Here is a 138,959-nt window from a genome sequence, read left to right on the forward strand (position 1 = left end):
ACAATGAGAAGAAAAAGGCGCCAGCGGACCCAGGAGTCACACAGACGAGCACACCTGAAGCTGTACACGGACGCGAGCGAGGCCGCCAGACCTGCGGCGGGGGAGGAGGGGGAGAGACGGACCCTGGACTCGGCCTCGGGAGTGGGGGAACGTGGGTGACGTTGGCACCAGCACCCGGCCCAGAGGGGGACGCTGGGCCACTCAGAGAAGACCAGAGAGGTGTGGCGAACTTCAGCCACCTACCGAGTGCCCGCCGGCAGCAGACGGGTGTGCGCCTCCTACACCTCGTACACCTCGTACACTCGGGGGAGAGGAAGCGGGACCTGGACAGCATCCTCCACGGGATCAGGATGCTGGAAGGGAAGCCGTCCAGGTTATGCCCACAAGCCTCCAGCCACGCCCCAGAGGCCTCCCTCCTGGAGGGCGACAATGAAGATCCTATCCCGCCCGGCACAACCACCATTGCCACCTTGGAACGGGGCACAGGCCCCCGTGTCACCAGCCCGGACGGCACCTCCCCTTCCTCAGCCCTGGCTTCAAGGCTCTGTCCCACGTCCAGCCACACTCGCCTGTCATCAACAGCCACAGCCAGACGGACAACGAGGAGCTGTCGGGTGAGGAGCCCGGCTCCAGGTGCTCAGAGGGGTCGCAGGGTTCTCCAGGTGCCTGGAGGGGCAGCAGGTGACCCTGCCTCCAGACTAACAGCTTCGCCACCTTGTTCTGCCCGCCAGGGCACCCTGGAAGACACTCCCCACCCAGGTGTGGGATTCCTGGGTCTGCTCTCCCCACTCCTCCCTCACTGACAGCACCCCTCTCCGGCAGCCCCTCGGCCAGGCCAGCGGAGGAGCAGCCACCTGGAGCCGCTGAGCTGGTACAAGGAAGCTTTCCCAGAGCCAGGCCTGAGGTCTGCTCCGAACAACACTGAAAGGTTCCCCAGGACACACACCAGATATCCCTGACTCAGCACCCAGGACCAGAACCCCTCTGAGGCAGCAAGCACTCTCGGGCCTGAGGGTGCCCGCCCCACTCCGGCACAACAACGCAGGCCGCCCGTCCCTTTCTCCTACAAGTGCTAAATGCTCTCTCCCACAAGTACCTCGAAGTTTCTGAAACGGGTAGAGAGCCCACAACTGTCCTCCCAGCCCCAAGCAGGACGAGGTCCACGTCTGTCTGACCAGAGGTGTGGACCCTGGGCCCTGCAGGCCCCTCCAGGGAGGGTCTCCATGAAGCCAGCCAAGCCGGCACGGACAGCAGACTTTAACGGAGCACTTCGGTACCCGGAGTTTACAGATGACATTGGGAAGGCACCAATAAAAAGACTCCTTACTGAGAAGGGAAAGAAGAGCATGTAAAGGCACGAGCATAAATACCAGGTTTGCAAGCCACTCAGGGAGAGCACAAGCACGTTGGGAGAAGGCGGGAGACACAGAAGACACATTCTGAGACGAAAGCTGCAGGAGACGTGATGTGTGAGCAGGTGGTTGTCGTGGTGAGGCTGCCAATCACCAGTTGCCCACAGCCTCGGCCTTTGAGTCATCCCAACAGTTTCTGCGGAGGAACATTCAAGCTTAATGCAAAATCTGATGCAGATCCGTTGCTCTCCTCACTCAGTCATGTTGACTGTGACAACCACACAGTACACACGCTCACTCAACGGTGTCTACAGCCCCCACTGACTGGCACAGTGAAGTCTTCAGTGTTCGCGCATGTGCACTGCAGTCCACGCTCCTTGGCTGCCAGGTCACACAGATGTTGTGCAAACTGTTCTTGTATTAACAATGGCTGCACTTTTCCCGGACAGACTACATACATGCTCCTTGACTTATGTTGGGTTTACATCCTGATAAACCCACCGTAAGTTGAAAATATCTCAAGTGGAAAATGCACTTTAACGTGACACGGCAGAGTGCGGGGTGTGGAACTTCGGGCGGAGCTGCGGCTCACTGGCACCGCCCAGCATCCCAGAGAGGGTCCACCTGCGCGTGCCTAGCCTGGGAAAAGTTCAAAATTGAAAACTGTAAGTGTGGCTTCTACCAAATGCCTATCGCTTTCGTACCACTTGTCAGGGTGGACGACGGCGGAGGGACGCCTGCGCGTGCGCGTGTAGGAAAGTCCGGTGTAAGTGTAACCGGAATCCGGGGCACAGAGGGTTGGGGCGGGAGGCAGAAGAGGCACCTCAGTAAATGTCTGCAGTTTTGTCAGCTGTGCTGAAAACTGCAGATCCGAAAGGCTAATGAAGTCCCAGCACAAAGCTCAAAAGAAAGCCCCCAGGGCTCCTACAAGCACCCTACCTCAGGGAGCATGGTGGGCGCTGGCGATCATGGGACCCCTACGCTCAAGCCCCCGCCCCATACAGCCTCGGACCAGCGCACGCATGCGCGCTGAGGCCTGGGGCCTAGCGGACCTGGCGAGCATGCGCAGCACCAACATGGCGGGGGCGGGGGGGGGCGGCGCAAGGAAGGGGGCGGCGCAAGGAAGGGGGCGGCAGCAGCTTGGGGCACCGCCGGAACTCGTCACACGCGCAGTGCATGACTGGGCCGTTGAGCATGCGCGCTGGGGTATGACCGCGGCCCGCAGTGGTTGCCTGGCAACCGCGAGCGGTTACGGAGGTCCAGGGCGCAGGCTGTGGGGGGTGTGCGGAGGCCAAGAGAGGGCAGAGAAGCGGGGAAGGGACCGTCCCCTGCAGGGGTAGGAGGGCCTGGCCCCGGGACTCCCGCCTGCGCATCCCCCCGGGCTGCCACGGCCGTCGGTCCCAGGGCACCCGAGGTCCGCACCCGGTCGATCCTAAAAACGTCCCGGTCAGCAACCGGTGACTTCCGAAGCCCAGCGCCACCGGGCACTGGCCAGCGCCGAATCCGAAGGCGTGGCCAGGTCGGGCAGAGCGTCCCAAGCATTTAATTTCGCACCGTCCGCGCGCCTCCAGCCGTCCCAGGTGCACCGTCGGCCGAGGTGGGCCAAGAGGAACCCCGAGTTGGGGGAGCGAAGAGCCGGTGTGCGCTCGCGGTCTCAGCCGCAGGTCTGTGTCTCGGGCAGGTGTTCAGTGAGCGTGTTCACTCCGTAGCCTGAGGTCCAGGCGGCCCATTGGGAGCTCTGGCGCCGCCACTGGTATTTTTTGTCACCAAGCGCCCCTCTTTTAACTAGTCGTTAATACTGGAGTTTACAGAGAAAAATATTCCCGTTAAATTCAGCGCTTAACACTGGACACCGGTTTGGTGTGTAGCCCTGCCCTTGCCACAGACTCGGCACACGCTTTTGCCAGTCGCCTCACCTCGGGATCCGCCCCTCGTGCCGAAAGGGGGGTGAGGCTGACCGTCTGAGAAGTGCCCACCTCTGCAGTGTGAGGACGCGCAGAGTAGCACGCTCCAGCGACATCTGTCTGCACGGACCTGCTCCCACGCCTGCCACCTCGCTGTCGTGACGAAGTGACTGTCGCGACAGAACTTCCCTTGCTGTGTGCCTTGGTCCAGAGCCGCACTGGACACGTCTGCACCAACAGCCCCCGCGCAGGGAGACTGCAGACCCACGGGGCCCTCTCCCCGCCCTGCTCCTGGGCGAGCTCACCCTACCAGGCTCCCCTGGTACAGGGGTGGTCTTCGACCCTTCTTGTGGACTAATCCATTTCTAGTCCCACGTTTAGGCCCACACCACTATTTCCTAGACTACTTCAGCACTGTTTCTCCCCAGAATATTCTGGACTCTCACCCAAAAGCTGAAAGGGCCAGTTTCAGAGTCTTCTAGCAGGGAAGTGGAGCAACAGTAGGCTTGTACGGAGCATCTTCGGTGGGAAAGGCCCACGGAAGACACGTTACAAAGATCGTCCCATTAATCCTAACGATAACCCTGCCAGGTGTGTCTGTATTACGGCACCTGTTTTAAGGCCAGAAAACTGAGACTACGAGAGGAGAAGTAAATTGCCTGGCTAACAGGCGGGGCAGGAGTGGACCCCCAAGTGCGCCCGTGTACTGTGCGCGTGCACGCGCCGCCGCATCCCCCCTCTGCTCTCCCCCCGCCCAAAGGGACCGATGCGGCTGGGCCCCTGGGGAGCCTGCACCCGAGTCCCCACAGTGCAGGTGCCAACGTCCCTCTGTCCCTCCCATCCCAGGTGAGCGTCAGCTCTGGCGGGCAGGCTCCACTCAGCTCCCCGGCCTTCGGGCTGAGGCTCCTTGCACGTGTGCGGAGCACCCTTCTGCTGAGCACTGGGGGTTCCCGCTCTCACCTGCGCTCCAGCCCTGACTTCCTGCCGACTGTGTTCCCACAGGAGAAGAATGAGAGGAATGCAACGTGATGACATGGTCTGATACAGCCAAGCAAGCAGCAGTGCTCCCTGATTTGGCATGTTTAAAAACAAGGTACACAACTCTCGTTAGAAACTCACACGTGGTTTCAGTCGTGAATGTGTTTTCATCCGGCTGTATGCGAGCGTGCGGGACAGCTGCAAGCCGTGCTTGCACGAGTGGCTGTCCGCTGAGCCTTCGCGGCGAGCCCCTCTCGGCTGCACGGCCCTCCGCTCCCTGTAACTTGCACCAGCGCAGCCTTCTCTTTAGGAGAAGAGAAGCAACGCTCACCTGCAGCCTGGTTTAATCAGAGTGAGACGGAATGTGTCCAGGCAGGCACGTCCTCCGGGGGTCACAGCAAATCTATCCATGCTGTAATTAGAGGCCCTGGGGATCAGATGAAGCGGTGTGGCTGTGCCGTCACCATAGGTGCGGAGACTGGGCTTTGCTCCAGCTCGGCTGGCGATGGGTCGGGCACTCTCCTCTGCTAGATTGGGTCCAGCATGCTTTCGAGATGGAGAGTGAAGGCTTCGGTTGTCTTCTGAGCGACACGTCACATAATGTTCTGTGTGTGCCACTCTCTCCCGCTTTTCAGGGGCACTCGTGTAAGCGAGGCAACTTAGCAATCACTGCGGTTGCTTTACAAGATCACATCTTACATGACCTTCAGCTACAGAACCCTTCGGCGGTCGACCCTTCCCAGACAAAGGCACAGCAGAGAGCGAACGCACTCAGATCTCTAAAAAGGAATGCGAAAGCTGTAACAGACACAGGACTTCAAAGGAGGACACAGGGCCCCAGAGAGGCTGATCCAGAAAGAGAGTATGTTCTCGATCCCAAACCCCCACCATTAACTTTAGGTAAGCTGACCTCATCATTCACGTTTCGGCTTCTTCACACTAAAGAATTTAGTTGAGACTGACAGTATAATTTTCCTTGGACAGAAATAATTTGCAGTCTTACGGAAAGATACATAGGTGCTAAAGCTTAAAAATGAGGATGGGGCCCTGGCTGGTGTGGCTCAGTGGATTAAGTGCCGGCCTGCAACCAAAGGGTCGCCAGTTCGATTCCCAGTCAGGACACATGCCTGCGTTGCAGGCCAGGTTCCCCGCTGTGGGGCGCACGAGACGCAACCACATATTGGTGTTTCTCTTCCTCTCTTTCTCCCTCCCTTCCCCTCTCTCTAAAAATAAATAAGTAAAATCTTTAAGAAAAATGAGGGCGGGAACAAATTAGGCAGGTGAACGAAGACAACAGTAAGTAAGTATCTGTGCACGTGCATGGACGTGAGTGAGTGATCGCGCGAGGAACAGAGAGAGAAAGCGCTCACGCCGCAGAGTGACAGCTGACGAGACAGAGACGCCAGGAACGGAAAGGACAGGCAGTTCGGGAGGCAGCGCAGTGAGAACACCCCCCCACCGTGGGACACTCACGCTGTGACCCGGTCCCACGGCACCTCCTGGTCCGCATCCTCGGCGAGGGCACGCCATGGCCTCACAGAGGGGTGACCTGGGGTGGCCGGCACTTCGCCCAGTGACCGAGGCGACCGCCCCCAGAGGGACACACCCCAACGTCAGGTGTCTCCCCGTCCTGCGTTCTGAGAAGGGCACACTCTCACCTCGGTGCGCGTCTGAATTTAATCCCGAGGGAGCATCAGACAGCCCCAAACTGACGACGTTCTGCACGTCCCTGGCCAGTCCTAACCAGCGGCACCGGTCCAGGAAAGCAGATGAAGACTGAGGAACCGGCCCAGACGGGAGGAGACGGAGAGGACGGGACGGCCGAGCACAGTGTGGGGTCTGGGTCAGGGAAAGGGAGCTGGGCGAGACCAGAGCGAAGCCCAAACGGGCAGATGGGCACTGCTAGGGTGACGCTCGTGTCCTGGTCGGCCATGTGCGCTTAGGAAGCTGGATAAAGACACGCGAGAATGCTTTACAGTTTCTGCAGCCTTCTGGGAGTCTGGAATTATTTTACACAGGAAGTTAGAAACAGACAGGACTTTCGAAAGACGCTGGGCGTGGGAACAGGTGCCTCTGGTCACCGTGTCCCAGCACCAGTGCCACGGACACGGGGCCTGGCGCAGAGGGGCCGCTGCCACTGCCCCCGACAGACACCCTCCCGTTTCACCCTGAGCTGCCAGCAGCTGGCTGCGCTCCAGAAAGGGACAGAGCTCAGGGTGGTTACGGTTGTCCAGGAGCAGCAGCAGTCCCCCACATTTCTACTTGTGTCGCTTTAACTGCAGCGCAGAGGCTGGGCCTGTTCGAACCTCCCCCGCTGCCACTCTCAGCAGACGAGTGGGACAGAGTGAGGCAGAGGTCCCTGTCGCAGGGGGACTCCGTGCAGCCCTGCCCGGTGTGCAAGGAGGAGTTCCAGCTGCGCCCCCAGGTGTGTAGCCCCGGCGTGTAGTGGGAGGGTGGGGTGCGCACGCCCGGCAGTCCCGCTCCTGGGGACACCAAGCCGGGGCTGTTCTCGTGTGGGCGCTGTGAGCGAGGCACTGGGCACCGAGACAGGCTCCAGGCTTCTCCTTTCCACTTCCTGCCCCCGGGGCCCTGGGACACCGTGCCTCTCTCCCTTCGTGCAAGCCCCCGTGCGAGGGGGAGCCGAGCCCCGTTGTGGTCAGGCAGGTCCGCGCACTCAGCAGGGGAGCACTGGCAGCCACCGGACGGGCGGCGGAGCACTCCCAGGCCTCCGGCCGCGGAGGCTGAACAGAGGGAGGCCCCGAGGGCAGGGTGTGGGGAGGTGTTCACAGCCCGACGGAGGGAAGGGGAAGCAAAAAGGAGTTTTCAAGCTGGTGTGCGAACTGGAACATAAAAGGAAAACCCAGGCTTGCCCATCTCCGTAACCTGTGGACGATTCTTGAAAGCCCCCCAGCCTCTGTTCATGAATGTGTCAGGGTCAGACCGAGGGCTCCACAGACTGCAGCACCTGTGTGTGTCTCGGGGCTTCCCGTGCACAAACTCGGTCTGCCTTGTCGGCCGCAGTCTGCAGTCAGGGCACCTCCTCCCTGCAGCTGTGACCCTTCTGCGCGGACGGCCACACAGCAGCGATGCCCCGCAGGGCAGCCTGTGCCTCCCCCGGAGCGGGCACCCGGACGTGTGCGGGAAGCGCAGCAGACAGAGCAAAAGGCAGGCTTCGCCAGCTGCCCTGCCGTGTAAACTCTCCGACGGCGTGGTTTTCATTGGTGTCACCGTTATTGAGTTAGTGCACGGTGGGACTTTCGGTCTTCACTAATTTGACTTGTTTTACACACACTGGATTCCAGTTCTTTGTGGGGATCTAACCGCACGGCTGTGAAACTCAGGGAACTCGGAAAGATTTTAGCTCGTAAACCACAGGACTACCACCCAGGGAAACTGAACGTTTCAGTGTGACACGAGTTAATGAAGCCACAAGGAGTCCTTCAGGCCCTGGAGGCCTCTTTTCCTGTTTGTGTCCATTTCTCTGGTCCTTCTGTGGTTTCCAGTCACAGCGGACACGCGTCAGGTCAGCTTCGGGTGCACACCCAGGGACCAGACATCGTGTGCCTGACGGGGTGACCATCCCGATGCGCCTCGCACCATCCCATCCGGCACGGGACGCAGCTGCGGGAATGGTATGGAGCACACGGGACACGCCCCGTGCCGTGCTTCCCCTCCACGGGCCTGTTCTGCGCCGCCAGCCCCTGCTGCTCAGCCCCTTCACCCTCCTCCCCCCTCCTCCCGCCCCCTCCCACTCGGCAGCCGCCAGCTGTTCTGTGTGTCTACGAGTCTGTTTCTGTTCTGCTTGTTCATTTGGTTTGTTTTTCAGATTCGATTGTTGATAGATATGTACTTATTGCCATTTGTGTTCACGTTTTTATCTTTTCTTCTTAAAGAAGACCCTTTAACCAGCAGTCCCCAACGTTTCGGGCACCAGGGATCCGTTTCATGGAAGATGACTTTTCCACGGACTGGGGAGAGGTGGGGGATGGCTTCGGGGTGGTTCGAGCACATTGCACTCAAGCTCACCGCCTGCCGGGCGGCCCGGCTCCTGACTGGCCCTGGCCTGCAGCCCAGAGGCTGGTGACCCCTGCCTTTAACATTTCATGTAGCACATGGCTTGGTGACAAGGAACTCCTTTAGCTCTTCCTTGTCTGGGAAGCTCTTTATCTGTCCTTTGATTCTAACTGACAGCTTTGCTGGCTAGAGTAGTCTTAGTTATAGATCCCAACTTTTCATCACTTTGAATGTTTCTTGCCACTCCCTCTGGCCTGCAGAGTTTCTGTTGAGAATCAGGCTGACGGTCTTATGGGAACTTCCTCGTAACTGACTGCTTCTCCTAATTACACTGTAAACAACCCGACCTATCGAAAAGGGAGGGGCCCGCCCTCGTCGCACACAGCATGTCTTCCATTCTGTCCTTATTCTCTCTGAATTCTGTGTCTCGTTTGGTTGTGGATACAGAGACACTGCGCTCACTTTGCGGCCCTTGCTGCTGCTCCCGTGTCCAAGTCTCCCTTAGTTCCTAGCGGCAGCCGGCGTTCTTCTGCTGCTCGCTGACCGACCGCCGAGGGCTCTGACTGGCGGCACACATCGGTGGGGCCGGGAAGCTCGCACGGGTGCAGCTGGACTCGGGCCCTCACTCGGAGGACGCTTTCCGTGCATCTCCCCCCACCTGGTCATCTCCTTCTGTTATCCCAGAGGATGTTTGCCAGCAGTGCATGCCTATGAACGTTTACAAGCATATTGTAAACATACAGAGTATAACACTCTCCAGCGCAGACCATCAAGTATCTGTTGATGAGACACTCTGAAAGATTATTCTACTGAGTACACATAGGACTGCTGTTCAGTTAAATGGTGACCATTTAAAAGGACTGATGTTACTCAGTTTTTCCAGCCCAGGCTTACTGGTGGCCGTGAGCTTCCAGGAAAGGCTCTAGGTTTCCGAGCTGCACTTACTCCAGTATTTCTTTCGCTCTTCCCGCCCGGGAAGAAAAGTGTAGACTGAACGAAGGCAGGAGGAGGGTCACTTTAAAAACTGGGAAGTTCTCCCGAGGCCCGGTGGCTAGTGTCTGAGACTGTGCCCAGAGTGCTGGAGGGATGTCTCTGCGGGGCCTGTGGCTGCAGCTCAGTCCCTGCAGGGTGTGCAGGGCGCGGCCGTCCTGGTCTTCTCCCCTCTACCTTCCCTTCCAAAAGACCCCGCCACCTCTTTCTTTCTTGGGTCTAAGCTTCTGTCTTGTCACAGCCCAGGATATCGTCACTATTTAGTGGAATCTGGTCACAGAAAAGGAAGGTTTTTCTTGTGACTGCACTTTCCCTACATTTAAAACACTAAAAGTGATTCATATGTACCCAGGACTTGCTGCTATTTGAGTACCAGAATTATATCTCAATGAAGCTGTGATTTTTACAACTTTGTAGTTGAACAAAGCCCTGAAGAAGGTGTGTGCTTGCCCTTCCCTGTCCCCTCCCCACCCGAGACCTGCCCGAGAGATGCATCCACTCACGACAGTTTCATCTTTCAACATGCGTCATCCAGTGGCTCAGTGGCTTCAACTTCACTGCTGGTGAACTTGGCTTTTCCCACTGAGGTTATATACCTGTGCCGTGCTAAACTCAAACACTAAATATTATGAGTATCAAGGTTTTTAATTTGCTTTTTTATATTTTCAAAGAAACGACACAGCTTACCTTGTAAGCATGTGGTGTTTCTTTAACTACTGCGTCTGCGCTGCTGCTCGCTTACACCGACTGACACTCAACGCTTTTCTCCCGCGGACAGGTGCTGCTCTCCTGCTCCCACGTGTTCCACAGGGTGAGTCGCCTGTCTCCGCCCCCCCCCCCCCCCGCGTCGCCCACGGCTGCCAGGCACGGGCGCACCCTCCTCCCTGAGGCTCCCCCCGGGGGCATCTGTGGTGCCCACAGTCGCCACCTGCAGCCAGAAACACGACTCTGGGCTGCAGTGCCATTCATCCTGGTTGGGAAAACCGTGAATCCTACGTGACGAGGGAACACAAACCTCTGTCTAGCGGACTGTCAGTGATGTCCGTCAGCGGGAGTGACAGCCCGCACCCTGTGAGTGGCCGCAGGGCCACCCTGGACACAGTGCCCTCTGCCTTTACGCGGGCTGGTGCCAGAGGTCTGGGCGTATCTGCATGCGTGCTCCTGTAAAAGGCCATGTGGGGGAGCAAGCTGCGTGAGGAAGGTGTTAACATCTGACGAAACTTGTTCGCGATCTCAAGCACACCAAGTCTCGTGGTCACCAGAGGAAGGAACACTGTAGTTACATGAGAAGTAGAAGTGTGGTTATGAGTGATCACTCGCAAAGACGTAAGTGAAATGTCTCTCTTCAGGCGTGCCTCCAGGCCTTTGAAAAGTTCACAGGTAAGAAAACCTGTCCCCTCTGCAGAAAGAACCAGTACCAGACCCGAGTGATCCACGACGGGGCCCAGCTGTTCAGAAGAAAGTGCGTGACAAGGTGAGGAGGGCCCTGCCCCGGGGGCCCCACTGCAGTGGCGGCGGGGCGCCAGGGCCCTGGGCCCTGGGCCCTGACAGCCCCCCTCCAATGCGTGCTCCAGGATCCAAGCCTGCTGGCGGGGACACGTGGTCAGGAAGTGGTACCGGGACCTGAGGAGGACGCTGCCACCCACCGACGCCAGGCTGAGGAGGAAGTTCTTTGAAGAAAAGGTAGGTACAGACCCTTCACCCTCCAGAAACTTCAGTTTCTACCCTTTCTTTTAGCCATTTTTTATGTATTTTTTTGGTTTGTTTAACAGTTTCCATCACGTGTCCCTCGCAAAAAGGGCAGGCGGGGGGGGGGGGGGGGGGGGGAGCGAAGCCTGCGTTCAAATCCCAGCTCAACCCTCACCAGCCTTGTGCGTCAGGCCGACAACAGCTGCCCGCCGCCCCGGCCGCCTCTGCGATGGGGCGGGGCGACCCTCTGCCCTGCGGGGCGCGCTCAGAATCAGAGCGGCGTTCACGGAGGGCGCCGGGAAGCAGGCACTCACTGTAACCATTCGCGTGTTGCTCCAGTCCCTGTCCATCGCGGCGTCACAGGGCGGCGGGCGTTCGGATGGGGTGTTAGCTCAGACCCTCAGGCGGAACCCCGTGGTCACGCCCCAGGATACACGGAGTTCAGATCCCTGCTCCATTGGGGTCCTGAGTGATGACAGTCACTTACTCCTCACCGTACAGAGGCCCCTCCATCCCTAGCTTCTCCCGCCCCGTGCTTTGGGGGCAGAGGGCGGGCTCACTCACAGGCTCCCGGTGTCCTCAGATGCCCAGTCGGACTTCCTCTGCCGAGGTGCTGATCCCTGCGCCTTCACACAGCCCTGACATTCTCGTGTCAGCGCTGCTCGGGGACCCTGGAGGAAGGGGACCCGGGCCTCTGTCGCAGCTGACATCCAGTGCCCTTCCCTCAGGCAGCCCTCCCAGCAACGCAGGCACCACGGTGACGGAAAAAAGAAACAGAACCGTGGCTCCGTGTGAGGTCTCAGAGTAACCGAGAAAGCCCACTTGCTCTGTCCTCAGCGGTAGGACAGCATGAAACACTCTGTGGGAGCAAACCCCCTGAAACTGTTCACCCTGACGACAAAGCCATCGGGGCCGGGGGTGGAGAGATGAGATGCCGCGGTGCCACCGTCCTTGCGCTGGGCGGTGCCCCCTCCAAGGTGGGCGGGGCAGGCCCCGCAGGAGGGCTCTGGCCCTGGGAGGGGTGGGGCGAGCAGCAGAGGGAGGCTGTGGACAGGACTGCAGGTCCACATTTGTCCACGTTTGTGTGTGGAACGATCACATGTCCCAGTCAGTCGTGCCCTCATTTAGGGAAGGGAGACAGAGTCCCCATGCAAGACCCCATCCCGTTCTCTCCTGCAGAGCCCCAGACATCCTGGTTCTGCAGGAGAGGCAGCAAACCAGCTCAGACTGGCGAGTGACCGGCTGAAAACCGTGCGTGCTGCCTCCTTCCCCCTGGGCCCTGAGCCTCTCCCCTATGTCTGCTTGGAGAGCGTCCGGCTCACCTCCTCTGGGGCTCGGCTCCTCAGAGCTCATCTGCTCTTAGGAGTCCTTGCCCCTAGGCCACGACACCGTCTCAGCCCGACCTGCGGTCCCCCGTGCTCGCCGCCTCAGGGAACCTGGTCTCCTGGCCGACCGGTTGTGTCCTCAGCACCGTCCTCCCTCCGCCCCCAGAGGCCGGTCGCCTCTCCTGCTGTCCCTCACTCCTGGGTCACGACTGCCGTGCACCCTCCCCTGGCACCCGTCCAGGTTTCGCTCCGCCGTGCACTCTCTCGGTTACTCCCAGCAACTCCAGAATACGACAATGTTGGCTCTCCAATCATAAATGATTCACGATTTTCTGCGACAACATTGTAACTACAGGTTCGATGGTCATTTTAGCTCGTATTTGTTCATCTGCACCCACTGTTTTAATAAGCTTTAAAACTGCGGGCTACACTGTGCTTCCTCCCACACAAAGCAGAGAGGTGAGACTCAACGGACTGTGTGCCTGCGCACACACGTGCATGCTGTGATTCAGACCTCTCTCCCCTAAAGTGCTAATTTGGTGAGATCGGTTTGTTGCACCAGCTTTGTAGTTGCTCCTGCTTTCTGCGCACGGCTTTGCTTCCCGGGCTCCAGCGGCCTCCAGAGCCCCGCGATCTGGGGCTCCTGGCCGCCACCTGCTCCTCACCCTTCTCTGCGCTTCCCTCCCCCCCACCCTCGGCTGGCTGCGACTGTGAGGCCCCGAGGCCACAGAGGAGAGGCAGCTGGGGCATGTCCCCCAACAAAGCAGTCTGGAGCTACAACACAGTCACAGACCAGCAAGGTGGGGCAGCAATCCTTACCTCCCACGGTCACTCAACGTGGACAGGCTAATTTCTCCCAGCAAAAGTCTAAAACGACTCAAAGGACAAGCGAGCAGGTTAAAGGCTGAAGGCCCAGCCGCACGTGGCCCACGAGAGACGCTGAGGGTGCACGCTTGGAGCGCGGGGGCAGGCGGCGCCCCGGGAGCGGAGCGCAGGAGCGTGCCCGAGCTGGAGCGTGCCCTCGCACTTCTCGGTTCACGTTCAGCAGGCAAAACGGACTTCGACCCAGAAGCTCCAGCAAGTGACAAGGCCCATTACACATGGTGAAGGGTCAATTCCAGAGGGTGTAACAAAAATGACCTGAAGATGGATTAAAGCCTTCATTAAGTTAGTCTTAAGACCTGGAACCACAGAATTCCCAGAAGAAAAGACAGAAAAGTCTCGACGCTGGTCTTGGCAATAACTTTTTAGATGTAACGTGAACAGTAATAGCAAAAACAGCAAAATAAATAACAAGTAAACAAATGGGAGCAAAGAGCTTCTGCACAGCGAGGAAACGAGCAACCGAGTGTGCAGGCCGCCTGCGGGGCAGGAACACACTGGCAAGCCCTGCGCCTGACGGGGCTCGGCCCTCACACTGCGCAGAGAGCCCCCGAGACCCACCCGCAACAGAACACACAGTCTGACTGCACGGGGGACACAGGACCCAAACAGACGTCTCTCCAAAGGAGACATCCAGATGGCTAGCCAGTACATGAAAAGGTGCTCCCATCACTCGTCGTCAGGGAAACACACACGCACACCCACACCACACTGAGTGCACTCCTCAGCTGTCGGGGTGTCTGCCATCAAAAACCGGAGACGACCAGCACTGGCGAAGATGCGGAGAAAGGGGACCCGTGTGTCGTGTGCGGGGGCATCAACTGGCTCAGCCACTGTGGAAAAGAACAGGGATGTTCCTCAAAAATTAAAAATAGAACTGCCGTATCATCCAGCAACCCCACTTCTGAGATTTATTCCAGGAAATGAGGTCAGGGTCTCAGAGACGCCTGCACCCCATGACACCGCCGTGTGTTCATAGCCGGCAAGACACGGCAACAGTGTGCGGGCCCATCCACGGTGAGTGATGAAGACGATGCGGATGGCAGGCAGGCTGCCAGAGTCCAGGCTGCTTTTCAGCTGGGAGAGAGGGAGAAAGCCCGCCACCAGCAAGGCCATGGGTGGACCCTGAGGGCATCGTGCTAGGTGAAGTAAGCCACAGGCACAGCCTATAGGGCACCACTCACAGGCATGGCCTACAGTCAAACCCACAGGACAGCGACAGGAGACCAGCAGCTGCCAGGCAGCTGGGAGACGCCGGTCAGGGGCCACCCCTCCAGTCACAGATGAACGGGCTCCACAGCGCTACCACGTGGCTGGGACCACAGTCAGTGCAACCTCGTCCCGTGCTGGGAGGCCGCTGAGACGGCGACCCTGCAACACTCTCCCCACAGAAAAGTGGCAGTAGCTGTGGGGGGTGATGGGGCACCAGCTGACCCCAAGGTGGCGGTCACTTCAGTGTGATAGCATCCTGCACCATCGAGTCCTAGCCTCAAGCTCGCCCACATCCTGCTGGGCTGGCCAAAAAGTCCTGTCAGTTCTGTCCACAGAACAAAAGACACGTTTTCATTTTCACCAGTAACTTACTGATTTGGGTATTTTGAGTACATCAGCTATCTCCTGCGTGGTATAATGTTGGTTACTCTCAATTACTCTCTCGATTTGATCGCTGTCAGCTTCACCTGGTCTTCCCAACCATGGACCCTCATCCAGCGGGAAACCTCCAGCACAGAACTTCGCAAACCGCTTCTGTCCGACACACTCGCTCAGTCACGGCGCCTTCTCCACACACCGCACAGATCTTCTTGGACGTTTCCACTGCGTTTTCACCTTTCTTGAGATAGTAAAGCATAATATGCTGAAAACGTTCCTTATTTTCCTCCATCTTCACTAGTAAAATGGATGCACAGAAATTCAATTGTGTTTTTTTAACTATATGCTGATCTGACAGTTGTCACAATACGACCTAACAAAACTGTTTCGAACAAAGTAAAGACAACTAAGTGCTACTAGAGCCGTCTTACAGGAAAAAACGAACGAACTTTTTGGCCAGCCTAGTATTGGTTTCCAGTCTGGGTTTCTCATTTAGCCTCCTGGTTTTCCAGAACTAACATGTACACTCAAATCCAGCTTCAGAAGAACCAGTGCCCATTTAAAAATAAATGAATTCCACAGCCAGAACAAGCAGTGGCCCCCTCAAGGCCCCTCGGCTGGGGAACCAGCTTTGTGACAGTCAGCGGACACTCCTGCAGAGGTGTGGCTCTCAGCCCGGCCTCTGACACCGGTCTGTCCATGTGCCAGCACCCCACCACCCACCACCACCAAGTGTGAGGAACCACCAGAGATCTAAGCCCCAGCTTCAGAAGCTGCAGAGCTCACGGAGCAGGATGTGCAGCAGCTGGCCGGGTCAGACACGGCGAGCCCCTGGACGCCTGGGGACAGCTGCAGGCTCTGACCTGGGCTGACGTGTGCACCAGCAGCCGCACTCCTCAGCTGTGTCTCCATGCTCACTACTGGTGAGTGTTAAACCCGAGCAAATTCACTGTATTTCAGTCTTAAAAACTGCAAGTGCCCGCCCCTAGGAGCAGTCAGTCATGTGACACACCCCGCAGTCAATGGCAGTGACGGCCCCCAGCAGCCCAGGACTCCTCAGCGGGACCCCCAGCAGCAGGGCCTCCCTCCTCCCCAGAAGCCTGTGCACCTGCGTACCCCGTGGTCCCCAGACCACTGGGCCTGTCGGAATCGCCTCAGAAAAGAAACACCGTGCCCACACCACAGAAGCAGGCCTACTTGGCCACACACTAAAGGAGATAACTGTGAAGACATACAGCGGCACGAAAAGTCCACTCCACTGATCACTTTTCTCCTTCCCTGGCAAGTGGGTGAAAACTTCTCTGCCGTACTTGGGAACCACTGGGCTGGACCAATGATAAGTCACCTTCAGGGAAAAAGTCTAATCAATGGTGGGGGAAAGCAAAGAGGGATAATAGGGAGCTATTTTTAGGCACAATAAATTAGGAAGTTCTTGTTTCCTTTAAAGTTTCAAGAGCTCGAGAAGATGGATACGTCTTTAATACCCTAGATTAGATTAGCTCGGGCCATTCTATTTTTACATATCAATCTATCTTCCCTGTGAAAGAGCCGTGGCCTTGCATTTTCACTCTTCTTACAGGGGGAACTAATGAAGTCTCTTCTTCGGTTTTCATGTTTCTACTGGGTGTTAGCTAATTTAAACAACACAGAGGTCACCTTTCTACAACTGCTAGTGCTTCCCTACCCAGAATTCCTTTTCACAGACTTGCCTCGCTTTAAGATGTCACTGGCACACTCCTAACGAGACTAAACCAGAGCAGGGTGATGCCGTTCCTTTCAAACAGACGGCAGTCCTGGGCTAGGAACCCGCAGGTGGCTCCAATGCTGAGTTCTGCGCCTGTGAGTGAGTGTCGAGAGCTGACCTGGAGTCAGCAGCGCTCGCCAGAGGGGCATCGGAGCTGCGAGGACAGCGCGGCAGTCCAGGGGCGCGGTGAGCTCAGATCAAAGCTCCCGAGAGGTCCCGGGGCTGCGCGCTCACGCCTGTCAGCAGCGTGCACAGAGCGCCGAGTGCTGCCCAGAATGCAGCGGTTGCACGTTCGTTGAAAGCCTTTGATCCTTATCTGGAAGTTCTGCTAGCGTATGTCATATAATTGAGGCATGGTTTTTTATGGCTGCAATTAAAACTTTTCAAATGCATTATATTATCTCCACCCAAGCTAAAAGTCCTGACCGTTGTTTAGAAAGTTAGTGATTTGTCAGCCTGGTCGGCTTCAGGGGCCGCCGCTCCCACACCCTCCCGTGAGATTTCTCTTCCTTTTTTCGTTTACATCTCGCCAAACAGCGTAATGGTCTGAAAGTTTGTTTAGTCCTTTGAGCTCCTTTATCACACGGAGATGGCAAACATTCTGTTGCTAACTTGAAGTGGCTCCAAGCAGCAAGACTGCAAGGATATTAAACCAGTAAAAGCTTATCAACTGATTCATTGATATGCTGTAAATTCCAGGCTTTTCATTTTGCTTTTGAGGGCGGCCCTAAGTCAACACATTAGTAAGCAATTTGCTGACATCAAGATGGATCACTCCTGGGCAGACAGAGTTCACCTGGGCACTTTTTAATGTTCGGCCTGTGCGTCGCTTGTAATGACCAGGAGTTGCTTTACATATCAATAACCCAGACTCTTAACTACTTACAAATATCTGAAATATGAGACTTGAAAGGAAAATATATGATAACGGTCGTTCTCATTGAAATTGGAAATTTTACATATTTTGTCTACTTCTAGAAAAAAATACTGACCACTATTTTTTATTAAAAAGTAGCACTCAAGTGTCTTTTTGGGGGCGCTGAGAGGGGCTAGGCCTTGCCCTTCGTTTACTAAGGGCATCTGACCCATGGACCAGTGAGGAGGGTAGCAAAGGCAGGTGGGCGGTGAGCATGTAGGAACTTGGTATTTAAGAAATATTTCATAAAAGCTACACTTAGCACATGGCTTTGAAGTGGCTACAGTAGGTAGTCAATAAATATACTTAACTTTGTAAAATATTTCCCTTGCTAACCCCAAACACTTGAAGCTACAAGGATGAAGGCACTCACACCGGCTCACGTTCAGAAACTTGCCTGAAGCACACACTGAAGGCTGCTCCGTACACTTATTAACACGCTGATGTCAAGGTCATGTCATAAGCTAAACACCCATGTTGTATGGTATCTCGAAACGGGCAGTCACCGCAAAACCGATACACACGTCGTTGCTTCTCCACCCCAAAAGGAGCATCGCCCTGCACCTCCCCCCGGTGTGCACACCAGGTGCACTTCTAATGCACTGCCGACCTCTGCCGAAGATTTGCATCGAATGGTAAGGGCCTCACCAAATGAGTGAGGCTCGTCCTCGAGTCCAAGAACTCCTTCCGACAGACAAGCACACACCAGCAGGAGAAAACAGCACCCAGCCGTGAGAAGTGTCAGAGGAAGGGCCGGAGGTGCCCTTCGAGTCGAGAGCGGGAGCTCACTTCCCACCCAAGTGTGAGAGGCCAGATGCACACGGACTCACAAAGGGAGGCAGCAAGGGTGACCGGTGGCGTGGGCCCATAGGTCTTCAGCCTCCACAGGGTATGTGGACACCATGCTGGACAAAGCGGGAGATGGGAGGGCCGTGCCAACGAGACTGTGGGCACCAGGCAAGCATCCTGCCGTATGGCCACCTCCTGGACCAGCACGCTGCCCCCACTGCAGTCTCGAGGCCGAGGAGTGAGCGGGTGTCCTGGCTGGGTGGCCCCAAGCGGGCGCAGAGCCTGCCAGAAGAGCTGCAATTCCCAGAGCACTCACGCCACTCCTTCTCCCACTGTTCCGGGCCTTCGGTCGCTCACAGAGTGAGGGCTGATCGGCAAAGTTCAAGTTGTACGGCTGAGACAGGATAAACTGCTACTTAATAGTCTTCAGCCACCACCACACATGAAGAAAATCGTTATTTTTCTCATTGACAAAATGTCATGTAACTTAGGATTAAGTGACAACTTCGATTTTTTTATTTTTATTTTTTATTGATTTAATCTTTATTATATTTTTCCCCTTACCATTCAGTCTCCTTATATCCCCCTCCACCCAGCAATCACCACACTGTTGTCCATGTCCGTGAGTCCTTTTTCCTTTTTGTGCCATCCCCCCACCCCCTCGCCTCCCCACCACCACTACTCTCTCCGCCCTCTGTCTATGAGTCTGTCTCTGTCTTGCCTGTTCATTTTGACGATTAGGTTCCTGTTAAAGGTGAGGTCATATGGTATCTGTCCCTCTCCGCCGGACTTCTTCACTCAGCACAATGCTCTCCAGCTCCACCCACGCTGTTGCAAAGGGTAGGAGCTCCTTCTTTCTCTCGGCTGCGTAGTGTTCCACTGTGTGAATGGACCACAGTTCTTTGATCCACTCGTTTACTGATGGGCACTTAGGCTGTTTCCAGCACTTGGCTATTGTGAACTGTGCTGCTGTGAACATGGGGTGCACAGGTTCTTTTGGATTGGTGTTTCAGGGCTCTTGGGGTAGAATCCCATCACAAGGCAGCTCCATCTTTAGTTTTCTGAGGAAACTCCGTACTGTTCTCCACAGAGGCTGCCCCAGCCTGCATCCCCACCAGCAGTGCACTGGGGTCCCCTCGTCTCCCCACCCTCACCAGCGCTTGTTTGTTGGTTTGTTTTTGGTGTGTGAGGTGGCATCTCATTGTGTTTCTACTCTGCATCTCTCTGAGGCTGGTGAGGCTGGGCGTCCTTCCTGTGCCGCTGGGCCCTCCGTGTGTGCTCCTGCAGTCGGTCTGGGCAGGTCCTGCGCAGGTCCTGCGTCCAAGCTGTAACTGGCTTGTGCGCTTTTTGGCGTTGAGTTTTGTGAGGACTGCATAAATTTTGGACGTTGACCCCTTATCAGATGTGTCAGCCAGAAAACGGTTCTAAACAACCTGTTGGTCAAAAAAAATTGGACGCGAAACCGAAACACACGGAGAACTGAACTGAGAGCGCAGCCGCGCCCAGACGGGAGGAGCGCAGCAGGCGCGCACCGCGCCCGCCAGCAGGAAGGCCCGCGTCCCCAGGGCCACCTGCGGCCGCGAGCTGCGCGCGCCCTCGCCCCGGAGGGAGCCCGGATGCGGCGGAAGTCCGGCGGCCTCGCCAGGATTCCCCGACCTCAGGCCTGCGCCAGCCGGCGCCCCCGCGCGGACGGCCCGCGGCCGGGGCAGCGCCGTCGACAGCACCCGCGCGGGGCTCCCGCGCGCGAACACGTGCTCACCGTGCCCTCGCGGCGGCGCGGGCGCCCGGGGACTGGGGACGCCGGGGGGCGCGTCAGCGCCGCGCTCGCCGCGTCCGGGCCCAACCGCGCGGGCGGCAGGGAAGGCGCTCACCGCGCAGGCGCAAGAGCAGCGCGCGCCTCCACCAACACCGCGCGTCCCGAGCCTTCGGCGTCCCGCGGCCCTTCCAGGACGTGGGGGCGGCGCGTCCCCTCCCCCCGCCCCGTCTCTTCCTCGAGATCACGGAGCCCTGACAGGCCAGCAGCGCGGGCTGTGGGCCGCAAGGCCCCGACACAGGGCCCCGGGGCCGCGACACGACCGGCGCTCGCCCCCAGCCTGACCGACGCGGCGCGCAGCCCGGCCCGCGCCCCGCCCGGAGTCTCACCGACCTCGGCCACGCCCCAGGGCCGCCGCGTCCTCGCGGGCTCAGCGCTGAGGGGCTCCCGCGCCGCCGTCCGCCCGGGGCTCCACACGACGCGTCCTGGCCCCACGACGTCTCAGTCCCCACAGGCACGGGGACAGCCGCGGGCGCCAGAGCAACGGGGCCGGAAGTCCTGCCGCCGCCACGGGCCGGCCGTCCCGCCGTGACGTCCTCCAGACCTGACGTGACGTCCCTCCGGACACGACGTACCTCCTGACGTCTCTCCGTACGTGCCGTGCACGCGCGGCCGGCGTCCTGTGCGGCGGCAGCCGTAGGGCTGGGCGCGCTCGCGCTGCCGAGCCGTGCTGCTGGGCACAGGCCTGCGTGTCGGCGGGCGTGTGACCACCCCACGGCCCCGTCACGTCCAGAGCGTGTCCTTGAGGACGCGAAAGGCCGCCGGTGCTGACGGCCGCAGCGCTCCCCGTGCCCCCTGCACCGTTACCACCGGAGCGTGTGCTCTTCGTGCGTGTGACCGAGTCGGCCGCGCGGCAGAGTCCGGGTGGCGTGGCGGCCTCAGCAGCGGGTGCTTCCGCTGCCATTCGCGGCAGATGGGCCTTCCACGGTCTGACGAAGGACTGGCCGCCGGGCTGCGCCTCGGACGACAGGGCCCCTGCCCGCGAGGGGCCATCGGCCTGCGCTGTGGCAGGCGGGCCGCTGGAGGAGCCCTGGAGGGAGCCGGCCCGGGTGGGACGGGCTGAAAGCGCGCCGTGCACGCGGCCCGTCGGGGCTCGACGAGGAACAAGACCGGGAAGGGTCCCCTTCGTAGCTCGCTCGACTCGACACCGTGTGAAACGATAGTGCCCGGGGTGTGGTGGGTCAAGTAAAAACATCACTAAAACTAACTTCACCTCTTTAAACCCTTTTTCAAACCCGGCCCCGGAGGGTTTACGATCGCCGATGTGGGGCGGGGCCCACCTGGAGGTGCTCGAAGTGTTACTTTCCAGGAAGCTCTAACAGCCGTCGGGCTCGGGAGCTGTTTTAAGTGTACCATGCACCTTCGCTCCGGGCCTCCCCGGTGTGCCCCCGCTGTCTCCGGTCTGTCTGGTGAGATCTGCTCGGCAGCGAGTGCCCGTCCTCCCCGACCAGCCAGGTGTGCACAACTGAACCGCACCCCCGAGCCAGGCCTTCCCCGCCCCCCACCCCCGGACTCCTGGAGGCCTCGCGGCCAGGCCTCTCTCACCCGCCTCGGTGCTTCTGTGAATGCAAATATTCCCCCCAAATCCTGCAGGACTCACGGGAAAAGGGGCAAACCATCGGCACCCAAAACACTAACGGAAACAGCCAGTCTCCATAAAAAGCCTAGTGAAGTTGAAGACATGTCAACTTCATAATAAATCCTTATCTATAGGACTTTACGTTTTTAAAAAGGGCGGTGACGGCCTCCCACGGGAAGGGCACATGCAGAAGGGTTGGAGCCTTCCTACTTCCAGAAGTTAAAATTCGCAGAGAGCAGGGTGAGCCCCATAGGAAAGATTCCCAAATCAGGGCCCGTGGCCAGACCCGAGTCCAGAGGAGTCTTCTCTACATCTTGGGTCAAAATGATAGTGCTGTATGGAAAGAACTGAGCTTGGGGGACATTAGAGACCGTATCTAAGCACACTACTGTCAAAGCGAACTTGGTACAAGTTAGAGATGCACGGTAATATGCTGCCCCCATGTCTCTGCTAGCAGTAAGAAAGACAATTTTACATCCTGAAGTTCTGTTCTGTAGCAAAGGGGCAGACAGCCATCAGTCACTTGATTGCATCCGCTTCTGTCCAGAGATCTGTAAGGTCCTTAGGCCGTGGGGGTTTTCAAATCGTGATTTCAGAGCTCAGTGAGAAAAACAGACAGAAAAACTCGTTTAACAGAAGGTGATCATCTTTCCCGATTTCCCTTTTTATGGTCACGCTAAAACAGTAATTCATAATCTGCAGCCACAGTGGGAAGGCGGCCGGCCAACAGAGACCCACGCACCAGCCCTGGTCTGGTGCCGGCTGTCCCGGGAGCAGGGGGAGACGGTGGCATTGTGTCGCCACCGTCCTCCTCAAGTGACAGTGAAGGGTGCCAGGGCAGGATGACAGACAGCTAATTTCATAAAACTGTTGCTCCTTTCTCCTGTCAACTTTTAATGTTGGCGTCTTCCTCGCTGATGACACCAGAGCGAACCACCAGGCCTCGGCCTTTTGGGTGATCTCTCGGCATGGATCTCCTGGGTGTGGGGTCATCAGGCAGAGAGCCACGTTGGCTTCCCAAAAAATACTACTCGAAGGCAGAGACCTGCAGGGAGTCGGTGCGGAAGGTGGTGGGGACTCCAGAGGTGCTCCGCTCCCTCCCGCTCCCGCCTGCCCGAGACCCCGAGCTCAGCAGGTGAGCGGCTCCCGTCCTCAGTTCACAGAGATCAGCCAGCGCATGCTCTGCTCCTACCACACGGACATCGACGAGCTCCTGGCGGAAATCGACCACTGCCTGGCCGTCAACCGCAGCGTCCTGCAGCAGCTGGACCAGCAGTGCGGCCGCAGGCTCACGGACGACGACTGGCAGCAGATCCGGGCGCAGGTAGGTGTGGCTGGGTGACCGCAGCGGCCCGGCCACCAGGGGGCTGTGGTGACCGCGGAGGGGAGACCCGGGGTCCCTTGGACCTGCGTCACCTGCTCCGGGGTGACTGCAAGGCCCTTCAGGTGGAGAGTCTGCCTTGAGGGTGCCGACCTGGGAGCGGTGAAAACACCAAAGGGAGCAGCCCCACTGCGTGTCCGCCCCCCACCGTGCCCTGGCCTCCCCTTGGGTCTGCGGTGGCCGTGGGGATCCCAGCAGAGGAAACACTGACCCCAGTGTCCTGAACACCGGACACTTAGTAAAAGTGTTTCGCGGCTCCAACGAGTCGTCTTCCGAAAAAGGCCACCCCGTTGCTTCAAGGGAAACCTAGATTCCCGGTGCTCAGCATGTTATAAAAGGTTGCCTTCCAATTTCTTAGCACGGGCAGGTGACTCCCCATTCCCCTTCTCACACAAGCAGCAGGGGACGTGCGCACACCCAGCACACCCTCGGCGTCCTGCATGCAGAACGCACCTCGTTCGTTCCTTGCAGAGGGCCCGGGCTCTCGGGCACCCCCGGCCCAGCTCACGCCCCCTCTGTGTTGCAGGCGCTGCGCCGGGACACCCACGAGTGCTCCATCTGCCTCACGCCGCTGTCCGTGGGCCCCGGCGGCCCCTCGGGGGCGGGCGGCGGCGCACCGGCACGGCCCACGGTGCTCCTGTCCTGCTCGCACGTGTTCCACCACGCCTGCCTGCTGGCCCTGGAGCGGCTGTCCTGGGGGGACGCCTCCCCCTTCCACGTCTGCCCCCTCTGCCGCTCCTGCTACCAGAAGAGGGTTCTGGAGAGTTGAGTTCGCAGGAAGGAAGAACTCCCATCATTCGGGGGCAACGTCGACCTTGATTTGGGATGGATCGTGGGAGTTTGGGGTTGAGCACTACAGTGTAAGCTGTTCTGCAGCGAAGAAGCTGTTTAATACTTGCACACGGGAAGCATAACTGTATTTTAAAAAGTGACAACCGACCTGGTTTTCGTCTCTAGAGAAAGAAAACTTCAAGTTTGTGAATCCCATCAGTTGAAGCAAGCGGGGACGGCTGAAACTGGAGTTTCTGAGGCCCTGTGCCTTGCCGACCTGCGTGCGCCCGGCGGACCTCGGGTGCCCCGGGACAGCACGCGCCTGCCCACTCCCAGGCCAGCAGGCCAGCTCCCTGGCCAGCTCACGAGGCTCTGGGCAGCCCCTGGGGGCGTGGCTACTGCCCGTCACAGGTGACCTGAGCCGGGTCGCCAGAGACCACCCAGGGCCTCGTGGCCCCTCCGCCACTGGAACACTCTGCAGGAACTGCTTCCCTCCTCCGTGTGACACGTCCCTCCCGGTGGCACTTGTGTGCGTGAACCCAAGCGTAAAAATAAACCATTTGGCTCTAGGAGACACTCAACCACTTTTTCACAACTCAGGGCCACTCCGTTTGAGCTCAGCCCTGACGAAACCCATAACCTCTTGATGGGAAGTGTCCTGACCCCGGGGGGCTCTCTCCAGGAGCAGGGAGATGAGCATGGCCAGGGACAGTTATGAGGGCTGCACACCCAGCAGCTGCAACAAATGGCGTCCCAAGTCCCAGCGGCGGGATGAGGGGGTGTGGCGGGGCGGGGCGGGCAGCGGGTCTGCTCTCAGCAGCCGCCACTCACGTCTCCGTCCAGCTCATGGCTGGTGGCCCAACACCCCCTGTGCCCCGGGTCCCCAGTGAGTGCCCTCACCTGCTGGGAAGGGCAGGCGGCGGTGGTCTGCGGGCCACGCTTGGGCATCCAGGACCACATGGCTGCAGCCCCAGCACCCAGTGGCACACGAGGCCGGGAGCCGGCGGGGTGGGGGACATGCACGGGTGTGCCGGTGTCCAGTCCCCAAGCTGTGCAGGGAGGAGGCTAAGATGCACCTTCCAGTCTATCGTTTCTCTCATCCCTGTGAAACGGCAGTCTGGTGTGTGGCTGCTGTCACCTGCACCCCTCACTGCTGAGTAAACGCCCGAGCGTGTCACCTGAGGGGGCTCCCGTCACCCGATGCGCAGAGTGACTCGGAGGACGGCAGCCGGCACGGAGGCCGGCAGTGCCTGGGGGTCTCTCAGTGGCAGTGGGGGCCCACGGGGGCGCTGTCCCGGGCATCTGAGGCCCTCCCTCGAGTTGCCCACGAGTCCGTGAGTCCGTGCCCACGTCCTCCCAGGCGGGTCCTCTCCCGCCGAAACGGGCCGTGCTCACTGCTCTTCTCCCCACCGAGGACTCTCCTGACACCGGGATGAGCCGCGGGAGCGCCGGAGGGAGGGAACCCGGGCTGGCCACCTCGGGGCGAAGGCAGGGAAGCCCGCCTGTGCAGGGGTGACCACCTGTGGCCACCCGGTCATTTCCCGTGGAAGGCCGTCAGGAGCGGCCCGCCCACCCAGGGTGTGAGGACACGCAGCTGCAGCCACGGGGCGATGACAGGATGTCACCTGCTGCTCTGGGCAGCTGGGAGGTGGCAGCGCAGCCCCGGGCAGGGCCCAGCGGCCGCGGGCTTCCACAGGATCCCGTCCCCGTGCCAGCCAGCCCAGGGCCAGGAAGGGGGTGGGGCCCCGAGGAGGGGGTGCGCTGGCGGACTCGGCAGAGGGAATTCTGTGGTGCTCCTTACGTCCACCCTAACCCACAAGTCCCTGGAGTTGTTTTAAAATGGTGTTTCTCCATTTCCAGGTGGATGTGTGTCTCATTACTGTTCGTTGATCCCCACCTGAGGATATGCTCACTGATTTCAGAGAGAGGGGAAGAGGGATGGAGAGGGAAACGCCAGTCGGCTGCTGCCCATACACTCCCTGAACGGGGACGGAACCCGGACCCGGGTGTGAGCCCTGCCCAGGAATCGAACCTGCCACCTTGTGGTTCACGGGGCGACGCTGCAACCCACCGAGCCAGCCCAACTACAGCTTTGTCACTGTGTTGCCAGCACACTGCAGTTTCGTTCCGTCTGATGAGGGAGCGGACCCTGCCACCCTGCTGCCTCCTGCTTGCCGGCCTGGGCGCGCAGGTCTGCGGGGGCCCAGGGGGGTCGGCTGCTGGCCGAGACGTAGGCCCGGGAGCTCTGCGAGCCAAGGGCTGCGGCGGCAGCGAGGCAGCGGCAACTCGGGTGTTGGCACAGGGACGGAGACGAGCTCAAGGACGCGGCGCACCTGCGCCCGCTCTGAGCCCCCGGGAGAGGGGGGCGTGCTGGCCGCACACACGCCGTGTCCATGAGTCAAAAGCAAGGCCGGTGCTGAGGGAAAGAGCGCCGGTGTCTCCCGCTGAGGAGCCGGCACCGGGGCGGCCCGGGGGCAGCGCGGCTGGAAGCCGACTTCTCCGGTCCCTCAGATGTTTCACGGCTGGGACAGCCACGCCCTGTCCCCTCCGGAAGGCACTGGGTGTCCTCAGAATCTCCCGTCTGGTTACACTTGAACTCGAAAGGCGTTTCCCAACTGAACTACGCAGCCCAGGAGGCTAAGTCACTTCTCTTGAAGACTAGCCTCCACGGCTGCCCCTTCAAGACAGACGGGTCACTCACCTAGTTCTGAAATCTCATAATCCGTGTACTATTTTTAAAGGTTTTATTTATGTATTCTTAGAAAGAGGGGAAGGGAGAGAGAAGGGGAAGACACATTAACATGAGAAATGTCAACCAGTTGCCTCTTGCTCACACGCCGACTGCAGTGGAACCCGCAACCCAGGCCTGTGCCCTGGCCGGGAATCGAACCTGCGACCTTTTGGTGTACAGGACGATGCTCCAACTGTAGCCCAGCCAGGGCTACAGTTCGTTTTTCGGCGTTTTAGCAACTCCCGCTGATTCTAACTGCACTCCTGTGACTCGCGCACACAGTGCTGCTGCTTCGCTGGTGTCTGGACCCACCAAGCTGACCCGACCCGACGAGGCCTCGTCAAGGCCAAGGGCAGGTCTGCCGTGGCCCTGCAGTCAGACGCCAGAGCCGCAGTTCTCAAGCTGAAGCTCCCCGTCCGCTAGGGGGTCGGGAAGCCGCTCGGTGGTCTGAGTCTCGTGTTTATTTGTGTGTGGCATTTCAAAGAGTGACGGAGCACACAGGGAACGCCAGCGCACACGACACACAGAGAAAACCCTGTTTGTTGGGTTTTGTGTCTGTGCAGAGAACTGGGGGTGCGTACACCCCGAGTCACAATGTAAAACAGTTCTCGCCCCCTGGTCATAAAGCCTGGAAGCGACCAGGACCCCACGACCAGCAGCTAATGCCATTCCCCGTTCCCAGGACTCCAGATGGGGCGGCCCAGCCCGGTCCCGGCGGCTCGGTCCTCCCGCGGAAGGGACCGGAAGCGGCAGACGAGCCTAGACAACACGAACGAGGAAGGTAACACGGGCGCTGCGTCCCAGGCGGCAGGAATCGGGGGTCCGCTGGGGACTCCATGACGACAAGAGAAAACCGCTTCCCCCTCAGCTACGACACGGCTGCTGAGCCGAGGCGTGAGCTCCCTTCTGTGAGACTTCAGTTCTAAGACACTTAGAAGTGCACACCGAAACACCTGGGGGAGACAGACAAGACCGGCACTCTGCACACAAAGCGTGCGGTGCGCACACTCGCCGATGCGCACACTCGCGCCACTGCGCCCAGACGTCACCTTTGCAGCAGCACCACACCAGCTTTCGAAGTTTAGAGTCAGCACCGTACGTAGGTAACACTAGTATTTGTTAAAAAAACTACTTTAGGAATTCTGCCTTTATCCATTAAACATGGTGCCGACAAGGAAGAAAGCCCCAGGGGGCTTCCAACCACATGCCCGTGCTAGGGCAGATCCAGGGTGACAAGGCCACAGGCAGGTGTGTGTGCCCCGGGCGCAGGTGTGCACACCCCTGGGGCGCACCCGGGAGTCGGCAGTGAGGGGAGGCCCCGTCGCGCCCGCCGTGGGGCGCTGGGGAGCTGACGTGCGTGGGTGTGCGCACACTGCGTGCGGGTCTGTCTTGCAGAGGCGGCACACAGAGCCACGTCGACGTCGCACCCGAGAAACACCTCGGAAAGTCATCACAGATGCCATCGTCTGCGGGTTTCATAATTCCAAAATAATTTATTTAAATATGCAGAACCAAGTAATGAGAGGAGTTGGCTAGTTCCCGGGACAGCTGCGGCGCCCCGCCTGTCACCGCCGGGGACGCACTCCCCCGGCAGCAGCGAGGCGGCGGCTCCCCTCCCCCCCGCGCCCCCCCGGCCACCACCGCTGCCAGGGAGCCAGGAAGGCTGCCTGTCCTCACCAGTGCCCCTCACAGGCGCCTGCAGCTGACCCAGCGTGTCCTTGGACGCCCCGCACGGGGACCGAGTGGCCAGGCGTGTCCTTGCATTGCAGGGTCTGGCCTGGCTACTGTCGTGCAGGACACAGGGGCAGACACTCCGGGAGCGGGAGCGCAAGGAAATGGCAGTGCTGCCTCCCGGCCCGGAGGGGCTCAGGCCCCCGACGGAGGCACTGTGACCCCGGACCTGCTGGTCACACGGAGAAGCTGAGGCTCACTCCGCAGCGCTCAGGCGTCTCACCAGCACGCAGGAGCGCACCCCTGCACGTGCCCGAGGCCGGCGCGACCTCCCGAGGATAGCCCTTTACGACAGACGGACGTCGTCCCCTCCTCCTCTCCGCGGCCCGGTCTGCTCCAAGGACGGACTGCGAGCCAGTCTCAGCAGAAAGCAAAGTCTGCGACTGACGTGCTGACCTCGGTGCGGCTCCCGGAGACACGAGCGCGGCCCGCCTTCGTCACCGCCCTCAGCGTGCGGGCCCGTGCTGGCGGCCAGCGGTGCGAGAGCTGCTGGCTCCCGAGTGCTGTCGTCCACACTCGCGCGGCGCTCTTCCAGAGCGTGCGCGCGGGAGGACACGCAGGTGCACACGCACACGCAGGGCGGGCGGAGTCGGGGTGCACACACACAGATCAGTTTTCCTGCACGTTTGGCTCTGAGTGGACACGCTTTATGTAGGACACACGCACCCTGGTTTTCACCGTTTCCCCCCCAAAACGCTTCAGATGCAACGGTTTGAGGAGAAGGGTCTTGTGCTGCGGTCGAAGCGCACACGGCCCGCCCCCCACACAGTGCACGCGAGAACACGCGGGACTCAGAACCGACGCGGGCTCCAAGCGCACGCCCTGCAGACCTCAGCCCAACGCCGGCGCAGGGCGGCTGCGCTCCGCACCCTCGGGCAGGAGACCGGCCGGAGCCGGACAGACGGACGACGGGAAGACCACCAGGGCGGGGCGCAGGGCAGGGCGCCGACGCTGTGTGCTCAGTATCGGACCGGCCATGCCCACCGGCCTGAGGTGTGAAGTGGCGAGAGCCGCGAGGCCGGCCGCGCCCGGCGGAAGAAGGGGTCCCCGCCGCAGCGCGGCCCGAGCCCTGACGGGCGCAGGAGCGCGAGGGAGCAAACCACCGAGCGTGGCACAGCCTGGGAGGCGGAGTCCGAGGGACCGTGGGCCGTGTTCCCACACCAGCCCCAGCGAGGGGGGGGCCCCGGGCTCAGCGGTGGGCAGCACCCGCTCTCCCTCCACTCCCGGCCCCTCGGCGCCCCCTGTGACGAGTGGCAGGCTGCGCTTCGTGCCCGCTCGACGGACAGGAGGGCACCGCAGGCCACCGCTGCCGTCCCCCACGCCACCGCACGGGCCCAGGGTCCCGCCTTCCGCACGGCCTCGGCCCCCTGCCCCAGCACCAGGGCCTCGGCGTGCTGCGTCCTGCACGAAACAGAGGGTTGGCCCGAGTGAGGGTCTCCTGAGTGGGGGGTCTCCCCGGCCGTCTCACACGGGGGCCACTGCCGGGGCGTGAGCCAGTGTGGGCGTGGGGCAGGACCCCGCAGGGAGCTCCACGGGGAGGAAGGGGACCCGAGACGGTGGGGCTCCCGTGGGTGACGAGACAGTGGCCGCGGCCCCTGCGAGGCGTGTGTCTCGGGCGTGCCGACAGGCCGGGCCGGGGCTCTGGGCCGAGGAGCGGGCCTCACAGGGCTTTCTGGTGCCCGTTTGCGGGCAGCCTGGCCGTCCCTGCCTCCCTGCAGGCCGTGGGCAGGCGCAGCTTGCGGAGCCCTGCGGACAGACGGACAGACAGGAGATGGTGGTGAGAGGGGCGGGCCGTGGGGAGAGGGGACACAGGGCAGCACCCACGGGGCGGGGGGGGGGGCATGACGTGGTGCTGTGGACACCGGCCCTCCGGCCCGCCCTGGGCAGCCGCCCTCTGCCAGCCCCGTCCCTCTGCCCAGGTGCCCAGCCCCGGGCAACGCTGCGACCAGGCTCCGGCCCACGGGAACGAGGTCAGGTGAACACACAGCGAGCCGTCCTGAAACCGAGACGCCGCCGCCATTTTGCAGACTCGAGGGGCGGGCTGAGGGTGCCACTCGGGGCCAGGGGTGGGGCCACCCGGTGGGGACGGCGAACACCCGGGGTCACGTGAGCCGAGGAGCGAGGGTTACCTAGGGCCTTGAGGAGCTCCTCCCGCACGGCCGAGGTGAACTTCCTCACCAGACACAGCGTCGTCACGACGGCGAAAAGCAGGTTGTAGGACAGCACGATGTAGAAGTTCCCCAGCCAGTTGAACCTGCCGAAGTCTCCCAGCAGGTCGAACCTGGTGATCCCTGCGGGGACACAGACACGGCCCCGGTGACACTGGGCACGGCGTGCGCGCGGGCGGCACGTGGCAGACCAGCCGACTCCACTGACTCCTGGGGGAGCCGGTGGTCCTGCCCGCCCGCCCCGCCCGCCCACTCCCCAGGGCAGGAACTGCGCGCCCCTCTGGGTGGGGGCGGGGACGCGCTGCCACTGCACGCCGCGCAGCACCTCTGCGGAGGAACCGGGAGACGGCAGGACAGAGCTCCCTGCCCAGACAGACTCTCCAGGAGAGCCCGACCCAGTCCGAAGCGCTCTGTGCCACGCACCGCCGCGCGAGCCCAGAGCTCGAGCGCAGACGCCCAGCACACGGGGAGGTGGCTCCTCGCTGGCGCTGTGGGGACCGGTCACGGGCACTCGGGCCGTACACAGACAAGACAGAGGCCTGCAGTGAGCTCCGTGACAGCAGGGAGAAACGCCAGCCCCAGCAGTCTCTTCACACAGCCCGGGCCCCCTCGGGGAGTCCCGGGGCACAGACCCCACACCGGACACCACGGGTATGGGCGGGCAGTATTGGCCCCCACCCCGACCACGGCCCGTGCTCGCTGCCGGGACGGCCCCCCACACGCGCAGGGAGTCGGGGCGGGGCGCCCACAGAGAGCGGGAGCTCACGCTCTGAACCACGGAATGGCTCTCCTAGAGCTTCTCTGTGGGCTCAACTCAGTCTCTGTAGGGCCTGGGCCAAGACCTGAGCGGAACCAGCAGGCGCGTCCCTGTCACTGCTGTGCTGCCCAGTCTCGGGGGCATGTGCACCTGTCCTGTTGGTGTCCTCAGCTGGCTGGGGCTCTCGATTCCTAGTACAAACTAGTCCCTGACTGGAGGTCACAACCTCGTTCTAACTGTCCACATCTTAAAGCTGCACCTTGAGGCCCCGCCCAGCTGAGGCCCCGACCCAGCGCTGTCTGCAGTGGGAACGCCCACGACAAACCGCGTGTGCAGGGGCTCGGACGTGTGTCCGTGTGTCCGTGTGTCTGCAGGCGGCTGCGCCGTCTGGGCGAGGTGCGGCTGTGGCATTTCCTCCAGCGAGAGGGCGAGGCCGGGGCCAGGGCAGTGTCCTAGCAAGTGGGTGCCGGGGGCGGGGGCGCGAGGATGGGCGGCAGCTCCTCTCTGACCTCACAGACACTCGGGATGCTCTCTCGGGTCGACACCCGAACCAGACACACACGGGTGCTCTCTGACACCAGGACACCGGTAATCCACCAGAAGGTCACCAGGGCCACTCCCTGACTCCGTTCTGCAGAACAGCTGAACACAGTGAAGCCATCACCAGCGTCTTCCTGAGAAATTCCCAGCAGGCGGTTTGGGATCGTCGATGTTTCTGCATCGACGTCATAACCAGGGGTGTGCGTTAGGATCGGTGCTTCCCCGCACCGCTGTCGTTTCCGAGCCTCACACTGAGAACCGGAGGGGAGAGCCCAGGGTGGAGACGAGCCACGCATTTACCACACCCCAAATGAACACTGTGTGTCCCCCCGACCCGAGAAGGGTGGAAACTACACAGGACCCCTTCACCGAGGACAAAAAGAGAATAAACCACTTTATCTCCTGCAATCTGATGGACTAGATGGAACCCCAACGAGACACATGTGGGTCCAACACAGAGAAACTCAAGCCGACTCAAAGGGTGAGTGCTTTTGTGTTCAGGGCACAAGCAATTTTTTTAATGTTTTTTTAACCTTTTTTTTTAATTTTTAGAGAGGGAAGGGAGGGAGAAAGAGAGAGAGAGAAACATCAATGTGTAGTTGCCGGGGGCTGTGGCCTGCAACCCAGGCATGTGCCCTGACTGGGAATCGAACCTGCGATGCTTTGGTTCGCAGCCCACGCTCAATCCACTGAGCTACGCCAGCCCGGGCTACAAGCATTTTTTAAAATCGGCATTGTGTCCAGTATCACTGACCGTCACAGAAAGAACCTGAGGATGAAAACAGAGCTACAGAAATAAGTTTAGAGTAGACATTAGTGAAATACTGGAAGGTCTGCCATCCCACTGAGAACCACGTCCTGGGTAAAGGAGAGTTCAAACAAAGAACGCGGAGACACGCCAGCCGCCCTGGCGTCTCCTGACGGAGCGCGGTGAAGCACACTGCAGCCCCCGGACAAAGTCTGCTCCTGCGCACGTCACTGCCCCCCCCCCGACGCGTGGCCACAGGGCAGCCTGGTGTCCGTGGGTCAGTTGCGAGGCCAGTTCACCAGAAACGTGGACAGCGACCCCCAGATGCTGGGTTCCCCCAAACTGAGGGCCGAAGCCGTGGCGAACAGTGTTTCCTGTGTTTCCTGTCAGTAGCAACCCTACCACCTACGTTAGTAACATTTGACCAAAAACACAGGGTCAAAATTGTTCTCGCAAACCTTTGTGGCCAGTGGTATGCTTACAAATCTACTTAGTGGTAATTTTTCAATTAGCACAATTAGTACCAATTCTGCAATCAGCACCATTGTCAAACGCAAGACGCCAGTCTGAAGGCGGCCTGTGATAAGCGTGCCGCACGGCACGTACGTCTGAAGCTGCAGTTCGTGCCCACGGGGGCGGCAGCAACAGGAGCGGCAAATGTCTTTCAAAACCTCAGGCCACCTAGTCGGCTTTCCATGCAGGACTCGATCCATTCTCCACTGACAACGGAAGTCGCCGTCCTCGCTGGGGCTCTGCCCGCGAGAGGAGAGCCGCCGGGCCGCAGGGCAGCACCGGCGTCCGCGCCACTGGGCTCCCTGCAGCTGGGAGGGCCGGGCCGGCCCGGTGGGAGGCCGGGCCAGGGCGAGGAGAGGAGAGCGCAGGGCCTGGCACTCGGTGGTTAAACACATCCCCTATTCTAGTCTGATAAGCTTTTCAGCTAGTAAATCAAAGTCCCGTTATACAGTAGGATAATATTCGTGACAATCTCTGTATTTTATCTTCTTAAAATCAAAGACTCACTTCTAAAGAGTTAATAGAGGAATTACAAAGTAACTCTCAAGTTTGCATTTCCCATCAGGCTGAAATAAAGCTTTTCTTTAGTCTAGAAACTTGCTTTTGTAGCACGGTGAAAAGCCTCCGTGAATCTGTTCAGCGCCTTTGCTCCTTTTCATCTGTTCGGCGCCACCGGCAGAGCGGGCCGGGCGTGCGTGCCGGCCGCGCACAGCACACGTGACCGCCGCCCCTCCCGCACCGGCTAATCCTGTTTGGACAGCTGGGGCCGGCGTTTGTGAGCCGCGCTCTAATTGTTCCATCTTTCTGTGTCTTCCTCTTATTTATCTCTATGGCAAACTACTCAGGAATGTAAAGTGCTGATCTTCAAACGCAAATTTTACCATTAATTTGTTTTCTTTGTATTAAAACTATACTCAGCATGTAATTTTCTTCCGTAAAATCGGCAGATGTGGCTATTCAGAATTTTACGTCTCAGAGCAGGGTGAGCTTCATAAAGGACAACGTGGCCCAGTGGCCGTAACATCACAGAAATTACTGCTGGGCTGCCGTCACACACAGGACAATCGGCTACACCCCGAGCTACAGAAGTGCACACTTTTGGCATCTTCCAGATCCGCACATGCACGCAGACGGGAGGACAGTCCTGCGAAGCCCCCAGGAAAGCAGAGTGACACAAACGAGCCCGTGTGCGAGTGCGGAAAGCAGCCCCTTACACGCACACGGAGACCTCGCTCCCCGTGAGGACGACACGGGTGACGAGGACGCGGAAGCTCGCGCCTGTCCCACCCGGGGCCTGAGTGAACAGCGAGGCTACGGAAGAGCCAAAGCAAAGCAGGCAGCTCCGGGTCTCCGGCAGCTCCCATTGTGAGCCAGGGCGGGCGGGGCCTGTCCTGACCACCGGGAGCGCTCTCGGGCCGAACCCGAGTCAGGAGACGGAACAGAACCCTGCAGCCTCTGTCTGCAGCGCCGCCCAGCGAGAGCCGCGTGGACGGAGCCTGCACAGGCAGTAAAAAGGCCGAGTGAAGATCTCAGCTACTCCTGGGACGAAGGGAAAGGCCTCCCTTTGACAGACAATCACAGTCCCGTCCACCGAGGCACTGAGGAAACCTCGGAGGGCGGGCGCGTGGGACCCCGGAGACGCGGGCGGCCCGTCCGCCAGCGTGCGCTCCCCCGGGCCCCCGGCTCTCCCGCTGCTCCGTGGGCACAGCGCAGCTCGCGACAAGGCGGACAGAGCTCCAGTGCCCCCCACCACACACCAGAGCATGAGCTTCTAAAAGGTTTCGTGTAAGAAAAGTTAGCTTGGTATTTTCTAAACATGAAACACTTTTTTAAAAAACCAGCTGGGGTGGGGGGTGAGTGGTGGGGGGTAAATGAGGACAACTATAATCGAATAACAAATAAATAAATAAGTAAATAAAAACATAACAATAAAAAAGCCCTTTCCTCCCTAAAAATTCAGATGCTTAGCTAGTCAGTAAACAAAAACGCCCACCGTTTGGAGAAGACGTTTTCAAACAGCGGAAGAACTGAATGGACTCCGTGTGGCAGGACTGCCCTCCAGGGCGGCCCCCCCCCACACACACAGCGAGGCACGGAAGGAAAGGTGCAAAGCAACATGGGAGGAACCACGGCCTCTCAGAAGCCGAGCGGAGACGAGAGCTGAGCAGAGACGAGAGCTGAGCGGAGACATGGCCCTCGGACAGCAGCGCCCCGGAAACTCACCCAGCGTTCTGGACATCACGGGCAGCGCGGAGCTCAGGACCAGGAGGGACACGCAGTTCCCGATGATCTGGACGAGGGTGCAGAGACACAGGCAGGTCAGCAAAACGGTGGCAAGCGGAGCCCGTCGCCTTCTGGGGGGCAGCGCACGTCCCAGGGGCCTACGCACGCGCTGACGCCTCCAGCGTGCTGCTCACTAGCGTGTACACACGAGCAGGAGCCGCCACGCGCCTTTACGGCCCCGTCTGCGCGTTCTAGAAAAGGTCCGCAGGGCCTGGCGCAGACACAGCGGGTGCACAGGCGCCCCCGTCGCTCGCTGCACACCACAGACGGTGCGTCCTAACCACCGACCGAGGCTGCCGGTTTCAAAGGGACCTGCCTGCTGATCGGGCAAAGAGAATGAATACCTTCCATATTTCCAGCTCCATTTTTAAAGCCGACCACTGCTCAAGGTATACACAAGATCTACTTCTGATATGTTGAACTGTTATAAAGTTTTAATGCCAGGAAGCTAGAAGGTCAAAACACATAAATCTAGTAGCTCACTGTCAGGGTAAACTGTGCTCACTCTTCCATAAGTAAGAGCTGGAAATACTGAGTAATGATTGTGATTACTTAAACTAGATGCTAAGGGTCTCGAGAACTCATAGTACTTCAGATGCACCGATAAATACACACACAGACAAATAAATGAAGAGAAAATACGGCCTCTCCTCAAACGGGGCGACAATATGGAACGCCCCCTCAAATAAAAGGTGCCGACGGCTCTCCTCAGCGCCCCTCCGCCGTCAGCCTGTGGGAACGCGCCCCAAAGCCGCGGTCCCCGTGTGGCAGCCCCGGCCGCTCCGCAGCCAAGGCCGCATTGTAGGAAGTCAAATCAGCCCCAGCCTGCAAAACGTTTCTGAATAGGACTCTTCCGTCTTGCTTTAATTATTCAAATCTGGAATGCTTGGTCCCTGCTACTTGTAGCAACGAGGCTCTTCAGACCTCAAACAAGCCCCGTGAAACACGGTCAGCGCGGCCCGAGTGGCTCATTAGCAGGAGGTTTTCTTTGGAGGAAAAAGGGTCCTTTCAGGACCCTCCGCAGCCAGCGGCCAGCTCTGCGTCCCGCGCCTCTCCGAGTGAATGGACGCCGTCCAAATTAAACAGAGCACAGCCTTTTCCCACTCGGTCAGCGCCCTGAAAATCTTCCAGTTGGTGTTTACGCAACGCACAAACACACACCCGTCACAGCAAACGGACGGTTCGGGGTGAACACTAAATAAAGCACTTCGGCCTGCAAGGCGGAGGGGAGGGCCGGCGCCCGAGACTTGACCTTACCTTTGTCATGGTCGTGTCATCCTTTTTGGGAAGAAAGTCTCCAAAAAACCGGAGGCTATAGAAGCCGACGACAGAGGACACCATGAGATAGCTGTGAGAATCAAGGAAAAAGCCTCCCAGGAATGCCGGCCGCGTCCGTTCTCAGTGGTCTCCAAAGGTCTGCGGGCCCAGAGGGGACTCCAAACAAAACCCCCGGCCACTTGGAGTGCCTGGGGAAGAATGGCTTGTTTTTTCTTCCAGGCAAGTGTCTTAGTGAATTGCCACTGTCCCAGAAAACTAGACAGAAAACTTGTTAACAGACAGAATGTTCCCTTAAAGAAAGGATACAAAATCAAAATGATTTCAAGTGCGGCTCCCACAAAACCAAAAGCAGAGAGAGAGGCACTTCCTATCCCAGGCCCCTGGGGGGAAAAAGAAACTCTTTCAGAATTCAGTGACACTATTACATTCAGTTTCCCCAAAACTGTTGTTTCATAAATACAGGACGGTTGGGATTAGGGTTGTTGAACACCCTAGGATAACATCTAGACTTTAGAGGACAAATAAAACGAGACATCAGACCAAGTTCATTAACTAATTCAACCACATGTTAACAATTTTAACAAGCTCAAACCATTTCTGGTTTATCTCAAATTTAAGTTATTTATCAAAATAATGTGATTATGTGTAGTGTGAAATCCTGACTAGTCTTGGGAGAAACCTTTTAAAAACGTAACAGCACAATAGGAACACAATATGTAATTACCTCTGCCCCGGGGCGGCCCATGAAAACCACTCACTGAGCGCGGGCCCAAAGCGAGCCCCGCGCGGGCGGGAAGTGAGTGGGCGCGGCCCTGCCTGCACCGCTGGGGCTTCCCCGCCCCGGCCTCCTTGGAAATGCAGAGTTTGAAAAGATACAGTAACCTAATGAACCCCGATTTTTTAAAATGTAATGCTATAAATTTTTCCCTAAACATTACACCTATTCTCAAAACTTATCTTTACCTAGGACTTGAAAAAACAACAAAGAGAAAAGCAGTATATGTCAGTGAGACCAAACAGGCAAGAAAATTATTTCTTACTGAAGTAGGAATGATATTTTCACAGCTTACTAGCTAAAGGAACTATATGGATATAAATGACCTATTTTACTATCAGCCTCTATTAGGTCTAACAGAAATACCAGGATAGTTTAGAACGTATAGTCACGCTCTGAAAAAATAAATAAACTGATAAATAATACAGTAAGTATTTTGTCCTGGCTGGTGTGGCTCAGTGGATTGAGTGCCGGCCTGTGAACCAAAGGTCACTCACTGGTTCAATTCCCAGGCGGGGCACATGCCTGGGTTGCGGGCCAAGTGCTCAGTTGGGGGCGGTGAGAGGCAACCAAGTGATATATCTCTCACACACCAATGTTTCTCCCTCTCTTTCTCACTCCCTTCCCTCTCTCTAAACAATAAACAAATAAAACCATACACACACACACACATATATGTGTGTATATATATAAAGTGTTTTGCATACATCTTAGTTTCGGTATAAAGAAATAAGCACGTCCACGGGAATCTCATGTGTAACTAAGGACAGAGAGTTTCCCGACGTCTTGCCGACCTTTTGAGGAAGGTGACCAATGCCAGCACCAACAGAAAGCACACCGACCGTGACGGGGTTCGGGGCAGCACGTCGACCACTTCAGGACGGTCACTGGAGGAGCCCCCTGCCCTTCCCTCGTCCCCCAGCCCAAGGAGCATGGCACCCCGGCAGGGGACAAGGGCGCTCTCAGGGCCAGAGAGAGGGAGCTCGGGGCAGAGGCCGCGGGACGGAGTCGGCCACGTCTTCATCAGTTGTTAGCCGAGACACAGCCCCGTCGCCCCCCGAGGCCTTCCCAAGCAACGGCTCCTTTGTCCAGAGACGGTGCTCTGACCGCGGTCCGCCTTCACAGGCCCCGAGCGGCTCCTGGGGTCCCCCTCCCACGGGGCCTCCTCGTGTGCGTGCGTGACTAGGTGCGGCTGTGTCCTGCTTCTCCGTGTCGCGTCAGTCTAGCTCCGGGGCCAGCCAGAGGACCTGAAGGGCAGAAGTCCTCCTCCCCAGCAACCGGGGTGAGTGGCACGATGGGAACATTCCGTGTCGAGAGTGGGGGCACCTGACCCACTCACACAGCCACCAAGGGGCCCGCCAGGGATGGTCCCCCCGCTGGGCGCCGTGGGGAGGGCACGGAACCTGCCGGGGGACGTGGGACTCACTCACCGGGAGTGCGGTGCCCAGGAAGGGGCTAAAGAGGGGGCAGAGCCAACACCGCAGGTGGCCTCTGGCTCTACCAGCGGGACGGGGTCTGAACCGAAGACCAAGGCCAGGCTGTGGGTGAGGGGCTGCTTCTTGCCGCCGCCTGTCCGCGGGGTGAGGCACCGAGGCCCGCGAGGGGCCCACGCTGGCGCAGGGACAATGGCGGTAACCACCGGTGCGGGGTCCACAGCGAGACTGTGGCCACAGGACTGGCTCTGGGAGAACGGGGGTCTGCGTGGTGGACTGAAGGGAGGGACCGAGACGGACAACGGCCTCTCTCCCTGAGAGAACAGGTCCACCCTGTGGCTCAGAGACAGGAGTGCGTCAGGAGTCTGCCAGAGTCCGGAGTCACTCCTGTGGGGAATGGGACAAGGGGCTGGCTTAGGAAATGTACTGAAATGTCAAAACTAAAGTGCTGCTTTATCCAAAAGTTTCTAGAAATGCCTAGAAACACAATGACAAATATGAATCTTTAGTTGTAATTACCTTCTTTTTTTAAATTAATTTATTTATTTTTAGAGAGGGGGAAGGGAGGGAGAGAGAGACACACACACATTTCATTGATTGGCTGCCTCTCACACGCCCCCTACTGGGGACCCGGCCCACAACCCAGGCCTGTGCCCTGACTGGGGATCAACCGGCGACCTTTCGGTTCACCGCTGCCACTCAACCCCGAGCCACACCAGCCGGAGCTGTAATTACCTTCTTCATGGAGAATATATTCAAATCACCTAATTGACAGAATTTAATAAAATTACCCATTTTTAAGTGAGAGGAAAGTAAGTTAATTTATAAGAAATACACTGACTCTGCTCCAGTAACTGAGTGCTTCTACCCGGTGTCATAAGGCGTGTGATTCTTCTGAAGCGGGACTCCCTTCAACCACATGTTTAACCCTGTTGCAAACCCACTGAATCCGCTTAGTCTCCTCACATGTCACCACTTCACAGAGTCACGGGCAACGAATCTCAGTGAAACAAGTATAAATTCCCATATGAAGTGTAAGTGAAACTCTGATTCTTGACCGAAGGTCCGGGCAACCCAAGCCAAGAGGTCAGCGACAAAAACCTGTGTTTCCCGGCCCCATTTGCGAAGGCTGCTCACATAAGGACACTCACACACCGGGAAGAACGTGCGGGCAGGAAGGGCCTGTCTCCACTGGCTGATCCGGAACAGGACGTACACGCACGACACTCTTGCAAAAGAGAGGCGTTCCAAACCCTGCACCTTACCCTCGTGCCCTTTGGCATGGCTGTCTCATCAACCAGCAGGCGAAGAATGTTGCAGGCCACCAGGAGCACCGAAACGGACTGCGAAACAGAGAGTCGGTCGTCAGCCCTCCGGCTCCAGGCCGTGTTGCCAGCACGAGCATGAGCACGTCACGTGTGCGTGGCCATCCGACTGCGCCCATCGGGAAGGAGGAGAGGCGGCCAGGAGCGCGGTCTCACACGGGAGCCTGGAGTGACCCAACTGTGCGGGGTCACTCCAGAGGGGTTCTGGAAGACCCTGTAGATAACTAGTCTCAAAGTTCGGGAGAAAAGCCACTAATACAGGTCCATTTACTGCTGACTGCCTTCCCCCCGGAACCCCACAACTGCCCAGATCTGCGGGAGGGCTGAGATGTCCCCGGAACCGGTCTCCTGGCGTGGGTTCTGCTCCCCGTCACAGAGCCTGTGGCGGCGGCACCACCCACCCCTTCTCGGTGGTTAAGGAGACGAAAGGACAGACTCCCTGGTTTCGTGAAGGAGCGGAGAGGCTTGAGGACCTTCCCCGATCACCGTGACTGGTCACTCCTGCTCTGCCGAGTGCTCGCGAACAGCGGCACCGATGCCTTTAACCTCGCGGACAGAGACCCGCTCCCCCGGACCCGCCCTGGGTCCGCCCCGCGCGGTCGGTGAGGCGGTGTCACGGCCACGCCTGCTCCCCGGGGCCAGGCCGGGCTGCACTTACAGTCACAATGAGGAGCAGGACCATGACGGCGGGGTACACCAAGTTTCTCTCCCACGCCGACGCCTTCTTCCGCCGCTCTGGTGGAAGGAGAGACGACAGGACGAGGTCTCAGAGGTCACCCAAGGTCATCTCCAAGCGCACATTTTCATCCCTTACCACTGCAACCAGCATGTGCTACTTCTACGCAAGTTCTTTTTTTAAAAAATAAATAATTTAAAAGTTTCCTTTACAAATCGTGAAAATCATAATTTTAAAGCAGATTGCTCCATTAAACAGCTCAACCAACCCTGAGAACTGAAAAATGTCTAGAACTGAAAAATACTGTCACTAAAAGTAACAGTGTGCTAGTCTTGGAGCCAATGACACCAGCAAAGACGGGAGTGGCAGACAGATCGGGAGAAAGACGGAGACCAAGGAAAACCGCAGAAGCCCCTCCGGGGGCAGCCTGCGCCGCTGAAGCGGACCCCGGACACTGGGGTGACGTCTTCAGTGGGGAAAGCGCCCAGCGAGACCCCAGTCCAGCGCCAATGCCCCACGAACACGAGAGCAAAGTGAAAATGTTTCCAGACAGACCAAACCGCGAGAGCACGCGTGGCCAGCAAACCAGCACGACGCGAAACCCTCACGGGTGTTCTCCAAGCAGAAGCCAAACGGACGCCGGCAACACTGACCGGGTCATGCGAACCGAGACCCCGGGGCAGAGGCGCTGAGCCCAGCACCGCCGACCGCTGGCCTCGGGCGTGGCCACAGGGGCCTCCCCAGGGCCTCGCAGGGACACAGGGTGGCACCGCCACCTGGGGGAGCAGTGGGGCGGTGTCTGATCAGGCTGTATGCGCACATGCTCAGGGACCCCGCCGGCCCACGCCCACCCACCACGAGGCGTGCAGAGGAGCGTCTGCACCAGCATCGCTCGGGGCCGCACGAGGCTGGACGCGTGTCACGGCCACCAACAGCCGGAGGCAGGAAGAGGCTCCCAGCAACGTGACGATGCCACCGAAGTGGGCGTGGCTGAGCGGCAGAGGTGACTCTCGCCGACGGGCGCTGGGCCTGCACCCGTGGAAGCAGGGACGACGGGGACCGGAGCTGCGGTCCGCCCAAAACAGTTAAGAAGCCAAACACACCAGCACGTGCAACGCCAAATTTCAAGGCCTTGGGACGCTGGTCACTGAGGGACAGAGGCCTCTGGAAGGGGACAGGAGCCGCACAACAGCAGAGTCTGGAGGGCAGTGCCCGCTCAGGCGCAGAAGAGAGACGCCTGGCCGGGGGAGGAGCCACCCAAAGGGGCAGGAGCAGCAGCGTCCGACCATCACACACAGGGCCGCGGAGCGCACCTCGTCCCTGAGACCCGGGGGCCCTGGGCAGAGCGCTGAGAGGGGCTGGGGCAGCAGGGGGCACTGCCAGCCCCGAGCAGTGCCGTTCCGGCCCAGCCCACCGGGTCTGCAGGGGGAGCCCTGACGCCGTCGACCGTCTCCACGCAACCGCGCCGCAGCCCCGAACGAGCTCCGTGCTCACGGGAGCACGGGAGCACTGGCAGGAAGCTGTGCGACACGCACAGGCCCTCCTGTGCGGTCAGAGCTGCCCTGCATGCGAAAAAGCACGGGCACAGTAAGCCGGCTGACCGGACTTCTCCGGGACTCACACGGGTGTCCGGGTCAGCAGACAAGGACACCGAAAGCACCACTCACTGCGCCCCGCACACGCAGAGGCGCGGCGCCCGGACTGCACGCGCTCACCGGGCGGGCGGAGGGTGCAGAGCAGGCCCGGACAGAACTTCGGGAGAGGGGGACCGCGGCGCCTGGGAAGGGCAGTGGGTGGCACCCAAGGCAGGTCAGACGCTCCGGAAAAGATGGGTGAGCACGCAGACACGGCGCGGAAGCCACCCGCACTGACACGCTGAGCACACAGAACACAGGAACAGCAAGGGGACGCCCCTGAACTGGGGGGCCACCTCTCGGAGCCCCTGGGAAGGGAGGCACAGACAGAAGAAGAAGAACTATTTGGGAAAGTAATGGCAAAAACCGTCCTCGTCCGATGGAAACTATAAACTCCCAGGTCAAACGGAAGGCAAAGACCCAGAGGACGGGAAACCAAGACAGCTGCTGGGAGCACAGCACCACCAAGCGTCCGCATCGGGACGAAGAGGGTCTGAGAGCAGCCGCAGACCCAGTGGGAGACGAGGAGGGCCGGGACGCCCTGGGGGAGTCAGGCCCTCGAGAAACGAGGGAGCAGCACCTGTGGGCGTGGGCGTGTCTGCAGAGCCCGTTCTGCGCACTCACACACACACACACACTCACACACACACACACGCACACACAACAAAAAGGAGTGAGTATAAACGCGTGCTCAGCCTCGGCCCAAACCCACACACAGTCTTTGCCGATGACTAGGGACGGAACGAAAGCTTGTGATATAAACAAAGAGTTCACAACTTTCGAGTATTTCGGACAGGAAAGTCTTCAGTGAAAACCCAGACCAAACAGGAGTCAAGGAAAAAATGCAGGATACCCAGTTTTGTCTTCAGAGCCCTCACGTTCTCCAGCTCCTGCTCCTGCTCCGGCGGCTCCGCGCCGTGCTCCGCTGACGACGACCGGCCTGTGAGGGGTGTGAGGGGCGAGAGCACGTCAGAAGCAGAACACCAGGGCTCGGAGCCCAGAACAGGTGCCTCCCCCGCCCCCGCGGTCAGCTAACACGCAACAGTGGGCCCTGGGAACCGGGACCCCGAGAGTGGACACGAAGGCTGCCGTGACCCACAGGAAAGCACATCCTTTTTTTTTTTTGTAACCACGGAACACTTCCAAGTGCGACACATTTCCTAGAAAGCGTGTCCCTTTGGTAAGATTCTCACTCGATCTATCATTAATCTGCATCAGTTGTAAAAGTACCTGGTGCTCGTTATGAAGAGGAAATCAAGGTCTCTCCTTCCCGCCCCACCCCCGCAGCGACCACAGCTACCAGTCGGGGGGGGGGCGGGGGGCCGGGGCCCTCCCGCACCGGCCCCACCTCCGGGCGCACAGCCGCTCCCGTGGGCCTCCCACGCCCATGTGGACTCGGCGCCCGTTTCATGAGCAGCGGTCAGTCCACCACGTCAGGGCGCCCGTCCTTCCCAGCCAGTCGCACGCCCACGCGGACAGGGCCGAGGGCCAAGTCCTGACGGCCGCGCGGTGTTCCCCGGCCCGGACGTCCCTCCGTTGTATTCAGTCACTCCACCGCGACTACGCACGTTCTCCGCGGTGCTGTGCCGCCACGAGCAACGCGGCAACAGGCGGTTCTGCACGCGCCAGGGCGTCCTGGCTCGCTCGTCCCGTGGGGCGGTTCCCGAGACGCAGGCTGCTGAGGCGGAGGGCGTGGTTCACTCCGGGTAAGAGACACGTAAAGTTCACTTCCCTTCCCCTACCACGATCTACGATCGTGCCCGGAGTTAACGTAACAATTTACATTCCCACCAACAGCTTTGAAAGCATCTATTTTCCCATCTTCCCTGACGCCGGATGTTATAACTCTGTTCAGTTGTTGCCATCTGACTTGTAAAGACGTTTCCTTATTGTTGCGTGCACATGCACCCCCCCAAACGTGGCTGCACGCCTTTTCACACGCACCCAGCACGTGGGTTCCCCCCTCACGTGTTCTGCTCGCTTCTCTGACAGTCTGTGTCTCTCCCTGGTCTTTCCGCGTCACCTGCTGAGTTCGGAGATGGGAAGGTCACACCCCCGTCACGGCCTCACTGTGTCAGGCCCCCCGAGGTTTTGTGGTTGTTCTGCGACAGACACGGGTCTGTGTCTGTCTGCGTCTGTCTGTCCCTGCGAGGCTGGGCCATCTTCCGCCACGTGACGACCCTCCTCGCGTCTGACGCTTCCCGGCTTAGATCCTGTCTGTGCCTTGAGCCCCAGGCTCGTCCTGTGTTCTCCTGCCTCGCTCACGCAGGAGAAACGGAGAGGGCGTCAGGTCAGAGGCACACGGGCGCCTACTCTGAGGGGTGCGCCGAGCCGGTCACACTCCACTGGACACGCACGGCTGGACTGGCCTCCGAGGCGTTCGCCCTGCAGCGGGGGCCGTCCTCCGTCCGCCACAGCTGCGCCCTGCCCACCTAGCCAGGCCAGACCGGCCCTCAGACGGCGACACACCGCCCGGAGGGCCGGCAGTCCCTGCTCTCAGGGGCAGCGCATGACGTGGACAGAAACACGGACTCGGGAGGCAGGCGCGCTGGGAGCCTCAGGGCCCTTCTCCGAGCTGCAGCCCCGCCCAGGTCCCCAGGAGAGGTGAGCGCTGCCCCTCCGCCTGTCACGGGAGATGGACACCCAACACCCGCCCGCTGGGGGAGCCCGGGGCCTGCGAACGCCCCGGATGCTCTCAGTGTCCCCAGAACCCGAACGTGATCATCTCCCGTGTCCACACACAGCTTACGGGGGAACAGGGGCGAGCACGGAGCCGAGATATGCGGGAAGTGTGCCCCCAACTACTCAATGTTAACTGCGACTCTCGTTCCGGGCTTCCGGCAGCCAGAGCGAAGAGGGGAACCATCGCGTTACAGGGCCAGTGGGTGTCTCCACACAGCACGGACTTCACAGCGAGGTGGCCCGGCGCTGTGGGGTGTTCCAGTGTCTTTGGCTGTAACGGTCTTCGGAAGCACATTTTCCTTTTCATCCTGCTCTAAGTTATAGGGTGTGTCTCCGTAGTCAGCGCTCACTTGAGGTCTGCGTCTGATCAGTGACGAATGCACTTCCACACTGTGGCCCTCCCCTGGACCGGCGAAGAGGTCGTGAGTGTCCCAGCAGCCAGTTCCGTGCTCAGACCCCATCCCACGGGCGGGCGTCCGGGACTCTGAACGGGGCGGGGACCAGGGCGAACTACATTGCTGCCGCTGCTGCCACCACTTCAGAAACACAGGGAAGGTGCGCCTCCTTCGTGGGCACGGGGTCTGCGAACCGCGGCACAGACACCTGGACCGGCCCAAGCAGCATCTTCCAAAGGAAAATGGTGAAAGCGGCGTTTCTGAAACGCCGTGTGCCCCCTCCGGGCAACACGGTGCGGGGCACACAGCGGGCGGGTAGTAAGCGCCGACGTCACACCAGCATCAAGAACGCACTCGCACCGTCTGCGAAGAAGCCGTGCTTCCAGGGCACGGCCAGGCTCTTCGGGAGCGAGAGGCCACAGACACACTCCCACCGTCCGTCCCCGGGCACCGCAGCCGGCAGGGCACCGCAGCCGGCAGGCCTCGGTCCGGGCGGAGCCCCACGGCCGGCCGGGGAGGAGCCCCGCCCACCGCAGACAGCGCTGGAATGTGACGGGCTCGCCAACGCCACCACCTCAGCGCCCCAGGAGCGGTGCCACCGCCGCCCTGCCTCAGGACGGCCCCGAACGTCCGTGGCAGCCCTGTCTAGTCAGTAAGTCCAACTGGTAGACGAAACCTGTTTGGGCGAGTCGGGAAAAATAAAAAGGGATTCTCCAAGACAACCACAGGCAGCTCACTTAAGGTCAATTTAACGGTATTATTCTGTTTTCCTTCCAGCCTCGACACAAGATTTCCCTACCTCAAAGGAAACTGTAAGAGTATCTATTTGCATTCCCCCAGGTGATTGGCAGTTCAACACCAATTAGTTCAAAATTACACTGTTACTAGCGTGCAATAAAAACAATACCTTTCATCTTCCTTACATCGGGAAGGATGACTTCAGAGCCAATAACTTTGATCAAGTAAGTATTTTTGATCCTGCCCCACCCGTCGCTTTGGACTCGGGAAAACCGACAGCTGAAGGCAACCTCCCCCGGCTCGACTCTGCGGCCGGCAGGCGCGCGTGCTCGGGAGATGCTCCGGCGTTCCGCTTCCAAGAACACAGCACTTCCCAACGCCCAGCACCCCTCCCTCCAACCACCGGGCTGTCCGTGTGTCTGCTCCCCACACACCAGACAGCCCTGACGGACAGACACATGTTCACCGGCAGACAGGAACTATTCGGCTTAAAACACACGATGCCTGGTTCCTCCAAACGAGTCTGAGTCTCCGCTCGGGTGTGCAAACCATCCCAAGCGTGCAGCAAGCAGCACACCCGTCTCCCTGGACAAGGCGGCGCCCTGCACACAGTCTCCCAGTGAGCCGTGAGTGGGGCAGGTGCTTCTAGGACAGGTCATTTGCTCAACTGACTTTTTAACTTAGCGTGTAGCCAAAAGAGTTGATTAGAAAACCTGTCACCTAGTAGTAACTCTTTAAAATCTGGATCCTGCTCAGCACTGCCAGCTGACAGGGCGCTCTGCAGCACCAACAAGGGAAAACCCCTCAAGTCCTGCTGGTCACGTCCAGCCACTCAGGCAAACGCTGCTGCTCCGTCCCGGACCCCCACAGCCCGCCGAGCGCACGCCTCCACACTCCCGCCCCTCCGGCGCCTCTGCCCCACACACACTGGGCCCGGGCTCCCCACAGCGGAGGCGCCGGCCCGCACACCCTGGAGCTCCGGTTCTCCTTCCGTTCCCCTCGCAGCGCGATGCTGGCTTAAAAGCAGTTTCCGTTTACTTCTGACATACCCACAGGTATACAGCCCGGTGTGCGACCCAGAAACATCAAACTTCCAATATCCGGCACAACCTTGGAAATGCAGATGTGCCTTTCTCGTAAGTGACGACGAGCAGGGTGGACCACGCTAAGCGATGGGCTTCAGGGCCGTCCTGTGGCGCCACGACAACTGAAGGAACTGGACTTTAGATACCAGTTCCCGGTCGACGTCACAGACCGTAACCTCGGTTGTTTCTCGAACTTCCTGTGTCTATGCGTTCCCGTCGAGAATGCCACTCCCAAACAGGCTGCGGCTGAGTGAGCAGCTCGTACCATGGGACGCGTCTTGTGTGAACACACGTGGACCGCCCACATGGGGCGGTCCCGCTCTCCGGACCTCAGAGGCCGCTGCCGCCCGACTCAAAGCTGCGTCCCAGTGGGTCGCTCCGCAGTGCTCCCTGCCCTCCCCCCACTCCCCCCACCCCCCCCCCCGCCCGGGACGTGGCAGGCGAGCTTACGTCTCTCCAGTCTCTTCGTCTCATCTGGCAATGAAGGGCCTGCCTGGGCCACACTCCCTCCGTCGTCACTAGGAGTGGCAGCAGGCCCCGAGAGCTGGACAAACTGTAACAGGGCGCCTCTCTGGCTCAGAGCTCTGGGCCCAGTGGTTGGTGCCCTGGGATAGAAACCACTTAACGAGCGTCACCCGTAGAGCGAGTGTCCTCTTCTGACAGCGAGCGCGGGAAGTCAGGACGTGTCTCCGCCACGGGAAGGCCGAGGAAAGGGCCCCTCCTGCCACCAGTCTGGCTCCACGTCTTCCTCGTGAAAGCTGACAGGTGACCACCTCCGGCCTGGCTAAACGCTAGCCTCTCTCGAAGTGGCCCAGAGGGCACAAATTTGAGGTATCTTCACTTCAGTGCTGTAAGCAACAGTCAGGAGCATCCTCAGAGCAGCTATTGCTAGACTGTAGACACTCAGTCCAGATACAAGTGCCGTGCACTCATGTACGAGAACAGGGATAAAGCCGGACCGAAGTTCCCTTACGTCGCCAGCGGTGTGCGGAGGGGGACACCAGACAGGTGGTGAGCAGAGGGGCCAGCTGCCCCGCCCGGGGAGGTGGGCGACTCCCTGACGGGACACCAGGGGGTCAGGAGAGCAGGCGCCCACGCCCCCCTGCACCGCGGCCAACTCAATCCGTTGCGGGCGGCAAGATTCAAGGACAGAGGGGAACAGTGCTCCTGACCGGTCACTGAGTTCCGTGGAAAGGCTGAGGGGTGGCTGTCCGCCCCTTCCGCTCCCAGGGCACAGAGGGCTTCCACTTGACTCGGGGCAGACACGGAACAGGTGCGTCCCGGGCGCTCCTGAGAACACAGAATTAATCACGCTCCAGTGGCACAAGGCTCCAGGAAAGATTAGAATCAAGCAGGGAAGTAATTGCTACCGAGAGTGATACACTAACTTTTTATCGTGAAGATGAAAACAGCACCTCACAAAACTGCACGGAATCATTAAGTTCAAAGCCCACAACAGTTTTACATAAAGCACATTAAAAGAACGGTGGAGGTTTTGAACTTCAACAACCAAAACGCATTCCTGGTCATTATGGCACTTCTAAGTTGCCCCGAACACCCATAGGCTACGCTCACAAAAGCTAATTACTTCAATTAACACTCCCGCGCGGCTTAAACACCTCACGTGCTGCTGACCCCCTCCCTCCTCACCTGGGCAGGGGCTGCAGGGCACTGCACTCCACAGCCCACGTGCAGGGCCCTCCTGCGGGGCGGGGGTCCTGACGGCTCCCACCCGTGGCCCACCACTCAGGGAAGGCCGCCCACTCAGCCTCCTGGAGAGCCCTCGGTCCCAGCTCGCCCTAAGGACTCTCCACAATGGCCTCTCCTGGGCACTCCGTCCACGAGACCCTGTCTTCCGTGTGCTCTCCCTGCATCACTGCTGCGAGGAGATGACCACCCGGCCCCACGCGTCCCTCGTGCCTGTGTTGGGCAGGGTCAGAGTCGGGGCACAGGAAGGGCCGGCAGGAGCCGCTGCGCTGTGGGGTCCCGCTCCAGAGTGCAGCTGCGGCGCAGGGAAGGGAGGCCAGACAGCCAACAGCGGGGAGCCCTGCAGGACCCTGTGAGCAGGAGAGGGTGGGCGGGGACGGCGGGGGCAGGAACCGCGTCCACAGGCTCCTGAGGCCGACAGTGGCCGAAGGGCAGCAATGAGCACACCCAGGGCCCTGAGGTGGGAGGGCCACACGGGAGGGCGCGGAGGGGCGCTGTGGACGCAGAGCCGCACGGGGCGGGCGGCCCCAAGGGAAGTGGGCTGCGGAGTGGCCAGCGGCCTGTGCAACCGACCATGAAGGCCAGAGCGACCGCCGACAACAGGGCGGGGTGGCCACCCTGCGGGGGCTCAGGGGACGTTCCCAGGCAGGGCTGTCGCCCAGGCGGGCACCGCTGTCATGGAGACCACAGCCGGCGGGAGCAGACAGCACAGTCCCGGGGGGGCAGGTGCTGGCCCGGGACGGAGGAGAGCTCCTGGGGCGCGGTCACCGGGAGGCAGACTGTCGGATCAGGGTCCGTGCTGAGGGTGGGGTGTGTGCAGCAGACCCCCGGGCGGACAAGAGGCCCGCTGCGGGAGCCCGGGAGCAGGACGAGGGTGTGGGAGAAGCAGTGGGTACTGCGTGGGCCGGGCCTCTCCAGCGACGGGACGGTTGGGCCAGGCAGGCTGGGCAGGGGAGGGTCTCTCTGGTGGGTTAGGGCCCCCCCCCGCCAGTCCACCAGGACAAACGGCAGGACCCCTGCAATGGGCTGGCCGACAGCGGGGAGGCGGGGGAGGCCATGTCTGTCTGTCTCCCCAGAAAGACATGGGGACTTGCCCACCACCACGTGCTCAGAAGGGATCTGTGGCTGGCCTCACGGGAGACAGAAACTGCAGGGCTCGAGCAGCCCACCTTTGAGGCCCCCCACGCGGGCGCTGCTGTGCCGGGGGTGGGGGTGCAGGCCTGCTCGTTCCGGCCTGGCTCCCCTTCCACACACAGGAGCCTCCTGGCAAGCATCTCCTCTTTAATTTCTTCAGACGCCATGGACCCCTTCTGACAAGGGCAGCCAAAGGACCCAGAAAGATCCTGAAGGGCCTGACTCTCCTTCCGTGGAAGGGCGAAGTGAGGAGCGGCCACGCCTCTGGCCGGCCTGGGTACCGATCCGCCTGGACGCCCACTCTCTGATTCACCCAGCGCCACACGTGCCCTCCCGGGTCCTGCCCCCTGACCTGCGGGTCAGGGACAGCACGCAGCTCGGGCGGAAGCGGCCCGCACCGCAGACATCTGCTCGACACCCCCCCGACGACTCTGGCGTGTTTGTTACACAGGAGAGTGCCTGTCTGAGGGGGACAAATTTATCGTTGCATCTACCACGTTAATGAAACGCTGCAGAGCTGACAGTGTTGACTGGGGTTATAACTCTGGAATTAAACGTGCTTGACCTAGAGAACTTTAAAATGTTAGAAGAATAAAAGACACATATAGTTCCAAGCTAAAAGTCAATGGTATCACAACGCACAGTATTGCTGACATGAATTCTCCAGAACAGATAAGAATCTGAATTTTCATCACCCAAGAACAAAGCTCTAAGTGTTATCAACACCCTTGGGCTGGTCATTTAAATTCGTTATTTGTAATTAAAGAAAGTAGGTATATTTCTTCCCATTGCTCAATATTTCATATTTAAAGTAACTTTCCACTTCATACCTACTCTTGAATTATGAGCCTGAAATACAGTTAGCTATTAATAATCTGGTTTTGGTGGTGGGTTTTCAATATTAAAAATACATATTTTAAGAGAAAAGTGTGCAGGGTGAAAAGCATCTAAGGAAGACCAAGAGAAAGTTTACACAGCCCGTGTCATCTGTCACCATGTCACTATTCCCGTCTCCACTGCTGCTTCATTTAAAGCCCGTCATCGAAGACTGAAGCGTAAAATCCGTGCCGCGCTTACCCGATTGTCAGCCGCTACCAAACAGCATTCCCAAACGCCACCAGAACGCCCAGGCCCAACTCGGAGGGTCAGACCAGCACCTTCGTGTCGAAGCCACTTTTCGCCCGGAAGCCTCGCCCGGAGAGGGACACCCGGGACCTCACTGAGACGGCACACAGCCCCGCCCGGCCTCGCCAGCAGGGTCACGGGCCACCAGCACGGGGACGGGGCACAGGGACGGGGCGCAGTGCCGGGCCGGCCTTGCCGACCACAGCCACTTAGTCAGGGAGAGGCGGCACCTGGCCGAAATGCCGCCGGTCGCCCGCCAGCCTCTGCTCCCCCGGCACGAGGACTGCGACCGGGGCAACAGCGCAAAGGCCCCGAGAAGCTGGTATCCTTCCCCTCAAGTGCGTCTTCGGTGAGTCAAGTGCTGTTTCTTGTGGTCTAAACACGTAACACACACGTACCATTCAGTCGCCTCTGGAGTGCTTCTTCCTCGAGGGTGATGATGTAAATCTGCTCGTCCAGGTCTTCGAGGATCTGCATGCAAAGACCAAACCGTTGAGTGAGGCGCCGCAGAGCCAGTGCTCACGAGAACACCCGGGCTGCTTGGCCTGTGACTGAGACAGCGTTCGCGTTACTAGGGACCCAACGTAAAGACACTGTCCAACTATCCGATGTACAAACTAACTAAAAACATTTCAGTGTATAACTGAGCACGTGAAAGCTGACCACCACAAAAGCGAACACTTTCTAACAAGTTGGGAGGGTGAGACAGCTCCGCAGCCCCCAGTGGCGAACAGGCACGTCAGCCCTGAGTGGGCGAAAAGCTGAGCAGGGGTGGTCTGTCCTGGCCCCACCGCAGGGAGGGGCAGGGAGGGCGGGGCGCCCGGGCCACACTGGCTCTCAGCGTCACTCCCCTGCAGAGCGCTCGGCACAGCAAACTAAACCAGCACCAAACCAAACCAGCACCAGGGAGCGCTCTGTACTCACATCACCTTTACACACCGAAGATCTCCCGCAAACGCTCCACGCGGCGTGACTGAAATCATCCCACGGACCCTTTCATCTCACAGCACACAGACGGTAACAACCAAAATTCTGTGCACACCCAAAATACATGTGTGCCAATCTGACTGGAAAAGCAGGATTCATCCGCAATGGTCGGCTACTGTTGGCTACTGTTGGCTGGCTGTTGCTGTTCTTCCGTCTGGCCGCCCAACAGTCGGGTGTGGCCACGTGTCTGAGGCACTCCCACCGCGCACTGTCAGACGCTGCTGCCGCAGACAGAGCCCCGGAGGGGCCGTAGGCTGGCACACCCACCTCTCACTGCCACGCCGCACAGCACACGTCAGAAACCGCCCCCAAACCCCGCCGGAGAGCCACCATGAGGGCTAGTGTCCACACCGTTTCCAGGCCAAAGCACCTGGAGTGGGTCCACGCCAGCTCTGTCAGCAAGGCCGGCCCTGAAACGACCCTGTGCGTGGCCGTGGCTCTGGGGACAACCTGCTCTGTGTCACTCACACCCAAACCATTCCTCCCAGCAGCTCCGAGTCGTGAGGCGTCGTGGACAAAACAGAAGGACTGAAACCCCGCACACCGACCTGCTCAGCGCCCTGCGGGGCACTGCCGAGACAAGGGGTCTCATACCGTGCGGTCCCTGCCAGGTACCAAATTTGCAGGATTTACTAAAGCTGATTCACAGCAATCTAGTAACTCCCAGGGTTTCGATAAATACTGATACTCTCCTATGGCCTAGAACTAGGAGCAAATGAAGAGTAAGTAAGGGTGAATCTAAATGACCACAAAAGATAAGCACCCTGTGAGCGAGAAGGGACAGGAAGGAAGAGGGCTCAGCGGGAGCCCTACCTGGGGACACCAGCAAGGGCCTCCCTAAGGAGACGGCACACGAGTCCTGGGTGGGGAGCAGCGGGCTCCGCAGAAGCCCTCAGGGTGACTCAGCCATAAACGAGACGCCAGCACCTAAGCTGCGTGTCTGCCATCGGTGTTAGGTGGAAATGGGTGTGTGACTAGGAGGCACTCCTCGCAAGCACACAGCACAGAATCGATGACTCAACGGAAGACCACATGGAACGGATGCTCAGCATCACCAGCCGTCAGAGAGGTGCAAAGTAAAGGCACAATGAGATACCACTTCACACCGGTCAGAATGGCCATCGTGAAGAAATCAACAGACAAGTGCTGGTGAGGATGGGGAGACAAGGGGACCCCAGTGCACTGCTAGTGGGGATGCAGACTGGTGCCGCCTCTGTGGAGAACAGGATGGAGTTTCCTCAGAAAACTAAAGATGGAGCTGCCTTTTGACCTAGTGATCCCACAGCTGGGATTATACCTGAAGGATCCTGAAACACCAATTCAAAAGAACCTTTGCACCCCAATGTTCATTAACAGTGCTATTCACAACAGCCAAGTGCTGGAAGCAACCAAGATGCCCATCAGTCAATGAATGGATCAGAAAACTGTGGTCCATTCACACAGTGGAATACTACTATGCAGCCGAGAGAAAGAAGGAGCTCCTACCCTCTGCGGCAGCGTGGGTGGAGCTGGAGAGCATTGTGCTGAGTGAAGGAAGCCCGGCGGAGAGGGGCAGATAGCATATGACCTCACCTTTAAGTGGAACATAATCAGCAAAACGAACATTTGAGCAAAACAGAACTGGAGACGTGGACATAAGGAGCAAACTGCCAGTGAGCAGAGAGGGGAGGGAAGGGGGATAGTGGGGGAAAGAAGGGGAAGGGCCGAGTCAGGGAGCATGTGTGAAGGACCCAGGGACAAAGATAGTGGCAGGGGGATTAAATGTGGGAGGGGGGTGGGTAGGGCAGGAGAGAGGAATGGGGGAAATGGGGACAGCTGTAACTGAACAATAAAATTTTTTTAAAGATTACGATTGGAGATGAGGAACCAGAGAAGAGGTGAAGGACACTTCCATAACAGACAAGTCTGGGAGAAAACTGGCTGCGGGAGGGAGGTCAAGAAGGAGCCTGGTCCACGTGCGCTGGTCCCGCTGGGCGGGCACTCAGCACAGCACTTGCAGGCCAAGCCTTCACCCGAGTCGGGGGCGGGGTGGGGCCAAGGTGGCCAGGACAGCAGAGCACAGCCACTTCAGAGCAAGCTCTGAACTTGACACATCAGCCTATACTCAGGGCCAGGTAATGAAAATGGAGAAAGAGACCAAGACAAACAAACAGAGCAGAGAGCCACGAAGAAGCTGGATGCACGCAGTGTCACGTGACCCGCTTAAGATGGGCGTGAGTTCGAGACTTGAGATTGCATGTGAGGTATCTGGGAGTGTCCATCTAGGTAGCAAGTAAAAAGTCCAATCTTATTCTAAAGAGGATATGAAAAGAATGCCATTTATCTTTTTTAAAAAGCCTTCAAAATTAAGCTAACAATTACCAAAAGAATATATATTCTTTCCTTAGTTTTTTCTGAAGGAAGACAAACACATAGCCATAGCAATTTAGTGAGTACTACCAGTAAAACACCAACAGAATAGAGCGTGAGAAATGCAGAGGAAGGGGCGTAATTATTTTAGCCTAAAAAAGGGAGACAAGGGCCAAAGTCAGGCAGGAAGGCAGCAGGTCCCAGGGCCAAGCCTCTGGAGGCTGCCGGGCGGGGGAGCAGTAAGAGGCACCACGGGGGAAAGACCGTGGTCGCAGTAAGTCCAGGGCAGCGTCGACGGGGGCAGGGGTGCAGGAGGGTGAGCTCCGTGCAGGCAGGCTGTGGGGCCTCGGAAGAGCTGGGCCATTCAGACTAGAGTGTGTGGGCAGCAAGAGTCTACACTCGGATCCGAGCAACACATCTCCTACACACAGCTAAGAATCGTTTTCATGTTATTAATCACTTGACAAAATGCCTAGAGACCAAAGAAACAAGTGATTAGAATTACTGCTAATTGCAAATTGTTTGAAAATAAATAGATATAGCTTCTGAGATTAAAGGGACAAGATCTAATATGTAGACAAATCTTCAGAAATATAACTGCTTTTGTAAGTCAAAAAGTGTATGTGGTAAGTTTTGATATGTAGTAATTACTATTTGATATGAGGAAACAAATACCTAAAATACCTGTAAATATTTGTAAATCTTGCCTTAAAACTTGCTACAGAAACTCTACCTGAGTGCCTATAATAGTATTTTAAAAGCAAAAACAAATGCAGTTTCCAAAAATGAAAAAGATTAAAATAAAAACAGCAGCAGCAAATCGGGTCATACATCCACAAAAACACTCTTCTTGTTTCTGAGTGCTGGCTGGCAACCTGGAAGCCGCCGGTGCAAACACCGTCACCCCAGACAGACGGTTCCCGCCGTACTCACCGCCGGCTTCACGAGCAGCTGGCCCATCACGGTGAACATGCGGGACAGGCCCACGGGGGTGCACACTGTGGGGAGAAGAGACCGGGAACACTTACCGCGGGGCGAGCACACACACCGCCAGTCCCGAGACCACACTCGCTCAGACCGTGCTCGCAAGAAAGCGCTGTCTCAGTGTCGGACCCCCGAGTCTGCAGAGGGCGCAGCTCCTCCATGTCATCGGGGACAGGCTGGAGGGATGCCTTCTCAAGCTTGAGGAAGGACAGATGGCCGCTATGGGCCGAGGACACGCACAGGCAAGCCTCTGGGGCAGCTGACTGATGATGCCTTTTCACTTAAACAACATTACAGAAAACCAGCTAAAGAGCAGATTAAATTTCACATACTAACGAGACTGAGAAGCAGACAAGAATACCTAAAAGTGACCATGATGATCTTAAATCCTTTTAACAACATTTATCTGTTGATAATACCCGTGAGGTACATTGTGATGTCTAAAGGAAAACTAAGCGAACTTCCCATAAAGACCCCAGTCATCACACACACGTCCCCATCACTACCGTCCGAAAGCAGAGTCCAGTGTGCAATGGCAGGGGGTGGGGGCGTGTGTGCGTGTCTGTGTGTGCACGTGCAGGTCTGTGCGTGCTGCGACTGCCTGTGCGCGCCTTCGCGCCTGAGTGTAGGTCTCTGTCTCTGTGTGTCTGCGTGTGTGAGTCTATGGGCGTGAGTGTCTGTGCACATCGGTGTGTGTGTGCCAAGTGTCCCCCCCCCACACCCCTGGGGAAGAGGCTTTTCTTAGAGAAAACACAACTGTCTTATTGTTTCAAGGTTCAGTTTGTCGAAATTTATCTTGAACATAAAAAATGCTTGAGGGTCAACTTTGGAAAACCCTCCAAGCCGTTCCCAAGTGCCATCAGGCAGATTTCCCACAATTCTCCAGAACGGAGAGTAACTCGACCCTTCAGTCGACACGGCATCACAAAATACTCACAGAGAAGTAGCAAACACCCCATCAGCGATATGCAGGAATACAAGTACGGCAGGTAGAACTCCCAGAGATCTACGAGAAACAGAAGCAGACGTCAGTGAACCCGACGCACTGCCTGGCAGGCCGGGGCCCACTGCAAATGGACACGCAAGCATGAGGTGGAGCAGCCCTCGCAAGCCCGGTGCCCCACGCAGCTTCCGAACCGCCCGAGCTCGGCCTCGGGGGCAGAGCAGCAAGCAGCCCCTCTGCAGGCCTGTCTGGAGGCAGCAAAAGCCGGCCTGGGACGTGCCAACCAGACGCCCGCTCACAGCCACCGCTGACGCTGAGCAGCTGCGTGCAAGCTCTGCGTGCAGGGCGCACATGGGCATTCACGGTTTCCCGAGACATGTCAGGACGCTTCTTAGCTCTGTACGCCAACGGGGGCTGACGCTACACGGAACAGCTCAGCTGCCTAAAGGCAAGCGAGCGACCACGGGCCGGGGGACACAGGCGGGGCGGCCCAGCGCACCGTACAGAGACTCCATGCTGGCCGCGTCGCGGTCCACCAGCGCCGAGGCGACCCACACCATGCCGAGGATCAGCAGCGCGAGCAGCACCAGCATGACCAGCGTCTCCAGGATGCGGGCCCGGATGCCCTGGAAAATAAAGACGTGTGATGTGGACGTTGCGGTGCAGCGCCTGAGTAACCAGGGTTCGGTCCGTCAACAGGCAGCACAGAGCTCCTTGGGCGGGGGAGGGAGTGCGCACTCACCAGCAGGACAAAAAACACTACGTGCTCACAGTTGGTGATGTCTTATTATTTCAAGGTTTCAGTTTGGCTCTTTCAAAATTATGTAAAATACCATTAGCTTTGAAGAAAGTACCAAAAAAAATTCTTTGTAAAAACATTTTGCAGAACAGAGCCATCCTAAACAATTAATTACCTTCCTAACACTCCCCACCACGGAAGCAGATTAATCGACTTTTATCTGTGGTTCTAATCAAGGGATACGAGGCTAATTGCGGCGCAGAGCCAAGCAGATGGCGAGCGCTGCCGGCTGCAGGCACAAAGCCCGCTGGCCCAGGGGCCCGGCTCCCGCAGCTCCGGGCCGCCGGCGCCCTCTAGTGGGCAGCGGAGGCCTCGGCCGCGCCCGACAGGAGGGGCCCAGGAGGACAGTCTTTGCGGCAGGGACAGAGTGCGGCCCTCCCCTCAGAGACGTCTCCCTCCTCCACAGGCTAGGACCCGTGCACACTTTGTTCTAAACGCAAAACAAGTCCAGCCCGGGGCCAAACTAGAGGCCGGCCTTGTCGGCTTGAAACCTCCTGCACAAAGCAGCCACAACACCTCCCTTGGGCTCCTGAGAAGCCACCCAGGGACTGAGTCCGTGCCACGGCCCACAGAGTCACGTCAGTGCTGTGAGCACCTCTCTGCAGCATCTGACACGACGGACCCGTCAGAAGTGCATCCGTGCTCCTCGAGGAGCCAGCCACGTGATCTCCCCTCCACATGGAAAAGAAGGCAAAGACATGAGTTATAAATAACGATCCTGAACACACACTCACCTTGATTTTGCCCTAAATATTACTCTCCAGCTTGTGGCGTAAAGGAACCGGCTGTCCCCCGTCCTCAGCAGAGGGCGGAGTGGCACCCCTCACCCCACGTGGTGACAGAGTCGAAGTGGCCTCACTGGTCTGTCCCAGCACGGGCGGGCGGCCAGCGCGCTCAGGCATGCAGTTGGCGCTCTGCAGAGCTCACAGCACAGGAGGCGCTGACCCAGACCCAGCGGGGCCCGTGTTTGCCCCAGGGGGACAAAGCGTGAACAGTCCCCACACACACTCCCACTTCACAGACATGCCCCACACGGGGGGCCAAGCACGACCACCACTTTTTAACCCGCCTTCTCTGTCCTCCCTTCCCCCTTCTAAGCAAGGGTCTTTCCACTGCACACTCACTATGGTGTGCAGAGCCCACAAGCAGAACAGAAGGAAGAGCAGACGCCCTGGTGCATCGCGCACCTGCAGCCGCAGGAGTGTCAGGGCTGCCACAACCCTCCACAGGTGCGCCCCCAGAGCTGCGACGCAGGGGCCGACAGCACAGCAGCCGGGATCAATGACAGTGGAGCCCCAGTGCCCAGGGGTCGACACTGCTGTCTCGGTGCACCACAGCTGCTGCGTCGACTAAAACAGTGTCGGAGCCACGGTGCGAGCCCGGTGCCTTGGAAGACAGAGACGGTGCCTCCCCGAGGCAGGGGCAGGTCTGTGCACAGTCTCGTGTGGTGAGGAGCGTGTCGCCAGCAGAGCAGAGGGCGGCAGGCCGCTTGCAGCCCTTTTGAAAGAACGTGGCTCCCTAAGCTCGGGGCTCCTCGGCCGGGACAGGGCCCACTGTGGACTCGGCCCCCGGCCACGGGGCCCCCAAGAGCTGCAGTCAGGGAGCTGAGAGGAGCCAGAAGCTCAGGCGCCGGCCGTGCTGGGAGTCGTGAGGCCCCGTGTCTGGCCCGGAGTCCTCGCCCCAGGCAGCCCCCGGCAGGCCAGCCTGTGGGAGCGCAGGTGCCCACGGTGTCTCAGCCGCCGCTTTCTGGGCAGTGTGGGGCGCTGAGAACAGGGGCAGACAAGGCGCTCTGGAGAGCACACGAGGCCCAGGCAGGGGAGCAGGCCTCGGAAGGGCTCCCGGGACCTGGCGGTGAATGCTCCCATGCAGGCGGGAGGGCCCCAGGCCTGCTGACATGGGCCTGGGGCTGGGCTCCGAAGGGGTGTGGGCGGCTTGGAGGCAGGCAGGGGTGGCCTGGCGACAGTGCGGCAACAAGCCCTGCAGGGCCCACCAGAGGGACTGTCCTGTGGCTGGGGCTGGGGCTGCGGCCATGAGGAGCTGTTTCTTGTATGCTTTGTGCTTTTCTGTGTTTTCCAGACTTTCTGGAGTGGATGTGTATCACTTAAGTAACATGAGAATGAACTCTTTTTATTTTTCAGTTTTTTTCTTGAAAGACTTAACTTCCAGGACACTGCACCCACAAGAAGCAGCTTTGGAAACAGCTGGTTCTGCTGACGAAACAGGGGCCAATGTGAAGCCCAACCCCAGCAGGCCTCCAGGTTCAGGCCTTGGTCTCACCGCCACCCATGGGAGGCCTTGTTGCGCCTCAGGCTCTCCCTCTGTGAAATGGGTTCACTGACAACACCCCTGCCTCACTGGGGCGCTACACGGGTCGGGTGAGTCGGTGTACGTAACACGTTCAGCACAAGGCCTGGCGCTGAGTGAGCTGACCGTGGTGACGGCCTTGGCCTCGAACGTCTGCAAGGCCTGGGGTCACACAAACCTCCTCCCATCACTCTGGGTCGCAACCGGGAACAGGAGCAGGGACACAATGACACCCGAAAAGTCCAGACTCGTGGGCGCCACTGCAGCCAGCGAGAGGCCACCCGGCTCTCTCTTCCACTGGCCAGGATGCACGAGGTGACCTCGGGTGGGGGCGGGGCCCGGGGGCCTACGCTCAGTGACCGCCGCAGGGCCTGCCCGGCCCACGTGCAGGCTGCGCACGGGGCACAGGGAAGAGGGCCAGAGCAGGGGGCGCGCTCCTCCGCTGGGGCCACTTCACGGTCACGCGGCCACAAGGGGGCGATGGCGGTGCCCAGGAGGACCGGGACCCACTGCTGCCGACACACCCTCCCGTCAGGGCTCGGGGCCCCTGAGCCCTTTCGGTCACTTCTTCCACCGTCAACCGTTCCTCAGGATTCTCTGAAACCCAGTTTGCCCCCTCGGTGACCCCTCAGTCAGCAAGCTGCAGCTCAACTTACGCGTTCTGAGTAGACTTCATGTCGAAAGGAGGAAATCTACTGACTTCTCACACGGCCCCCTTCTGCTGACGTTAAGAAGAAGTCTATCCTCTCCTTGAGCATTTGAAATGCAACCCCAGTGCGACCCTCTCAGGAAGCCCCACCAGCGTTCACCACCATGTACCTGTGCACGTGTGCTCACACACCACGTCCCCCCAAAAGTCTCGTATGTGCTTTAAAAAATTCTGTGTGAACAAGCCTTGCTAAAAAGAAACAAGCCACACAATTCCAAAGGGATGCCCTTTCTATTATAGATATATGAATAACACCAAGAAGAAGTGTCTAAAATGTATATTCACATGCTTAAGTGGTCACATAAAAAACACTTAACCAAAAAAGTCCAAAACCTGTGAAGCAGGCAAATTGTACAAATTCTTCAAAAATTTACTTCAGATTGATTAAAACTCCTCTGAAAGACGGAGTAACTCAGACCGTCTGCAGCCGTCAACCTAACAGTCAAGAGGGAAGGAGCGGCCTAAGGTGCACGGAGCGGCCGGTGGGACGCTGAGGCGGCAGCGCCAGGGCAGGGCCAGGGCGGGACGGTAACTGTCCTTCCGACTTGGCCCCTGGGGGGCCAGAACAAGGGCATTTTCCTTTTGTTAATTTTAGTCTGCGATTAAATGAGACAAAATCGGCTGAACTTGAAATCAACTAGGCGTCCGGTGTGTGAGCTCCGGCTGCACCGGCAGGCCAACAAGACTGTGCGCTAACGCCAGTGGGCAGAGAAGGGGGCTCGGACAGCCAACACTCCGAACCCCGGCAGCTGATGCAGCACGGGCGGCTCCGCCAGGCACCGCCCCTGCCAGGCACCGCCCCCGCGCGCCGTCAGCAGGGCTTCCGCGAGGCGAGGGCAGCGTCGTGAAGCCTACGGAACAGGGCCTGTGGTGCTCCCCGCGAGGCCTGCACTTGGGGTGGGCCTCTGCGGCACGGCCAGGAGAGGCGGCGTGAGAGCTCTTATCACGACCATTAATCGCCAGCGGGACAGCGTGTGAGCAAACAAGGGTGCCCGCCGCTCGTCTTTCCATTGGGAGTCGGCATCGGGCGCGAGGAGGCCCCGGGGGAAGGTCCCCATCAGCTCCCTCTTCCATGTGCTGAGCTAAAGGATGGCCAGATGTCAGAGCCACTAGCTGAGACACTCTGCCCGCGACCAAGCGGCAAGGCGCCGTTGGGGGGGTGGGGGTGGGGGTGGGGGGGCTTCCCTTGCCCCCCTCCGCCAGGAGCAGGGTCTCCCGCGCGTCAGGGCACAGAGCTGGGGGAGCTGCCCTTGCTGTCACCAGCTGTGCTCCCCACACGGAGCTGGGGACACTTCACCCATGTCGCACACTGCTAGGGTTCCCTGGACTGTGTCAGGTTTTCAGCGACCCCCAAAACCCGTAAGCCCGAGTTACTGAGGGGAAGCTCCGTCCCTCGTATTGACACCGTCTCATAACAAGCACTCAGGGCAGTGGTAAGAAGCGCCACCAAACAAGGAACTTTCCGCCAGCGAAACACCGCATCGTTTTTCAGAAAAGTAAGCTGTATGATTAATTACACTAGTTTCATACCAGTATTACTTTGGAAATTACCACTACCTCAACAATGTAACAGTTTAAATTAGATTAAGTGAGCTAGTAAATGAGTATTGAATGCGCAAAGTTAAAACACTAAATAGTTCTAATTGCTGCTTGAAATCTGTGTGCCGGCCAATCCCACATTCAATTGCTCTGTACTGAACACCAATAAAGTGAAAAGTACAACGTGCTTACAAAAGCTCCGACAACGAGCTCATGTGTTTCTATGGTGACGAACATTTAAACAAGGTTTTGCCTGGACATCCTGACCTCCTGGAAGGTGTGTAAACACCCCTTTACAGACGGCGTCCCCACCCATTGGGAAAGCCTGGGAAAAATGTCTACGTTCACAGAACATTTAAAATAAATATCAAGCCATTGTTTCCACCGAACAAAAAGGGTCTCCTGGAAACAGTGCAAGGAGGTCTGCCCAGCACGACGCCCGGGCTGCAGCAGACACCCTGGCCGGGCCTGGGAAGGGCGGCAGGAGCAGGGAGAGAGGACAGAGAGTAACGACAGGTACGAACCGCTTGCAGCCACGGAAAAGCGTCACACGAACCTCTCCACAGAGAGTCGGACATTTCCCACCTTGCTCTCAACGTAATTGGAAGAGCAGGACAACAAGAGTTTTAGCCCCAAGTCAAAGAAAACAGCTTTACAGAAAGCTGGGTTAAACTCTGCAGTAGAACGCTGTTATTAACAGTAGTGTGTTCTGCGGACAGTACGTACACACTCACTCGGTGCAGGGTCTGCGGGACGGGGAGAGACTGGGAGGCACTTCCTCAGACCTGACAGAAAACACTAAGATCCCTAGTTCACTGGACTAAGGTGTGCACTGTACTCAAACTCGTGGTCCTCAGTTTCTCATGGCATTGGCCGCCCGGAAGTCCTCCGGATTGCAGGCGAATGAGTTAAACCAGCAAGTTTCCAACACGTAGATGAAAGAACCCCGATGCGAGCAGACCGCCGGAACCTGGCATCAAAAATGTGAGACGTGATTCTGAGCTGGAAAGGAGTGCTCTCAGTACAGGGCGTCCCATCGCGAGGACGGGACACTGGCGCACGGGTCCCCTCGGGCTCCAGCTGTCCAGTTCATGCGAGGAGGCAGCGGCGGCTGGCAGGCAGGGAGCCCCCACAGTCAGTCTGCCGGGAGAGACCAGTTACGAAGCACAAGGACGCTCCCTCCAGGAGAGTCCAACGGCCTGGCCCGCCTGTGGTCACCACGTGACAGCCACTGGCCACACCTTCACCTCCTGGCTGCCCGCAGGCGCCCTGGGCTTTCCCCCCGCCCACGAGACGGACACAGGACAGAAAAGACAAAGCAGCCTGGAGACGGGGAGCAGGGAGGACACTCTAAACGTACTCAGGACAAACGTGCCCTTCCGGGAAAGGGGTCCGGCGAAATACACAAACGCTCCCCGCACTGGGTCACGGGTTCTCCGGCCAGAGGCTCCAACCCCCAAGACAAGAACCGGAGGTCACAGGCCCCGCCTCGCCGCCTGCCTCCTAAACCCCCCGCTCGAGCACCAGCCAGACCCTGCAAGAGGACCACTGGCGGGGGTCAGCCCGGCTCACACCGCTGTGGCCCAGCGGACGTGGCATCGGGGCACAAGGCCACACGACGGCTCGGACAACAGTGTCACACCACTTACGTGGCAGAGGGGGCATTCCCACCCAGAGCACTAGGAACGGGGAAACACCACCGAAGGGCCCGGGCGCGCACAGAGTAAGGCCGCCCACGCAGCTGCCGCCGCCGCCGCCGCTGCTGCCGGCCAGTCCCCCCCCCACACCCCCTCCCGAGCTCCACCGCAGCCACTTCAGGGGCGAAATGTCCACCCACGTACGGGGGTCTGCTTTCACATCCTTCAGCAAGATGCTTCGTCTCCACATACTCCTTCCGGGAGACGTCACGTGTCGCTTGTTGGATGTATCCACGCACACCTCAGGCTGTCGTGATGCTGTACAAGGCATTTTAATTGGACTGCCTGTCGCTGGTATTTATCGACGTTCTATATTAATCCAATGTCCACCTCCCTTGCTACACGCCTTTTTTTAATGAACAATTTATCTTTAGATTTTGTAGGATTTTTTGATAGACAGTGTCATCTGTTAATAATTACAATTTTGTTTCCTTCAAACTTTCCTTTTCTTCTCTAACCGTACTGGTACAGAACTCAACTACAGTAGTATCCCTTACGAGAAAGAACGACATTTAGGGGGGCCTCCAGGGTTTAAAGCGGACCCCAGCACAGCTTTCCCGGCACGAGCGGCGGCGTCTGCAGGCTGGGGCAGACGCCTGCCGGGCCGAGCGCGTTCCCTGCGGTTCCCTGTGGTTCCCGGCGCCCGCTCCCATCCCAGACGCTCCCGCTCCCACTGAGGACCTTCCCTGCCTGTGGGAGGCGCCCACTGGGCTCGGTTCTCAGCTGCTCTCCTCACGCGGACTCCAGGCAGAGGTGCTCCCAGTGAGCCGCTGCATCTGGCACCCCCGGCCGCGCGGCCCTTCCCAGACGTCCGGCCACCGTCGGGGCCCCGCTTGTCTTCACGTTCAGGAGCTCCGTCCTGCTCCCGTGGCCATGGCCCAGGGCCTGGGGAGGCATCTCGGTGCTCCCGTCCTGGCGGACACCTGCAAGAACCGACCTGGCTCTCAGGTGCCGGGACCTGCATCTGCACTCCCTCCCCGAGCACGTGGTCTGCTGACCGCAGCCCGTGGCTGCCCTGAGCAGCCGGTGCTCTGCGCGCCGCACCCCCTTCGACCGCACGGCCGGTCTGTGTTGGAGCCGCATCAGAGGAGAACCCGAGGAGTCCGGACACACTCGCACGGCTGGAAATGCTCAACCAGTGTGCTCACGGCTGTGCGACTAGATGCCGGCCAGCGGGGCAGCAGAGCGCGGGGCGCAGCGCTGCCTCACGTGCAGGAGGAGACCAGTCCCACCTCCATCAGACGCAGCTGCCTGCACCGCTCCGGGTCGTCCCCCTGCCGCCCCTGCGAACCCTCACCCCGCAGAGCCGTAAATCCGCCAAGTCCGAGGAAGAGCAGCCCGCACCTCACCACTTGGGCCGTGCCCCGCAAACGCGGGGCCCCACACACAGCGCCCAGGGTCCCCTCTGCTCTCCTCCAGGTCTCGGAGGATTTCCCTGCACCAGAATACTTACGTTCGTAAGCTGAGCTATTCAAGCAAAGACATAAAATACACGTACACACCAATTATAATTATGCAATAGTCCAAGCACAAATGTTGACAGGTAATTTGGAATGATATAAAATACAAGGGGGGTGGTTAATTGGCTTCTCTAAAATTGTTTCAATTAAAATTAAAATATTAATTAAAAAGTGACAGAAGTGAAGGTACACAGGAAAACCAGCCCAGATCAGAAGCCTTGCCAGCACCCGCCGTGCAAGGCCCGTCAGGGCCAGGAGAGCAGGATGGGGCGCGCCCTGGGACGCGGGCGCAGTTGGGAGCGTCTCGGGGAGGGGTGTCCGCACCCTGGTTTGGAAAGGCTCTTTGTGAAACACCACCAAAGCCGTGAGGGGCCTAGCAGCCCCAGGGCCGAAGAGCGGAGGCCAGAAGGAAAGACGCCGGGGCCACCCCAGTGCAGGAGTCAGAGCCGGCTCAGGGAGGGCCCACAGAGCCTCCAAAGTCCCCTGCCGCGTCCCAGGGAAAGGACCACGAAGCCTCACAGGTGGGGAGGGCGCACAGTCGGGCCGCCGGGCCAGACGGGCCAAACAAGTGAGCTGCACAGGGGCAAACCTGCCACAGAGATCAGAAGATTAACAGTGACGTGAGGAACAAATGAATTTACAGACAAATAAATATGAGTTTAAAAGCCAAATAAATACAAGATTTTAACAATCGAAACTCCAGTCTCTTGGGTGAGCCCTGGTCCTACCGCTCTGTGGCATGCATCATAATCATGTAAAAAGCTCTCTAGTTAGACTTAAGTCTGACATTTAATTTTATTTTCAAATAAAGTCTGTTCTAACCAAGGGTGGATAGTTTTCAATTCCCCAAAAAAACATTCTAGAAAGAGAGTCTAATCGACAATGACTATCTCATAAAATTGTTTCATGAATATTGGAAGTATTAGGGCCAGTCTAATGAAAAGTACAATTACTTTAAAATCTAAACCTGGTGATTTTGTATTTCCTCCCTACCAAAACTTTTCCTCATTTAACAAAGAGCCCTGGATTATGAGACATTTGTTAGCAATTTAATCATCATATAAAATAAAGTTTGAAGTTTAGTTACCTATTAAACATAATACCTGCTTTTACAGCCTGCACTGGTGTGAGATAAAAAGTAAATCACGAAGCCGACTGTCCACGCCGCCGGAGTCTCCCAGCTCCCTCCGCTGCCGTGGAAGGGGACCCCGCACACACCTTCCCGGTGCCGCGGCACCGACCGTCACCCGGCCCCGCCTCGGAGCGCCCAGCAGTCACGGCAGCTCCGCCCGAGCCACAGGTGCCCTGCCCGAGGATGGGGGGGTGGCAGTGCCCTGCGGCAGCACCCCGGCAGCACCCCGGCAGCACGGGGAGACCCGCCAGCCTGCTTCACAAGTGGAGACGCCGAGGCGCACACCCCAAGTCCCAGGCCAGGAAGGGGGAGAGTCGGGGTTTGGGGCCCGGCCTGCGGACGGCCAGGGCTCACCCTCCGGCCGCCACACTGTGTGACACACGCACAGAGACGAGCTGGCCGGAAGGCAGGACACTCCCACTTTTAGACAACTCGAGAGCGTGCGGGTGACGCTTAAGAGTCCAGCCCCAAGTGTCAGACTGTCACGAAGCACGGGGCGGGCGACGCGGCCCCACAGCTGCTGCTGCTGCTGCGCAGACAGAGCTGCTCCTGAGGCCGAACTCGCCCCTCCGCCGGGCAGCCGTGCTGCGGACGGGCACGACATCCACGTCAGGCGTGAGGTGGATGGACGGCTCTGTCTGGAACCTCTGTGAACTAAGTCCTACACGGAGCGACTGTGCTCTCCTCCTCAACGCCACAGCGGAGCAGCATGAGCGCCCCGCCGCCGGGGCTGGGGTCGCGCACTTGGGACATGCTCCTTCTGGCCCCCGGTGTTTCTCTGGAAGAAGCCAGTCCCCCACAGGGGAGGGCTGCGGAAGCGTATTAATAACTCGCTGAACGGTCCTCCCTCGGAGGTGTTGGGGGAGTCAGGTTGGCACACAGCGATGCCGAGCGCGAGCGCGCGCCGGCTGCTGTAATAAACTCCAAGATCAAAACGCGACCCTGGGTGAGGCTCCTCGGAGGCCTCCCAGCAGGAGTTTCCCTCTTCGTAGGCGACTTCCTCTCACCCCCAGCAGCCCAGCCAACATGCGCCTGTGCCACTAACACTAAGCAGTACTTCCTTAATCACTCATTTCCAACAATTTATGGATGATCAGTGGCAAAAACGAGCAAAAATAATGAAAGAGCGCCAGGAAAGCTCCCCGCGACCGCGCGGGGCTTCCTCCCGGCCTGCGTCCCCTGAAGATGGAGGCCTGATACGAATTAGCCACGGGGGCAAAGCCGTCTGGCCGTAAAATACAGTACAGGGTCACTTTTATGGAAGTTTGCCAAGAGGGACACAAACCAGGACAGTCTCACACTGTGACACAGGATAGAGACATATTAAAGCGACCCTGACCCTCGTGCGCGGCTGTCACGGCGCTCGGCTTTATGGGCCTTCCAGCACCGGCACCCAGCTCCTCGCCCCACCTGGCCGGTCCAATTAATTAAGGAAGGAAGTCACCTCGAATTCTGTACTTTTGCTTTTATTATCAAGCACTCCGTTTGAAGTCTCGGGAGTTAACCTCCTAATCCCACAGAGCGCGCGCTATGCTCTGGACGTTGGGGGCTGTCTGGGCCGTCGGGTAATTGGTCAGGATGTCGCTGTCACTCGGGCTACGTTTCACGCTGTGACTTCAAATCAAGGATCGGTGCTGCGGCGAGGCGCAGGGCGAAGCTGCTCCCAGAAACATCCTTCGTTTTTAGTCCGTCTGCCACAGATGAGGTTTGTTCTACTTCCGTTATGTTACCGAGCGTTTTCCTCACATTTCAATCCGCAGGAAGAGGTGAACTACGGTACGAAACCACCGCACCCCCGACTCCCACTCGGGCCTCGGCTGCGGGTCCCTCTTCACGGCTCCTCACGCGCTCCGACACCACCGGTCGTCTTGGGGGACCCACCCCCTCCCCCAGGCGCTGTGGGCAGAGGAGCCGCAGGGGAAGGAGCCGCGGGCCCGAGCCCCTCACACTCCGGTGCGCGTCCCGGGGCCGAGAGAAGAACCGCGGAGGAAGCGTCTCCCCCACAAAACAAACAAAAACCAGCAGACGCGCCCGGTTTCTCAGAGCTGAAACCTTACGGTGCAGGCTGGGGTCAGGCTCAAACACACACGGTCGTACACAACACTCGATGTGTACACAACGCTCGACACAATACCTATGACAGAGACACAGTCTAAAGCTGATCAACACTTCACTTGTAACAGTAAGTTAGAGTTGCGAGATAAAAGTGAGCTTCTCACTAAAAAAGAAAAAGCTCTATCGAAACCACTCATGTGTACCCGCCCTGAGCACTGTAAAGAGGAGCGCGCAGAGACGGCCTCCTGAAACAGAAACACACGCCGTGGAAGGAGGCAGAAGGAAGGCTGTTTAAGGCCCTTAAAAGGACATGGTCAGCCCCCCAGGCCTAAAATGTCCTGTTTGAATTAACATAGTGGCTTAATTAAAAACTAAGTAGAGAATTCTGCTTAATTTGATTCAGTTCAAGCTCTGCATCCGCCCGTGGCTAGCGGCCAATTTCCGCGTCTCGGCACAATGTGCAAGGGGCCGCTTTAAAGCGGTCGCCCAGGGGAGTCAGCGGGAGGACGCGGGGCCGTGTGCCTCTCCGGGACCCCACCAGACTCAGACGCAGTAAAGCAGCACCGGGAGGGTGGCCGAGGGGCGTGCAGGGACTGTGACTCGGCCGTGTTGCAAGTCTGCCGCCGCACACGCCACAGTGCTGGGTCTTCCAATTAGAGGCGTTTCCTCAGCTCTCCTCAGCATCGCTGGGGACCCATGTGTCGCACGTCACCGATGAGACGAGCTGCTCAGGGACACAGGGGAACACGTGGACCTGCCGGCCGGCAGCGCCCTCGCCTGTGGCACGGCCTGGGGCACCGCGCAAGGGCTGCCGGTTTCACCCTACCTGGGACCCGCACCGTCACACCTACGCCCTCGGAGCACATTGAGGCCTGACACCGAGAGGCTCCGGTGTGCACCTCACACACCCACACGTGACCAGGCAGTGCCAACAGCCTTTGCCACGTCGCTGCCAGTGACTCCAAACTGGAGACACGCGAGCACTGGAGAACAACAGGCTGCGATCGCCCAAGCTGGAACACTCCCCAAGCGTTTCCAACGAGGCCCAGAACGCACCGCCTGCACGCAGGTCGGGTCCTGCCCCCGTCTGTGCAGTTCCGAAACGGGAAACCTGACCTGCCTCTTAGTTATGTACCGTCCCGGGCCATCTGTAAGAGCTAACTACATCCTGGGGTTTTCGGATGGCCCCCTGCCGCACCAGTGTTCTCCATGACCGAGTGCTCACTAGTCGGATGCGCTCCGTTCCAGGACAGTGGCAATGGCGGCTCTCACTCGCTGAGCTAAGTCCTGGGCTGCAGGCTTTGCTTTCCACGAATCCTCTCCTCTTGTCTGATCTCACCCTGCAGCAGGCAACCGTCAACACTGCACCCATCTCACAGACAAGCCCCGGCTGAGGTGAGCGGCCCGGCCGTACAACCCCCACCGCCGCACCCTGCTCTCTCCTCCAAGGACCCCGCCCCCAGCACTCACACTCTCTCTGCAGGCTTCAGGCCACAACCCCACCGCCCTCCGGCCGTACCAGCACTGAGGACCGAGACCTCCCACGGCAGAGTGACAGCAGCCACCCTCGGCGCTGCCTACGCCCTTTTTCTCTGTCCTGTGTGGCAGTGTGCGGGTTACTCAGGCACTCGGGGGGACGGTGCCCTGGAGACGTTCATTCCCCACGTCCGTCCCCTTGGCCATCCCCAACAGAGCTGGTGACCCAGAGGGATTTTGAGGACAGTAGCATAATAAAAAATGTGCTTAAAAACAAAAATCCTTTCGGTCATGTAGGGAGCGACTAGAAGTAAAAAATTTAGAGGAAAGAATTCTATACAATTGTAGGTACAAAATAAATGGGGTTGGCCAAAAAGTCCGTATGGTTTTCTCCATAAGATACATTTTTCATGTTCACCAATAACTTTATTGATTTGGACATTCTGAGTATGTCGGCTACCTCCAGCGTGGTAAAATGTGGATTGTTTTAATTAAGGTCTCGATTTGATCACTGTCAACTTCAGCTGGTCTACCCGACCGTGGGGCATCGTCCAGCAGGAAATCTCCAGGACAAAACTTCACAAACCACACGTTCGATGGGTCACAGCACCTTCTGCGTACACTGCACAACTGTTTTTGCACTTCAGTTACTTTACCTTTCTTGAAACAATAAAGCATAACATGCCAAGACTGCTGAGTATTTTCTTTCATCATCAATGTTAAAATGACTACACAAAAATTCCCCAATTTTGATAAGGTTTTTCTTAAATGCATGCTGCTGTAACAGCTGTCACTATACAATCAAACAAAATTGTTTCAATGAAGTTAAAGACAACTAGGCACTTTTAGAGCCATCTTACAGGGGAAAAAAACAAACAAACTTTTTGCCCAACCTGATACATCGTAATGAAAACCAACACGTAAAAGCCAGTTTTCTCCCTGTCAGCAAACACAGCCATCCCTTCGCTGCCGGCACACTTCCCGAATACCGGCCTCCTCCTGGTGAACGCTGCAGACACTGTGAGGACTGGTGTCTGCAGACCCGGGAGGCGAGCCCACCGACCTCACACTTCCGCCGTCCCCTGGGGCTCCTCTCAGCCTCCGGCAGTGCACGGGTCTGCAACGGGTGCCCTTCAGACTTCAAACCAGACAGTCGTCAAACTGTGAGGCCAAACCACTCCACCCCTAAGAACCTGCAGAAAGTCACAAGGAACATAAGCGCACACACCATGCACAACGCCTGAACCAAACCCGTGAGCCTGGCGTCACGGCGCTGTTCACTAGTGGGTTACACACACTCCACTCCAGACACCACCGCGCAGAGAACCAGGACTTGAGAAGCACGCTGTACCTGCAAATAAACCGCCACACTAGACCTCACTTCACCCAGTTTAAAAGTCACCCAGAAACCATTAACTACTCAAATCTCTGCACTGTACTCCACAAAGTTATAGCAAAGAGCTCCACAGACTATAAGCAGAAACGCTCTTGCTTTCCTTTAAACTGCCGCATGGAGACAGAAGGAGTCACTACCCCAGGAGAGGCGGGTAAACGGGGTGTTCCCAGAGTCTGCTGGGTCCCCCTCCACCGCCCGCCAGAGCTCACGGGGCCTCGGGGACCCGACTGTCGGACAGCTCACGCTGAGGCTGGGACATGCCACAGGCCTGAACACCGAAGGTGAGGCGACTCACATCAGGACACTTTCCAGAAGTCCGCCCAGGCCTTAAACTGCAGGAGGGAGCCTGAGGCAGGGGCAACCACTGCTGCCCCCGGGGTGCCTGTCCTCACGGGCGCGCCCCACCATGCCAGCACAGCCCGCAGACGCACTCAAAGGTCAAAGATGACTCCCCCCCAGTGGACAGACAGAGTCGTTCAATAAGCAGTATTACTGATATGACTGTTAACGTTATTAATTATATTAACAAGACGCTGTTATTCATTAAAATTTTTACATTCCTAACGGTTGTTTAAGCCAGTTTTTTTATAGTTCAACATGAATAATATTTATTTCTCCATTTTGAACTAATGTGATTCCAGCACACAGTCCACTCACCTTTTTCAGGCCGGCGAAACCTTCCGACTCCAGGAAGAAGAAGGCAAAGGGCATCAAGACAAACAGACAGAGGTTGGAGAAGAGCGAAGACAGGTTCCACAGACCTGCAGGGGCAAGGCGGGAGACAGGTTAGGGACCGCAGGCCTGGCCAAGGGCGCACCTCGCCCCCGGCGGTGCTGGTCAGAGAGCTGTGCTCCTGAACAGTGAAAACACGGCAGAAACAGAGCGGCCTAGCCAACGACCTAACCCTAGAAATCAGAAAGGAATCATTTAAAGTTTTTGTAACTGCATGACATGCAACCTATTGGTCACGGCCAATACAGAACTCTTTCCTCACGCCCTAATAGTAAATGCACTAGAGATACAACATACATAGAGACCCAGAGACACAGCCTCTTTCGACACACTGGCACCTGAATATTTGAATTAGAGCCACTAGCATTTATGGCGCACTTAATAAATGCCAGATACTCTACTAAGCATTTTATATGAATAATCTCATTTTAATTTAAGCCTCATTAACACCCTAAAGGAATAATTAGCATTTATGGAGCCCTTCTGTGCCAAGTGCTGGTCTGAGTGATTTAGGGACAGGATGCAAACCTGTTCACTCGTCCCAGCGCCGCCCCCCACGCCCCCACACCCGAGGCGAAGGCGGGTCACAGGTGCTGAGGCCACAGGGCAGCCAGTGGCAGCGCCGGTTTCCTGGGGTGTCTGAAAGCACCCCTCGTAGGTGGTTCGGTGTGCACTGCCACATGGGAAAGCAAAGGGAAGACAGGCAGCACCGCTCCCACAGCCCTTCCCTCGCTGGCATATGCTGCACGTCTCAGAAAACCACAGTAAAAAGCAACTGAGAACAGATTCAGAAAAAAAGGCCTTGCCTGTGTCCTTGGGACAGTACTTGGCTCAGCATCTCCTGCTCTTGAAGGTAAAGCACTAAATTTAAAACTTACTTTTAAAATGATGGTTGCACTCTTCATAAAATTTGTGAACTCCAGAGACAAAGATGAAAACTACGCTACAGTTACAATTCAGTGCTTCTGACGTGGACAACTTCGCCGCTCCACCCTCGCCCTGTTCACAAGGCACGGGCCGTCTGGCCGCTGAGACACAGCGCTGGCAAGCGGAACAGACACCACTGCCCGGGCGGCGTGCGCTCCAGGCGAGGGGGTCTGCCCTGAGCTCGCAGGGCCCACAGCGACCACCTGAGGCCCCTTCAGAACAGCACAGCGTGGCCACCCCAACCCAACAAGGCTTGTGCATTGCTCGCACAGGCCACCTGGAGAGGTCTTACCTCCTCCAGAGGTAGGGCAGTAGAAGTAACCAAGTCAGCTCACACTGTTTAAAAAATTGCCACAGATTTAATAAACTAACAATACACTTACCTTAGCAGGAAATAAAATGTTTTACAAAACGTTTCAGACAACGTCTTACACCTTCCAATAGAAAACCTCACTGGAACTTTCTAACATGACAAGGGTTCCAAGGCGCTCTTCTCCTCCCCAGCCCGGCAACGCCACGGGCGGTCTCCTGTCAGAGGGGCCGTGACCGCAGTGGACGCTCTGCTCACCAACGACCTGAAGAGCTGCAGGACGGCGGCCACCTGCTCACCCTGCAGTGCCAGGGCCACCTGGACTCCTGCCCACCTGCAGCCCGGGTGGCAGTCTGCCAACTCACGGTCCCCACCTCGAGAGAGCAAGCTGAGGACTCCTGTCCGCAGGCGGTGTGGGGGGAGGTGAGGGAACCCAGCCTCAGCTGTGGGACAACCAGCACAGCTCAGGCCCCGAGCGTGTTGTGAATGGACCTGACGATCTTCGCCAATGTTAACAGGGGAAACACCCTCTGTAAGAGCTCACGGGCCGAACCAAAGGAAGGAGAATTAGAATGGATTCTCCATTGCCAGTGCAAAAGGAAGGAAATCACGACGTATGAAGAGCAAAAGCGTGAACTCTGGTTTACTGAGTTTTATATGGACATAACTACGCAGAGTGTACAACTCATGACTTGGACAGACGTGCTCCCCAGGGACAGCATCGCCACAAACAAGGGTAACGCACACGCCGGCCGTCGCCTCCTGCCAGCCCGCACTCACGGCCACCGCCGCTCCTCACCCCCCCGACAGGCCGAGCCATGCCGGCAGGGAAGGCTGTGTTCCCAAAACTGCACACGCACGGTGCATTGGCGTGTGCCCTTGGCTCTGTCTGGCTTCCGTCACCGAGCGTAACAACTTGGGACGTTTCGAAGCTGTGGTGTGCGTCAGTAGTCTGTCCTCCTACGAATCAGATCGAGTTCTGGGAGGGAACTGCAGCCACGCCCTGCAACCTGGACTGCTCCCGGTCTGCCGCGGAGCCTGCGGGCACACCCGCGTCCGAGGCTCTCCGTGGCACGTGCCCGCACCTCCCTGGGGCAAACACGCGGGAGTGGGAGCGGCTGGGTCACCGAGCAGACACAAGTATGTTCGACGCTCTAAGAAACTGCTGGAATGTCTTCCGAAGTGGTTGTGAGACTTTACACCCCAGCGGCAGAGCCCGAATTTCACCCACATTTCGCCAGAACAGGGCATGCGTGACCTTGCAGCCTCCGCACTCCAGTGGCTGTGCAGGGAGCCCGTTACCCCGTTGATCTGTGACCCCCCAACGGGGAGGTCCGGCGGTGAGCATCTCCTCATAAGCGCATCTGCCATGCGCTTCTGTGCTCTCCGGGGGCACCTCTGCACCCTGCGGTCTGCGGTCCGCTGGGCGGTCCGCTCGCTGGCTCCAGGCCGGGCAAGTCCCCCCTCAGACCTGTCACCCGAGGGTATGTCCTGCCAGTCTGCGCACTGTCTTTTCATCCTCTGAACAGCTGGTTTCAAAGAGCAAACTTTCTTCATTTTGATGAAGTCCGATTTATCACGTTCATTTTTACAGGTCATGCTTTAGTGGGTCCCCTCTACCCCAGAAACTGCCGCCTGGACTGATGTCACACCTTCCTCCCAAGTCTCGTCTGCACGAGCCACAGTTCCAGGGTTTACATCCATGATCCTTCTGAACTGCTTTTGCAAATGACGTCAGGTATGGATCCAAGTTCATTTCTTGTCTCTGGCTACCCAATCATTCTAAAAGCATTTGTGGAAAATGCTCTTTTCCCACCAATTACCTTTGCACCTCTGTTGAAAGTAAATTGACAATGGACACGTAGATATACAAGGTCTGTCCAGAAGGTGTCCAGCCATGTACTATGAAAAACAGAAACATTTATCAAAGAAGATACAAGAGATAAGACACACTGCACACAGGACAATGACATCTCAGTCCCCTTCAAAGAAGGCACCTGGGGACCTCACACAGTTTCTCCCAGTCACCATCAGCTGCCCCGCTGTATTTTCCTGAGTCTCATCAACAGTGTGAAATCGCTTTCCTTTCACAGGTGATTTAGTTCTGGGAAAAACCAGAAATTGCAAGGCACCAAATCTGGGCTGTAGTGGGGCTGAGTCCCCTGGGTGATTTGGTGTTTTGCCAAAAAAAAACCTCTGCAACAAATGTGATGTGATGCATGAGCAGGTGCATTGTTGTGATGAAGCTGCCAATCACCAGTTGCCCATAGCTGTGGCCTTCTGAACATCTGAATAGTTTCTGTGGAGGAATGTTCAAGCTTAACACAAAATTTGATGCAAATGTATCTCTCTGCTCACTCATTTTGTTGTTTTGTTTGGTTTTTTAAGATCTTATTTATTTTTAGGCAGAGGGGAAGGGAGAGAGAGTGGGAGAGAACATCCATGTGTGGTTAGCCCTCGAGCGCCCCCTATTGGGTACCTGGCCCACAACCCAGGCATGTACCCTGACTGGGAATCGAACTGGCGACCCTTTGGTTCACAGGCTGGCACTCAGTCCACTGAGCCACACCGGCCAGGGCATCACTCAGTCCTTTGAATGCAGCGGCCACACAATACACATGCTCACTCACGGGCGTCTATGGCCCCCACTGACCAGTCCAGGGAAGTCATCTTTGTTCGCATATGCGCATTCCAGTCCACTCTCCTTGGCTGCCAGGTTACATCGATGTCGCACAAACTATTCTCGTTATATTAACAAAGGCTGGACTTTTTCCAGACAGACCTCGTGTTCCTGGACTCTGCTGTGGTGAGTTGATGTATTTGCCTATCTTCACACTGATGCCACATGGTCTCAATTACTACAGCCTTAAACAGTCTTTGAGTCAAATACTAAGGGCTCCAGTTCTGTTTTCTTTCAAAAGTTGTTTTGTCATTTCTAAGTTCTTAGAATTCCCATCTGAATCTGAGATCAGGTGAGCCAGTTCCTACCAAAAAGGTCGGCTGGGGCTGGGAATAGGACTGTGCTGAATCCACAGGATCGATGTGGGGAGAGGTGACATCTGAACAGTACTGTCCTCTGCCGTGAGCACGGGCTGCCTCTCGGCGTGCTGCGGGACTCTAGCTTTTCCCCACGGGGCTCCACAGTGTGAGGGCACACACACCCCTAAGGGTTTCATACTTGTGATGCCACTGTACTTCACTGGCATTGGGTTCTTGAGTCAATTTCCAATTTTTTATTGCTGCCATACAGAAATGCATTTGAGTTCTGTATATTGATCTCATATCCTGAAACCTTGAAAAATTCACTTACTGGTTCTAACAGCTTTTTTATGGGAAATCCCATCAGAGCCTCTACCTAGACCACCAGATCACCTATGAACAGAGAGTCACCTGTTAAAACTCACCAAGCATGGGGCTGCACGCAAGTGGTGGGAGGGGGTGCGCGCCCTGCTCCGAGCCCGGGGGAGCGTGTTCCGTCTTTCTCCACGAAGTACGAGGTTGCCTGCAGGGCTCTCGTGTGGACACTCCTCATCAGGAGGGGAAATTCCCTTCCGTGCCTAGTTCGCTGAGAGATGCTTATCGGGAAAGAACGCTGCCGTATGTCGGGGGCTCTTCCTGCATGTGTGGCGGCGACCCCGGCTCTTGCAGCATGCGAACGGGATAAACTGCAGGCACTGGTTTCTCCCGCCAGTCCTGGCGCACCACCCTTTTCAACGCCGCTACACTCGCGTGGCTGCAATGCTGCTCAGAACGCATGCTCTCTGTTCTGGACGGATACCGGCCTGCGGTTCTCTGTGATGGCTGTCTGGTTTTGGTGCCAGGGCAATGCTGGCTCAGCGAGGTTAGGGCATGCTCCCTCACTTCCAACTTTCTGAAAGGTCTGTGTAGAACTGGTGCTATTTCTTAAATATTTGGTGGGGCTGACAGCGAAGCCCCCCTAGCCTACAGTCTTATTTGTAAGAACGTTTACAGCATTTCCACAATGTCTGGAATGTCCCACATTGTCCCACAAGGGGTCCCGGAATTCGTGCCGGTCAGGGAATTGTTTCCGTTCTCAAAAAACTGTTGAATTTGTTCAGATAACGCTGTTCATATACGCACTAATTATCCCTTCAATGGTGGAGACTGTGGCGATGTCACCTTTCTCATTCCTCATACGGGTAACTGGCGTCTTCTTTTATTATTGTGCTTATCAATGATATTGATCTCACTGATTTCCTACACTTTCTCAGTTACCTATGTCACTGGTTCCCCTCTCATCTTTTATTTCCTGTCTTCTTACTTTGGGATTTATTTGCTCTCCTTCTAGTTTCTTAAGGTGGAAACTGTAGGAATTAATTTGACATTTTTTCCCTAAAACATGCTTTTAGTGCTACAAACATTTTGAAGTATTTTTTTCCATTTTTATTCAGTTTAAAAGCACTTTGCAAACCTCTTTTGACTTCTGTACCTATGCATTATTGTGAAGTATGTTATTTAGCTACCAAACACCAGAGTGAGTTTTCCAAACGAGCTTCTGTCACTGATTTCCTGTTTAATTTCACCACTGTCAGAGAACATACCTTGATGACTAAATCTTCCACAAGTGCAGGGACTTATTTATGGCATTGGATATGGGTCTCTTAATAACTGTTCTCAGCGCACTTGAAAAAGTGGTGTTCTAATAAATGCAAATTAGGCCAAGTTGTTTAAGAGTGTCATTTCACTTCCCTGGCTGGCGTAGCTCAGTGGATTGAGCGCGGGCTGGGAACCAAAGTGTCGCAGGTTCAATTCCCAGCCAGGGTACATTCCTGGGTTGCAGGCCATAACCCCCAGCAACCGCACATTGATGTTTCTCCCTCTCCCCTCTCCCCCTCTCCCTCCCTCCCTTCCCTCTCTAAAAATAAATAATAAAATCTTAAAAAAAAAAAGAGTGTCATTCAACTCTTCCATATTCTGTGTCTCCTTCCTCCGTGTTCTGTCAATTATTGAAGGGGATATAGATATATCTGAACATGACTGTGACTTTGACTATTAATCCCTCCACTTCTGTAAGGTTTTGCTTCATGGATCTAACAGGCGTTTATTATCATGCTCTTCTGATGAGTGAATCCCTCCCCACTACAAAACCGATCTTCTCCATTCCCACCTTTGCTGATGCCCACGCACCTCGGGCAGCGTCCTTTCCACTGGAACGAGCAGGGCACGCCTTTCCTCTCCGACTACCGGTTGACCTCCTCGTGCCCGCGGAGCCGCCGCGGGTTTCTCGCAGGCAGCACAGATCTGGGTCTCCCTCCCTCGTCCTCCCGGCCGCCTCTGCCCTTGAGCCGGGTGTTCAGGCCACTGGGGCCTTCCGGACCCGGTCAGGGTAAGTCTCCGCACGGGCTCTTTCCTCCGTGCACCCCCTGTTCTATCTGCCCCTTCTGTGCTTACACATTTCACCTGTACATGTTATAAAGCTCACAATGAACTGCTGCCATTTCATTTTTGGAATAACCAATCATCTTTTAATACGACACACAATAAAGGAACTCTGTGACGTTTACCCACGAACTGCACTTGTACAGGAGATCCACACTCCAACAGTTCTGCCGGGAAGGATTTTTGGTCTTCTGCTTATCTGACACTGTCTGTCCTTTGCCTTTGTCTTGGAAACGTTTCTTGGATTTAGGTTGGCAGGTCATTGTCACCCTGGCTGGCAATTCCTTCCCACAAGAAATAAGCCAATCCTTATCCTTTGCTACTCTGTCCTTGTATGTCTTTTTCTCTGAATGCTTTTAAGGTTCCTCTTGTCTCTGTTCTGGTCCAACCTGACGCTGCCGTCCTGGCAGAGTTTCTCGCACAGCGGGCTGCTTGAGCCTCTTGGGTCAGTGGGTTTACAGGTTTCACCTGAGGTTGACGTCTTCCTGGCACGAATCTGTCAGATGTTTCTCCTACCCCTCCCTCCTCCAGGAGCGTTATATCCGGATGCCCTCGTCAGTCCCCTGTCACTTTCCCTCTGGGCGTCTCTCTCACACACCTTCTCCACTGCCGTGTTTCCGATGTGTTTGCGTGGGTGCGCACACGTACACCCGAGCCTTCTGCACACAGCCAGCCTCAGTAACATGCCCCTGCTCTGTCCCATCCTCTGACAGAACAAGGGACCCCCACTTCCGTGACTGAAGTGGCCTCTGGAGCCTCGACGGCAGGGGCTGGGGGCGTGGCCCTTCACGTCTGGCAGCCTGGGCTTGCGTCCCGGCTCTGTGACCTGGAAGGGGGCGTCGACCCTCACGTTCTGTTTCCTCCCGTGTGACACAGGCGCTTCCTCCCCGGCCTCCCAGGGCTCTCGGGAAGAGCAGAGGAGAAGCAACACACCCCCATGTCAAACAGACGTCCGTGCCCCTCCCCACCATCTGCACACGCCGCGGGTAGCCAGAACACGAGAAACTCTAACGCACACCAGCACTCAGACCAGATAAAGACAAGAAAGTGGTGTAAGTTACGGCTGAGTTTGGCGCTCAACCCTTTCCTTAACAGAATTATTCTCATCGCCCTGACTAGTGTAGCGCAGTGGCTGGAGCACCATCCTGCAAAGGGAAAGGCTGCTGGTTCAAGTTCCAGTCAGGGCACCAGCCTGGGTTGTGGGCCAGGCCCCCCACTAAGGGGCGCACAAGGGGCAACCACACATTGATGTTTCTCCCCCCCTTTCTCCCTCCTTCCCCGTCTCTGAAAATAAGTAAGTAAAATAAAATGAGATAAAAAACACAAACTTATTAAAAAAGACATAAAACCCTGCCCTGGGCAAAAGCTCACACGTCAGTAAAAAGACCGACCCCTGACTAACCCACACACTGAAAACAAGACAGCCGTGAACAGCCAGAGGAGGAAATCTGCCCCGGCAGCTGGGAGCGGCCGCAGTGCCTGCAGAACCGGCGAGGAAAACCGGCGGGATGGCCGCGCAGGTTCCCAACACCAGCAGCTCCTTCAGGTGGTCGGGAAACTGGACGCCTTCTTCTGCGTGTGGAACTTCAAATGCACGTATTGTGTAACATTTAAAGTGTGACTTCCCCCAACTGCCCGTTTCCGGGGGACTCCGGGGGACTCCACGTTCCTGGGGGAGCCCTGACCGCCCCGATGGCGGGACAGGCGCGGTGTGATCCGGACCCCGCTGCGGAGGCACACGGCCACCACACGCACCGGTCTAGGACCGTGGCACATGCGACAATGGGGCTGAGGGATCCCTCTCCCCTGGCGTGAGCTTCTCGCAGCCAAACGTCACAGCGCGGCCCCTGCTCCCGTGTTTGCGGGGATGCGGCGCACACAGACCCACGGCGCGGCCCCTCGTGTAACAGGAGGGCAACCCAGTGGCCCACAGCACGCAGCACTGGTAAGTTGTAACACACGACTGCGGTGCTGTGTCCGGTGCTCGCTGCACTCGTACTGCTCTCTAGGGGGCGCTCCTTCGACCGCACGCACAGGCCTAGAGCGGCCGCGCGCGCCCGGTTTATGGATCAGTCTCCCCACCGCAACGTGCGCTCTCGCGCCACATCCGATCCCACGCTGTCTCGTGCACTCGCTCGCCGGGCCACCGACGGCCCACCGACGGCCCACCGACGGCCCGCGGGATAGGCTGCACCGCGTGGCCTAGCGTGCAGTGGGCCGGCCACCTAGGCGTGTGTGAGTGCTCCCTGTGCTGTCCGCACGACGCGAAACTGCCTGACAACGCATCTGCCACCACGGCTCCCGCCGTGAAGCGGCCCACGGCTGTGTCTATTGTCACGTCACAGAAAGAATTTGAGAGTTGGTGGTTTTCTCTCCTGTACGATCCACGTGAATAACCGGCTTTCTTCCAAGTCCAAGTAGTTAAATACAAAAAATTGAGCTTTCTAACCATGATAAGTAAATGTGAAAGTTTTAGACTTAGCTTATGCTAATTTAATTACCGAGTTTGCAACATATAAGGTTACTGTGAGAATATCTAATATTCAGAAAAATAACAGATCTAACACACATTCCTAAGCAGTAATTATAACCTTAGCAACTGTCCAAAACTTAGCAAGTTCCCAGCATCTTGCAAACATACACCAGACATACACACATAAATATCCCTAAGAATATTTCTATAGTTTTGATAAAACATTTCTAAATTAAAAATTAGTGCTAAAACACATAAAATACTACCACTACCTTTATTTTCTTACACATCAACTTGTAAATAAAAGAAAACATTAGTCAAATTTCTTCACTTCAGAAAGTTAGTTACATGCTCCAATACAGTAGAACCTTAAAAACCCAGAACCCTTGTAGCTTGTCTAAGTCAGCGTTGGTGACAGTCTTTCTGAAAGAGCCAGTGCCTACTGCTGAAAGGAGTATCTGAATTCAAACAAAGGTAGTTTAATGACCCCCAGTACTTAGTGGGAAACCAAACGCCGCCAGACAGAGGGCGGCCACAGGATGCGCGGACCTGTAGCTCCCTCTGCTGGGGTCACAAGGTGCTGCACAGCACCGCAGACAGCCCCGAGCTGCGGGTGACCGCCGCTGTCCCTCCCAGACAGAAAAGTCCATGACTCCACACGAGAAGGTTCATCCGAGCTCAGCCGCACTCCCTGACTTCCAAAACGGCAACATTCAGTTAAAGCCAGTCTTCCAGTGGAACTGAGGTTCTAATCTAATTGTCAAAAAATGACTAATGTAATTTTTTAAAATTCTACCAAGAAAGCATAAGCCTTAGAAGACGAGTTTACTTTGATTCATCGGCGTTGTGAGAACTTCAGAACTGGAATAGCATCTGCTTATTTATTTAGAAGACAGAAGAAAGAACAATTTTCACAATGAGTTGTGTAATTTTTACCTTGATATTTTTTCTTTTAACAAAAAAGCAGCACACGCCCACTGCAGAGAAATGTTACACAGTGCAAGTACTAGAATAAAACTCTATGTCACATTGCCCTACCACCCAGAGAAGAAGAGCCCTTTCTCCCTCTTTCCGAATCAACCATCACTCCTCGACACCAGCATCCGTCATGGCCGAAAAAGCGCCCCACCGCCTGACTCCACCAGAATATAGCCAAGCAAATTTCTCACTCTGCACACTTAACCATTGTCTTTTATTTGAGTTATTATAAACCAGCAATTTTCAACCTTTTGATCTCACAGCTCGTGTAAACTATTAAAATTCTGCAACACACTGAAAAATATACTTTTTGCTGATTTGACAAAAAATAGGTATAATTTTGAATCATTCACACCAAATGGCCATTGTTGTGCTGCCTGTTGTCGTTTTCTGATTTGACAACAAAGGAAGAGAGGCCCGTGCCCCTGACTAAGCAGGTGTCACTGCACGTGGTGAACATTCTTGCAGCATGCTGGCTGAAAATTGTTATTATACATAACTATAGTGACGTGCATTATGATAAATGATTGAACTACTTAGACCAATTAACTAGCAATCGTTAGTGGCATTTAACTAACAACTGGACACTAAAATTCACTACTGGCTGACTTTTAGTCTTCATACATAAATATAAATAGTATCTAAAAGTGTGGTTTTTAAAAATCTTCTGTAGAACTTGATGATGGCTAAAATGAAGGTGGACTTTCTACTGTTTCTTTCACGAGGTCCAAAACCTCAAACAAAAATTGCCCCCCGGGGGGGACAGCTCGACAACTGAGGAACTGTTTCCTGACTCTAGGGCCACAGTTTTAACCTGTCCTGAGACGCGTGGTCCCCTGGTGCTCGGCACACTGGCTGGGCTGGGCCCGGCTGGGCCCGGCTGGGCGGCTGCCGCGCTCGCCTGGTCCCACAGCGGTCACCCCCCGGAGGAAGCCCGCATGCAGGCGTCTCGCTGTCTCTCAGTTTGCGGGACTGAAGAGCTTCTCACTGCCCTACCGACTCTCTAACGTGCGTGGCACAGACAGGGAAAGGAAACCCCACCAACGCAGCACCCTGAGAAGCTAGGGCGGGGCCCGGGGCCCGGTGAGGCGGCGCACTGACCGTGGATCAGGGAGCCGTTGAGCCACTGGATGTAGTAGCTGTGCGGGAAGGAGAGAAGCACCTCGTTGCTGACGATGGAGAAGGGCAGCAGCAGCACGGCCCCGGCGGAGACGGCCAGCGTGAACGTGCTCAGGAACAGCCTGGAAGGGAGAGGAGTGTCAGCAGCCGCCGGGGAGGCCGGGAGTGGGCACGGGGCTCCACACGAACGAGGGCACGGACTTTCACATCCATTCCACTACATAAATGCAGGGAGACCGTGAACACGTAAGAACATACAAGGAGGAAAGGTCACACTAAACTTGCAATATGCACATGGAACTGAGCAACTGTGCGGCCAACGCCACCTTGTGGCCACCCGCAGAAGTGTTCCCTGCTTCAAAGCCAATTCGGCCCGAAACCTGCCGGTCAATCACTGGTACACTTGATGTGGACACCGTGTGACACTTGCCTAAAACACCGTCCCAACCAGACGCAGGACGCGCCCTGTGAGGCTCTGCTGCCCCGACGCACTTTCTGTGGAGCCGGAGCACGAGTCCTCGTCCAGGTCCACAGCCACTGCCCCCAGTGGCCGGCCAGGGGCCTGGCAGGAGTCTCGTGCCCCCAAGGAGGAAGCACGTGTCCCACAGGCGTCCACCCCGCCTCCCAACGCCCGGACTAAAGTCAAGCCCACAGCCCCACGCCAGGTGCTGCACTGCGGCCCCGCTGCCCCCCACACTCTGTGGGTGCATCACCTCCGCCCTGGGCCCCAGCCAGCTCCCTCCCTGGGCCCCCACACCGCTTGCCCTGCCATGCGTCCCTCGGTGTCCCCGCCCTGGCCCCGGCGTCCACGACACTCGGACCACAGACCGGGCGGTGAGGGTCAACCCCGTCTCCAAGTCCAAACTGGGCCTGCAACCCACAGAGCCACACGTGTGGGAGCGCAAACCAGGTACATGAAGCCACAGGCGACCCAAACTCCTGACCGTGTGGCCACCGTGACCGTCATGCGGCTGTTTCGGCAAGACCTCCGGAGCCGACGGCAGGGTCGGGACTGCGGCAGTCTCACTGCCTTGAGCCCGCCTGCCCCACACGGGCCGCGTGCTGGCCCCTGCTCAAGGTGGCGTCTGCGGGGCCTCTGCCCTTCATCTGCAGGTACCGCCTGGACGCCAAGCTTGGAACCAGGAGAGCCACCTGCTCCCCGTCCGACGACTGCTCACTCGGTGGCGGCCACCAGCACGGGCTCGGACTCTCCCACTGGCCGCGCAGGACCCGTGACCACCGCCACTCGGGTGCTCAGACGGCCCTGACGTGGCGGGAAAGCCCCGGAGTCTGCCTGGCACGGCCCCACTGCTCTCCGAGCACCTCCTCACGTCGGGGCACGACAAGGCCTATGCGGTGGGCCGGCCCCACGCCCTGCGCCCCGCTTCCCTGGAGCCCTGGCCCTCCGAGTGGATGGCGGTGCGCCAAGGCAGAGGCCTGGGTGCCGCCCGCACTCCCTGCTCCGGGCGTCACGCTGCAGGCGCTCGGTGACGGGCCCCCAGGACATGCATGTGCACTATGTGAGCACCCGGGGCCCAGAGAGCCCGGGATTTAGTTAGAGAACGTACATTTATTCTGACACGTGTAAGCGCCAGTCACCCTCAAAGGGCTCTCCGTTGGATGCAATACGCCCACTGAAATGTTGTCCCCACTGCTCCCAACAGTTTTTGAACTTGTCGATTCTAATGCCTGTTAGTGTTTCTGCCTTCTTTGTTTCGCCTCTTCCACATCAGCAAAACGCTTCCCTTGGAGGACTTTTCTCATCCGGGAAACGGGGGCGTCCTGCCGTCTTTGGTCCCAAACTGCTGAGCACTCAGCGCGGTGCGGGCGGGTACGCTCGTCGGTCACCCATCATGCAATGGGTGAACACAGTGAAAGAGTCTTCAAAAATAAAAAAAATCACTGAAGCCAAACGCAGCCTCTCACAACAACGCCAGCTGGCACACGGATGCAGACGGGCTCCTAGGACACTCACCCGTGGGGGAAGCCTGTCCTCCAAGGGCTCACCCTCTGGAAGGTAACTCCAGTGTTCAGGGGCCCCTCGTACACGCGCACACCCACAATGCCGTCTGCAGTTGGCTCGGTAACCCTGGGCAGAGACCACAGGACCACAGCAGCACCTCCAGCCCCACAGGGACAACCCAGGCTCCCTCCCCCGGCTCCGTCAGCTCCCATGGACCAACCCACAGCTCCCGTCACACTGACACCCCACCCTGCGCAGAGATGCCCTGCTGCTCAGGTGACCACCCACTGGGGGTGTCCTGCCCCACCTGAGCCCCGGCCCAGGCCAGGCCACCTGCACAGATGCCCAGCCACCCTGTGTGGGCTCTGCCTCCCTGTGACAGAGCACTGCCCCACACCCTACAGGCGTCCCTCCTCCACCTCAGGATGACACCCGTGTCGGACCCTCTCTGCAGGGGGACTTCCTTCCCTCCCCTCAAATCCTGAGAGCGACAGCAGGTGCCCCATGCCAGGCCTGACCCCCGCATGAGACTCCCTTCACCGGCCTGGGCTCCCCAGCCCTCCCCGGCAGCCTCCCCAGGCAGGCGCCGAATCTCCACAACGACTGCTCTGACGCGAGCCCCAGCCAGGGCCACACGGCTGCCCAAAGAGGCCACTTTGGTGGGGAGGGCAGAGGGCGTGAATTCGGGGTGTGGGGAGGCAGACCCAGACCAACGGCAGAAGGCAGGCTCCCGGAGCCCAGGAGAGATGGCAGGTGGGCTCCGCAGTGACTTGGGGGCCTGAGGAAGGGCCTCCTGCGCGCTGGGGCGCCGGACGGTGCTGGAGGACCCTGCGTTTCAGAGCTCTCTGACCTCTCTCGGCACACACACCTTCTCCTGGTCCATTCAGGCCGCAGGTTCTGCTTCCCCCTCTGCTGTGCCCACACAAAGCCCTTCCGTGGGGGAGGATGACGAGGGAGAGGGTCGGGGAGCAGGGACGCCTGAGGTCACACCCTGCGCAGCCTCACCGCCCCTCGCTGCCTGCCCGTGCGGCATCTCCCACACAACGCCGTGACCACCCACGCAGGCAGTGGGCCGGGCTCCCCCACGGAGAATGCGCAGCTCAGCTCCTATCTCCCCTGGACTCAAGGTCATCCCAGGGTCAGAACCTGAACCCAGGCTCAGTGCCCTCTCCTCTCGTTGCAGAACGGACAGAAGCCCGAGGGAGACAGCAAGAGCCAGGGCAAGGGCCCAGGGGGGTACACGGGGCGGGGGCACAGGGCCGTCCCCTTGATGCTCCCTCCTGACCTTGCAGTCCGCGCACACCCACCCCCCCCACCCCCCGTCAGGACGGGGCCCTGGGAGGACGGCCGCCTGGCTGAGGCAGACGGAGGCGGAAACCGCAGGTTGTCCTAAAACACCCCGCAGGAGCCACGCGCCCCGTCTATTTATAAACCATCGGTCTGCAAGTGCACTTCAGCAAATGCACCACCACGAGGGCCAGAGACCCAGCGGAGAGGAGCGGCCCGCACCGGCCCTGCCGCCCCCCACCCAGGGGGTATCCCTGGGGAGGATCCCCCGCTGGCCCCGGGGTCGCCCGTGAGCAGCTGCGGCCCCTGACGAGTGGAAGCGGGCGGGCTCTGGGCTTTCACAGGAGCAGCAACCGTGACAGGGACAGGAGGGCCCCCTCGGGAACGCTCACCAACGTCCCGGCACTGGGACGCCGCCTGAGATCCCTCCCCCTGCAGGCTGAGTTCCCCGGGTTCCAGGCCCGGGCTCTAAACCCGGAGGGAGGGCTCCCGGCACCCACCGTGTTCATTTTCCAGTTATAAACCAAATCAGTCCGATTCAAGCCATTCATTAACTGAAGCATCTTTTAACTGAGGTGAGATTCTCACAAAACTGACCACTCCGCGGTCACCGATCCAGGGGCAGTGACCCATCCAGGGGTGGCGGAGCACACGCAGTGCGGGGCGCGCGAGCACGGCATCACGCAGAGAAAGCCCCCGAGCTCCCTCCCCTCGGGCCCTGAGCGCCTTCTGCTGCCTCGGCCTGCCCTGGCACCTTCCTCCAGGGAGTCAGTCACAGGCGCGTGACCTCGGTGACGCACGGGCCTGTCTGACTCGGCACTGAGCTCCCGAGGCCGTCCACACGCAGCAGGCGCAGGGCCGCCTTCCTCTTCGAGGCTCAGTGGCGCTCCCGTGCAGTGAACGCGTGTGGGTGTGCGCACATGTGTGTGAGTGTGTGCACGCAGTCTCCCCTCCCCCCACACCTCCGCAGAAGCTGTGTGACCCGACCCTGGCCATGTCGGGTGGACACACCTGCGGGGCCAGGGCACCGGGGAGCCCTGAGGACGCGTGCCGGTCTGCAGACGACCGCAGGCTTGGGGCGCCGCCCTGCGGCGTGGGGCTCTGAGCCGGGCCCTGCTGCCACGGCGCGCTGTCGGGCGACCGGCATGCCCACGGTGCCGTGCGCGGCTGCGGGAGATTCGCAGGGCAAGGCGCTGATGGCAGGACTTGGGTACAAACGTGTCCTGGGAACAGGGACCCCGTCAGCACCTGCCCCGGAGGCCAGCGCAGACAGGCTCTGCGCTCTCCGCCCGACTTGCCCGTGAACGTGCAGCTGCTGGAAGGGAGGTGCAGTGTCAGGAACCCCGTCCCGGAGCACAGGCAGGCGCTCTCCTGCGTCCTGGTGCAGCTGTGGGGTTTCTGGTTTTATCCACGTCGATCCCAGCAGAAAGGAAGGCACGGCTCCCGTGCACTCTGACTCCCAAAAAGACTACAGGTGTTTCCCTCCCGCAGCGCCAGCGCACCTGGGGGTACACGGAGCCCTGGGGGCCCTAAAAGGACCACCTCCCACCCACTCCACCGGAGGGAGTTCACCAGAACAGCCTCCACCCCCCTCCAGAACCGCAGGGTCCTCCAGCAGACCCCCACAGCCAAGGGCCGCGCTCCCCACCGGCCTGCCGGCCGCCCACTTCCCGGACACCCCTTCCACAGACGGAGTCTTTGGGCCCTTCAACAGGCCGGTCTCCACGTGAGACGGTCGGCCCTCCCGCCTCCCGCCTACGCGCGTTTCCTGAGGGCGGGGCCGTGCCAGCGGAGGCGCCGGAACACGTCAGGTGGACTCCTCCCGCACCTCTGCCCAGGTGGTGGAGCTAAGCTTGGAGACAGCACGACTTCAGAATTAAGGAAAAAAAATAATTTAAATACTTACGAAATCCTGTTGACGATGGCCTCTTCATCCTCGTGTTCATCTGCAAAAGCGTTCAAGGTATTTCTATTACTCTATCTTCCAACAAAACGTTTCATTAATTTATAAAAAACAAAAATACAAACTGAACGAAGCGGCTGCTGACTGGAAGCAACCGTGAAAAGCACGGGGCTGACTTCGGCACAGACGCAAGCGTGCACCGCGTTAAATCAGACAGGACAGAATTTGGTCAGAGGACACTGTTCTGATCGTTCAAAAATCCTTGTTAACAAAATGACCACACGTAAATTAAAAAGTTCCAAACATTCGGTGCTTAAGAAAATCAAGTCTAATAGGGCTCTTGGGACCACTACCAAGTTTACTGTTATACAGTGTAAGTGAAGTCGCTAATGAATGAGGTTTTCTGGTGGATCACAGCCTAAAAAAGAAGGTTACTGTGTAATTAGAATTCAGACCCTTAGGACGCGTGTTCTTTCCCACGATTTGAGCTCGTCGTCAGCAGCGGCAGTGACAAGGCCTCGCCAGGGCCACCCCGGGCGCGCCACCGCAGCACGCCGCCACCGCTGTCCTGGTGACAGACCGGAGCGTCCAGTCTGGCTGGCTGGTGCTCAGGCGGCCTCCCCACCCCCCTCCCACGGCTGTCAGCGTTCTCTCCGGCCCTCCCACGCCCACTCACCAGCCAGAGAGTCTCTGACCCGGTGACGAGGCTGCTGGCCCTGACCGGTGTGGCTCGGCTGGTTGAGCGGCGTTCTGCCAGGCAAACGGTCATGGATCCAACTCCCCATCAGGGCACACGCCTGGGTAGCGGGTTCGGGTCCCGGCTGGGGTGTGTGCGAGAAACCACCTCTCTCTCACAGCAATGTTTCTCTCCCTGTAGTTCTCCCTCCCCTCCCCCCGCTCTAAAAATAAGCATGTAAAATCTTTTTAAAAAAGAAAAAGAATACTGCACGGCCCCCCAGCCCCCCGCCTCCTCAGGACGTAACTGGCTTGTCCTCCAAGGCTCCCTCTGCGAGTCCCTGCGGCTCTGAGCGCCCACCTGCTTCACTGCCAGAGTGCGACCGGGCCCGTCTCTCAGTCCGGTCGACACTCTTGCTTACGGGCCGCTCCCCACAGCTTCACGACCAGAGGGACCGCGACACAACACAGCCACCACTCCTGTTTACACTGCTGTGCCCACGTCCAACCAACACCTCAAACGACGTTTATTTTTCCAGTTCCGTCTCCACACTCCACCAGCTGGGTCCAGAGTCCTCATCACCATCCCTGGGATTCCTCTAAAAAGTATCTAATGACTCTCCCATCGGCCCGCTCACCTTCCCCTGATCCCCCTAAAACATTCGTGCACACCGCCTGTGTGTGTGTGTGTGTGTGTGTGTGTGTATATGTGCGCACACTTCTGCGTCCACGGTCTAGGAAACCTGTTGCTGGAAGCTCTTCTAAACTGGTGGACGTTTTGCCTGGGGTCTCAGGTCTGCCCAGCGGAGAGACGACGGAACCCAAGGGGCACTTCCGTGCGGTCGCAGACCCCATGAGAGCACAGACAGGACCGCTAGAGCGAGCAGCGTTCCCGACTGCTTTCACAAGTCTGACGAGTGCAGCGTGAGAACATAACGCTAGGAATCTTTAACACCTGGAGTCCTCACGCACTCACACGGCACCTGGAATGGGCGCAGCACCGCACAGGCAGCAAACCCTGTGACTGCTGGAGAACAAGGAGCTGCGCTTCACCAGAAGGCCGGTGAGTGAGGTGCCTGCCTGGGTTCTGGTTAAACCCAGCCCTAAAACGGGTGAGTCAACCCATCAGCACAAAGCTCCTTAAAAGAAGAAGATACATATGGAACCACCAAAGGCCTTGGCATCAGGGAGACCCTGACTTCCGCGTCACTTCAGGACAAGAAAGACCGCCTGGGAGTCAGAGCCAAGGTGGGACGGGGCAAGCATGCTCGGACCCAGAGCCAGTGTCAAGGAGCCAAGGAGCCTCGAGAACGTAGGAGCTCCCCAGACACAGGGGAGCCCGCACGTGCTTCCAGGGGCCCGAGGGTGTGGCAGACCGGGGCCGGGGCCGAGAGGACAGACAGCCTGCAGCGGTCGGTCGGGTTCCCTGCAGGTGACTTTATCGCTCTGAGCGCTGGGCCACAGACCCGGGCAAAGCGCGAGCACCGCTGCCAGACAGCCGGGTGTAGCCCGAGCACCAGGGCTCGCCGCGGCGCCTGTACTTGCCTGACTTCCTCCTGTACCTCGTGATGACCACGTAGGAGACGGCGTAGAGGGCGGCAAAGAGGAGGAAGCATATCTGGAACAGAACAAAGCGGACTCGTCAGCTGTCAGTACAGTTTTTCATGTTTTTTTTTAAATAATCGAGGATACATCCTTAGCATCTACAGAAAAAAAGGACTTAATCTATTCCGGAGTAAACATTTTAAATATTTTGCTAGTATGAAGTTTGGATGGAATAATTTATAGGAACCAGCTTTAACACCATTCCAGGGAAAAGAAGTGCGATGGGGACCTTCCCTTCCGTGACCTGACCAGGCTGTTCTCGCAGTCGGGTGCACGCACGGAGCCGGCACACCGCCAGCCGACCGTGCTGGGAACAAAGGCTGGGCGCAGCCGCCCGCACCCAGAGTGAGACGCGGCGTGCAGGGCCCGCGACACTCCCAGGGACCGCTGGGGCAACCCCCGAAGGAAGGTCAGTAGGATGGACTCCATCACGTGAAATGTGTGTTGCACGGCCGCGCACACACGAGGCATCACTAATTAGTACCACGACAACTGCTCAATTAACACACCATGCGTCAAAGGACACAGAAGCTGCACACGAGACGTTAATACTCAGGTCCACTTAACTCCCATCAGATCTAGGGTAGGGCATGGCAGGCAGAAAGGATGGGTCAAAAAACCAATCCGATCACAGTCGAAGACCGGGTGTGCTAGACACGAAGGCCTCTGAGAACCGCGGACCACGGGAAGGCACCCTGAAAGCTCTCAAACGAGAGCAGTCCAGGTGGTGACAGGGCCTCGGGAGCGCCCCACGTGTGCAGCCCTCGGGAAGGGCCGGTGGCACAGGACTGAGAACGACTGTGGACCTGGTGGTGAACGTCACTGTGACATCACCTAGGAAACGATACTTAAAGACGGTGAGGAAGCCCTGGCTGGTGTGGCTCCGTGGACGGAGTGCCGGTCACCAGTTCGATTCCCAGTCAGGGCACAGGCCTGGTTGTGGGCCAGGTCCCCAGTAGGGGGCATGTGAGAGGCAACCGATCAGTGCTCCTTCACATCGATGTTTCTCCCCCTCCCTTCCCCACTCCCTAAAAATAAATAAAATATTTTCTAAAAGACGGAGAGAAAGACCATGAGCCTCCTATCAGCGTTCTCCCGATCGTCCTGGGTCAGCGACCCGAGGAGCAGAGTCGGGGCACCAGGGACGGCCTGGGAGCCCACGGGGAGCCCTGGCAGAGAAGAGAAGGGACATGTCGTCACCACCACCCCCCAAAACCCCCCGGAGTGCGGGGCAGGGGCCAGCCAGGGAGACCAGAGCCTGGGGCACACTGTGTAGGAGGGGACGGAAGGGCCGCTGGGCTGGCAGAGCGGGCAAAGAAGAGCACCTGGGCACAGCCAACGCACCGCATGAGGTCAAAGTCGCAGAACTCAGACGACCGGGGGACCAGCGCCTGTGCGGGCTGGTGGAAGTCGCCCCTCAGCAAGTCCCTGTGGGGAGCAGTCTCCTGAGGACCGAGAGCCCCGCAGGACACTACCAGGGGCGGGCCTCCCGGAGCTGCCATCCCAGGGGGAGCACAGATAATCAATATGCGAACACAGCGGGCGTCTGGGCGCCAAGAACAGGGGGTGCCAGCAGGGGGCGCGGCAGGACTCACTGACCAGGAGGACAGCCCACCGAAGTCCTGGGCTGAGAGAGCGCAGGACGCAGGACGGGCAGGTACTGGCGGGGTGGGGGCAAAACCCGGACCAGAGGGGCTGGGAGAGGAGAACCGGAAACAATGTGCGCCGACCGTTCTTTCCGGGAGTTTCACGATAACGGGAAGCAGAGGAAATGGGAGGGGAATGTGGAGTCACGGTTGGTGTGCTTTCGGGATGGGAAAAGTGACCACAGGCGGGGAAACGTCCAGTGCTCTGCATGCGAGTACGGATGCGAGCGGAAGCACGCAACTGCCCACGAGCCCACGCCGAGGGGCTGGCCACGACGCCCCCCACAGGCTAGAGGAGGAGGAGCAGGGGCAGGAGGGAGCGCGGGAGACGGACGTGTGCACCACTGTGGCAGCAAAGCCGTGCACATGCTCTCTCTCTCTCTCTCTCTCTCTCACACAGGCACGCCTCCGCCCCCACCTCTCTCCCAGTGACCCTCACCGGCTGCCCTCGCTGCCAGCCGCTGGACATCGCCCTCCCCCGCAATCCCAGGGCGGAGCCAGAAACCTCTCTCCTTCTGCAGGCTCCTCACAGGCAGCCGCCTCTGCCCCGGCTTCACCACGGCCACCCACAAATCCCCACGCCCCTGTCCGAGAACCCCAGGTTCAGGGCACCCGCAGGAGTGGAGTGAAATGACTGGCCATGAGCGAGCCCTGCAGAGAGCAGGAGACGGCGGAACTAGGAGGGTGATGGGCGGGGGCGCAGGGTCTGTCAGAGGAGAGGCTGCAGCAAAGCACTTGCCCGGGGAAGTAGAAGAACGGAAGATGGGGTTGGAGGATGGGGACCTGTAGTCAGTGTCTGGAGGCGGGAACAGCAGCTCCGGGAGCTCTGCAGACACGTCGAATGAGGGGGCCTGCAGGCTGAGGAACAAAAGGAGCTTGAGGGACCCAGACCTGCCACACGGAGTGAAGAGGCTGATGGAGAGTGCCTCATTCCAGAGCAGGGGTCAGATGGGCAACCACGGACGCCAGCGCGTTGCTCACTGGGAAGAAAAAGCGACCCCTGTGAAAACTACCATACCACCGTGACCGGCGGAAGCAAAGTCAGGGGCCTGGCCAGGCTGTGGTCCCGGTCCCCTACCGGAGAGCCTGACTTGACTCACTCAGCAGAGAGACAGGCCGCAGGAGGGCGCGTGGAAGGGCAGCAGGCGGTGAGGACCCCTCCAGTTCTTCCGCACCCAGAGGCGCACAGGAAACCCCTGTGCACAGATGGGGGAGATCCTGCGGCCGGAGAGGTGGACCCGCGTGGTTCTTGGAGGAGCCAGGGCCCCCCATCAGGGAGGGAGGAGCGGGACCACGGAGCTCCCCAGCAGAGACCTCATGGGGTCCCGTCAGACGGCACCCGGCGCTTCGCCCCGTCAGTCCTGTTGCTGGGCACTGCTGGACCCTGGGCATGCAGGGGCGGAACCACCCATTCACAGCAACCTAACGAGAATTTTTAAAAACGCTGTGAAAAGCTAGTAACCTTGAATTCCAGGTGTAAGGCGTGAACCTAAATTCAGACTAGTGTGTCACAGGGAAGCGGTACATCCCAGCTTTTCATTTAGGGCCGAGGAGCTTCAGCAAATTCAGGGTGACTGAACGACAGAGGAGCAGGGACAAAGGGGGCTCAAGGCCGGCTACCCCCAACACACCTCTGACACTCTGACAACACGGGGGGGGGGGCGGTTAGGAGGTTGGGGGGGCAGGAACAGGTCTGCAGCGATGCAGCCGGCAGCCCCATTCCCCCTGCAGAGCCCGAGCAACCGAGGCTGAAGGGAAACAACAGAGATGCCGAGTGATCCTGAACGTTACAAGCTACCCACTAAAGTAATTAAAACTTCCACTGTAATTCTTTCAGAGAACTCGCAGAGAACTAGGAGTGGCCAGCGGGAGAGGGGCTCAGGGGCTGTGAAAGGGGAAGGGAATGAGAAGCGCAGCCCGGCAGGCACGGGACAGCCCCGGGACGTGAGGCCGGCACAGGGAGGGAGCGCGGCCCACGGCGCTGCAGTAACTGCGCAGCGTCACACGGGCACTGGACCTGCCAGCGTGGTCAGACCCGCACCCGATGCTCACTGGTTCTGGAGAAAGAGGAGGGCTGAGAGAAACATCGATGAGTTGCCTCCCAGTGCACCCCAGCTGGGGCTGAGCCCAAAACCTGGACAGTGCCCTGCAGGGAGACCAAACCCACAGCCTGGCAGTGCATGGGGCGGGGCCCCCACCTCGGGGTCAGCCGGGGCTGGTTCTCACTCTCCATCCTCCCGTGGAAGGCGCTCTGACTCCTCCGGCCTCTGCTCTCCGTGCCCGCAGTCTCCACTTCTCCGCCCAGGGCCAGACAGTTGGGTATCTGTCCTGTTGGTGGTCTCCGAGCTTGCTGGATCCATGGTTTGGCGTCTGCACTAATTTGGGGGAAATTCTTGGCCGGCACCACTGCCAGTACTTCTCCCCTTCCTTTCCGTGTACTCCTCCCTCTGGCATGCCCAGTACGACACAAACACACAGTGACCTGACATGGCAAAGGTCACCATGGTGCTTAAGCAACTGCACATCCACATGAAGAAACACGTCTGGGGCTGCCAGCCGAGATAGTGGCGTAGGCAGACACACTCTGCCTCCTAGCACAACCAAAGACAATGACAAACTTAAAAACAAAAAGCAACCAGAACTGCCAGAAAACCGAACTGTATGGAAGTCTGACAACCAAGGAGTTGAAGAATAAACATTCACTCATCAAGACCAGTAGGAGGGTGGAGACGGGCAGCAGGGAAGAAAGGACTCAAGGTGAGGTGGCGGCTGGAGGACAGGGTGGTCCCACACTCACACACACAGATAAACCGGGAGGAACTACTGGGGAACGAGACAGATCACACAACCCAGAGTTCCAGTGCAGGGAAATAAAGCCTCCAAATCTCTGACTGTAAACACCTGTGGGGGTTGAGGTGGCGGGAGAAACTCCCAGCCTCACAGGAGAGTCCATTGGAGAGACCCACAGGGTCCTAGAAGGTAAACAAACCCACCCACCCACCCAGAAATCGGCACCAGAAGGGCCCAGTTTGCTTGTGGGAAGCAGGGAAGTAAGTGACTGAAAGTCGACAGAGAGCCAAGCAAGCAGCACTGTTCCCTCCCAGACCCTTCCCCCACATAGAGCATCACCAGGCAGTGATGTGGGTTGCCTCACCCTGGTGAACACCTAAAGCTCCGCCTCTTACTACGTAACAGGTGTTGGGCGACAAAGAAATATAGCCCAAATGAAAGAACAGAGCAAAACTCCAGAAAAACAACTAAATGACCAACCTCTCAGATGCAGAGTTCAAAACACTGGTCATCAGGATGCTCACAGAAATGGTTGAGTGTGGTCACAAAGTAGAGGAAAAAGTGAAGGTTTTGACAAGTGAAATAAAGGAAAATGCACAGGGAACCAACAGTGACGGGAAGGAAACCAGGACTCAAATCAATAGTTTGGAGCAGAAGGAAGAAATAAACATTCAACCAGAACAGAATGAAGAAACAAGAATTCAGAAAAATGAGGAGAAGCTTAGGAACCTCTGACACACCTTTAAATATTTCAACATCCGAATCATAGGGGTGCCAGTAGGAGAAGAGGAAGAGCAAGAAACTGAAAACTTATTTGAAAAACTAATGAGAGAAAACTTCCCTAATCTGGCAAAGGAAATAGACATATAAGTCCAGGAAGCTCAGAGAGTCCCAAAGAAGTTGGACCCAAAAAGGAACACACCAAGACACATCATAATGAAAATGCCAAAGATTAAAGATAAAGAGAGGATCTTAAAAGCAGCAAGAGAAAAGGAGACAGTTACCTACAAAGAAGTTCCCATCAGACTGTCAGCTGATTTCTCAAAAGAGACCTTACAGGCAAGAAGGGGCTGGAAAGAAGTATTCCAAGTCATGAAAGGCAAGGACCTACAACCCAGATTGCTCTATCCAGCAAAGCTATCATTTAGAATGGAAGGACAGATGAAGTGCTTCTCAGAGAAGGTCAAGTTAAAGGAGTTCATCATCACCAAGCCTTTATTACATGAAGTGTTAAAGGGACTTATCTAAGAAAAAGAAGATCAAAACTATAAACAGTAAAATGACAACGAACTCACAACTATCAACAACTGAACCTAAACAAAAATAAACTAAGCCAACAACTAGAACAGGAACAGAACCACAGAAATGGAGATCACATGGAAGTTTATCAGCAGGGAGGGGGGAGGAGGAGAGAGGGGAAAAGGTACAGAGAATAAGCAGCATAGATGGTAGGTACAAAACAGACAGGGGGAGGTTAAGAACAGTATGGGAAATGGAGAAGCTAAAGAAGTCACATGTACGACCCATGGACATGAACTAGGGTGGGGAAATGATGGGGGGGGGGGTATGGGATGGAGGGGAATAAAGGGGAGGAAAAAATGGGACAGCTGTAATAGTGTAACCAATAGAATATATTTTTTAAAAAGAAACATGTGTGACTCCTACTTCAATGCACACACAAGCAATAAACTGCAAAGGAACTCAGATCTCAATGGGATGGAGCAAATCGATTAAGCAGTTAGGGAAAAGCACAAGAGAAGCTCTTCATAACCTTGAATTAAGCAAAGATTTCTCAAACGGGACATAAAACAAAAAAGCACCGATCGTAAAAAAGCACTTGATACAGTAAACTGTATTGAAACTAAGAATTTCCGCTTGTTAGAAGACGTCACTGAGTTGCCGCATCTACATCTCCGACCAATGTGCCGTATCGTGAATAAAAAACTTTTGCAAATCAACATTAAAAAGGTAAATTAATTTAAAAATGGGGAAAAGACTTGCAGACACTTCAGAAAAGATTTCCCAATGACTAATAAACGCATCCGAAAAGGCCTCCAAAATGCAAATCACCGGGGAAATTCAATAAAATCTTTCGTGCCATAAAAACATAAAAACCGTGTCACGCGTACCTGAGAGCACGCAGAGGGCAGAAAACACCGTGCGTGGCAACGAGGAGGGGCCCCGCGCCTCGCGCACGGCCGGGCCTCGGACCGCAGACACGTGCAGGGGCTTCGCAGGCGTCCCTGGGTGAGAACCAGGCACGAGCGCGCACGCGCGGACGAGCCGCCGCCCGCACCCCCGCGCACCACTGCGACTTCGCCAAAGGCCCCGCGGAGCCCGGCAGGAGCCACCGTCGGGGGCAACAGTCGCTGGGGCGGGAGGCGGGTCGCAGGCCTCCAGCTGGGCGCGCGCTCAGTCGTGCGCCCCCCTCGTTCGCCGCAGGTTTGGTTCGCAAATTGGAATCAAACTGTGTCTCCACCCGCGCAGTTTCGAACTGCGGCTCCGGGGGCAAGACTTGGCCCGGGGACTCGCGGCGCCCAGATCAGCATCCGCAGCGACCGGGCCACGGGAGACCACCTTCTCCCCCCCAGCCCCGGGGCCGCGCCTGAGAGAAGCGGGGAGAAGCTGGCGCGTCCCCGCCGTCTGGCAGACGCCGACGAGCACCGGGGCGCTGCGCGCTGGGCGCCGCGTGAAGAGAAGCCTCCAGGCGGGTTCCCACGGCCACGCCAGCGCCCGACACCCGGGCAGCGGCGCGGGCCAAACCGGGGCCAGGAGAGGGGCCTCCTCCGCGAGGCTGCCTCGGAGCAGCAGGGACGCGGGCCCGCGAATCGCCGGCCCTGCCCCGGCAGAAGGTGGTCTCGGCCTTAATACCAGCGGGCTGCGGGCGGGCCGACGGCGGAGCGGCGGAGGCGGGGCGGAGCGCCCGGCGCCGCCGGGACCCGCACGCGCGCCCGTCTCCTCGCCAGGCCCGGCCACCCCGACCCCGGAAGGGCAGAGGCGTGCGGGCGCGGGGGGCGCCACGGCACTCCGCGCGGGACCGCAGGTGACTCGACGGGACCGCGCGCGCGGCAGGGCCGGGGGCGGGCGGTGGGCGCGCGCGGGGGCGGAGCCGGGCGGGGAGCGGCGCAGGTGGCCAGCCGGAGGCGACGGGGCGGGCGGCAGTCGGTGGGGGCGGAGGGGCCGGGACAGGAGGCGGGGGCCGGGGGGGCAGAGAGCGGGGCGCCGCTCACCGTGAACTCCCGCACTTGGCTGTGGAAGTGCTGCTCCCGCGCCGACACCTCGTCCTGCGATTCCATCCTCCGTCATGCCCGCGCCCGCGCGCCCCGCCGTACCAGCGCCCGCCGACCCGAGGGGCTGGGCGGCCGCTGCGCTGAGCCGGGACCACAGCGGGCCACAGCCGGCGGGGCGGGGACTGCGACCGCGACCACGGCCGCCGCCTCAGCGCCGCCTCGGAAGAAGCCACTCGCAGTCGAGGGCCGGCGCCCAGCAGTCCGGGGCGGGGCTGGGGCGGGGCCGACGTCACAGAAAGGCGCCGCGCGTCAGAGGAGCGCGCCGCGGCGTCCGCGTTCCTAGGGCGGTGGGGGCGTGGCGAGGGCGGGAGGGGCGTGGCGAGGGCGGGAGGGGCGGGCCCGGGGCCTGGTGCCACGCCCCCAGGGGACCGCGGCCGCTGAGAGCTGCGGGAGGGGACCATAGCGGTGACTTAGCAGAGGCTGTTCCCCCTCCAGTGAGGGTGACAAGTGGAGATGCGCGGTCCGGCCCAGTGTCGGCGCTCTGGTCACAATAGTTGGTCGTTTACGGCAGCGTCGCACACGGCACCCGGTACCCCGTACCCCGTACCCCACTCAGCCTGCAGGGCCCTGGGGCAGAGGCCGGCAGGAGCTCTCCCATGGAAACTCGCTCTCTGCCGGAGTAAGTACAGGTTCCAAATCGGTTGTTTCGGGACAGTCGTGGGCGGAAACCTGGCTTCTCCGGGTCTGATAAGGGGCTCCGGCGACCAGAGTTCTGGGGCTTCCCCACCTGGCAAGCGTCGATAGCCGTGAAGGTGGGGCCCCTGCCAACTCGCAGGGCAGCCCTGTGCACTGGCAGACCCTGGACAGCAGGTTTATTGGGGGCTGACAAACATGCCAGACACAGTCATTCACCCCATTCTTCATTGAGGATCTTTTATTGGGTTTTGTTTGGCTTGGTGTGTTCTTGTTTTGTTTCGTTTTGTTTTGTTTTTTGCTATAAAATTGCATTAGAAGGAATATTCATCATTTTATTTTTTGCTTATTTGACTATAAGGAAGCCATTTAAATCCCTATTGGCTATGATTTTTGTTTTTTGCATCTTTAATTGAACATCATTAGGAAGCAAGAAAATCTACGAATTGCTTTCAAATGATTTTATGGTATGTCCCATGTTTTGCCATGTATAATATGCACTTTTCGCCCAAATTTTTTAGGGAAAAATAAGGATGCACATTATATACGGGTAGTACTAATTCCATATGTGTTAAAAAGTAACTCTAAGCCCTGGCTGGTGTAGCTTAGTGGATTGAGCACGGGCTGCAAACCAAAGTGTCGCAGGTTCAATTCCCAGTCAGGGCACATGCCTGGGTTGCAGGCCATGACCCTCAGCAACCGCACATTGATGTTTCTCTCTCTCTCTATCTCCCTCCCTTCCCTCTCTAAAAATAAATAAATAAAATCTTTTAAAATTTTTTTTAAAAAGTAACTCTAGAAAGCAATAACAATAACCATATGCAAAATAATACCCTGGAATATGATAATCGGTTTTCCTTCTAAACATAAATAAATAAAAAATTTGAGTTAAAAAATTAAGATGAGCCCTGGCTGGTGTAGCTCAGTGGATTGAGTGTAGGCCTGTGAACCAAAGGGTCATCAGTTTGATTCCCAGTCAAGGCACATGCCTGGGTTGAGCCAGGTCCCCAGTAGGGGGTGCACAAGAGGCAACCACACACTGATGTTTCTCTCCCTCTTTCTTTCTCCCTCCCTTCCCCTCTCTAAAATAAATAAATAAAATCTTAAAGAAAGAAAAGATGTGTGGCATCTCGTCACCTTTTCCAGAAAGTGGATGCCTGCGGCACGGCTGGTCTCCCTAACCCAACATGCTGACCATCTAGGCCTCTCTGTTTCCTTTTACAAGGTCGTCTGTGGACACTCCCCTGCCTCAGGCTGGGTCCTGGGCTCTCCCTTCCCGTCTGTGGCACTTACTCCACTCAGCCCAGGGCCCGGCCTCCAGTGGTCCTGAGCTCACCCCTCCCTCCACCCTCACCCCGTGGCCTGTGGCTCAGCCCCTCCAGCAAGAACCGGAGTCTATTCTCCACCCTTAAACCTGAGCCTGGACATGGGACTTTCTTTGGCCAAAGGGACATTAGAAGGTAGGAAACTACAGAGACGTGCTTGTGCATCGGGGCCTGTCCCCTCTCCCAGCCCCGGGGCCCCCTCCAACTGCCGCTGTGTACATTCGCCCCAACCAACCTGGAGGTGGGTGGTCCTGTTATCTCTGCCCCCGCAGCCAACACCCTTGTTTCCACATCCCTCTAAACCGTGAATCTCCCCAAAACACAGTTTTCTCCTCTGCTCAGAGCACCGTAATGCAGTCGTCTCATTAACTGTGCAATAAAATCAAGCTCCTAGATGAGGCATTCCAGACCTTGGAATTGGGGTCACACTACCCTTCCAGCCATTGTCCCCACTTCTTTCCCTGCAGAGCCCTTTCCTGCAGCCTGCCCCCCCTCCAACCCCGGAGCCTTCCTGGCCGGAGGCCCGGCACCTTCAACCCCCCCTACAGCCTCTCCCATCCCTGCTGGTCAGACTCAGGGACCCCGTCCTTCCCCACAAAGCCTCTCCCGACAGCTCCAGCCTCTTCCTTCCCTCGTGCATTCGCAGCTGCAGACACACGTGGGGAGACGACCGCTTCGGTGCTGTTGTCGTGGAGTGCAGGGGCAGAACACAAGGGCGACAGGAGTGACCTTTCCAGCCACTCGTGGGACACTGAGCACACCTGTCCTCACAGTTGACGCCAGCACCTCACGTCCACGTGAGTGAGGGAGAGCCAGGGCCATGGGGAACCAGCTCTTGTAGATCGACCGCTACATCCCAGGCGCCCCCTCACATCCCACAATGTCACCGTGGCGATCACCCTGTGAGGCAGGTATCGTCAGCTCCTCGGGACGGTCGACAACACCAAGGCTCGGACAGGGCAGGTGAGGACCCGACCTGGTCTGTGTGGCCCACCTTTGAGCCCAGGTGCATCTGACTCGCCAACTCTAGTTCTTTTTGCAGCACCGGTGCCTCCTCCGGGCAATAAAACCCAGACCCTTCGTCTTCCCGGGAGGCGTGGAGTGAAACCCTCAGGTCCCCCTGTTCCAGGTTCTGCCCCAACCCCTCCTCTTCCTCTCCCCCCCAAATTCTTCTGTATGCATCCGTGCACCTCAGCCTGTGCACAAACACACCCCTGCCCTGAAGTCCAGGAGCAATGCATCCGCCGGGGCTCTTGAGAGAAGCACAACTAATAGGAGACAGAGAGACAGGTGTGGACAGATAGGTAATGGATGGATGGAAGGAAGGAAGGAAGGATGGATGGATGGATGGATGGAAGGGAGGAAGGAAGGAAGGAAGGACCGATGGATGGATGGATGGATCGTTGGATGGAAGGGTGGAAGGGTGGATGGATGGATGATGGATGAATGGAAGGATGGTTGGAAAGATGGATGGATAGATGGATTGTTGCATGGATGGAAGGATGGATGGATGATGGATGGATGGATGGAAGGAAGGAAAGAAGGACCGTTGGATGGATGGATCGTTGGATGGAAGGGTGGATGGATGGATGATGGATGAATGGAAGGATGGTTGGAAGGATGGATGGATGGATGGATGGATTGTTGCATGGATGGAAGGATGGATGGATGATGGATGGATGGATGGAAGGAAGGAAGGAAAGAAGGATCGTTGGATGGATGGATGGATGGATCGTTGGATGGAAGGGTGGATGGTGGATGATGGATGGTTGGAAGGATGGATGGAAGGATGGATGGATGGAGAGACAGAAGGATAAAGAGGAGTTGGTCCCCATGATCATGGAGGCTGACAAGCCCCACAAACTGAAGTCCGCAGGCTGGATGCCCAGGAGAGCGGATGACATAGTTCCATCTCAAGTCCAGGAGAAGACCGATGTCCCAGCTCAAAAACAGTCACCCCCTCTTGTCCTGTTCAGACCTGTGATGAGACCTGGCGCCCGGGGGAGGGCAGTCTGCTGTGCTCGGTCTACAGATTCGGATGTTAATGCTCACAGAGAAACACCCTCCCAGACACACACCCCGTGCAGTTTCGGGCTGGACGTCTGGGTGCCCGAGGCGCAGCCGTGCCGACACGGAACTGACCCCCACAAGCAGGGCCCGCCGTCCCTGCCCCTCTCGTCACCAGGCCCAGGGAGGACTGGGTCTCCTGCGTCTTCGCCGCCACCCAGTCCTGCGAGAGTGCCCACCCCTCGTCCTCGGGCGGGCGTGGGTCAGGCCCTCCGAGCGATTACGCAGGGCAGGGCTCGGGGTCAGCGAACCGGGAGACGATTTAGCACAGTCTCCAAAGGCAATATCGTAAATACACATTAACTCACTGCAGGTTGACTTCAATCATTTTTATTGGCGTCTAATGAATTTAGTCATGCACTGTCTTTCTTGGCTTTAATTACCCACCTTCGCTTCTTTTCTCCTTCCGAGTCCGACAGGCAGGATTTAGGAGGGGGAGGAGTCAAAGCGGGGAGAAGGAGCCGTCAGTCAAGTGCACCTCACCTCGCTGCCCAGGGAGCAAGACCCTCCGGGGACCCCCAGGGGCGTCGCAGGTGGGCAGAGCTGCTGTTAGAAAGCTCCTACTTGGCGTGCAAGCAAGACCCGGGCTTTCCTGAAGAGACATGAGTTCGTGACCGGAAAACCCAGGCCTGCTGACCCCCATCCCCGGCAAGAGGAACACTCACCACCCTCCCAGCTCCCGGACCCCGGACCCCTCCTCCAGCAGGTCCCTGTGCCGCCCTGGCCTCGCCCTCCCGCAGAGGCCGCCCAGCCCCCCTAGTCCTACAACTTGAGCTACAACTTCCCTGCACTGGGCCCCCCCGCCTTGGAGTCGGGGCTGCTGTCACTTCCAGAAGGAACATCACTCACCCGACGTTGCACCACCCCTGAGGACTCCCCCCTCACTGGCTTCTTGAACTTTCATTTTTTAGTGAAGATAGGAAACACTTCTGAGCACTTACCATGGTTTGCCAGGCACTGTTCCAATAGCCTCGTTATATTATCTAATTTCGGGTTCACCATCGTTCTGTTTAGAGGCACTCATGGTGCCCACTGTACAGTTTTGAAAACTAAAGCCCAGAGAAGGTAGGAACTTGCCCTGTTCATGCCAGCTCTTCCATTGCACTTTCTAAGGAGGAGAAAGAGGGAAACGGTGGGAAGGTATGAGAATGTAGTTCTCCTTCCCCCTCCCTCCCGCAGATCTGCTCCTTGTAAGCAGTAGTGGGGTAAGTGTGGCTAGCTAGCCACCCCTCCAGAATTGTCTACACGCATGTAACGGAGATTTTGCCACATGATACTTTTACTTAGTACATCTCCGCGCTCTTCTATCCCCTGCGGATACATACTTACCCCTTTATCCAGCCAGGGCTGCGCGGACAGACTCGCACTGTTTCCGCTCTGTTTTGTATCTCTGCGAGGCAACACTGTTTCTCTGCACACTGGTGGCGCCCCTCCCCGCCTGGGAGTTTCCTCTCCTTGGCTGCAGAGGAGGCTGAAGGCGCCCGGCACCTCTGGAAAAGGCCGCCCTGGGCCCAGCCCCATCACAGCCAAGGGGGGCGGAGCGGGAGCTGGCTGGGGAGGAAGCGGCTGAGTCCTCAGTCTGCACATGCCCCCAGGCCTCGCCAGGTGGACCTGGGGAATTCACTCTGGGGAACACAAGCCTTACCCAGGCCTCCCCAGGGGCTGCCAGGCCCAGGGCCGAGTCCTGGAGCAGACCGCTTGGAGTTGATAAAGTCCACCGTGCCTTGGGGGGCCGGGGAACAGCTGGGACTGCCCCTGGCCTCAGGGAGATGTAACCCCTGAGAGCCCAGGCCACACACACACTGAGAATGGCCCAGAAAGAAGGGGGTGTCCCCTTGTCCCCATTAGGATGTCCTGGTTCCTTTCCGATGGTCATTTTCCCAGATGAACTTGGAATCATTTGTCATTACCTCCCAAGCCCCAGAATGCACTTGGCATCTGGCAGGAGCTGAGTCAGGGAGAACTGACGTTTTGACGACCTTTGAGATTCCCCGTCTAACAGTGTACACATGTTTTTATATGTGCGATATTCAGTAAACAGACATCGTTTTCTCAGCTCTTGTGTTGCAAGCCACACCAGCAGACAAAACACACTTCTTGGAGAGTTTCTCTGGGAAGGGGGTCTTCCCTGCTGAGGGGCAGGTCACAGCCACAGGGGCAGCCTGCATTTCCACACAGCCACCCCGGTGGGCCCCCCGGTGGGCCCCCGGAAAAGCAGCAGCCCGGGCTGCAGCCTCCTCTCTGACGGGAGAAGGAGCTCCGTGTTCCTTAGGGGGCTGAGAGGCGGAGCTAGGCAGCTTGTGAACCGTGACAAATATCCGTCACCTTCCTGCCCCCTGAGCTGTGGCTCTCCCAGGCATCCTGCTGCTAATGTCCCCCATTAACAGCACTTTCAAACCCATTTTCCAGTGAGTGTCATAAAACCACTCTATCCAGGAAGTCGGCAGTCCTCTCCACAGCATAAACGCTAAAAGGAAGCGGGAAGGGGCGGCGGGGAGACCCGTGAGCCGCCCACTGGGACACGAAACAGCCCGAGTCCCCCGTGTTGCTCTGTGAGGTGACATCTGGCACCAGCACACAGTCCTTGCTGTCAACGTGGATCTGTCTGCCCATGTGACTTGTGTCCGCGGCCTCTGTCCTCCACAAGGACCACGCCCCCGCCCCTCCCCGGTCTAGGATCCCACACAGAGCTCAGAGGGCTTCTCCGGAAAGGCTTGTGGCAGACGAGGACTGGGAGGTCACAGTGACAGACTCAGAAATGCCTTATGCAGCCCTGGGGTGGCTCAGTGGATTGAGCACCGGCCTGTGAACCAAGGAGTCACCGGTTCGGTTCCCAGTCAGGTCACATGCCTGGGTGGTGGGCCAGGTCCCCAGTAGGGGGCATGTGGGAGGCAACCACACAGTGATGTTTCCTTCTCTTTCTCCCTCCCTTCCCCCCTCTAAAAATAAATACATAAAATCTTTTTATCAATCAGCTTTTTTAGCCTGGCTGGGTGTCTCAGTTGGTTGGAGCGTTGTCCTAGACACCAAAATGTTGTCGGTTTGATTCCTGGTCAGGACACAGGGCACCAAGATGTCTCTCTCTCTCTCTCTCTCTCTCTCTCTCTCTCTCTCTCAAATCAATGAAAAAATGCTATATTTAGGAAATTTTGGAGCTCCCTGGGATGTCAGTTTATAAACAGGGCTACTTGGTCTTTATACATGTGAGGATGAAAGGCGAAACTCCAAAGGAGAAAAACGAACCGTAAAAATATTTATTTTTTTTACTGTTACAAAATTAAATGATAATTTAAGAGCTGCAATACATTCCTAACTGTGGTAGATTTTAAGGTAATTAAGTGTCTCTTCAGTAATATATTTGCTATCAACTTATTGCATAAAAGGATTGCTGGTGAATTCAAGATTATTTTTAGATTTATAGCCCTTCCAAGTGCAAAGGGGGTTTTTCAGAAGTGCTTCCGATTCCCAGCGTCTGCCGAACCTTCCATTTGCCATCAATAACGCCAGCTACAGAAATCCTCCTCCCCATAAATCCTGCCCAACGGCCCGAGAGTGCGCGGCCAGGAACGCTCCCGGCTGGCTGGGGACCGGCTCTGAATCCCATCAGGCCCTCTCAGTGGCATGCAAAGCCCGACAGTCCCTGGACACCTCCTGGCTTCCTAGAGAGACATGGATGATTTTATTCTCACCGGCTGTCTTGGTCAGTGTTGGTTGTGGCCACAGAGAAAACTGCTGGCTTGAAAAAAACACTTTTGTGCCCTGGCTGGCGTAGCTCAGTGGATTGAGTGCAGACTGTGAACCAAAGTGTCGCAGGTTTGATTCCCAGTCAGGGCACATGCCTGGGTTGCAGGCCATGACCTCCAGCAACCACACATGGATGTTTCTCTCTCTCTCTCTCTCTATCTCTCTATCTCCCTCTCTTCCCTCTCTAAAAATAAATAAATAAAATCTTAAAAAAAGAAAAGAAAAAACACTTTTGTAATCGTTTTCCTGGCACACCTCTAGTGTTTGTTACCTCAGAATGGAGTGGCCCTTCCAGTGCCCAATCTACAGTCGGTGTTGCTGTTTTGGGTTTTCCAACGTAAAGGCTTCATGGGTGGCCTTGACCGAGAACTCGGAGTCTGGCTTCCCCCAGGACTGTGCCTGGAGCCCCGTGTCACACCCCTGTCCACTGCTGCCTGGGCTCACTGTCCAGGGAGCTTGTGAAGGACCTGGGCAGGTGTCAGACAGCTGATTAGAGGTGTCATAGTGTATGGATGGGGACCCCCAAAACATGGAATGATCTCCTGGAAGGTGAGTCCCTTGGAGCCCAGCCTCCCCCCGCCCCGGATGAGTGTCCTAGGAACCCATCTGGATCAATGCGCCAGCTGGCGTTGTTGTGAGAGGTGGTGTTCAGCCTCAGTGAACTTTTTTGAAGACTTTTTCAACATGTGTGCCCATTGCATGATGGGTGATTGCTAAGCCCACCTGCCCACACTGCGCCGAGTGCTCTGCAGTTTGTGCCCAAAGACGGCTGGACCCCCACGCCCCACCCTCCCTGTTCACCCCATCTCACCCCGACTGACTTTCTTGTTTTGTTTCCCGGATGAAACAGTCCTCCAAGGGAAGCATGTTGTCGATGTGGAAGAGGTGAAACAAGAAAGGCAGAAGCAGAGACTTCCGGCCAAGACGGAGGCGTAGGCAGACACACTGTGCCTCCTCACACAACCAAAAGAAGGACAACAAGAAATTTAAAAACAAAAGACAACCAGAACTGCCAGAAAACCAAACTGTATGGAAGTTCAACAACCAAGGAGTTAAAGAAGGAACATCCATCCAGACCAACAGGAGGGGCGGAGAGGACTCGCGGCAAGGAGGCGGCTGGAGGACGGGGCAGTCCCACACTCTCGCACAGATAAACCGGGAGGAACAACTGCGGAGCGAGACAGACCACACAACCCAGAGTTCCAGCGCGGGGAAATAAAGCCTCAAACCTCTGACTGAAAACACCTGTGGGGGTTGAGGCAGCAGCAGGAGAAACTCCCAGCTGCACAGGAGAGTCCATTGGAGAGACCCACGGGGTCCTAGAATGTGCACAAACCCACCTACCCAAGAATCAGCACCAGAAGGGGCCCAATTTACTTGTGGGTATTGGGAAGTGGCTGAAAACTGGCAGCGAGTGACGTTGTTCCTTCTTGGACCCCTCCCCCGCATACAGCATCACAACACAGATGTGGGTTGGGTTGCTGGTGAACACCTAAGGCTCCACCTCTCATACGAAACAGGCACATCAAAATGAAAAAAAAAAAAAATGGCCCAAATGAAAGAACACATCCAGGTTCCAGAAAAAAATACAACTAAGCGACGAAGAGACAGCCAACCTATCAGATGCAGAGTTCAAAACACTAGTAATCAGGATGCTCACAGAATTGGTTGAATTTGGTCACAAATTAGATTTTAAAAATGAAGACTATGCTAAGTGACATAAAGGAAAATGTACAGGGAACCAATAGTGATGGGAAGGAAACTGGGACATAAATCAATGGTGTGGACCAGAAGGAAGAAAGAAACAACCAAACAGAAAAGAATGAAGAAACAAGAATTCAAAAAAAATGAGGAGAAGCTTAGGAACCTCCAGGACAGCCTTAAACATTCCAACATCCAGATTATAAGGGTATCAGAAGGAGAAGAGGAAGAGCAAGAAACTGAAAACTTATTTGGAAACATAATGAAGGAGAACTTCCCCAATCTGGCAAAGGAAATAGACTTCCAGGAAGTCCAGGAAGCTCAGAGAGTCCCAAAGAAATTGGACCCAAGGAGGAACACACCAAGGCGCATCATAATTACATTACCCATGATTAAAAAGAAAAAGAGAATCTTAGAAGCAGCAAGAGAAAAGGAGGCAGTAACCTACAAAGGAGTTCCCATCAGACTGTCAGCTGATTTCTCAAAGGAGACCTTACAGGCAAGAAGGGACTGGAAAGAAGTATTCCAAGTCATGAAAGGCAGGGATGTACATCCAAGATGACTCTATCCAGCAAAGCTATCATTTAGAATGGAAGGACAGATAAAGTGCTTCTCAGATAAGGTCAAGTTAAAGGAGTTCATCATCACCGAGCCCTTACTATGTGAAATGTTAAAGGGATTTATCTAAGAGAAAGAAGATAAAAATATGAACAATAAAATGGCAGCAAACTCACAAGTATTAACAACCGCACCTAAAACAAAAACAAAACAAACTAAGCAAACAACTAGAAAGGAACAGAACCACAGAAATGGAGATCACAGGGAGGGTTATCACAGAGGAGTGGGAAGAGGAGAGAGGGGGGAAAAGGTACAGAGAATAAGCAGCATAGATGGTAGGGAGAACATAGACAGGGCCTCCCTGCCCATACAAGAAGAGTATGGGAAAAGGAAAAACCAAAGAACGTATAAGCATGACCCGTGGACGTGAACTACGTGAATAACGATTATTTTTAAAAGCACACAAATCAGCCCCGCCTCAGACGAGGAGTTATTTTGGGACGTCTCTCGGCCGCTTTCTGAAGTGAGCTCATCGGAGAGAAAGCACGCGCTGGCCGCTTTCGGGAAGATTTGTTTCAGAGGCGCGAGACGTCCAAGCGGGAATAAATCAGATTAATTTTCAGAAGCGAGAGGAATACGCTGTATCCGAAACCGCGGATGTTCTCTTGTAATTAAATTCCAGCGTGGTTAATTCCTGGTAGGCAGGGAGACCGCTCCACCATGCCCACCCTGGATGCCTGTAAATAATCAGATGCAGCGGAGCAGCTCAGACGGTAAAGCATCCCCACCTCCGCCCTCTGCCTCGCCAGTGTCAGCGAAGGGAAGCAGGTCTGTGTGAGGCCAAGGACAAAAGCGAGGACGCAGGACGGCTCCAGGACACTCGGGGGCAGGTGCGGGGCCCTGGCCATTCCGTCCGGCCGGGTCTCCCTCTTCCCCAGACGGGGGCAAGAAAGAGCAATGAGAGTAGCCACTACGGAAGTGACACGGCCCGGGGGCCAGGTCCTGGGCCGAGGGGCAGGGGCAGGAACTGGCTCTCTGAAGAGCCACCGGGCCCCTTCTCCAGGGGGGACGCTGAGGGCCCAGGGAGAGGACGGCAGCGGTCAGCGGGAACGTGGCCGTGAGCCCAGCCAGGCACTCGCTGCAGCCGCCCCACGCCCTGCTCTGGCCTGGACGCAGACGCTCAGAGTCGAAACCGACACCCACCCACTCGTTACCCACTGCAGCCCAGCAGAGAGCCGAGCCTGCCCTGTGGGCCCTGGTCACGCCAGATCCCAACTGGGGCAGTGCTGTCCTTCCTCTGTCCTCGGTGGGGTGACCTGATACCTCGTTCGGGGTGAAGAAGACTTCTACAATCTCTCTTTTTTTGTTATTTCTTTTTTAGGTTTGCCCACTAGTCCCCCATGCTCAGCGCTCTGCAGGAACTGAGCGTGCTTACTGAAACAGAGCTGACGGATAAATGCACACAGGCAGAGGCTGGCTGGGGCCGGTTACGTCGCTCTGCATGTAACAACGTAACCAGCCCCAGCCAGCCTCTGCTTAGACTTTAGGAGAAATGGCTACATATATATGTCTAATAATTACACTAGTTCCTGGAGTGCCGAAGTGTTAGCTTCATCTGGAACCGGGACGTTTTTGGCTGGGCCGTGAACCAAGAAGCAGAGAGACTGCGGCGAACGAGAGGCCGGACAGACGGGGGACGGCAGCAGATAACTGACTGGAGAGAGGCGGCCCTGCCCTGCTCGGGGCTGTGGTCTTGTGCCTGAGGCCCGGCGGGGTGGGGGGTGCCTCACTCAGTTACAGCCATTTCAGGGGCGTTCTTCCCCGGAGCCCGTCTGCGAGGGGACCCCGGTGCATGTGGGTGGTCTCTCAAAGCCTCCGTTTCTGGTCCCTCTGAACGGTTTCCTCCCTTGCTCCACGTCCCTCCCGCCCCCTGGAAAAGGGGGCTCCGTGGCATGTGAAGGAGACACTCCCTCCCAGTCCCCCCTCCCTTGTGCTCTGACTCTGTCTCCTGCCCCCTGTAAAATAAGGGGCGGCTCTGTGGGAGATTCCGCACAGTGTTAGGAAGTTTGAGCCTTTGAAAACATATCTATCTGTAAACCTTGAAACCTTGTTGTGAGTGACATCAGCCAGACACAAAAGGACTCATGCTGTGTGAGCCCCTGCACGGGGCTCCGGGGGTTGTCAAGGTCAAGGGCAGAGCAGAAGGTGGTGGGTGGGGGCGGGGGGTGCAATTTAACGGGACGGAGCTTCCGTTTGGGAAGATGAGGAAGCTCTGGAGGCGGCGATGGTGGCGGTTGCACAGCAGAGCGAGTGAGCTCGACACCACCGTGCTGGACACGTAAACATTGTTAAAACGGTAAATTGATGTCAGGTGTGTTTCACCACATTAAAACGATGGCAGACATGGCTACCTGCACGATACTGCACTATTTCCAGGGTACAATAGTATGAGGTCAGAGACTTTGTCCAGAATAACCTGGTGGGGAAGGTGAAGGTTTGGGAGGAGGTGAACCAAGCAGGGTGATACGCTTTGGCTGCGTGGAGGGTCCGTGGGACTCACTGCGTGACTTTCTCTAGTTCTGTGCGCTGTGAGATTTTCCACAATGGAAGAAAGTCAGGGAATGAAGGAATGGTCTGTGTATCATTTTTCTTTTTTTAAAAGAGAGGGAGAGAAACCTCTCCCATGGCCTCCACTGGGGACCTGGCCTGCAACCCAGGCACGTGCCCTGACTGGGAATCGAACCAGCGACCCTTTGATTCTGAAGCCTGTGCTCAATCCACTGAGCCGCACCAGCCAGGGCTTTGTGTATCATTTTTCAAAGGAAGACGTTTCCTCGGTAATCCCTCCGCGATCCGTCGTGACGCCCGAGGCTTGCACCACTCCGAGGTGGGGAGCTTGTTGTATATAGTCTCACGGGTAACAAAAAAATCAGAACATTTTTATGGGCTGCGCATGAAGGGCAGTGGCAAGAGAGTGGGGGGTCCCCTCAGGACTGGGGAACCAGGAAGAGGGGATTTCAGACGTAAATAGCAAAACCAGCGCTCGGCTGATGGGAGAGGAGGTAAGGGAGGTGGCGGAGCTGCCCAGCCTGGCGGGATGACTCGCAGCCGCTGCCTGGGGTCGAGGAAAAGGGAGGCTGAAGAGGCCCCGGGCGGCCTCCCTGGGCTCAAGGCTCGGGGTCTGTGTGTGGGGGGCGGTGTGTGCACAGCTGAGGACCTGCGAGGGGGGGGTCCTTCCTGTTCCGGTTCCGCAGGCCAGAGGGAGGGGATGAAGGAGGCTTCCCGCAGAGGCCACCGTGAACTGACACATTAATGCATCTAAAATGTATCCAAATAACGAAGGAGACGAGGATGTGAGGAAGGCGGAGAACAGGTGCCCTGGCCTTGCCCACATGCCGGGCCCTCCCCAGGGAGCCGTGGGGGTCCACCCTGCCCACCGGGCAGTCCAACCTCGCTGGACCTGGGCTAGAGGCAAGACCGCTCCTGCTCCAGGGGGAGGGGGGGCCTCCGGCTGCCTTGGCCTCGGTCCCCACACGGCCCTCCCACTCCAGGCTGCCCCCGCGGCATTTAAGCTTCCTTCCCTCGGGGCCTGCCTCCGGGGAGATGGCCGCCACCGCCACAGGTCTGGGGACCCTCCCGCCCTGCAGTGAACAGCCCGCCGGCCTGTCCTTGTAGCCACTTCCCCGTAGGGATCGGATTCCCTCCAGGTATTTGGCTAAAATGGAGTCTCGGACCCTGGGAGGCTGGGGCGTGAGCCTGAACGGTAACAAATGTAACAAATGTGCGGAGTTAATGAGTCTGACCCTGGGAGGCCCTTCCCTGGAAGCAGCAGGCACCTCAGCGGAGCCTCCATCCCCCCCCCACAGCTCCGCACTGCGGGCGGGTGACAGGGGAGTCAGCGAGGGGGGTGCAAGAAAGATGCTCCTCCTCGCTGGACGCTGAACCAGACCCGAGTCCCCAGAGGCCTGGGCCCTGCTGCCCTCCCCCGACCCCCGGTGAAATCTGTGAGCTCGAGACAGCCCCCCCGGAGCCCAGCACGCCCCTGCCCTCCACCAGCTCCTTCCTTTCCTTTTCCTCTTTTCTCGTTTTGTGATATTTTTATTGATTGATTTTAGGCAGAGAAGTAGGAAAGGGGAGGGAGAGAAGCATCGATTTGTTGTTGCATTTCCTGATGCATTCGCCAGACGACTCTGGTGTGTGCCCTGACCAGGGATCAAACCCACAACCTTGGTGCATCCGGATGACGCTCTTGCCAACTGCGCTACCCGGCCGGGGCTTGCTCCCCTCCGCATTAAAGCATATTGTTGTAGTATGTGTGATTCTCTCTGTATCTATTTGCACGTAGAGGCCATGCCACAATCAAACACCAAAGGGAAGTGTTTCCAAGAAAAAAAAAAAAAGTACTCTCAGCCGCTGAAACTCCTCCGGAAAAGTGGGAGGGATGACGGTAGGAGGGTAGGAGTGTTACTATTTACGCTGTGTCGAGACCACATTGTAAAAGGTCAAGTTTGTATGGGACTGTGAGATGTATACAAGCGGAGGAATGATTCTAATTCTAGCACAATTTACTACTGGGCTAAGATAAACTAACGAGATAAATAAACACAGCTGCCCTCGCCCGGTTGACTAATACGACCTGAAGAGAAATAAAATATTGGGCGAGCCGAGGAGGCCAAGCTCAAACTAGATTAGCCGCAGAACCTCGGTGCGCCGCTTCGACATAATTAACGAGATGATTTGATGTGTCTCCGGCGCGGGAGGGTTGCGAGCGGGGTTTTTCCGTAACAGCTCGGAGGTGGGTACACATGCGTCCTTGGACAGGGGAATAAGAGGTTGTCATATTTTTCAGTTCTCCTGGCAGAGCGATCCATTCTCATCCATCTCTCACGCGGCGGGAGAACCTGGGGTGTTTTTCTCCCCGTCACTCACGGCCGTTATTTAATGCCGGGCGGCAGCCGGGGTCTGCATTAATATATTAACCTACGGCTCAAGAAGGCCTCGCGGCCAACCGGCGGCCGGCCGCCCCTGGCAGGTTGATGTCATAGTGTCACAGGGCGTGGGGATGGTGGCCGTCGGAAACGCTGACCTCAGAGAGCAGCCCCCCGTGAATGACCGATTGGAGCGGGCCGGCCGACCAGCTCCCAACCCACGCTCTCCGGGAGGGACGGGTGGAGAGCGCAGGGTGCGGGCTCAGAGTCGACCGTTGTGCAGCTTCGGAGAGAATGAGGCGTCTCCAGGCTGCGAAACGGAACAAGTGATCGGTGTGACTTACGGAAAAGTGAGCGTTTGCTCTGCATTCCAGCTCGAAGGGCTCCCCAGGGGGGCGGCTGACGTCTGGCCGGGTCACCAGGAAGCGAGCCCAGGGCGGCTCCCTGGCGACGCGCTTGTGGCCCTCGGAAAGGGACCGCAGACCCGTGCAGAAGTGGACCAGGACCGCAGCGCCCGTGTCTGTGGGTTCTGTCTCTCTCTCCGTTTCACCTGCAAAGCACGTCCCCTACAAGCCCGTGGGTCTCCCGTCCTGCTTGCTCCAGAGGGCAGCCTGACACGGACCGGCCCCGGCCGCACTGCAAGGCCCGCTCTGGACACACCATCGCCTCCGTGTTGGCTGGCCGGCCAGTCAGGCCAGGACGACCAGGTGTTTCTGAGAAACCAGGAATATGAAGGAGAAAGAGCCAGAGGGACAAGAAGAGGGAACCAAGAAACCATGGGCACCCACAATCCCATCATGATGAAAAGTGCACTGTGTGTTTGCAAGCACACCAACGTACATGTGCCATGCATGTACATATATGCACACACCTGCAAAGATGTGCATGCAGGCAGTAAGAGTGCTAGTCTCCAGCATGGGGTGGGGCAAGGGGGACATGGTTTTCTTCATTGTTGCATTTCCCCACTTTCATTTTCCAGATCCGTTTTCCAATTACATAAATGCGCAATGCTTCTGAAATTGTAAGACATGTTTGTTTCAAAATAGAAACAAACTAGAGTGATCTGACACATCACAGGAAACAGGGCGGAACTTCAAGCAACACTCTACATTGTATCCTTGGAGACACAGGGAAACAATGTATTCATAAAACAGGAATGGGATGATAGGGAGAGGAAAAAAACTAGGCAAGAGACTTTTCAAAGTGCTGAAACTGAAAAAAAAAAAAGGAAAAGCCGGAAGGTCGAGCTGAGCAAACGGACAGAGATGAAAACTAGGGGAAGCAGGAAAAGGGTGAGAACACCAGTCCCCCACAAATCCAGCATCTAACCAATGAGTGTCCCGGAAAGAGCATAAAGAGACTGAGGGGTGGATAGTATTCAAGCAATAACAGAAGAATTGTCAGAGGCAGAAGACACAAGTCCTCAGATTGAAAGTTCCGGCACGGTTCCAGAACAGTCACAGGTCCGGGAAGTCCAGCACAGGGAACACAGTCAAGGATACTGTAACAACTCTGCCTGGTGCCACGTGGGTGCCGGAAACATCCGAGGCCTCAGTCTGTAACCTGTAAGAAGGTCCACCCTGCCCTGGCCGGTGTGGCTCAGTGGACTGAGCACCGGACTGTGAACCAAAGGGCCACCAGTTCGATTCCAAGCCAGGTCAAATACTTGGGTTGCAGGCCAGGGCCCCAGTAGGGGGCGCACAAGAGGAAGCCACACATTGGTGTTTCCCTCTTTCCCTCCCTTTCCCCTCTCTAAAAATAAATAAATAAAATCTTTATTAAAAAAAAAGAATGTCTATCCACTGTGGTGTACATCTGAAACTAATACAAAACAGTGTTGAATGCGGACAGACTGCGATTGGAAGATAAAACACCGTGGTTAGGGAGAGAATAACATGTAAATATTTACTTACACAATTAGTATATGCAATGCTTACAAAACACTGAGAAATGCAGTCTGAGGAAGACTCCACTGGTGTCACAGACACATTTCCTTTTTTTTTTTATTTTAACTTCCTGTTCAGGCTGTGACAGTTGTCCCCACCTTGTCTCCCTGTCCCCACCTCCTCTCCCCCTCTCCTCCCCTCAGTCAGTCCCGACATCGTCGTCGTCCGCGTCCATGGGCCGTGCGTAACTGTCCTTTGGCCAGTGCCTTCACTTTCATCCAGCCCTCTCTCATGCATTTCTTTCTTTTATATTTATTTATTTATTTATTTTTAGACAGAGGGGAAGGGAGGAAGAAAGAGGGAGAGAAACATCAATGTGTGGTTGCCTCTAGTGCGCCCCCTACTGGGGACCTGGCCTGCAACCCAGGCATGTGCCCTGATGGGGAATCAAACCAGCGACCTTTTGGTTCACAGGCCAGTGCTCAATCCACTGAGCCACACCAGCCAGGGCACAGATGCATTTCTTAAGCACAGCGTTTCTCTGACTGCGGCTGAGAGGATCCAAACACTGTGACTACAAGAAGCCCCCACGTCTCTGTGTGTCCACGTGTTCTTCACACGTGGGTGGTTCACCCACTCCGGAGCTCACTGCTATGTGCAGCAAAGCCCAGGGAGGGGCTCCTGGGCGCCGGGGTCATCCGGGGAGGCAGGGGGTCACTGCGGCAGCTGGGGGTGGGCCAGAGTGGAGAGAAGGACCGGTGCTGCTTTAAGACCCAGGTCCACTCGGGCACCAGCAGGGCTTGGCTCTCAGTCTCCTGGCAGGTTTGGAAAAGCACCTACGATGTGGTGACCTTCACAGCCTCCTCCTGTGACCTCTGCGCCCTCTCCTCTCCTGAGCCAGTGCACCTCCTCCTCCAGCGAGGGCACCAGGGGCGTCACATCCTACCTAGGTAGCCGGCAGGCTGTGGTCACCTCTGCTGGTGCCAGGGAGCCCACACTCCGCCAGCGCCCAAGGACCCCCCGACCCCCTCTCTGGCCCTGCTCCGCTTGTGCCCGGGGCGGCATTGCTCCTCACTCCATGCGTCCAGGGCTCTCGCCAGCTGCGCTTCATGCAAGTCTCCTGTGAAGTCGACTCTGGACCAATCCAGTGAGTCTGACTATAAATTCGGGACCCACCAGGAAGCTGGTGACAGGTGGACACACCAGTGTCTCCCACTGGAGGACGTGGACAGGGGGCGTGGACTCAGGCTGTCCAGCAGCGGCTCCACCACCGGGTCACCCAGCTCCCAAGGACAGGCCCAGAGCCCAGCTCCACAGAGGACCTCAGCCTCTCCACAGCCACTGATACCGGGACCACCCGTCACTGCGGAGCCTCGGGCCCCCACGGGCCCGGTGACAGGCCAACAAGGGTGGCCCCGACTGGTCATCTGAGACGTGGCTGGGGCGGGAGGGACTTGTATGGAACAGCCTCGTCTCCATGACTACCAGAGGGTCACCCGCCTTCACCCCCACCTGGGTGGTTTTGTGTCAGTAGAAATTAAAATACAGTGAAAGTGGCAAAAATAAATAAAAGCATAAAAAATAAAAGGTCTCGGCACAGGAATGGAAAAGGGCCTACAGCTCTTCCGGACTCGGAAAGGGGCAAGAATCCGATTGCCGTCTGATTTCTGGGCAACGACAGACCCCAGACGCTAGAGGATAATGAAGCCACGCCTTCCAAATTCAGGGGGACATTGCCCCGAACCTACAGTTCCGTACCCCCGACACACCACTGACCAGGAGAGGGCAGAGCAGAATCACTCTCAGACACACACACACACACACACACACACATACACGCACACAGTGTTTGCTCCGGTTTCCAGCTCCCTTTTCCGGGGAGTGATCAGGGTGTGAGCCAGAGGAGGGAGGGGCAGGGAGGCTCACCCGCTGGGGCCCCGCCCTGGAGGAGCACCTGGTCCACTCAGCTCTGGCTCCAGGGTGGTCACAACGCCCCCCACCATGGCTCATGTCCCAGAGCACAACTGGGGGGGGGGGGGCGGTGGCCAGAGCTTTACCAACAAAACAAGAACCTGTGCTGTTAAGCCTGAGGAGTCTCTGTCGGAGAGAGGGGCAGAGCACCATCCTCTAAGTATGCAATTTCCTGAAAAGGCGTTAACGAGGCTCCAAGGATGTAAAAACTAAATTAATTTTTACGCGGTTCCTCTGCAGTAGCTGTTGTCTAGGCACAGCTTTTTCTTTTCCTTTTTTTAATGACTTCACCTTTTTAGAGCAGTCCTAGGTTTGCAGTAAAATTAAGAGGAAGGTACAGGGTTTCCCCTGTGCCTCCTCACCGCCCCCACGCACAGCCCCTCCCGTGATCAAGACCCGCACCAGGTGGTGCATTGGGTACAAAGGACGAAAATGTATCAAGTTGTATCACAGTGACCCGTCAAAATGTCAGAATCACCGTAGTTATGTCAGGGTCGCTTTCGGTGTTGCACATTCTGTGGGTTTGGACAAACGTATAATGACTTGTGTCCACCATTAGAGGGTCACGCACAATGTCCTTTTGCTGCCCTAAACCCTCTGTGCCCCGCCCGGTCACTCTCCCTCTCCTCTGACTCCCGGGAACACTGATGTTTTTGCTGTTCCCCCAGTTTTGCCGCTTCCAGAATGTCCTGGAGCGGGAGCCACACAGAGCGCCGCCTGTCCAGACTGGCTTCTTTCGCTTCGTGATTGATTGAGTTGAAGCTTCCTCCCTGTCCTTTTTTTTCTTTTTTAATTTATTTATTTCTAGAGAGAGGAAGGGAGGGAGAAAGAGAGGGAGAGAAACACCAATGTGTGGCTGCCTCTCACACGCCCCCCACTGGGGACCTGGCTCACAACCTAGGCATGTGCCCTGACTGGGAATCAAACCGGCGACCCTTTGGTTCGCAGGCCAGTGCCCAATCCACTGAGTCACACCAGCCGGGGCCCATTGCGTATTTTTAAACCACATTATTGACAACACAGCTCATTTAAAGCCAGTGTTTAGACACTGTTTGTCGCTAAAGATTTCTCTAGGCTAACAAGAAAAGTGTCTACATTATCCCAGGCCATGGTCCAACCTCCAATAAGACTGCTTATTAGATGAGAGGTACTGGTTTTCTTCTGGGTAGTTACTCTTTGTCTTTCTTATTTTTCAAATGGAGCTGAAAGGCTACAGAAGCACCACAAGATAGTCCGCAGCGTTCATGGGTGAACTGGAAGGGCAAGTACCCTGAAAGGAACCACTGCCGCCCTCCATGGCCCCTTCAGGTGGACCAGGAAGGACCCAGCAAGTCAGGTTCAGTGGACATCCTCCTTGGTGGGCCGCACACAGACTGGCCCTGCCCCCGGCCTCTACCCCGCCCCTCCCACCGCTGCCTCTGGGGACTTCAGATGAATTTCACACAAAACTTAGAAGAGCGGCTGACTCGTGGCAAACACGTGATGACTGTCACACAGCCTCCTTATGCTGAACACAGACAAGTAACTTCCGCCCAAGGCCGTTGCGCTAAGTAGCTTTAGTACAAGACTTCAGCGCGAGCCCCACAAGCGTCTTTGAAAGGACCGGTGAACATTCTCCGACGCCCTAACAAGGTTGCCGTGTGCCCACCTGAAACCATCCAGTGCTCTCCCAGAGCGGCCCCGAGATCCCAGGGACGGGACCAGGGACCACCCGCACCCCCCCCCCTCGCTGCTGGACGCACTAAAAGCCCCTCCCCTTCAAGGAACCGAGGGCGCACAGGTCTGGTTCCGGAGCCTCGCGCCAGCCCCTGTGCGGGAACGCACAACGGCCTGGCCGCAGAGCCTCCTGCAGGAGCAGCGAAACCAAGACAGTAAGAGAGATCCTGCCCAAGGAACGCAACCCTAGCTGGGCTCAGGAAAGGGAGCGGGCGGCTGTCAAAATGTAACTGCCGGCGCTGGCTCGCGGGCATGCAGGTGACACGCGCGGCCAGCAGGGGGCAGCACCTCCACACACCGGACACACACACGGCGCGCGGGACGCAGCGCAGGGAGGGCTCCTGGAAACCAGGGACGCGGCGGAGACCCAGCCCGGACCGCGGACTCCGCGTTGCTGGGATGCGGGAGAGCTGCCGGGCGGCCCGCACCCGGAGCGGAGGTTTTGCGGGGGCTTTGGTCATCGGGAAAGAGATTCATAGCCATAACGGAAGCCACGCTGTTAATAAAAAGGGGACGGAGGATGACACAGACAAATATATTTACAGACCATTGCCTCAACCCGGGGCCCGGCGAGGCTCAGACGCATGGCGGCTCTCACATTTATTTATAGATCAGCGTCTCCCTGTGATAAACGGTCAGCTCCTAACCTAAAAAGACTGAAGGTCGCAACAGAGAACTGGGACTTTTCTTTACTTGTCTTCACGGGGCGAGGGATGTCGGCCGAGGTCGGCGACCCAGCGGCCTCTCCTCCGTCATCGGGTGAGCGGTGTCAAGTGGTGAGCCCCCCGTCAGCCAACGCACGATAAACCACAGGCCAGAGGTGCTGGCGACCAGCTCAGCGCAGGGCCGGGCCTCGCTAGGAGCCTCTGATCCCAAGGACTCGTCCTCCTCCGGGTCTCACCCGACAGGTGGCCACAGGTGAGGGCCATCTGAGCCTCACCTGGGCCTCGCGGCTCTGGGCGGAGCTGCCGGAAGGAGCGGGCTAAGGGCGACGGGGTGGCTCTGGAGGCTCATTTCTGCCCCCACACGATCTCGTCACTCTTCTTCTCCCTCGGTTCTTGGCCCGACAAATACCTGAGTGCCTGCTGGGCACCAGGAATTGGGCCCCGGAGTGGGGGGGGGGGGCAGAAATACGCTGCAGGAAGCAGCAGGGACGAGCAGCCGCTCTCTCTGGGGAGGCGGCTGGTCACTGACGCCCCATGGCACGGGGTGGGGGGGTGACTCGGAGGAGGCCCGCCGCCATGGGGACGCAGGGGAACTGTGTCTGAGCAAAGCGGGGTGAGCCCCCACTCAGGGAGCATGAGATGCGTCTGTCCCGCCGCACCCGGGGTCCCCGGGTGGCCCAGGCAGAGACTCACGTGAAGGGCACTTTCGTCCCGAACATGGCTGAGCCGGTGGCTCTGCGGCACCGAGACTCACGGAAACATCTCAGGCGGGGGACGGGGTGGAGAGGCGCGGGTTCAAGTGGGCGCTCCCACGGCTGGCGCGTGGGCTGGAGAGGACCTGGGCTGCACAGGGCCCGTGGTCCAAAGGACGGGAGCAAACAGCCGGGGCGGTGCCCAGGGTCTGACCGAATGCTCTCCACCAGGGAGGACGGGGCTTGGCTGGGTGACCCTGCAGCCCCGCCTCTGCACCCACCCCCCCAGGGCTGACCTTTCACCCAGCAGATGGACAAAGACAAAAACCTGAGAGGAGTCCACGAAGGAGGGGCGGGTGTGAGTTCGAGCTGGCACAGGGAGGGGTGGGGGACGGAAGTTTGGAGTTAACTGTTCACTAAAAAAAGCACATTTACACACTTTCCCTAGGCAGTTTCTAGGGTGCCAGCCGGTGAAACACTGGCATGATTTCACACACACACACACACACACACACACCTTAAAAGGGCACAAAAGTGTTTTTGAAAGAAAACAGAAACTAACCGTTAGCAGGTTGGTTACATGAATTATGTCCGTAACGCCCCTGAACAGAGGGAGCGACCCAGGCTCAGCCGTGCTCTGCCCGCCGCAGGCCCGGCTCATGGGGGGCGGGGCCTATCACACACGGATCCCGAGTCAGGTCTGGGGGGGGGACCCCAAGTGCTGAGTCCCGGACAGGCCACCAGCAAGCCTGCTGCAGGACCAGACTACGGACCGGACAGACGGGAAACAGCCCTAAACTCTCCCGACCAGAGCAACAAACGATGTGTCCCTCTTGGTAAAAAGCCGCCGTTTTGAGGTTCCTGTCTGCCTGCGCGCCCCGGCGCCAAGCTTCCGCGGGAGCTGACGCCGGACTTCCCGCCCCGCGTTACACCAGTAACGGCCCTCTCTCCGTGGGTTACGGTGAGCAGAGCTAGTTTCGGATCAGAACAAAAATACTAAATAATCAGTAAGTTGACGCATTGAACTGAGAAAAAAAAAGTTTGTAGCCCTGGCTGGTGTGACTCAGTGGACTGAGCGCTGGCCTGCAAACCAGGGGTCGCTGGTTCAACTCCCAGTCAGGGTACGTGCCTGGGACGGGGGTCAGGCCCCATGTGTGCCTGGGACAGGCAACCACACACTGATGTTTCTCTCCTTCTCTTTCTCCCTTTCTTCCCATCTCTAAAACCACATAAACAAAATCTTTTTTTTAAACAAGGAAAGAAAAGATGCTTGTAAACCTAAGTGCTATGGGCTGGACGCCTGTGCCCCCAAGGCCACGTGCTGAACCGTGACTTGTGTGGTGGGGGGTGTTAGGGGGTGGGGACTTGGGAAGGTGTCACGAGGGGGAGCCATCGTGAATGGGGTTAATGCCCGCGTAACAGGGACCCCAGAACACTCCCTCTGTCCTTCCAGCGTGTGAGGCCATGGCGAGAAGACGCCGGCTGTGAACAAAAGGACGAGGGTCCGCACCAGACACGGGATCTGCCGCAGCCGGGGTCTCGGCCTTGGGCCTCCAGACAGTGAGACGTGGGCGTCCGCGGTCTGCGGCCGGCGTCTGCCACAGCGGCGGGCTGGGCAGGGGCACTGGGTGAGAGGGCACGCCCTAAGTTGTATATTCTGTATCATGTTACTCCTACTAGATCACAAGCGCTACTGTTTCTAAAGAGCCTACAGGCAGAGCCCCGGCCCACATTTTTTTTCCCCAGGCCGGGGGGACCAGTGTCTGACGCAGCAGCCCTCGGTCTGCCGGTCAGTTCTGACCGCTTGGGTCAGCCCAGCGAGCCGCCTTGGTGCTCTTTTCCAAACACGGATCGGTGGAGGTCACTGCACCCCGCCCCCCCGACTCTTACCCACTTAAAGGGCTTCTGATCCCCCCAGAATAAACACAACACCCAGCAGGCGTCGCCAGGGCCCTGCCGCCTCTCCAGCCCCTCTCTTGCACGGACAGACACACGCAGGAACACACACTCTCACAACACACCCATGCGTACACACCAGCACCCTGGCCCTACCACTTGCTCTGTTGCACATGCATCTGCCCATGTGTCATTAACGGACTGTTTTGTGTTTGCAAACAGCCCCTTCATGGGGACCAGAGAAACGGGGCTTCCTGTCCACCAGCTGCCCTGAATGCCTGGGGGCAGCTGGGGGGAGGGGTCCTTGGGTGGTGGTTCCTGAAGGGGACAGGGTGCAGGCTGGGAAGTGCATAGCTCCTCCAGGTGAGAAGCAGCCGGAGTAACGCCCAGAGGCCACCTTCACATTAGGATCAGGGGGTTCAAAAATATCCCTTAAGATTTGCCCACCTTCATTCCCCACAGAGTGTGACCAGCCTTGGCTGCAGGGCCAAGAAAACCCTGCCCTGGGCAGCAACCTGGGCTCAGAGGAGGGTTCCTGGACGCCAGCTGAGCAGGAGGGTGCTGCTGTTTATTGAACACCTACTAGGTGCCACACCCCTTCTAAACTCTCAGTGGGAGTAAGCCGATTTGATTCAGTGGGCTCCTGTTCGATGAGGCAGCAGCCGGAGCGACCGACTCCCTCTCCCCAGTTAGCACCTGGGACATCACCAAATGAGGGAGGAGCGTGGGCTTCAGGAGAGACCTGCAGAGCTCGGGTCGGGGTGCGGGGGGTGCTGCTTGCATGCCACACTGGGGCGGGGACAGGTAGAGGACAGCCCTGCAAGGCCTGCTCCGGCCTCTTTCTTACCCCTCAAACTCTCCCCCAGGCCCTGCGAGCGGACAGGCGGAAGCTAGCCTTGGGCCCACCAGCCAGGGCTAAGGATAGGAGGTGCCCAGGGAGGCAGGGGTGGGTGCCCCTCACCCCCAGACTGGGGACTGCGGCTGGGAGTCCCTTCCTCCCTGTTGCTTCTCTCCAGGAACCGAGGAGGCAGCGGTGTGGACAGGTGGGCAGTGGGGGCAGCCCTCCACACGGAAGCAGCTTGTTGGGCCTACAGAGCGCCCACCGCAGCCTAGGAAATCCTCACTCCCAGAAGCCAAGGTGCGGCCAGGGCCGGTTCCTTCTCGGGCTGCACGAGGGAATCCGTCCAGGTTTCTCCCGGCTTTTGGTGTGGCCAGCTGGCCTCGGGTCCGAGGTTTGGAGACTCATCCCCACCCCCATCGCTGTGTCCCGGGTCACATGGCCTTCTCCCTGGGTGTGAGTCCCATTCCTCTCTTGCAAGAACACCCCGCATTGCAGCCAGGGCCCCCCGAGTCCAAGACCTCCTCTGAACCTGATTACACCTGCAAAGGCCCTATTCCCGGGTGAGGACTGGGCCACGGTTTCCGGCAGGCAGGGGCTTGGCGACAAGGATTCACCTCGCGCTGGTCAGCAGAGGAACGAATAATCGTGGGACCCGGAAGCATTACGCGGCACTCGGCGACACTGAGGCCTGAGGGTGAGTGAGTGTGAAGGTTCCCCATAAAAATTTGTAAATACACGCAGAATCCACCAGACACACTTCCCCCGGGGTGTGTTCACACCCAGGTAAATGCACCCACGCGAGAAAATAAAAGCTTCACGCCCCGCTGCCAGGCCCGGTTCCTTCCTTCCCTTCCTTCCCTGGCAGGTGGCACACAGGCCTCTTGACCGTAATCTGGAGGGTGTGTATGTATTGCCATGTATAATGCGCAGTTTTTTGCCCAAATTTTTTAGGGAAGCATAAGGATGTGCATCATACATGGGTTTAGTGACTACATTACATACCACGAGTACGATAATGGGCGCAATAATCATCCCGTGGTATATTTACAACAACGTGGTTGCTCAGTATACACGGCAAAATACGGTACGTGAGAAGGTACCTCCGCACTCGTTCGGCGAGTAGGAGACACCTGGCGGCGGCGCGGTCTCCTGCGCTGCCACCCTCCGGCCGGAAGGGGGCGCCGTCCTGCCCCGCGCAGCCCTTCGCTCCCCGCCCGGAAGTCCCGCCTCTGCCGGGGGTCAACACCGGAGCGCCCGGAAGATGGCGGCGTCCACGAGTGTGGAGTCGCGGGGTTCCGGCGGCTGCCGGCGGCGCGTGGGTCGCGGGAAGCGTCCCGGCGGGCGCGGGCCTGGGGGCGACAGGGCCGGAACCCTGAAGCGGCTAAAGCTAGCAGTGGAGGAGTTCGTGCAGGCGGCCTCCGAGGGCCAGCCCCCACGCGGCCGCGAGGGGCCCCTGGCGGAGCGGAGCGCGCGGCCGGGCGGCAGGAGGAACCGCAGGGAGCTGAAGAAGGAAAAGCGGCGACTGAAGAAGGCGCGCCGGCTGCAGAGGACCGCGGGCCCCGCGCAGGGCCCGGGCGGCGGGGCCGGGACTGCGAGCGGGCATCAGGCGGAGGGCGCTAAGGGGTCGGGCGGCCAGACGTCCCCGCCGCGTCGGGCCCCACGGCCGCCACAGGCCTCGCCGCCTCCCCCGGCGCCAGCGAAGGCCAAGGCCTCCCCGGCCAAGAACTCCCCGGCCAAGGCCAAGGCCAAGGCCGCCCCAGCCAGGGCCGCCCCCGGGGGCACCCGGCCCTCGGCCGCCGCCAACGCCGCTCGGAAACGGGCGCTCCTTGCGGCCAACGAGGAGGAGGACCGAGAGATCCGCAAGCTGGAGCGCTGTCTGGGCTTAAACAAGCGCAGGAAGAAGGGCGACGCCAGCTCCGTGCCTCTCAGCTTCGCCCGCGACGGGCTCGACTACATCCTGGGAGCCCTGGGGTCCGGGGACGGCAGTGGCTTGTATGACAGCAGCAGTGAGGAGGAGGGGGACCCCGGACAGACGGCCCGCGAGAGCGACGAGAGCGACGGAGAGAGTGTCTCCGGGGGCGGGAGCGACAGCGAGAGCGACGCCGTGGACGGGAGCGACGAGGAGAGCAACGCCGGGGACGGGAGCGACGGCGACAGCGACGCCGGGGACGGGAGCGGGGAACAGGAGGACGAGCAGGAGCAGGAGGAGGAGGATGTACAGAAGGAAAAGGGAAAACAAGAAGGAGAAGGGAGCGTGAAGGGGAAACGCCGGACGAAGAGAGTCCGCTTTGCGGAGGATGAAGGCAGGCCTGAAAATTCCCCGGAGAATGCCGACGCGGCACAGCAGGTACGATGGGGACGGGTTCAGTCCCTGGGACTCCCCTCACAATCACGATGGGGACAGGGCGTGGGACACGGGCACAATTTGTGTTTGAGCTGAGTGTGAGGAAATCTGTGAATCTGCTATCTGTATGTTTTTCAGTTCCCATCATGAAGAGTTAAGGGAGAAAACCTCTCTCAGGGCCTTTTTTCCCAGGGACTGAAAGGCCACCATTCTCGCTGGTTGTCCTGAGGGACATCCCCATTCCGGGTTTCCTGCCTGGTCTCCAACTCTGACTGTGGCCACCTCCCCCTTGCTTTGCCCCTCGCCCCCCTTCCCTCCCCTAGGCTTTTCCTTCCTACCGCTCGCTCCTGGAGTCTTCGTGAAACACTGAGCTGGTCTGCAGCACTTGCTTCAGCAGTCTCTCCCTGGAGGTCTAGTTCACAGGCCGGGACAGGCTTGCACAGACTTCCCCGCCCGGTAAACCAGCTTCACCCCCCAAGCGCCTTGAAGGCAGCCAGTGGGATTGCTGTGGCCTTATCACTGCCACAGCCCCCACCCCCATCCACAGGTCTGCTTCCTTCACGTCCACTCACCTGCTGTCCACTCTGGTCCGAAGACGACTCAGTGGAAAGTTACAGAAAGAAACCACCCATGGGCTTTGAGTGGGGAGGGGCCCTGAGAAGTGTGACGAGGCCTCCTGCTGCCCTGCTCCGTCCAGGGCCGTCCCTTTGTTTGCCACCCACCCTCCGGTCACGTTGTGGCCTCAATGTCTGAGGGTTCAGGTTGTTTGTCACAGTGTCGTGTTGCTTGTGGCCAGAGAACCGCCATTTCCCTTAACAATGTCCCTGAAGCGTTGGTGCGGTGGTGCTGGCGACTTGGGTTTGCCAGCAAGAGGCCATAAGGTGCTTCCTTCAGGTGGGAAGGTCTGTGTGTCAAGGTTAGCACTGTCTGTGATCTCAGGCGTCCGCGGGGGCGTGGGACAGGACCCCTGCAGACAAAGGCGGGCTGCCTCCCTGTCACTCCCGCCGGCAAGGCTTCCCTGCTCATCTGCTCACGTCAGGTGTCGCCAGGACTCTCCCCGTCTCCGGTGGACGAGCTGTCTCGGCCTCTCTCTCCCTGGTGCCTTTGCGCCCACACATGGCGCGGCTCCTGAGTGCTGCTGCGGTTCCTGGCCCAGAGCCTTGTTCCCGGCTGCTGCTGGCTCGGCCGCCCAGCCTGTGCAGGCGGGGCCACACCGTGCACACCGGGGTCCAGGCAGAGCCACTGGGTTGGTGCACACCGGCATGCTTTCTGCAGAGCGGGAGCTCCCTGAGGGTGGGGGCCATCCTTACAGGTGTTTCCTCAGGGCTGTCACTTAGGGGCCCGGACGCACTGGTCCGAGATCACGATTTGTGCCCCCGCAGTTGACGGTCTCGGAGAGCGAGCGGTGGATTGTTTTGATTTTATCGTGAAAGTTAGATACTAGTGTTTGACAAGTTTGAAATTACCTTAGAACACTTGCCCGCAAAGCCGGTAGTAGTGTGGTGTGTGCGTGCCGCTGCGTCGTGCCCCCGTGTCGTGCCCCCGTAGGTTACACTGGGGCGGAGCGTGGACGGTCCGGCTCGGTCGGCAGATCCCCAGGGGCCCAGCCAGCTCTGAGGGACTGCGGAGGGAGCACGGGGTGGGGACCTGTGTTTCCGCCAGCGCGGAGCGGGGGCCAGGTGCTGAGCAGCGCTCGCCCGGGGCTGCTCCGGCGCTCGGTGCCCGTCTGACGCCGGCTCGGCAGCCACGGTCAGCGGGCACAGCTTCCCCAGGTCCTGGGACTGTCGCAGCCGAGTGTGAAAAGCGAGGGGAAGAGTGGGGTTTGTTCAGTGCAGGCTTCCGTAATGCGTTTCTGTCGTTCCCAGCAGCGTCCGAGTGACGACGGCGAGAAGTATGTCCCCCCGCACGTGCGGAGGGCCGAGGAGGCCGTGGACGCCCAGAGACAGGAGGAGAGGCAGAAGCTCCAGAAGCAGGTCCAAGGCCTGATCAACAGGTAACCACGCGGCACTCTCACGAGGTCGCTGCGAGAAGCCCTGTGTTTTCTGAAACACGGACCCAGTCCCCGGAACTGGACCGGTGAGGGGCAGGACTGCGCTGCTGATTGGCAGCGCCCACCTTTCTGCTCCCACCCCGGGGCAGCCAGACTCCGCCTGGGAGCGGGGTGCCCACCCGGTCCCCTCGGTGCCCATCAGAGCTGGAGTGCTGCGTGGGCACCCGGTGGCTGTCGGAGAAGTCCCAGGGGCGGGCGGCAGCCCGGGCCGTCCCCTGCAGAGGCGGGGTCACAGCCCACGGTGGCCTCCCAGTCGGGAGCGGGGTCCTCCCCCCGTCAGCCCGTGTGAGCTCTGCAGCGTCACCCCCTAGGCGAGCGCACAGCCGGGCGCACAGGTGACGCACCACAGGGCCGCACACCTGAAGCCTGCCTGGTTTTGTCAGCCAGTGTCACCCCTGTAAGTGCAGCTGGCCCGGGCCCCCAGCTCTCCTGCTCCCCCTCATGGCCACCCCCCCCCCCCTGGTTGCTTTTTTTAAATGCTTCTTTTTAACGGAAACAAAACTCCGTCTCCATGGTGCACCTGGAATTGCACCAAACATGCCATTTTAACGTCCTACGTGAACACGGGCTGTGTCCCCCCAACCCCGGGAAGCAGGGCGACCCTTTCTCGGTGTCTGGCAACTCGAGATTTCCGTGTCAGCAGAATATCGGGAAGTCGCCGCCAGCAGCATGTGCTGGCCTGCAGGGCAGGTTCCCGGGGGACCTGGGGCCGGGGCCCCGTGCAGCGCGTGCAGCACCGTCTGGTCTCCCCGGGGGCCCCGGCGCCCCACGCTGTGGGTGCATGTCCGCGGGGAGACAGCGGCCACGGGGCTGCTGGGGGCTGGGGCACGCGCCGACTGGGCCGGGTCCTGGGGCCCAGGTGGGGACTGTTCGTGGGGCAGCGTGTGCCTGACGCTCGGCCTGCACTTCGGGGGCGGGGAGGTTTGGCTTTGGTTCCTGACGGACGCAGGAAGCGGTTCCTAACGATGGTGTCCTGCCGCTCTCTCCTCACGCCCGTGTGCAGGCTGAGCGAGCCCAACCTGGCGTCCATCAACGGGCAGCTGGAGGAGCTGTACATGCGGCACAGCCGGAGGGACGTGAGCGACACGCTGACGCGGGCCGTCCTGAGCGCCTGCGCCCCGGACTGGGCCGCGCCCGGCCGGCTGGTGATGGAGCACGTCCTCCTGGTCAGCGTCCTGCACCGCACAGTGGGCATCGAGGTAGGCCCGGCCCGGGGCCCGGGGAGCCCCGCCCGCAGGTGCTGGGTGCTGGTCAGCTGTGGCCTGTGCGTCGGACCACTCTTACCTGTCTTCAGTGTTGATTTATCTTCCTGGGGTGACATGGCCTGGCCTGCACTTTCTCGGGGCCCCTCCAGGGGCTCAGCTCCTGGCTCCAGTGTGCACCCTGCTCCTGCCCCGCCCCCGCCCCCCGGTCTTCCAGACGCCCTGCCGTTCTGGAGCAGGGGAGTCGGACTCACTTCCCCCCGGGGACGCATCGGCCTCGCGGTGGCCTTCAGAGGGCCGGATGCAACCTGGGGGCTGTGAGAACGTAACTGCTCCTGAACGGTCAAGCGAGAGCTCACTGCTGCCGCCGGTGGAAACCAGGTGCCGGCCGCACAGAACGAGGGGGAGGGCGGGCTCGGCCCGAGGTTGTGCGTTTGCCGCCTGGGCCCCAGTGTCTGCTCTCGTCGGTCCGGAGACCCTCGGGGGTCGGACGGAGGGGGCTCTCCCTCTGCGGTGCACAGACTCACGGGAACGAGGCCGCCCCCATGCTGTTGGGGTCCTGTGGGGACGGCGGGGCAGGGCCGACGCGGCTCGTGTGCCCGGCTCTGCCCCGTCCTCCGGCCAGCCCCCACCGCTGCCCCCGCAGGGGGGGAGGGGTCTAGTGAGTTTCACGAGTGGGGAGCGTCCCCGGGAGCCTGGGTGGATACGTGCTCGTTCCGGGTGACCTGGTGACATCCACCTGGACTGGGGACGGGGACAGACACTGGCTCCCTGTCCTCTGGGCCCTGGGACTCCCCAGCTCCGCAAGCCCCAGCTGCTTGGGGTCGGTCTTCTGGAGTGACAGCTTTGTCTCCAAGAGCTCTCCCTGGCCCACACACGACACCGGGTGCCGCTCCCAGTGCCTGGAGCTGCGAGGTTCGGGGCGGTCAGGGGCTCTGCTGGGGCCCCACCCCCTGTGTCAGAGAGGCAGGCCCTGACCCCGGCGGTTTCAGCTCGGACGGAGCTCGGTGCAGCTGCAGTGAGAGCCGTGAGCCCTGACCGCCTGCAGCATGTCCAGCGCTCCCTGGCCCTGGGAGCCTGGGGCCCCTGGTCCGTGTTTCCCTGAACCCTTTGCTGAAGGCTCTGAGGACGCCGGGTGTGACTCGTCCCAGGCGGGTTGTAGGGACCTCCCGCTGAGTGGGTGCTGGGCGGGCCGTGAGCTCTCCCGCCGCCACGCCCATCGAGCTCTGGCTCTGCAGTGACAAGGTCATCCCCACCGCGTCCAGAGTGTCACGGAGCCCAAGGCAGCAGTGACTGCGCTGCTCTGGAGCCTGTTAAAGTCAGAAGTCTGATCTCTGTGGGTTTGTGCTAAAATTTGGAGTCAGAATTAACACACACGCTTGAATAACTGCAGCGACGTGAACGGTGTTTCTATTTTTAAATACGTGCTCAGTCATAGTTTAACCTGAGATACTCAGTACGTGGAGGAGAGTTCTGGCAGGCTGTGGCATCACTCAACAGCTGTGTTGGTGTGCCACATGCGTGACACCGGTCTGTGCGTGCCACACGCGTGACGCCAGTCTGCACCCCGTGCAGGTCGGGGCGCACTTCCTGGAGGCCGTGGTGAGGAGGTTCGACGGCGCGTACAGAGCGGGCGGCGCAGGCAAGGAGTGCGACAACCTGCTCACCGTCGTCGCCCACCTGTATGGCTTCCGAGTGGTGCAGAGCCTGCTCGTCTTCGACCTGCTGCGCAAGCTCGTGGGGACGTTCTCGGAGAAGGACGTGGAGCTGGTCCTGCTGCTGCTGAGGACGGTGGGCTTCACGCTGAGGAGGGACGACGCGCTGGCCCTCAAGGAGCTGATCGCGGAGGCCCAGGCCAAGGCCCAGGCCGCCAGGGCAGACGGCAGGTTCCAGGACCAGACCCGGGTATGGCGCGCGCCTGGCCTTCTGGCCCCATGCTCAGACTCGGCCCGTGCTTAGAGATGAGTGTGGGGGGTGAATGCCATGTTCCGTTTCTTTGTGGTCCGTCTGTCACCTTGTGATTTCGTGGCATTGTCTCTGATGCATGAGTGAGCCTTATCTCTCTACTGAGAACTCGGTGTCTGGTGGGTTTGAGAAATGATGTATTTCACACTCCTCCACTCAGAGAGCGTTTGCTGAGAAAGGCCATGTGGCTCGGGGCTCAGGGTCAGCACCCCTGGCATTCTGCTCTGGCCACCAGACAGCAACGCCACCGCAGTCCTCCATGCCTCAGTTTCCCTCTGGAAAACGGGGCTGGCCGTGGCTCCTGCCTCGTTTCCAGTTCTGCAGACCGAGAGGGACGGGGGGCTCGGAAGCCCCTGGGGGATGTCCACTGGCAGCTCCGAGCCGTGTGACCTGGAAGTGCAGGTGCTCGGGGTCACTTCGGCCACCACGCAGAGGAGGGTGGTGCTCCGGCAGGGCGGTGCCCCTGCCTGCGGGGGGCCCAAGCCGGTGGTGGGGAGGGCCAGCTCCATCACAGTGGGCGTGAGGGAAGGAGTTAGGACTGACCCTGACCGGACGTGGGGGTAGGAGGCAGAGTGGGGGAGGAGTGGAGGGGCGGGTTCAGCCCAGCCTCTCCACGTGGGCCTTCAGTGGGCCGCAGCACGGGCTCGGGAGGGAAGGCGGGCCCAGGCTTGAGGTCCCGCATTGACCGTCCCTGGGTGCTCCGGGGGAGTGTGGTCTGTGCCCTCGGAGGAGGAGGAGGCCCCGAGGCTGTGGGGTGGGGCCTCGGGGTCGAGCTGGGCTGGCGCTCAGACACTCGGCTGACACGGGCACCCGGCTGGGGTGTCCCAGAGGAGCTGCCCCGTATGGAACGCCCAGAGGTCAAATTTGAAACAGCAGTCCGAAGAGATGAGAAGTGCACCGTGGCTGCCTGGGGCAGGGGTTGGTGGGAATGGGCACACCTGTTAATGAGTTTGAAGCTTCTTCTGGGGGGGGGGCAGTGAAATCTTCTAAGACCGGGGAGGGTCGCACCGCCCTGGACACGGTGACTGTGCGCCTGAAGTGGGTGGGGAGGCCTCGGGAGAGGGCGTCCGGGGCTCTCTGTGCTGGTCTGCGGCTCTCCTCCAGGTCCAGCTGCATCTCCCGTTCAAAGGCTGGAGTGGAAAGATCCGGAGAGGGGACACGTGACCAGAGGGGGAGAGCAGGGGTGGCGCGGAGCCTGGGGTCCTGGGGGAGGGGCGGGCACCTGCGGGCACTGGTCCGCCCCTCCCCGGGCCGGGGGCGGAGTCTACTGTGCGTGATCACTGTTAAAACACTGCACACGCTCGCGTGCGCTCCGGGCAGGCGAGTAGAGACGCGCCTGCGCAGAGCCGGCTTGTCTCTCCGCGCGGCGGAGGGAGACGACAGCCGCTCGCTCTCTCTCTCTGTGTGCGCGCGCAGGTGCGGTTCATGCTGGAGACCATGCTGGCGCTGCGGAACAACGACGTGCGGAAGATCCCGGGCTACGACCCCGAGCCCGCCGAGCGGCTGCGGAAGCTGCAGGGGGCTCTGGTGAGTCGGCAGGGGTCCCGGGGTCAGCCGGCGGCTGTCGTGTGGTGAGACCCCGGGAGTGGCGTGTGTGCAGGGGGGGGGGGGGTTTCCCTGTGAGTCGAGCGTCCCCCACACCTAGTCCGCGGGGCTGGACTCGGCTGCACGGCAGAGTCACGATGGAACCTTCCAGTCGCTTTGGAAGACAGGCCCCGGGGGTGTGAGCACGGCAGGACGGGGCTCATCCCTCTGAGGTCCCTGGGTGGGTGCTTTCTGTGTGGGGCCATGGCTGAGGGCCCCACCCTCCCCGGCCAGGGACTGCTGGCTCCCGCGGGCCCCACTCGGTGGCGCTCCCACCGCCAGCCAGTGCAGCACCCCCTGTGGCCCCGAGCCTCTGCCCTGCGGTGACGGCTCCCCAGAGACCGAGGCTTGGGAGGACAGACCCGGAGCCCTCAGACACCCGCCCCGGGAGCGTGCCTGTCACTGGGCGTTACTCCAGACGGCAGGGCCCGGCTGTCAGTGACGCATCACGGTGCGCGCTCAGCCAAAGCACCGTTGTCGGGAGCAGAAGCCTGGGGCTGGGGGCGATGGACAGCGGGACCGGCTGCAGCGTCTCACCTGCTGCGTTTCCTTCCCACAGGTGCGGGGCGCTGGCTCGGGCACAGACCCTCAGCTGCGCGTGTCCTGGGACAGCGTCCTGAACGCCCCGCAGACCGGGCGCTGGTGGATCGTGGGGTCCGCCTGGAGCGGGACCCCGATGATCGACAGCAGCCAGCAGAAGGCCCTGCAGGAGCCACCAGCGGGCACGGTACACAGCCCCCGCCCACCACTGCCCCCTCGGGGCAGCGCCGCGGCTCTCCTTGGGGCGGCCGCCTCACGGTTCGCTGGATGTTACCCGGGTGGGCAGGCATGGGCCTGTTTGAAGGCCTTGTAGAGGTTGCTGTGGTTTTGTGACAGTTTGGTTCAATTTCTGGTGTTGCTTGTTAAGGGATGTGTTTCAAGTCCCAGAAAACACCGTGTGAAAGAGTTACAGGCCCAGGACGTCACAGCGGGGCTGCAGACAGACCTGCTCTCGTCTCGCAGACACGGTGCCGCCCGGACGTGGCGGCCGGGCCATCAGGCCGGGTCTCAGGTGGACAGGGCGCCGGGCCCTGCCTGGTGATTTGGCGCTGACCCAAGTCCACGTGGTGGTCAGGGTTCCTCCCCCCCAACCCCTCTCTGCGTCCCGGGGCCCACGTCACGTTCGCCACACTGGCTCTCCCGGCCTCGGCCCCTTGCCTCAGACGTGCTCCCTCCTTGCTCAGGCTGACAGTGGGCGCTGCCACGGGCGGTCCCCACCTGGGCCGTGGTGTCCTTCTGGTGGACTCGCCCCTGGGGAGTCACGAGAATGAAAATGGGGCATTCGAGTACTTCTGCACGCGCCGTGTCTCAGAAACCTGAGCCAGCGGCCCCGGCCGCACCGGAGCAGCAGGGCTCGCTGGCCCCGACGAGTGACCCGTGCCCTGGCCGCCCCTCCTCCCAGGTCAGCACCAAGATGCTGGAGCTCGCCCGGAAGCAGAGGATGAACACCGACGTCAGGAGGAGCATCTTCTGCACGATCATGAGCAGCGAGGACTTCCTGGACGCGTTCGAGAGGCTCCTGAAGTGAGTGCCTGTGAGCTCTGTGCCGGGCGGGCGGGCAGGCGGGCGCCGCACCAGGGGCTGCGTCTGGGCCGGGCTGCCCCGCGGCCACTGGCAGTTCCGCGTTCTAGTGCATTCTCGTGAGAGCGACCAGGGGTCCGGCTGGCAGTTCCTGGTGGTTGTGGTGAATTGCTTAAAATCTCCAGACTAAAAGTGTTCTTCTTATAGTGGGTTTAGAGCTACCTCGTGTAGTTCCTGTCAGCAGTTGCAGGGTAATTTTAGAACTGCCTATGTGGTGTCTAGCCTTTCTTCTTTGCCTCAAGTCTGGGATGAGATAGAGGGGCGTGTCCCAGGACCAGTGTGGGACGCTGGCCCACACCCGGCCCTGCCCTGGGTGGGGCTCGTCTCTGGACAGCCGGTGCCAGCTCGGACCCAGCCCTGAGGGCCCACAGCCGAGTGTCAGTCCTGCCTCCTGTCACTCGGGAACCGGCCACAGGCCCTTGTCCCCAGCATAGGACTCAGGTCGGTGTCCCCTCCGCGGCCACCACAGTCAGAAACAGGCCAGAGGCACTGGGGACGGGACTAGGCCTGTGGCTCCTGTCTTGTTACTGCCATCCCCTGCTCGGCTCCCTTTAACCAACTGCCAGCTGGTGTGATCTTCTGAAAAGTTTTGCCTTAAACCAGTTAAGATTTTTTAAAGATTTTATTTATTTATTTTTAGGGAGGGAAGGGAGGGAGAAAGAGAGAGAGAGAGAGACATCAACGTGCAGTTGCTGGCAGCTGTGGCCTACAACCCAGGCACGTGCCCTTGACTGGGAATCGAACCTGCGATGCTTTGGTTTGCAGCCCGAGCTCAATCCACTGAGCTGCGCCAGCCAGGGCCAAGACTTTTTTTTTTTTAAGATTTTATTTATTTTTAGAAATAGGGGAAGGGAAGGAGAAAGGAAGAGAAACATCGATGTGTGAAAAATACATTGATTGCTTGCCTCTTGCACACGCCCCTACTGGGGACCTGGCCTGCAACCCAGGCATGTGTCCTGACTAGGAGCCGAACCAGTGACCTTTCGGTTCCCAGGCCGTTGCTCAGTCCACTGAGCCACACCAGCCGGGGCAGCCTGCTCGGCTCTGGCAAGGTGAGACGGCTCCGCCGCTGCTGTGTGTGCTCGCAGGCTCGGGCTCAAGGACCAGCAGGAGCGGGAGGTGGTGCACGTGCTCGTGGACTGCTGCCTGCAGGAGAGGAGCTACAACCCTTTCTACGCCTTCCTGGCCGGCAAGCTCTGCGGCTACGAGAGGAGGTTCCAGGTGACTGGGCAGTCCCCGGGCCACCTTTCTGTCCCCGGCGAGGGGCTGTCTCTGCCGGCGTGAGGGGCGCGCTGTGCAGCTGTCCCTGCGGGCCTCCCACCACACGTCGGGGAGGGCGGCGCGGGGCCCCCAGAGTCCGGTCCCCAGGGCCTGCGGCTGCGCGGCTCCGCGGCTCCGCGGGCCCCTGCACACGACGTTCCCAGAGAGTCGGTCTCGCAGTTCCGGTTCGTCGCGTTCCAACCCCCTCCTCCTTCCGCTCCCACGGTAGATGACTTTCCAGTTCAGCATCTGGGACAAGTTTCGGGACTTGGAGAACTTGCCAGCCACTAGCTCCTCCAACCTGGTTCACCTGGTGGCCCACTTGCTGAAGACGAAGTCCCTCCCCCTCTCCATCCTCAAGGTTTGTGTGACGGGTGGCGGGGCTGAGGGCGACGAGAACGGTGACCCGGGGGCTGGTGTTGGCCCCGAAGGCGGCACACAGAGTGCCCTGTCGTCCCGGCCTCGGAGCCCAGTGCGGTCGACCCTCGGTGTGGTTTGCCGGTCAGTCAAGGCCCCGGGGCCGAGGTCTGCCCGTTGAGCGGGTCTGTGTCGGCCGTGGGCTCCCGTGGGTGCGGCCTGACGACTGGCCCTGCCTGGCCACTGCCAGGTGGGGGCGGGGGGCATGGAGGCGCCAGTCCCCCAGAGTGGCAGCGTGGCGGCCTCGGCCCCTCCCCTACCCCCCGCCCACGGGGCGTCACGGCCTGTGACAGGCAGGCGCCAGGGTGGGGTCTGTGGGGGACGGTGAAGCCTGGGCACAGAGAGGGGGTTCCAGGCACCTGGCTGGGCCAGGGCCGCATGCCCCGCACACGTGGCCTGGGGGAGAGCCCCGGGGGTCCGAGAGTGGTTGGGCCTGGGCCTGGGTCCCTGTGCCATCTCCTCTCTGCCCCCTGGGCCTGCAGCGCCATGGTTTCCTGAGTGTCCACTGCTTGGGGTGACCTGGGTGGCCTTGGGGTGTACTGTTGGGTTTCAGCCACGGACTGAAGCTGAGGGCCGGGCCGCAAGTGGCCGCCCCCTTACCTGCAGGGGTCGCTCCAGGACCCCGTGGGTGCCCGGAGCCACAGTCAGTGCCGGACCCCCGAGTGCTGTGCTTTCTGCCCCATGCGCGTGTCTGCGGTGAGGTCAGCACCTGCTGTCCTCCGCCGCCCGCCCTCGTGTGACGAGGGAGGTGGCAGGGAGGGAGGCCATGCAGCGCCAGGCTGCCGTGGGCAGAAAGACACCCTCTGCTCCGGGTCCTCCTGGGTCATGGAGCCGCGGCGACATCAGTGGTTTGGGAAACCGGTTGTTTGGACCTCGGTCGGCCACGGTGACTAGAAGCGAGGCAGATGCAGCCCAGCGGGGTGGGGTAGGTGGGGGAGGGGGGCGAACCGCTGGGCTGCCTTCCGAGGGGGCGACTCGGCACGGGGCCCAGCCCGCCGCCGCTGGAGCAGACCTCGTGCTCCGCTCCGCTCCAGAGGCCGAGTGCCTCGCTGCGCAGCACACACCTCAGCAGCCGCGAGCAGGGGCTCCCTCGGCCCTGTGCCCTGCAGACCCGGCCACCGCCTGCGGCTGGACACGGCCTCACTGAAGGGCGGCGGCTCGCTCTGACTGTGTCCGGGACCTGCCGGAAGGCACCGGCTCGGTCAGTCAGTGCCACTGTGCTTCTCTGTGTCCTGGCCCCGTCAGGTGGTCGAGTTCAGCGAACTGGACAAGCCCAGAGTCCACTTTCTGCGGAGCGTGCTGCACATGCTGCTGATGGAAACGGAGGCTGAAGACCTGGGCGTGATCTTCGCCAGGTGGGTGCTCCCAGCTCCGGCGCAGCGTGGGGCGGAGCAGCCGGTGGCTGTGCAGCCTCCGGCCCGTGGTTCTCAGCTCCCGTCCCACCCGTTGGATTCCGGGCACCGGAACCCGTCCGGCAGGGTGCCCGCGGTGCCCCTGGGGAGCTGTCCCTCTGGAAGACCCCAGGCCCCGTCTCCCTGCCCGAGCCTCGGCCGAGCTGACGGTCGGTGCGGTTCCCTTCCAGGGTGTCCGACAACCCGAAGCTGGGCGTGCTGCGCGAGGGCCTGAAGCTCTTCATCGGCCACTTCCTGCTGAAGGGCGCGCAGGCGCCCCGCAGCCCCGAGGAGGCCCGGGCGCTGCGGGAGCGGGCGGAGCTCACCACCCGGGCGCTGCAGGGCAGGGCCGCGCTGAGGATGTAGGGCGGCCGGGGCCTGTGTGCGGCTCCACGGACTGGGGGGCGGGGAGAGCACCCCACGGCCCGGCCCGCTGCGCTCCAGCTGCTGCGTTCTGAGATGTTTCTGGATCCGAGGCTGTGCGTGTGCTGTAGACACTCGTGTGCGTGTGGGAGGCGCCGGCCGGCACGGGACAGGCTCTCTGGGTGACGAGGCGGGCGGTGTGGGAGTGTGGGCCCACGTGTGTGCCCCTCGCTTCTGCGTAGATGGGCGAGGCGGGCCGCGGGAGGGGGCAGCTACAGACACGGGGGCTCGATCCCACGTGCCTGTCGGTGCAGAGTTCGGAGACCACCGGTGACGCGTGGCGCCTGCTCCTCGGCTGAGTGTGACGTGTTGGGCACGCACGTGTCCAGGACCGTCAGTGGCAGCCGGGTGTGGCCCCGTGTGTGTGGGGGCCGCTGTGCACTGCCTTGAACCCCCTTGAGGGGCTTCTGGGGGCCAGTGCTGGGCAGCGACTGGGGTTCGGGGGACTGGCGCCCGCGGGGACCAGCCTGCACCCAGTGAGGCGCACACCGCCTGCGGACAGCTGAGCCTGTGGCACCCCTGCCCCCGCCGAGACTCCCGAGTGTCCGCGCTTTCGGCCCTCAGGTGCGTGTCCCTCCCGGGTGCCGCGTGCCTGATGTGACCGTCACCCTCGGTGGGCACAGGGGGCGCCGTGTGCCCAGGAGACTTCGGCGTGCCATGTGCACGCGAGCTGCCCTCCGCGGCGGCCGTGTGGGCAGCTGCCCGGCCTGAGGGAGCCCCCGGTCGGGCCCCCTCCTCACACAGCACCGACGACCCTGCGGCAGCTCGGGGCCGGGACCTGGCGTGCATCCCGAGGTCTGCGGGCGCCCGACCTGGCGGGCCAGTCTGACCATGCAGGAGACACCAGGAACCCGGAGCCGGTCCCCCGCCTGCTGCTGCCTCTGGGGCCCAAGCGCACAGGATGGCCACGTCCCCACAGGCTCGGGGCTTGGGCGGCAAGAGGGCTGAGGGGTGGAGGGCGCTGCCAGCCTCCGCCTCCTGCGGGGTTTTCACGAGGAGCCTCTGCTGGCCGGAGAGCGGGGGTGAGGCCGGTGCCACCCGAGGGGCCGGTGCCGAGTGTCCGCCCACCCTGCCCCCTTCTCGGAGAGGAGAGGCTGTCCCCCCGGCACAGGCTCCCCTGTCCTCGTGGGTGACTGTTTGCGCTGACGGGGACGCGGGCCCCCGAGCTCAGCCAGGTGGTCCCTGCGACCTGCTGGTCACAGGTGACGCCACGGGCCCAGAGCGATGGGGAGAAGGGGGTTTCTGGAGACGCCCCGACAGACGTGCCTCGGCAGCCTACGCCCGAGAGTGAAGGGGCCAGGGCGGGGCGGGTGGGGAGCTTCCAAGGACCAGCCGCCCTCGTCCAGGTGGGGGTGTGGCCCTGTGGGGCCTGCAGAGGTCAGGGTCGAGGGCACAGGCCCGCCGCTTTAGGGGTGGCCCAAGGACCCTGGCAGAGTGTGGAGGGTGAGGAAGGGGGCAAGACCCCGGAGCCCGCCCGAGTGTCTGATGCAGGCTGCGTGGGCGGGCAGTGTCCCTGGAGCCCCTGAAGAGCCTCCTGACCCAGCCCGAGGGGAGGCCCGGGCGGCCGGTCTTCCTGGGGACGTGCAGAGGCCTGGGAACGGGAGCCCCGCCGTTTCTCACCCTGTCCGGTGTCCCCAGCTGCCCGGCCAGAGGGGCGGGCCCACGAGGTGCCATTTGTCTCTCTGGGCGCCGGGTGGCCGGTGAGAAATGAAGCTGGTGAGATAAGGCGGTGACAGGGAGACGGGGGCGGCTCGGAGTGCGCTGCGGGGACCTCGGGGCCTGCGGGCGGGGGCGCCCGGAAGACAAAGCCGTGTGTGTCCCGTCCCAGAGCCCGAGTGCGGCCTTGAGCGCTGCCAGTGGGGGCGTGTGGGCCCCTGACCCCCCACAGCGCGTCTGGCCGCCGCTTTCCCACTCCCCCCCCCTCCACGCACCGCCCAGCCCCCTTCACTCCCGCCCCCGGGAGCCAACTCGAGACCC

General features: G+C 58.6%; 3 protein-coding genes and 1 long non-coding RNA gene across 10 annotated transcripts; 3 read left to right on the forward strand and 1 right to left on the reverse strand.

Moving 5' to 3' along the window:
• Window positions 1–2,539: 2,539 nt before the first annotated feature.
• RNF32 (ring finger protein 32) lies at window positions 2,540–24,289 on the forward strand. 2 transcript variants are annotated; one of them, XM_036011070.1, is made up of 9 exons: window positions 2,541–2,777; window positions 4,259–4,349; window positions 4,870–5,134; window positions 6,517–6,659; window positions 10,017–10,049; window positions 10,588–10,712; window positions 10,813–10,921; window positions 22,722–22,889; window positions 23,473–24,289. In XM_036011070.1, the coding sequence occupies exons 2-9, from the start codon at window positions 4,335–4,337 to the stop codon at window positions 23,713–23,715; spliced, it is 1,101 nt and encodes a 366-aa protein (XP_035866963.1). In that variant the 5' UTR covers window positions 2,541–2,777; window positions 4,259–4,334; the 3' UTR covers window positions 23,716–24,289. The 2 variants fall into 2 exon arrangements, with proteins under 2 accessions (XP_035866964.1, XP_035866963.1); XM_036011071.1 differs by lacking the exon at window positions 10,017–10,049 and having other exon boundaries at window positions 2,540–2,777.
• Window positions 24,290–28,079: 3,790 nt separating this feature from the next.
• On the forward strand, window positions 28,080–35,404 carry LOC118497236. The gene is made up of 3 exons (XR_004899766.1): window positions 28,080–28,200; window positions 33,182–33,188; window positions 35,389–35,404. It is a non-coding gene; the product is annotated as an uncharacterized LOC118497236 (long non-coding RNA).
• LMBR1 (limb development membrane protein 1) lies at window positions 29,692–98,320 on the reverse strand. 3 transcript variants are annotated; one of them, XM_028525728.2, is made up of 17 exons: window positions 98,044–98,320; window positions 90,318–90,390; window positions 88,101–88,140; window positions 82,927–83,066; window positions 71,663–71,766; window positions 56,938–57,064; window positions 56,433–56,501; window positions 55,445–55,509; window positions 51,574–51,646; window positions 43,163–43,249; window positions 40,658–40,734; window positions 39,940–40,017; window positions 36,773–36,846; window positions 36,446–36,536; window positions 35,129–35,195; window positions 30,309–30,470; window positions 29,693–29,925 (listed from the first exon to the last, which is right to left on the reverse strand). In XM_028525728.2, exons 1-17 carry the CDS (start codon window positions 98,107–98,109, stop codon window positions 29,840–29,842), a joined length of 1,479 nt encoding a protein of 492 aa, XP_028381529.1. In that variant the 5' UTR covers window positions 98,110–98,320; the 3' UTR covers window positions 29,693–29,839. The 3 variants fall into 3 exon arrangements, with proteins under 3 accessions (XP_035866966.1, XP_028381529.1, XP_035866965.1); XM_036011073.1 differs by lacking the exon at window positions 82,927–83,066 and having other exon boundaries at window positions 29,692–29,925; window positions 98,044–98,096; XM_036011072.1 differs by lacking the exon at window positions 43,163–43,249 and having other exon boundaries at window positions 29,694–29,925; window positions 98,044–98,319.
• A 25,650-nt stretch (window positions 98,321–123,970) lies between these two features.
• On the forward strand, window positions 123,971–137,359 carry NOM1 (nucleolar protein with MIF4G domain 1). 4 transcript variants are annotated; one of them, XM_036011077.1, is made up of 12 exons: window positions 123,971–124,796; window positions 124,827–125,073; window positions 126,936–127,063; window positions 128,124–128,319; window positions 129,898–130,227; window positions 131,704–131,814; window positions 132,431–132,598; window positions 133,313–133,434; window positions 134,580–134,712; window positions 134,981–135,112; window positions 136,414–136,523; window positions 136,751–137,359. In XM_036011077.1, exons 1-12 carry the CDS (start codon window positions 123,988–123,990, stop codon window positions 136,923–136,925), a joined length of 2,661 nt encoding a protein of 886 aa, XP_035866970.1. In that variant the 5' UTR covers window positions 123,971–123,987; the 3' UTR covers window positions 136,926–137,359. The 4 variants fall into 4 exon arrangements, with proteins under 4 accessions (XP_035866970.1, XP_035866971.1, XP_035866968.1 ...); XM_036011078.1 differs by having other exon boundaries at window positions 123,971–124,428; window positions 124,471–125,073; XM_036011075.1 differs by having other exon boundaries at window positions 123,971–125,073.
• Window positions 137,360–138,959: the final 1,600 nt, after the last annotated feature.

This window comes from Phyllostomus discolor, chromosome 10 (assembly GCF_004126475.2).
Source record: "Phyllostomus discolor isolate MPI-MPIP mPhyDis1 chromosome 10, mPhyDis1.pri.v3, whole genome shotgun sequence".
NCBI lineage: Eukaryota > Metazoa > Chordata > Mammalia > Chiroptera > Phyllostomidae > Phyllostomus > Phyllostomus discolor.

What these genes read in the sequence shown, in the direction of transcription:
- RNF32 (XM_036011070.1), top strand. An exon ending in GCTCCCACGTGTTCCACAGG is followed by an intron (nt 10,050 to 10,587) that starts GTGAGTCGCCTG and finishes GTCTCTCTTCAG; the next exon opens with GCGTGCCTCCAGGCCTTTGA. An exon ending in GGAAGTTCTTTGAAGAAAAG is followed by an intron (nt 10,922 to 22,721) that starts GTAGGTACAGAC and finishes TCCCGTCCTCAG; the next exon opens with TTCACAGAGATCAGCCAGCG.
- NOM1 (XM_036011075.1), top strand. Translation starts at nt 123,988, where the DNA reads ATGGCGGCGTCCACGAGTGTGGAGTCGCGGGGTTCCGGCGGCTGCCGG. An exon ending in GGTTCCAGGACCAGACCCGG is followed by an intron (nt 130,228 to 131,703) that starts GTATGGCGCGCG and finishes GTGCGCGCGCAG; the next exon opens with GTGCGGTTCATGCTGGAGAC. An exon ending in GGAAGCTGCAGGGGGCTCTG is followed by an intron (nt 131,815 to 132,430) that starts GTGAGTCGGCAG and finishes TCCTTCCCACAG; the next exon opens with GTGCGGGGCGCTGGCTCGGG.
- LMBR1 (XM_028525728.2), bottom strand. Translation starts at nt 98,109, where the DNA reads ATGGAATCGCAGGACGAGGTGTCGGCGCGGGAGCAGCACTTCCACAGC. An exon ending in GTTTCGCCGGCCTGAAAAAG is followed by an intron (nt 57,065 to 71,662) that starts GTGAGTGGACTG and finishes TTTATTTTCCAG; the next exon opens with GGCATCCGGGCCCGCATCCT. An exon ending in CCATGCCAAAGGGCACGAGG is followed by an intron (nt 36,847 to 39,939) that starts GTAAGGTGCAGG and finishes TTTTCCCCCCAG; the next exon opens with GGGCCTGGGATAGGAAGTGC.